The 120,170-nt window shown below is 31.9% G+C and overlaps 5 protein-coding genes across 6 annotated transcripts; 3 read left to right on the forward strand and 2 right to left on the reverse strand.

The window, feature by feature from the left end:
- Positions 1-2,448: 2,448 nt before the first annotated feature.
- On the forward strand, positions 2,449-40,985 carry LOC143069528 (BTB/POZ domain-containing protein KCTD3-like). Its single transcript, XM_076244208.1, has 18 exons — positions 2,449-2,584; positions 17,272-17,325; positions 18,993-19,038; positions 20,325-20,398; positions 20,743-20,801; positions 21,536-21,616; positions 22,954-23,050; positions 24,399-24,535; positions 25,394-25,481; positions 25,830-26,020; positions 29,991-30,106; positions 33,309-33,396; positions 33,666-33,782; positions 34,601-34,771; positions 35,496-35,651; positions 36,202-36,298; positions 37,065-37,197; positions 38,272-40,985. The coding sequence occupies exons 1-18, from the start codon at positions 2,544-2,546 to the stop codon at positions 38,551-38,553; spliced, it is 2,028 nt and encodes a 675-aa protein (XP_076100323.1). The 5' UTR covers positions 2,449-2,543; the 3' UTR covers positions 38,554-40,985.
- A 1,306-nt stretch (positions 40,986-42,291) lies between these two features.
- Positions 42,292-65,502, reverse strand: LOC143069529 (signal recognition particle subunit SRP54). The gene is made up of 15 exons (XM_076244209.1): positions 65,142-65,502; positions 57,724-57,815; positions 53,885-53,969; positions 52,194-52,298; positions 51,690-51,814; positions 51,167-51,317; positions 50,839-50,898; positions 50,334-50,422; positions 49,886-49,986; positions 48,957-49,043; positions 47,909-47,982; positions 47,438-47,546; positions 46,771-46,941; positions 45,719-45,814; positions 42,292-43,166 (listed from the first exon to the last, which is right to left on the reverse strand). The coding sequence occupies exons 1-15, from the start codon at positions 65,217-65,219 to the stop codon at positions 43,081-43,083; spliced, it is 1,509 nt and encodes a 502-aa protein (XP_076100324.1). The 5' UTR covers positions 65,220-65,502; the 3' UTR covers positions 42,292-43,080.
- A 196-nt stretch (positions 65,503-65,698) lies between these two features.
- On the forward strand, positions 65,699-79,353 carry LOC143069530 (acyl-CoA:lysophosphatidylglycerol acyltransferase 1-like). Its single transcript, XM_076244210.1, has 6 exons — positions 65,699-65,807; positions 68,323-68,542; positions 68,944-69,158; positions 72,398-72,534; positions 73,282-73,400; positions 75,955-79,353. The coding sequence occupies exons 1-6, from the start codon at positions 65,805-65,807 to the stop codon at positions 76,386-76,388; spliced, it is 1,128 nt and encodes a 375-aa protein (XP_076100325.1). The 5' UTR covers positions 65,699-65,804; the 3' UTR covers positions 76,389-79,353.
- A 5,931-nt stretch (positions 79,354-85,284) lies between these two features.
- LOC143069531 (exonuclease 1-like) lies at positions 85,285-105,957 on the reverse strand. Of its 2 annotated transcripts, XM_076244211.1 has the most exons (14): positions 105,852-105,957; positions 101,046-101,230; positions 100,697-100,816; positions 99,238-99,361; positions 98,237-98,374; positions 97,795-98,010; positions 96,840-97,030; positions 96,506-96,602; positions 95,560-95,734; positions 94,053-94,437; positions 92,703-93,423; positions 92,248-92,281; positions 91,155-91,275; positions 85,285-86,252 (listed from the first exon to the last, which is right to left on the reverse strand). In XM_076244211.1, the coding sequence occupies exons 2-14, from the start codon at positions 101,204-101,206 to the stop codon at positions 86,138-86,140; spliced, it is 2,598 nt and encodes an 865-aa protein (XP_076100326.1). In that variant the 5' UTR covers positions 101,207-101,230; positions 105,852-105,957; the 3' UTR covers positions 85,285-86,137. The 2 variants fall into 2 exon arrangements, with proteins under 2 accessions (XP_076100326.1, XP_076100327.1); XM_076244212.1 differs by lacking the exons at positions 99,238-99,361; positions 100,697-100,816; positions 101,046-101,230; positions 105,852-105,957 and adding an exon at positions 98,992-99,070.
- A 144-nt stretch (positions 105,958-106,101) lies between these two features.
- Positions 106,102-114,836, forward strand: LOC143069534 (protein YIPF4-like). The gene is made up of 6 exons (XM_076244217.1): positions 106,102-106,256; positions 109,506-109,674; positions 110,742-110,913; positions 111,840-111,917; positions 112,370-112,483; positions 114,558-114,836. The coding sequence occupies exons 1-6, from the start codon at positions 106,103-106,105 to the stop codon at positions 114,693-114,695; spliced, it is 825 nt and encodes a 274-aa protein (XP_076100332.1). The 5' UTR covers position 106,102; the 3' UTR covers positions 114,696-114,836.
- Positions 114,837-120,170: the final 5,334 nt, after the last annotated feature.

Raw genomic sequence — 120,170 nt, forward strand, 5'->3', positions numbered from 1 at the left:
ACATTCTTGTTGATAATGTTTGGGGGGGAAACAAGAGTTTTATATGAATAATTACATTAGATGTATGTTTCATTATAATATTTTATTCTGATTGGCTAACTGCACATCACGTATTATTCCGTAAGCAGTTGCATTGCTCAATACAACTTTTCACTCATGATAACACGTGCTCCAACAATAAAGTGAACAGGTGAATTAAATAATGAAATATATAAAATTCGTGTTTTCATGATCATAGCTAAAAAATGTAATTATAAGTATTGAATGCTTCTTTTTGTAACTTTATAGGGTTGTAAAAGCGTTGACCGTGCGTACATTTTTAACCGGATTTTTGTGACAAAAATGTCGGTTATTGATTGGGGGATGTACGGCGGGCGGCCGGGCGGGCGGCAATCAAATGTTGTCCGTGCATTAACTCATGAACCGTTCAACCAAAGCTTTTAAAATTTTAATATGTTATTACTGACAACTATACGAAGGTCTAGTTCAATAATGGCGATTTTGACTTTTACCGTTCAGGAGTAATGGTTCTTGAAAGATTGAAAAATGGAGTTTCCAGTCGTGTCCGTGCATTTTCTCATGAACCATTCAACCAAAGCTTTTGAAATTTTAATATGTTGTTACTGATGACAAAATAGAGGTCAAGGCGGGCGGGCGGGCGGGCGGGCGGCAATCAAATGTTGTCCGTGCATTAACTCATGAACCGTTCAACCAAAGCTTTTAAAATTTTAATATGTTATTACTGACAACTATACGAAGGTCAAGTTCAATAATGGCGATTTTGACTTTTACCGTTCAGGAGTTATGGTTCTTGAAAGATTGAAAAATGGAGTTTCCAGTCGTGTCCGTGCATTTTCTCATGAACCATTCAACCAAAGCTTTTGAAATTTTAATATGTTGTTACTGATGACAAAATATAGGTCAAGGCGGTCGGGCGGGCGGGCGGGCGGCAATCAAATGTTGTCCGTGCATTAACTCATGAACCGTTCAACCAAAGCTTTTACGAAGGTCAAGTTCAATAATGGCGATTTTGACTTTTACCGTTCAGGAGTTATGGTTCTTGAAAGATTGAAAAATGGAGTTTCCAGTCGTGTCCGTGCATTTACCGCATGAACTGTTCTACCAAAGCTTCCCAAATTTTAATATGTTGTTACTAATGACAGAATGGAGGTCAAGTTCAATAATGACGAATTTGACTTTTACCGTTCAGGAGTTATGGTTCTTGAAAGATTGAAAAATGGAGTTTCCAGTCGTGTCCGTGCATTTATGCATGAACTGTGTTACCAAAGCTTCCAAAATTTTAATATGCTGTTACTGATGACAAAATGGAGGTCAAGTTCAATAATGACGATTTTGACTATTACCGTTCAGGAGTTATAGTTCTTGAAAGATTGAAAAATGGTGTTTCCCGTCGTGCCCGTGCATTTTCTCATGAACCATTCAACCAAAGCTTTTGAAATTTTAATATGTTGTTACTGATGACAAAATAGAGGTCAAGTTCAATAATGACGATTTTGACTATTACCGTTCAGGAGTTATAGTTCTTGAAAGATTGAAAAATGGTGTTTCCCGTCGTGCCCGTGCATTTTCTCATGAACCATTCAACCAAAGCTTTTGAAATTTTAATATGTTGTTACTGATGACAAAATGGAGGTCAAACTTGATATTGACGATTTTCAATTTCACCATTCATCAGTAATGGTTCTTGTGATATTGCCAGGACACAAATAAATGTTAATAAATCCGGTTTGCTGTCGTTGTGACAGCCTCTTGTTAGAAGTACTTCGGTCAACGCTTTTACACACCACAATAAATTTACGAAAAGAAGCATTCAATTCTTAAGGTTACAATACACCATTAGATTTTATGGGCGCAGCCATTTTATGAGCATAACATGGTATTCAGAATTAAGAGTATGGCGAATCCTGATTGGTCGATATGTGCGCCCGTTATTTGTTATTATTAGAGACTTCGTGCACTCTGCTTTATACAAAAGGCAAAATAAAAATTATTCCGTAGCCCTAAAGGCACTGAGATGACTTTTCAACGCTAGGACAAGACACGTATTTTTAAGGGCAAAATTGATAGGCATGGGAGATAAGTACAAAATACGCTAAGAAAAGCAACGCGAACCTATATTTTTTGGACCAAAAAATACTGTCCTAATAACTTTTCTTTGATTCTAGCAAGGTTTCGTTAAAAAAATCAACTTCCTAAAGTCTGTGTCTCGAAAAAAGGCTACCATTGTCGCCTATGGGGAAATTAATTGTTTATTTCAATCTTAAATGACACCTTAGTATTTTGGCCACGAGCATCACTGAAGAGACATGTATTGTCGAAATGCGCATCTGGTGCAACAAAATTGGTACCGTTGATTTTATTAGTAATTTATAGGAAAGTTTTGGGTCTCATATTTTTTACTTTCTATTTGGTACTTAGTTAAAATTCGATCCGTTGTTGGATTTTACGTAAACCGGAAATTAGGCAAAAACATCAACAACTTTTACTTTAGCAGCGATTTGCACATCTCATTCAACTTGTCAATGCCCGGAGACGTTATTCATTTAAATGTCGGCGGAACCAGGTAATATAAAGTAATAGTGTTGTGGCCAGTATAACTATGAGCAGTTAAACATGTTGATTTTATGACATATTTCTTGACAAAAAATATGCTGTATTTTCTCTGGGAACCGAACACCACATTGGTTTATTACAATTTGCCGGGTTTACTAATCATACGTGTGTTTTCGAGGTTCGTATGGATAGTAAACCAGGCAAATTGTAACAAACTCCTGTGATCTAGTAGTTCACCACTCATGCAAGGTAACAGGTCTTTTCGTCCCAAAACACATTCCCACCTGCACCATATAAGGCACAAAATGTGCACCATAATTCAGTTACCTTGTTTTGTAACCCCCATTGACATAATGGTTACATTGGTTACATTGGTTACACTCATACAAACTATCATAAAAATCATCATATTCAGAAATTCTCAAATCCTGGTACATTTGTAACCTCCATTGGCCTAATGGTTACATTGGTTACACTGGTTACAGACATGCAAGAATCCCTTTTAGCCATCTTGTTACCATGGCAACCCCATTATTCGTGGCTGTGAGGTTACATAAGTTATTTAGGTTACAATGATTTAGAGTTACAATGGTTACATGCATGGAGAATCAGGTTACATGTATAGGGAATCAGGTTACAATGGTTACATGCATGGGGAAGTCAGGTTACAATGGTTACATACATGGGAAAGTCAGGTTACAATGGTTACATACATGGGAAAGTCAGGTTACAATGGTTACATACATGGAGAATTTTGTTACAATGGTAACATGCATGGAGAAATAGGTTACAATGGTTACATGTATGGGAAAATCAGGTTACAATGGTTACATGCATGGAGAATCAGGTTACAATGGTTACATACATGGGGAATCGGGTTACAATGGTTACATACATGGAGAATTGGTTACAATGGTTACATGCATTGAGAAATAGGTTACAATGGTTACATACATGGGGAATCGGGTTACAATGGTTACATACATGGAGAATTTGGTTACAATGGTTACATGCATTGAGAAATAGGTTACAATGGTTACATGCATGGAGAAATAGGTTACAATGGTTACATGTATGGGAAAATCAGGTTACAACGGTTACATGCATGAAGAATCAGGTTACAATGGTTACATACATGAGGAATCAGGTTACAATGGTTACATACATGGAGAATTTGGTTACAATGGTTACATACATGGAGAAATAGGTTACAATGGTTACATGTATGGGAAAGTCAGGTTACAATGGTTACATGCATGGAGAATCAGGTGACAATGGTTACATACATGGGAAAATCAGTTTACAATGGTTACATGCATGGAGAATCAGGTTACAATGGTTACATACATGGGGAATCGGGTTACAATGGTTACATACATGGAGAATTTGGTTACAATGGTTACATACATGGAGAAATTGGTTACAATGGTTACATGTATGGGAAAATCAGGTTGCAATGGTTACATGCATGGAGAATCAGGTTACAATGGTTACATACATGGGAAATTCGGGTTACAATGGTTACATGCATGCAGAATCAGGTTACAATGGTTACATATATACATGCCTGGGGAATCAGGTTACAATGGTTACATTCATTGGGAAGTCAGGTTACAAAACTATGTCCACCATGATGGCCCTATGTGTCCATCATAATACTCCCTGTTGCTAATTGATACACAAGGTATTAATCAAAAACTAGTCAAGGATAAAGGGAAATCATGACTGCATTGAAGTGTTAAAATTACATAACCTACAGGTAAAGTGTCTCAGGTAAAATATGTGTTTGTCAAATTTAATTACTGTGATTATGACCAGAAAATTCAAAAAATAAAATGAAATAATACAACTAGTTGAACCAGAGACATATAAAACACATATAGCCTTATAACATTTTTTTTAAATGTCTTGTGACTTTGTTTTGATGTTAATTTTTTTTTTTAACTTCTATCAATTTATGTTATTTTTTACAAGTACTTTTTGACAACTGAAGATTAAATGAATGTCATCTTCATATATAATGCAAACTTTCACAATACCTGTCTTTTTCTATTGAAAGGTGTTTCTAAAATCAATTTTCTAAATTCAAAATTGTTTATACTAAGAGAGACGGATCTGCATTTAACATTGTTTAACAAATGTTTAAGATAATATCTTTAGGACTTATTTTAAATATAATTTAGGCAATTCATTATTTCTCTATTGAATAAATATATTCAACATATATTTATTACAGCAAAATTTGATAATATTTTGTATTGTCATATATCTGAGACTACTAGACAAGTATCTTTAAATAGTCTAATTCATTCAAGTCCCTGCAGTCATTACAATGTATTAACTTTATCTAAAAGGTCTGGTTTTAAGTGAAATATTCTTGGCAAATGTATACAAGATTATATGAATGTAGGACAGAGAGTCACAGCTCAAAATTTCACGGACAAAAAAAATCACAGGACAAAAAGTCACAATTCAGTTTTGAGATTATTTTTCTTTGAATAAGAAAACACTTCAAAAAAAAAATTGTATTTGCCTTGAAGTTTAATATATGAAGCAACTTTGTAATTAAAATGTATTTAATAAATGTCATTAATAATTATCAAATAATTGTTTATGAAAAAAAAAATGCCAAAGTGACTTGGTACTTAAATTGGTTCATTTTGCCAATAAATATATCCTTTGCATGTTTAAAATTTAATACATTTTCATTATCAATGTGTATATATATGTATCATGCCAGTCCAGCAGTTTCGACAATATAATACACAGAGAAAAAAAATATGATTTTATTAATAGACCATAAAAATGTCACAATCTATAGACATGGTAGAAGTGTATTTATTTTTTCTGAAGACAAATTTTGGTTATTAACTGACAGATATTAGCCAAACTGACGATAACATACTTGATTTTCAATTGTTTTAAAAAGCAAGAAAATTTTTCATTAACTAGTTTCTTTTCATAATGCAATTAAGATTCACTTTATTCTGAGAGCTAAGAAAATTTTTCAATATGATAAAAAAAAATAATGAGCGATAACAAAAATTAATGAGCATTTATACAAATTTGATACTCCACCGCAATATCTACTGTACTGTTTAAACTGTTTATTCAAAATACACTCAGACGCAGATTTCCTGGCACCGATTTCCTGCATAACAGGAGCGACAAAGAATGTAGGACAGAAAGTCACAGGACAAAAAGTAATAGACAAAAAGTCACGGACAATAAGTGACAGGACAAAAAGTCACAATTATTTTTTTCTGGCTACTTTCTTTGAATAAAAAACGCTTATTTCTACAAAAATATTTTGGTATTTTTTTTTAACTATTGTATATAAACCAACTTTGTTAACAAAATTTATCCAAAAAATATCAAAGATGATTAAATAATTGTTAAAAAAACAAAATGTGAAAGTGGCTTGACACTTTAATGGCTTCATTGTGCCAATAAATATATCCTTTGCATGATTTTTATTAAATAAATAATCATTTTTCAAGTATAATGACACATTTCCTTAACTTTAATATGAATATATGAATTAAAAAGTGAATACATCACTTACATATTCAAACAATTGGCAACAAATTATTTGTGACCTTTTGTCATGTGACTTGTTGTCCTATCTTTGTGACTTTATGTCCTGTGACATTTTGTTCTGTGACTTTCTGTCCGTTTACTGAGACAAATACACATAAATTTACAAATAACATAGATAGCGAAATGAGTAGAATACATAAAATGAAACAGTAAAAATATTTTTTTAACAAAACAAAATATATACTAAATCTTTTGACCAGATCGCAAAAAGTCTGTGCAATCTGTAAAGTTTAAATAACCATGTGATCAATATATTAAGATATGTGCATTAGGTTGGTTCTAGAACACCCAGACAAAGTCCTAGTAATATTCCTTATTATTCCCAAAACTCAAACTATAATATTCCCTAGTAGTCTTTTTTTTCTCTCGCTAAAATGTCGTGTGCCCAAGCCTGTATTATGTGGTAATAAGCATTGTGTATAAGTTTCATAACATTTGGTTGAGGCAAACTAATGTTAGAGAACGGAAAAAAACTTGCAATTAAATGCTAACAAATTTGGATTTTATGTTACTTTAGGGTAGATAGATAGATCTTTATTCTCATTAACTAAAAAACATAGTTACAAAGATGATAATATATATACAATACAACATATTTTGCATGTGTGAAATATACATAAATAAATGTAGTTTAACCAGGAGGACAGACTTTCACTGATATATAGTTTATAAATCTACACAATTTTTCTAGTAAGACAATATTGACTGTAGTGAATACATTTTTAAATTTAAGAATATTAACATTTGTACAACAATAGTGTGGTAAATATTTATATCGTTCTTTTTTGAAAAAAGGACAAGACATTACATAATGGAATTCATCACCGATGTCAGCAGATTCACAAAGGTGGCATAGCCTCTCGGGTCTTTGAACATTTTGCCACCTCCCTGTCTCCACTGGCAAACGGTGATTGCCACATCTAAATTTACATAGTTTCAGTGCATTTTTATACGACCGCAAAATTTGAAAAAAATTTCGTCGTATATTGCTATCACGTTGGCGTAATAGTAAACCAATAAACAAATTTGCATTCAGTTTCAATAGGTTTAATGTATTTTTCTAATTACCTTATTTGTAACCCTAAGCCATTCAGTGAAGTCAATAACTACCATCATGACCATTAAATTTTCAATTGTTTATTGGATATGGTCAGTGTGTATTAATGTCTCTGATATGGTTGATTGAACATAATAATTTGCAATTTGCACAAAGTCATCAGTCATGTGTAATGTGCTGATTATAAAGTAATTTAATTACAAAGTCATAATATCTGTAAATACCAAACTTTTTATTTATGGTTTTATATGCTTTTCTTTTCTTACATCTAATAGAATAGAATAGTATAGAATATTTTTATTTCCAAATTACAGGGCCCATTAAGGGCATAAAATCAAATACAATTGATTTACATAATTGGTAACAACAACAATAATAGTCAAATGTAAATATATATTTAGTATATAAGCATTGGGCAGAAGCAGAACCAAAACCACATACATATTGTGAATAATTAAAAGAATGAAATTACATTATATGCATTCATTCTCAAATCGTTTACTAGTACTTGACTTATATTCAATATGTATACCTGATCCCCTTATTTCAAAACGGTCTCAAATATAATTTTTCTATATAAGTTAAATTTTCTTGTGTAAGAGCCATAACAATTTATAAGATTTATTTAAATTTTTAAAATTATAACAATTGTGAGAAATGTATTTAAAAAAATCTTCCCTCTGAATATCAAAAAGAAGGCATTCTAACAAAAAATAAAGCTCATCTTCAACTTCACCAATTGAGCAATTTGAACAAAGACTCTCAGATCTTTCTCAAATGTTTTCATATATGCATTCTGTGCTTCTAAAACACTGATTTATGGTAATTAGTTTTAAAACTTTGTTTCTAGTGCAACAAGACAAGTCCTTTGCTGTATTTGTAAGCACCAATTACTACCAAAACATTTTAAGTCCCATCATGTTTAACCAACTATGTTTGAAAGTGGCGGATCCAGACATTTTCATAAGTGGGGCCCACTGACTGCCTAAGATGGGCCCACTCCAGTCATGCTTCAGTGATTCCCTATATCATCAACCATATTTATCCCAGAAAAGTGGGGCCCTGGCCCCTGAAAACCCCTCTAAATACGCCTCTGAAGTCCCAGTTTCTTCTAAAATTTCCAAAATAGAATCCTGTGACTTTCTTTCCTGCATTCTTAAAGGAGATTGCATTCATAATGCTATAAATTAAAATTATTTAATGCGGTCTTCTTAACTTTCAGCTTACAGCTAACAATTCTACCATACAACAAATATAGTTGACCTATTGCTTATATTTAAAGAAAAACAGACCAAAACACAAAAACTTAACACTGAGCAATGAACTGTGAAAATAAGGTCAAATAAAACCTGCGCTACTGGCATATAAATCATAAAATATTTCATACACCAAATCTAGTTAATCTATTGCATATAGCATTAGAAAAAAAAAACCAAAACTCAATTAAAAAACTTTAACTTTGACCACTGAGCCATGAAAATGAGGTTAAGGTCAGATGACACCTGTCAGCTAGACATGTACACCATACAATCATTCTATACACCAAATAGTAGACCTAATACATACAGCATAAGTAATACAGACCAAAACACAACAACTTAACTATAACCACTGAACCAGGAAAATGAGGTCAAGAACATTGGACATGTGACTGACGGAAACTTCCTAACATGAGGCATCTATATACCAAGTATGACGCTTCCAGGTCTTCCACCTTCTAAAATATTAAGCTTTAAAGCACTTAGCTAACGCCGCCGCATCCCTATAAAAATTAACAATTACAGAGAGGCAAAGACTGATTATCTTATCAACCACTTCTTCAACAATCTGTTTATTCTTGTTGAATTTCACATGTGTATAACATATTTATAGTTTTGATACAAGTTAAACAAATTTAAAATTTCATTATACATGTAATGTCTTTAAACCTTTCAATATAAAGGGAAAGGTTTTATTTTAGGACTAACCTTTTTTTTTAGGGTTTATTTTAATACAAAGTTTTTTTTCAATAAATACGTACATGAATACAAGGACACACTCTAATTTTAATTCAATAATTTTGATATTAATTATATTTATTTTTCTAACCTATTTGATTTACATTTGAACATGTCATGCATGTTGAAGAAGTTTACAACTTTCCATTTGAAACAAATAATTATATAGATATATATGCCATGCAAATATGAAATATGAAATGACAGAAACATATAATGCATATATTATATGTCTCTAGAATAGACAATATGTAAGATGTAAACATTTATAGATTAGGTATTAATCTGAGTTTGAATTATAAGTAATCAACAAGGTTAAGATTGTAAGTTATACCCAGAGTTTAAATAATATGTAATAAACAGAGTTTGGACTGTAGGTTATAAACAGAGTTTAAATTATAAGTAATAAACATATTGATATAATGTTACATTGGGGAAGATGTTTATTAATTCATTAATTTTAAGGCAAGTTTAAAAATTGAATAGCATTATATAAAAAAGTTACACTAAAATAATGAGTAGAAGATGTTGTTTCAGGTTTTTTTACTGTTCAAGATCAACAACCAGCATATTGTTAATTTTATTTGGATGATCATTGTCAACACAAAAAAAACACCATCATAATCAATTAACATTTATGAATTCAGATAAAACACTGAATTATTCAAAAGAATGTTCCCAGGCTAAATGTGATTCCGTAATTGGTCTTGACATGGACATTAACAAAGTCCTTCTACTGCGGGAGTTTAACAACTTGACTAAGTTGGTCCTGAGACTACTGTGTTATACTTAGTCTCTGAGGTCTGTCGCAGAATTTTTTTTTATTTTACTCACAGAAGACAACAAGTCAGTTCAGATTGTACGTGCATAAGACATTTTCAAACAGATTTATCATAAAGTATAAAATATGTCGGGACAATAACAGACTTTTAAGTTATGACCTTGAAAAGCACTTCTAGAGTATGTTGAGACAAACTCATACCCAGTCTTCCCATTGTGATATGGAATCTTGTGGTACAATTTCAGAGAGATCCGTACAATAACACACAAGTTATGGTCCAGACTCTACAAAATTGCTCCCCCCTGTTATTTCTAAACCTTTGGTACCATAAACCCCGAAATCAATCCCAACTTTTTCTTTATGGTATTGAACCTTCTTGTAAAATTTCATAGAGATGCATTTATTAAACTTAAGTTTTTGTCCGGAAACCAAATGTGTCTTTGTACGACGCAGACGACGACAACATCACCCAATATACAGTGATATAGGACGCAAAATATTTTTTTGCGGTCGTATACAAACTTGTTTTAAAGAAAAGTTTGTATTTAAAGAAATATATGATTAAAATTTAATAGATTTACTTTTGACAAGGCGTATGAACAATTTTCTAAACAGAGAAATGAACATATGTTACATAAAATTTAATCTACAATTGATAAAATACATCACAAGTGTCAAATGACAGTCATCAAATATGGCTAGGGCCAAATAAAATAAACATCTGCACCATGAGCGCATGATACGCCCATCAAATTTGCAAAGAATAATTTTCAATTACTTCTCAATGGCATACTTGAAATTTCTGAAAATCAAAAGGGAGTTCACATAAATAGATATAAACAATTTACAATTTCATGACAATTCCTTAAATGATTTTTGTCAAGCCATGACTTTTGTCGAAAAAAGCAAGACATAGCGATTCTACATTCCATCGGGTGCATCAAGCACGTCCACAAATATTCAATCAGTGGTTAAAGTTTTTAAAATTTTAATAACTTTCTTTAACTATCCTAGATTTCTAAGGTACCAAACTTGGACAGAAGCTTATTTATGATTAATAGCTATAGTATGCAGAAGGAAATTTTGTAAAAATATATTTCCAGTTTTTCTATATATTCTTCCAGTTAACAGCACATAAAATCTGCAGTTAAAGTTCTCTAAACATTAATAACATTCATAAAGTAGGCGAGACACTATGTTCCATGGAACCCTTAAATTCTTTTGAGTTATTGTCCTAAAACTGGGAAATTCCCCTTTTTTCAATGAATAGATATGTAAAATCTTAAATTAAAACAATTCTAAAAGGAGCTTACATCAATAGATGATAAACAATTCACCAAAGTTTTGTGAGAACTGCTGAAAGCATTTTTGAGTTTTTGTCGAAGTCTTGGAAATCATCCTTTTTTTAATTATTATGACGGTTAATTAACCCAGAAGAAACTCAATAAACGTAAAATCTAAAATTTATGAAAATCTAAAGGGAGTTCATGCAGATATGAACTGAGACATATAATTCTATATTATATGTCTCTGATATAAACAATTCAGCAGAAGTTCTTGCAAGTCAATGATAGCATTCTTGAGTTATTGTTCGAAAACTTGAAGATCCCTCTTTTTTAATGATAATTTAACCCCATAACTCAGAAACATAAAATCTAAAATTTATTTCATATGAAAGGAAGTTCACATCAAAAGATAAACAAATCACCATGTAATTAACCATTGTAACCCTCATTCTCCATGTATGTAACCATTGTAACCCTCATTCTCCATGTATGTAACCATTGTAACCTGAATCCCCATGTATGTAACCATTGTAACCCTCATTCTCCATGTATGTAACCATTGTAACCTGAATCCCCATGTATGTAACCACTGTAACCCTCATTCTCCATGTATGTAACCATTGTAACCTGAATCCCCATGTATGTAACCATTGTAACCAAATTCTCCATGTATGTAACCATTGTAACCTGATTCCCCATGTATGTAACCATTGTAACCCTCATTCTCCATGTATGTAACCATTGTAACCTGAATCCCCATGTATGTAACCATTGTAACCAAATTCTCCATGTATGTAACCATTGTAACCTGATTCCCCATGTGTGTAACCATTGTAACCAAATTCTCCATGTATGTAACCGTTGTTACCTGAATCCCCATGTATGTAACCACTGTAACCCTCATTCTCCATGTATGTAACCATTGTAACCTGAATCCCCATGTATTTAACCACTGTAACCCTCATTCTCCATGTATGTAACCATTGTAACCTGAAACCCCATGTATGTAACCATTGTAACCAAATTCTCCATGTATGTAACTATTGTAACCTGATTCCCCATGCGTGTAACCATTGTAACCAAATTCTCCATGTATGTAACCGTTGTTACCTGAATCCCCATGTATGTAACCACTGTAACCCTCATTCTCCATGTATGTAACCATTGTAACCTGAATCCCCATGTATGTAACCATTGTAACCAAATTCTCAATGCGTGTAACCATTGTAACCTGATTCTCCATGCATGTAACCATTGTAACCGGATTTCCCATGTATGTAACCATTGTAACCCGATTTCCCATGTATGCAACCATTGTAACCTGATTCTCCATGCGTGTAACCATTGTAACCTGATTCTCCATGCATGTAACCATTGTAACCAGACTTTCCCATGTATGTAACAATTGTAACCTGATTCTCCATGCATGTAACCATTGTAACCTGATTCTCCATGCGTGTAACCATTGTAACCTATTTCTCCATGCGTGTAACTATTGTAACCTGATTTCCCATGTATGTAACCATTGTAACCTGATTCTCCATGCATGTAACCATTGTAACCCAACTTTCCCATGTATGTAACCATTGTAACCTGATTCTCCATGCATGTAACCATTGTAACCTGACTTTCCCATGTATGTAACCATTGTAACCTGATTCTCCATGCATGTAACCATTGTAACCTGATTCTCTATGCGTGTAACCATTGTAACCTGATTCTTCATGTATGTAACCACTGTAACCCTCATTCTCCATGTATGTAACCATTGTAACCTGAATCCCCATGTATGTAACCATTGTAACCAAATTCTCCATGTATGTAACCATTGTAACCTGATTCCCCATGCGTGTAACCATTGTAACCAAATTCTCCATGTATGTAACCATTGTAACCTGAATCCCCATGTATGTAACCATTGTAACCAAATTATCCATGTATGTAACCATTGTAACCTGATTCCCCATGCATGTAACCATTGTAACCTGATTCTCCATGTATGTAACCATTGTAACCTGAATCCCCATGTATGTAACCACTGTAACCCTCATTCTCCATGTATGTAACCATTGTAACCTGAATCCCCATGTATGTAACCATTGTAACCAAATTCTCCATGTATGTAACCATTGTAACCTGATTCCCCATGCGTGTAACCATTGTAACCAAATTCTCCATGTATGTAACCATTGTAACCTGAATCCCCATGTATGTAACCACTGTAACCCTCATTCTCCATGTATGTAACCATTGTAACCTGAATCCCCATGTATGTAACCATTGTAACCAAATTCTCCATGTATGTAACCATTGTAACCTGATTTCCCATGTATGTAACCATTGTAACCTGATTCTCCATGTATGTAACCATTGTAACCTGAATCCCCATGTATTTAACCACTGTAACCCTCATTCTCCATGTATGTAACCATTGTAACCTGAATCCCCATGTATGTAACCATTGTAACCAAATTCTCCATGTATGTAACCATTGTAACCTGATTCCCCATGCGTGTAACCATTGTAACCAAATTCTCCATGTATGTAACCATTGTAACCTGAATCCCCATGTATGTAACCACTGTAACCCTCATTCTCCATGTATGTAACCATTGTAACCTGAATCCCCATGTATGTAACCAAATTCTCCATGTATGTAACCATTGTAACCTGATTCTCCATGCGTGTAACCATTGTAACCTGATTCCCCATGCATGTAACCATTGTAACCGGATTTCCCATGTATGTAACCATTGTAACCCGATTTCCCATGTATTCAACCATTGTAACCTGATTCTCCATGCGTGTAACCATTGTAACCTGATTCTCCATGCATGTAACCATTGTAACCAGACTTTCCCATGTATGTAACAATTGTAACCTGATTCTCCATGCATGTAACCATTGTAACCTGATTCTCCATGCGTGTAACCATTGTAACCTATTTCTCCATGCGTGTAACTATTGTAACCTGATTTCCCATGTATGTAACCATTGTAACCTGATTCTCCATGCATGTAACCATTGTAACCCAACTTTCCCATGTATGTTACCATTGTAACCTGATTCTCCATGCATGTAACCATTGTAACCTGACTTTCCCATGTATGTAACCATTGTAACCTGATTCTCCATGCATGTAACCATTGTAACCCAACTTTCCCATGTATGTAACCATTGTAACCTGATTCTCCATGCATGTAACCATTGTAACCTGACTTTCCCATGTATGTAACCATTGTAACCTGATTCTCCATGCATGTAACCATTGTAACCTGATTCTCCATGCGTGTAACCATTGTAACCTGATTCTCCATGCGTGTAACCATTGTAACCTGACTTTCCCATGTATTTAACCATTGTAACCCGACTTTCCCATGTATGTAACCATTGTAACCTGATTCTCCATGCATGTAACCATTGTAACCTAAATCCCCATGTATGTAACCATTGTAACCAAATTATCCATGTATGTAACCATTGTAACCTGATTCCCCATGCATGTAACCATTGTAACCTGATTCTCCATGTATGTAACCATTGTAACCTGAATCCCCATGTATGTAACCACTGTTACCCTCATTATCCATGTATGTAACCATTGTAACCTGAATCCCCATGTATGTAACCATTGTAACCAAATTCTCCATGTATGTAACCATTGTAACCTGATTCCCCATGTATGTAACCACTGTAACCCTCATTCTCCATGTATGTAACCATTGTAACCTGATTTCCCATGTATGTAACCATTGTAACCTGATTCTCCATGCGTGTAACCATTGTAACCTGATTCTCCATGCATGTAACCATTGTAACCTGACTTTCCCATGTATGTAACCATTGTAACCTGATTCTCCATGCATGTAACCATTGTAACCTGATTCTCCATGCATGTAACCATTGTAACCTGATTTACCCATACATGTAACCATTGTAACCTGATTCTCCATGCGTGTAACCAATGTAACCTGATTTCCCATGTATGTAACCATTGTAACCTGATTCCCATGTATGTAACCATTGTAACCTGATTCTCCATGCGTGTAACCATTGTAACCTGATTTCCCATGTATGTAACCATTGTAACCTGATTCTCTATGCGTGTAACCATTGTTACCTGATTTCCCATGTATGTAACCATTGTAACCCGACTTTCACATGTATGTAACCATTGTAACCTGATTCTCCATGCGTGTAACCATTGTAACCTGATTCTCCATGCGTGTAACCATTGTAACCTGATTTCCCATGTATGTAACCATTGTAACCTGATTCCCCATGTATGTAACCATTGTAACCTGATTCTCCATGCTTGTAACCATTGTAACCTGACTTTCCCATGTATTTAACCATTGTAACCCGACTTTCCCATGTATGTAACCATTGTTACCTGATTCTCCATGCATGTAACCATTGTAACCCTCATTCTCCATGCATGTAACCATTTTAACCTGACTTTCCCATGTATTTAACCATTGTAACCGACTTTCCCATGTATGTAACCATTGTAACCTGATTCTCCATGCATGTAACCATTGTAACCTGACTTTCCCATGTATGTAACCATTGTAACCTGACTTTCCCATGTATGTAACCATTGTAACCCGACTTTCCCATGTATGTAACCATTGTAACCTGATTCTCCATGCATGTAACCATTGTAACCTGACTTTCCCATGTATGTAACCATTGTAACCCGACTTTCCCATGTATGTAACCATTGTAACCTGATTCTCCATGCATGTAACCATTATAACCGATTTCTCCATGCATGTTACATTGTTACCCTATTCTTCATGTATGTAACCATTGTAACCTGATTTCCCATGCATGTAACAATTGTAACCAGACTTTCCCAGGCTTGTTACAAATTTTTACTGGATTCCCCATGGACAGCCATGCATGTACAGTTTGCAACAGATAAAGTCACTAATGCATATCATTTACTTAAGGTCCATGTGTGTAACCAATGTAACCAATGTAACCATTGCTTCAATGGGGGTAACAAAACAAGATACCTATATTCAGGTGCACATTTTGTGCCATATCTAACCTGCACATATTGGTATCTGGTACCCCAAACTGATCCGGCCAAATGTCGATCCCTCCCTCTTTGACCCGACCCCATAATAGATCAATGAATAATCTATTATACATTATTGTACATGTATATAGCAAATCTGGGTCCGTTTGCACCCATTCACGTCAGGGTTCTATCACAGTAGCCTCCTTTCACTTTCACACCCTACACGTTTGCACTAAAAGTCCGCTTGCACCCTACACATTCGCGTCCAAGTTTTATCGGTTTTGCTTTTCAAACTTGTATATGCTAAGCAATTTGAAATTGTTTATACTGAATCTTTATAGAATTTGTAAGGAAGGTATGAGTGAATATTTTCTCTAATTTCCAGAGTTGTTGTCCAAACTTTGTTATCAATTTTTGGCAAGTGTATTCCTATAAGAATATTTGTTGTCATTGTCTCAAAATAAAGAGAGACAACGTTGGTTTTTTTTGTTAAAATCTCAATATTGTTTTGGATAGTGTATTGTTAAAAAAAGATTAATCATTGTTTCTAAATAAAGTGAGATTCTGTCAATGAGTTTTTATTTATGTTGAATAAATCTTAATCATTTTTGGTAAGTGTATTGCTATAATTTCTTGTTAAATACATGTATTTAAATACATGTATAAAGAATAAAAAAATAGAAATTTTAAGAGTTAGAAATCTTGGCTGATCAACATCAACTCTGCAGTAACCAATGTCCTGACCGATGAAAAATGCTTATTACTTTTTTGTAAGCATTTTTCGTATTGGTCAGGAGTCAGGACATAAGTGTAACCCCAATTTTTAACAAACATTTTTTTTGTTTACAAAGAATACCAGGGCATTGGTAAGTGATGAGGGTACTGTGATAATAAATCTTCTATTTTAATTTGTTCATGAACTAACTTAGGCTATGGTTATTTTTCAGATTCTCTACATCTCGCCAGACATTAACATGGATACAAGACTCATTTTTTACCAGGTAAGTACTGTAGATTCATTTATTTTCATGAAGAAAAATTATGTTAATTTCGTGTATATATTTAATTTTGTGATTTTGCAATTATTTCATTGTAAGCCTATTGGAAATTCATTTTTTCATTGAACATTTAAATTTGTAGTCTGTATTTATCCACAAAATCCACGAAAATTGGTACAAATAATAATGAATCCACAGTAACACATGTAAGTTTAGAAAAAAACAGTGATATGCTGCAAGAAGAGAATATATAGAACAAGTAAGATGTATATGTTGTGTACAAGTTGTAATGTTGTACAGATTTTATGTAAAAGTTATCAGTGTTTTATGAATCATTTAACATAAATTGGTGATGCACGCACACAGTTATTTGTTTTGTATATTTCTATCAAATTTTCACAACTACATGATAAAGTCCAATGCTGAGCACTGATACAGAATCATAATAAGAACACGAAAAGTCTTATGGATATGATTTTGGTATAAGGAGAAAAATAAAATTAGAATTTAAACCATTCAGATGTCCTCATTTCCAGTTATAGAACAAGGAGAATAGCACTAAATGTTAGTTTGAAGTATATAAAATTGAATTTAAAACATTAAACTGATACATTCTAAAAGATGAACCTTCATCATCGAAGATATGTGTGAAAAAACTTATATCTTGTACAAAAAAACCTGTACAAATTTGTACAAACTTACATCTTGTACACATAGATATAGAAAGATGTGGTATGAGTGCCAATGAGACAACTGTCCATCCAAATAACAATTTATGAAAATAAACCATTATAGCTTCAACACGGAGCCTTGGCTCACACCGAACAACAAGCTATAAAGGGCCCCAAAATTACTAGTGTAAAACCATTCAAACGAGGAAAAACAACATATATATCAGATATACAAATATTTAAAAGCAATGACAGCATCAATAATAAACTTTCAGAAAATTGTTGTTTCAAAGAATTGTTACATGGAAAACAAGTTTCAAACCAATAAATCAAATGAATCGACACGATAAATCAAAACACACAACTATGATCATTACAGTAGAAATACACATTCTCAGAATAGTCAAAGTACACATGATCAGAATAGTCATAGTACACATGATCAATAACAGTCAAAATACACATGAGTAGAATAAAATAACACATCATTAGAACAAATTACACATGAGAAGAACAGTCAAAATACCCTACAGCTTACATGGGTTTAGTCATTTTAACCTGGTTCTATGAATTATATCTAAAACACACAAGGAATAAAAATAAGATACAAGAAATCGGAACATAATTCTCAGATAAAGAGCAGGTAGATTACGGTACCTTAATTGTATGAGTTTCCTCAAAATAAAAAAAAATGCTATTTTATTTAAACACATATTGATTCAGTCATGACAGATTGTGAGTTTTATTTGTGATCCTATAGAGCACTGGTGTTGGTTTCACAAATAAACTTAACTAAGATTGATTGTAATTAAATAAGTATACTGAATTGTTCATGACTTACAACCAGTCTTAGTTGTAATTTTTTTTTGTGAAACCAACTCTTGTTTTTCCATATATATAATTATATTCAGTGATGTAGCAATGAAGATGTAGCAATGAAGTGAAAATATCATTATTTTGATCAGTTGACAAGTAGTAAAAAGTCTTATTTTGTTTCAGTCTGTTAAGTGGAAGGATTCTATCACTGAAAGATGAGACTGGCGCTGTAAGTTTTAACAGATTATTTTATTTGTATGTATAACCATGATAACCATGATATAGACTTAAATTCTGCTAATATAAAAATAAGATGTGGTATGATTGCAAATGAGACAACAATCCACCCAAGTTCAAATGAAGTGGATGTAACTGTACAGCCTTCAACAATGTGAAAACGCATATATACCAGTTAAAAAATCTGCAAGTCATTAAAATGACAGATTCAACTAAATTTGCACAGATTCTTCACATAAACATGAAGCTGTGCATCTACTATTTTTAACCGGATTTTTGTGACAAAAATGTCGGTCATTGATTTGGGGATGTACGGCGGGCGGCAATCAAATGTTGTCCGTGCATTAACTCATGAACTGTTCAACCAAAGCTTTTAAAATTTTAATATGTTATTACTGACAACTATACGAAGGTCAAGTTCAATAATGGCGATTTTGACTATTACCGTTCAGGAGTTATGGTTCTTGAAAGATTGAAAAATGGAATTTCCAGTCGTGTCCGTGCATTAACGCATGAATTGTTCTACCAAAGCTTCCCAAATTTTAATATGTTGTTACTGATGACAGAATGGAGGTCAAGTTTAATAATGACGATTTTGACTTTTACTGTTCAGGAGTTATGGTTCTTGAAAGATTGAAAAATGGAGTTTCCAGTCGTGTCCGTGCATTTATGCATGAACTGTTCTACCAAAGCTTCCGAAATTTTAATATGCTGTTACTGATGACAAAATGGAGGTCAAGTTCAATAATGACGATTTCGACTTTTATAGTTCAGGAGTTATGGTTCTTGAAAGATCGTAAAATGGCGTTTCCATTCACGTTGTTGCATTTACTCATGAACCATTCAATCTAAGCTTTTCAAATTTTAATATGTTGATACTGATGACAAAATGGAGGTCAAATTTGATATTGATGATTTTCACTTTCACCATTCATGAGTAATGGTTCTTGTGATATTGCCAGGACAAAAATAAATGTTAATAAATCCGGTTTGCTGTCATTGTGACAGCTTCTTGTAATTTTGTGTTTTCCAGGTGCATGATTTTCCTGTTGCGTTGAAGAATCAATTTTATTCCATAACAAACTTTTCTACTTCAATTTTTTTCAGACAACAGAGGAAACACAGGAAACCCTCATTTTGTTTATAAAAAAATTGCAGATCAAATACACAATATTTTGAAATATAAATAAAGAAAAAGATGCATTGGTTATACAGTAAATATTATGTTATCTTCTAATTATATAAATTAATGATTGACAAATGTTTGATATCTTGTAGATATTTATTGACAGAGATCCTAAGCTGTTTTCTGTCATTTTAAATTTTCTTCGGAGTAAAGATGTGGATTTAAGGTAAGTACATGTAAAAAGAATAGTGATATGACTTTGCACATTTTGCATTAAATAAATGGACTTTATGCTTTATAGTTTGTTTAAAAAATTTGCCTGACCTAATGTTATTATTTTTTTTTAAACTTAAAGAAAAGAGATGTTCAGTTTACATCAATGAGACAGCAACCTGACATTACACATAATCTATCGGTGTTTCAAATATATAAATCACAACAATTGGTGTGGAGGTAAATAAGAATATCTTAAAAATAATACAATTATAATAATTAGTCTATTAATTATTTGAATGTAGACAGACCTCATGCAAATTCATATGCTTACTGTTATATATATTTTTGTTCCAGTGGTATAAGTTTATCTGCACTGAAGCATGAAGCAGAGTATTTTGGAATAACACCGTTAGGTAAGTTTGAATATTATAAAACATGTAATGAAGACTTGAAATCCTACTCATGAATCATGTGACAGAGTATTTTGAATCCTACACTTGAGTCATGTGACAAGTCATTTTGAAATCCTGAACTAGTGGCAGCATTTTGAAATCTTAGACAATAGACAAAATAACAAGATACAATTTTGGAGAGAAAAATATGCTTTAAGGTGAGCTTAAAATATCCAAAGCTAAATCATATAACAATAACATAATATTGAAAACAAAACCTATACAGCATAGTCAGCTATGAGAGACACAGAAATAACAAACGACAATTCAAATGAGAAAACTGACGGCTTAACTTGTGTACAAAATAATGAATGAAAAAAACAAATGTGTAACACAACAACAAACGACAACCACTTAATTACAGGTTCCTGACTTAGGACAGGCACATACAGAATGTATAATGCACTGTCACGTTCCTGTTGGATAAGTTTGAAACTCATTAAATTCTATTTTCACATCTAACTTACCCTCACATGAAAAAAAGCAACAAAAATGAAAAAAAATATTGATGGATAATTTGAAAATCTAAAAATTTTGCTTTTATCTTCAAATGGAAGTCACAAAATGTATGTTTAAGTAGTCACACATTTATACCTAACATAAGTATTCAATGCTCAAAAGCTGTCATTTAATTTTACATACAGACCAATTTGTTTCATTAAAAGTTTGAATAATTACATTATTTTATTTTACAGTCAGAAGATTAGTTCTTTGTGAAGATTTGGAGCATTCATCATGTGGAGATGTATTATTTCATGGATCCTTAGGTCCTCCATGTAAGTACACTGTATTATTTCATGAATCCTTAGGTCCTCCATGTAAGTACACTGTATTATTTCATGGATCCTTAGGTCCTCCATGTAAGTACACTATTATTTCATGAATCCTTAGGTCCTCCATGTAAGTACACTGTATTATTTCATGGATCCTTAGGTCCTCCATGTAAGTACACTGTATTATTTCATGGATCCTTAGGTCCTCCATGTAAGTACACTATTATTTCATGGATCCTTAGGTCCTTCATGTAAGTAAACTATTATTTCATGGATCCTTAGGTCCTCCATGTAAGTACACTATTATTTCATGGATCCTTAGGTCCTCCATGTAAGTACACTATTATTTCATGGATCCTTATGTCCTTCATGTAAGTAAACTATTATTTCATGGATCCTTAGGTCCTCCATGTAAGTACACTATTATTTCATGGATCCTTAGGTCCTCCATGTAAGTACACTGTATTATTTCATGGATCCTTAGGTCCTCCATGTAAGTACACTGTATTATTTCATGGATCCTTAGGTCCTCCATGTAAGTACACTGTATTATTTCATGGATCATATCAATGATATGCAGTTGAATAAGCATTGTTACATTTCATTGTTGGTGTAAGACATTATTTCGCTACCCCCACCCACCCACTTTTCAGTCATGATCAATTAACTCTGAAAAGATGTGGTATTATTGCCCAGACAACTTTCCACCAGAGACCAAAAAACAGCGGTAATAACTATAGGTCACCATATGTCCTTTGATAATGAGCAAAGCCATACTGCATAGTTACACAAATGTAGCTATAAAAGGTGCCAGAAAACAATTCAAACAGAAAACTAACGACCTGATTTAAGTTTATATGTATTAGTTTGTGATAAGGTCAGTTTAAGAGTACTGCAAATTCAGAAATTATTGGGTGCATTTATTATTGCGATTTTGTCATTTTTGACTAAAATGTGATTTTAGTTTTTGCAATATTGAGAAAAATCCTGTTTAGTTCATATGAAATATTTCAAAATGGGAGTTTAAATTATTGCAAATATAACCCTGTCACATTTTTCACAATAATGAAAACATTGCAATAATTTCTGAATTTACAGTAATCATTACTGGTACATTAGTAGTTTCAAAATATTTGCTATGCAGATGTACTAGCATTTACACAATTCATTTTCATGAAGATTAAACAAAAATGTTTTGTTAAGTAATATTTTTTTTGGTATGTCTTCAGATTAAAGTAACAACTAATGCTTATATATATACTTTTTAAAAAACAATTGTGTATATGATTTTTGTTGTTCATTTGTACTACTTATACCAGTACATCCTTTTGTAATTACAGGCCCACCTGTGCCAGAGATTTTAGAGAAGAAACCAGTTAGTCAATCAACAAGTAATATAACAAGATCTCCACAACATACAACACAGGCTCATGCAAGGTAAGTGAGGTCTGAGGTAAATCAACAAGTAATATAACCAGGTCTCCACAACATACAACACAGGCTCATGCAAGGTAAGGGAGGTCTGATGTCAATCAACAAACTTGTAATATAACCAGATCTCCACAACATACAAGATGGGCTCATGCAAGGTGAGTGAGGTCAAAGGTCAATCCACAAGTAATATAACCAGGTCCCCCCAACATACAACACAGGCTCAAAGTGCAAGGTAAGTGAGGTCAGAGGTCAATCAACAATTTATATCACCACCAATTAACACATGCTAATGCAAGGAAAGATGGGTCAAAGGTCAATCACTAAATAATAAGAACAAATCAGTACACCATACAACACTGGGTTATACAAAGTAATTGGTGTTAAGAGGACGATACAATCTGTAAAGGTTTGCAGGCCTCAATAGAATATAATACAGGGTCTTCTAAGTTTAATAGGGTTACTACTGGAAGATCTCTTCAGCATTAATGAGGTTGGAATTGTGATGTTAATTTTGATGCCATGTGATACATTTGATTGGAGAGTGCCACATCCTGCACACATAAGAGAAACATTTTCAGTCTCCTCCAGGATTATCAAATTTTCCAAATTATTGAAAAAATTACATTAAACAAATTATTACCACAGACATGTCGATTTGGATTGATTGATTAATTGATTTTTAAGGAAGTATAGGAGTCTAGAATAAAAAATGAGAGAATTTGTTTACACTTTGCTAAAACGTAGTATCTTTTGATATATGTTCAAAAATAAAATAAAAATGATAGGTCACCGTGCATTTTCTCAAACTACAGGTTGTGACAAAATGACACATTTTGTATGGATTATACAGGAAAAAACACCATACTGTGATTAGAAACTAAACTAAAACAACCAAAAACAATCTACACTTGTAAAAATATTAATATTTATAAGTTATATTCTTATAAACTTGTTCTTTTAAATGAACATTTTTATTATATATCTGCATTCCTGCATCAAATTTTGCTAATTTGTTAGAAAATCTGGACCTTAGGTTATTTGTTTTTTACAATCCAAGATGGCGAAAGACACCCTTACAACCTTAAAGGAAATGAATTTAACCTTGCAGCCAGTTTGAAATGAAGTAGGTAGTTCTAAAGGCTTCAACTATTTCATATAACTGCCAGGTGTTGATATAAAAATAAGAAGATGTGGATATGATCACCGATGAGACAAACATCCACCAGAGACCAAATGATGCTGATGCATGTTAATAAGAGTGTGCCACGTGCTTCGATGGCATTTAGAAGAAAAAACAATCAATCAGTCATTATCAATTGAACAATAAACAGTAAACATTTATTTATTGTAGGAGCCAATCCATGCATGTAAACCAAGCTCCCCCCAGACAAGATGCTGCTACCAGGGTTACTTCATGTTTTGGATGTGTAGAATCAAGAACGTCATTTCGTAATGTACAAGTAGACAAACACAGGTCTGATGTTTTAGGTAAGATAATTATTACTATGCACAATACTGAAATTCATAATGCATATCCGTAATTATATAAATATTCGTCTGAACATGTAACAATTTTGCGATAAATGATAACTTGTATTAAAACTCTGTAAAAAGAACAAAGATTTGACATTGTTAGGCTAAATTTGAGACAAAGTATCTATAATACTAAAATTACGAGGTCCAATTTGTCAACCGTCATCACGTAAAAACGATGAATCAAAGAATTCAACTTTATATATAACTAATATAGTACAATGGTGTTGATTAAAAATTACAACACTCCAGGCCCATTTGTTTTCCACGTAATTAATATTGCCAATATTTAAGAAGTTCTGGGTCGAGTCCGACACCGATACCAATAGTATATTCACCTGTTACCTACTACCTTATCTGTACGTTCCGCATCTGACAGGCGCACCACCAAACGGTGTATTTAGAATTTTGCTTAATACTGTTGAGTAAAAAATACTCCAATCAAGGCCCTTTTGTTTTCCAAATTATTAATATTACCAATAATTGATGGGTTCCAGGTCGATGGGTTCAAACAGAAAGATTTTGAAAGCAGAGAAAACTGTGCATTTTATAATAGATGACAATACCAATACTAAAATAAGGCATACGCATAGTTATATACTTTAAATCAGTCACGGACCCACGATATCACGGTTGTGTTCTAGTATATAATAAATTTACACCTGAAAAAACAAAACAATATTTTGAACTTTGACATCTAAAACCAAAGTTTATACTTTGCAATCATACCACATCTTCTTATATCTATTTATATTCAGATGTTATAACTGGATGATATTTTCTATCAATAAACAAATTCACTTTATTTTTCAGGCTATTTGAATCCACTGAAAGTAACCATGGTACAAGGCCATCATAATTGGATTTGTATTTCATATCCACATTTTGTTTGTTGTTTCAGGTAAATCAACCAATCTGTTTAATACTTTAGGGTGATAAAATTGTATTACATGTATTTAGAAAGATGATATTTAAGACAGAGATGAATAAAATGAAAAAAACAAATGTTATGTCAGAAATAGGACTTCCTTTGAGTTTAATTTAAGCCTTAAATTTTTGTGAATCATTCAATAATTCCGCAATTTCTCTCAAACGTGTCTCTGTTTTCTAAAATTGTTACCACATCAAAACATTTTGACATGAAACATCAATGTAACGTTAATTTATATATTATAGTACAATTGTACATGCATCACCTTGCAAATGATTTCTATGAGAAAAATTAATGATAAAATATAATTCTTTGTAGAATGAAGGATTCAACAGGGTGGCATCATATATGGAGTAGTCCTTACATGGAGAATGCTGTGGATAGAGTGGCATTAAATGCTAAGGTTGTGGCACAGAATCAAGAGAATACAAATAAAATGGTGGCAGCTTCTATGGGAAGTTTTGTTCAGCTGTGGTTAATCATGGATGACGGCAGTAGCAGAGAAATAGGTAACATAGATGATAGAACAGGTCTTTTATTTGAATTGTTTCACATTAAGGTAGATTCATGGTATACCGCCATCTTCGATTGAACAATCACAGTAAAAAATCGGTCTAGTTATTTGCCTAAATCTGCAAATTTGAATACAGATTTGCAATTAATTGGTTAGACTGTTTAATAATATAAATAATTACACCTTAGGTAAGAATCCGGGGTTTTAATTGGTTAATAGCCAGTGTATTTTTCACCAATTTACTGTTATCAAATGAATATCGTTAATTTTTAACGCTGCCGAGGTATTTGCTAAAAGGATATGCCTTTTTTACCCTCTCTGCCGTGGTATTTGCCAAAAAATACTCTATCCGACTGGACGCTTGTAACGTCACGATCATCAATGCGTTTTAGTACATTAACATTCGGTGTAATTAAACAAATATATCATGTTATTGAGGGGTATTTGCGAAAAATACCAGTCTTGAGAATGAATTTCCCTCGCCTTACGGCTTGTGAAATTTAACATTCTCTCGACTGGTATTTTTCGCAAATACCCCTCCGTAACATGATATATCTGTTCAGAAAACTTAGCAATTTATTGTATAATCCAAAATATTTAAACAAATATAATTTTTCTTGCTTTTAGAATCATTTTTTTTCAAACGAGCCATTTAAGGGAAGATAACTCTTTTAGTAAAAAATTTATACTGGACAGATAGGGAATTTTTTTCTTTTTACTTGTAGCAAGAAAACAAGTTCGGTGACACCATTTTTTCTTTTTATTTTCTTAAAACATATTACAAAACCTATCTTTTCCCAATTTTTTTCAAAATTCTATCTCATAGATTTTTTTTTATGCACACAAATGTGTTTTCCCATGAACAATCTAACCAAATTTAGGCAATTTTCAACGACTCATAGCTTGAAAAATAGCACGGTGACCCCTCCTTTTTATTATATATTTGAAAAGAGCATATTAAAATCTTCATTCTGGCTAAGTATAAGAAAATTCTGTCTCAAAAAATATTTACTTATGATCTACCTTAAGATTGTTGAAGGCCGTACAGTGACATACAGTTGTTAATTTCTGTATCATTTGGTCTCTTGTGGAGAGTTGTCTAATCTGCAATCATACCACATCTTCTTTTTTTTATATTAGTTGAGGACTGAGAATTTTTGTCAAATGTTAGGACTTCTTAGTTTTCCTGTACTATACAGAGTAAAATATTTTGCCCTATAACACCCATTTTATATTTCTAAGAAGACTTCAATAGCTAATAAAGTCTGATTCATTTTTTTCCTACAATTTTTTTTTTAATTAAATATTTCGAAAAGAGTTCCATAACCTATCAATATTTTTAGCTATTCTGACTTAGAGTATAAATTCTAAACTCTAGATTATTTTAAAATCACCAAAGTATATCCTGAAGTCAATCCTGGACTCTTTTAAGCTGACCATACAGTATGGGCTTTGTTCATTGTTCAATGCCGAATAGTGACCTTTAGTCGCTTACATCCAAGTCCTTTGGTTTCCTTTGGATACTTGTCAAAAATAAAATTAAGAAAGGAAATGGCGAATGTGTCACAGCGACAACAACCCGACCATAGAGCAGACAACAAGGACGTTTGTTATTTTTTTTTATTTCCGATACCTTTCTAACAGGTGAAAGTTTTTATACGACCGCAAATTTTGAAAAAATTTTCGTCGTATATTGCTATCACGTTGGCGTCGGCGTCGTCGTCCGGCGTCCGAATACTTTTAGTTTTCGCACTCTAACTTTAGTAAAAGTGAATGGAAATCTATGAAATTTTAACACAAGGTTTATGACCACAAAAGGAAGGTTGGTATTGATTTTGGGAGTTTTGGTCCCAACATTTTAGGAATTAGGGGCCAAAAAGGGCCCAAATAAGCATTTTCTTGGTTTTCGCACTATAACTTTAGTTTAAGTTAATAGAAATCTATGAAATTTTGACACAAGGTTTATGACCACAAAAGAACGGTTGGGATTGATTTTGGGAGTTTTGGTCTCAACAGTTTAGGAATTAGGGGCCAAAAAAGGGCCCAAATAAGCATTATTCTTGGTTTTCGCACAATAACATTAGTTTAAGTAAATAGAAATCAATGAAATTTAAACACAATGTTAATGACTACAAAAGGAAGGTTGGTATTGATTTTGGGAGTTTAGGTCCCAACAGTTTAGGAATTAGGGGCCAAAAAGGGACCCAAATAAGCATTTTTCTTGGTTTTCGCACCATAACGTTAGTATAAGTAAATAGAAATCTATGAAATTTAAACACAAGGTTTATGACCATAAAAGAAAGGTTGGGTTTGATTTTGGGAGTTTTGGTCCCAACATAATAAGGGGCCCAAAGGGTCCAAAATTAAACTTTTGTTTGATTTCATCAAAATTGAATAATTGGGGTTCTTTGATATGCTGAATCTAACTGTCATGACTGTGTATGTAGATTCTTAACTTTTGGTCCCGTTTTCAAATTGGTCTACATTAAGGTCCAAAGGGTCCAAAATTAAACTTAGTTTGATTTTGACAAAAAATGAATCAGTTAGGTTCTTTGATATGCTGAATCTAAAAATGTACTTAGATTCTTGATTATTGGCCCAGTTTTCAAGTTGGTCCAAATCGGGGTCCAAAATTAAACTTTGTTTGATTTCTTCAAAAATTGAATAAATGGGGTTCTTTGATATACCAAATCTAACTGTGTATGTAGATTCTTCATTTTTGGTCCTGTTTTCAAATTGGTCTACACTAAAGTCCAAAGGGTCCAAAATTAAACTTAGTCTGATTTTAACAAAAATTGAAATCTTGAAGTTCTTTGATATGCTGAATTCAAAAATGTACTTAGATTTTTTATTATGGGCCCAGTTTTCAAGTTGGTCCAAATCAGGATCTAAAATTATTATATTAAGTATTGTGCAATAGCAAGTCTTTTCAATTGCACAGTATTGCGCAATGACAAGAAATATCTAATTGCACAATATTGTGAAATATCAAAAAAAAAATTAATTAGAGTTATCTTTCTTTGTCCAGAATAGTAAGCAAGAAATATCTAATTGCAAAATATTGTGCAATAGCAAGATTTTTTTTTAATTGGAGTTATCTTTCTTTGTCCAGAATCAACTTAAATCTTTGTTATATACAATATACAATGTATATTCACTTTTTACTACCAACTGATAAATTAAAATAATCTTTACCATTCAGTGATAACAAGCAGTTTTTTTACATCTTAATATTTTATGATGTATTTAAATGAGTAGTTATTGTTGCAAACTCCATTAGAAATTTTAATTGAGATTAGTTTTGGAATAAGGGAAAGGGGGATGTGATTAAAAAAATTGGGTTCAATTTTTCTCATTTGAAATTTCATAAATAAAAAAGAAAATTTCTTCAAACATTTTTTTGAGAGGATTAATATTCAACAGCATAGTGAATTGCTCTAAGAGAAACAAAAATTTTAAGTTCATTAGAACACATTCATTCTGTGTCAGAAACCTATGCTGTGTCAACTATTTAATCACAATCCAAATTTAGAGCTGAATCCAGCTTGAATGTTGTGTCCATACTTGCCCTAACCGTTCAGGGTTCAACCTCTGCGGTCGTATAAAGCTACGCCCTGCGGAGCATCTGGTTTAAGTTAAAATACTGTTACTGGAGATCTTATTTTCCTTAAGTGTTTACTGAATATTTATGGTTAGAAAGGGAAATGGAGTTTCTTTGCTAAAATCTCATCAAGGGTGAAAACCAAGAAACTTCCTTAGAGTTGAGAGACTATTGATAATCTGTAAAAAAAAATCTAGGCAGTGAGGTTAGCTGATGATGTCATCATATTCTCACTCTACTTAAAAATTAAAATTATCACGTATAAATATCTATGCAAAATTGAAGAAAAAAGCAAATAAATTGCTCGAGAAAATAAGCTTGTTTACAGTAATGATATTTACCGGTATACTTTTTTTTTTTGTAGGAATGTTTGATTTGAGTGTATCAGTGGACTCTTTGTTCTTTATTGGAAGTCAGCTGGTGGCATTGAGTCAGTTTGGTAAAATAGGGGTGTGGCATTCCATGACTCAGCATTGGCAGGTTAGTATTATAGAAGTAGACTAACAGCAAGGGACATAACTCATTACAATTACAATTACTTGTACATTTGTGTTATGGTGACTTGAGTAACACCGGTATCACTCTGATTACAATTCTACCTTGACAGGTAAGTTTGTATTTAGCCTATAAAATACTTATTTAGCCTTGAGAATTGAAAGGTCAGTTTATCCCATTCATACAATAGAAGTTGATAAATTTTGCTTCATGCCATTTACCTTGTCCAAAATTAAGGTCACTTTATTGTTATTGATATATTGTTAAAGTACAAAAGAACCCTATATTCTGACCAATAGGCAATACTTAAAACTTTCTGCATCTTGATTTAATTGTTAAAAATCTGTTTATGTTGAATTTTTGGGGTTATTTTTGGCCTTTTAATTGCATATTTCTTTACATGGTAGTTTTTTTTTAGAAATAAAAAAAAACTATCTGCTTGACTTTATAGAAATAGACTATGCTTGCAGGTTATATATTACACTGTCATGTATTTTGTTTACACCAAATCTAACAGATTATTATTTTATTGCAAAATATTTTAAATGAGAGCTGAAATTTTTTCTATCTTTAAATGTGCATTGAAGGTTAAAATAATCATAATGTGAACAAGAATGAAGAAAACATCTTGGTCCCAAAAAAACATCATCAACCAGGATATATATTTTCAAATATTAATTTATCATACTAATATCAGTTTAAATCTTAAGCCACTGTTTTGCATGTTATTAACAATGTAGGTCATGTCCCAACAGAAAATCAATAAATATGACAGTACAATGTACTCTTAGCACAAACACATAAGGTCACTGTGAAATAGACATCTAGGGCAAGAAACAGTCAGTTATACCAAACCAGTTTGACTAGATGTCTAGTTTAAAACCAGTTTGATTAGATGTGTCCTATATATTGACAATGTAAATGACATGAGGACCTGCATGGGTTTTTCTAATATCTGTATTCTTTTAGGGCATTTTTCTTTGAATAGCCTTAAAAATAACTCATTCTGTAAAATTCTCATGAAAATGATTTTATTATTTAGTCTTTCTCATACCTGTCAACCTGTGACGATGAAAATGCAGGTCATGACCTGCATTGAAGAATCAAATCTCAGGTCATAACGCGTACGAACTTTTTCGAGCTGAATTTCAGTATTTATGGTACATTTTCTTATAATGTATATCAAAGATACCAAATCATCAATGCATGTTCTCTTTGTTAAGTCATTTTAAATCTTATTAAGTATTATTTCATTGCGCTTTTAAAGATTTTTATAAATTTGTGTAACTCAGTCTTGTGTTCTTTACTTTTTGAGAAAAAATACTACAATCGTCAAACACTAGAATTTAATTTTTTTTTTTTTTTTTTTTTTTTATCTTTATTTAGAATTTAATGTAAATTAATTCTTAATTGTTTGAGGCTGAAGACCCTGTAGCCTTTCACCTATGATATAATATAGTAATACAGTTAAAGGAAGTATAAATGTAAAAAATAATTTTCAACTTTTAAAAAAAAAATTGTATAAAGGTATAAAAATAATGAAAAGTTATTTTTCAATATGTATTTGAATTTTATATTTCGATGATTTAATCTATTTCACCTATAAAACGTAAATATAAGGAATAATTTTGAATGGTGACAAATAAGGGGAAGTAACTCTAGTTCAGCAATTTATTTACGACCTAAAGCTAAGGTAATTGGTGTTAATTAACAGTGTGTTTGACACCAAAGCTGTCAAGTGAAGCCATGCACTTAATGGGTCACTTAATTTGACAGTTTACATAGCTAGATGAACTTCCTGTTCATGGAAGAATTACGAATTTGCCGGTATTTCAAAGGAATATTACTTATGAAATCAATCTCAAGGCTAAGAAATACGGGTGAAATCGGGTCATTTTCGGAATTCCCGGGTTATTACAATGACCCGGCGGGTGTTCCGGGTGATCCCTCAGAAAATCTCGGGTTACACCCGCAGAATACGGGTCAGTTGACAGGTATGCTTTCTGTTACAAGATTATTTATCAATTCTGTAAACTGATCATTATATTATCAGTATTGCATTACAGTTACCTAATTAGTTACCTTTTTATTTTGCACAGTTATTCTTTAAACTTTTGCACCGCATTAAATTATTCTCTATTCCTTATTTTGTTGTTCATTTTCTCTATTCTCTATTTATTTGTTGCTATTACATGTATTCTCTATTCTGTAAACCCCATTTTGACCCTTATAGGTAAACTTCTATTGTATGAATGGGATACCCTGACCTTTCAATTCTCAAGGCTAAATAAGTATTTTATAGGCTAAATACAAACTTACCTGTCAAGGTAGAATTGTAATCTGAGTGATACTGGTGTTACTCAAGTCACCATAACATTTATTATTCTAAGATTTTTAAAAAGCAACACAGACTATTTCATCTTTTGTTTCTCATGAATGCTTGAAAATTGTTGACTAAACAGAATACATGTATTACAAACACATTACTGATTAATAATGTTATCTCCTTAAAAAGGTCAGCTCTAATACATTCTGACATTTGATTTACTGTAAATTCAGAAATCATTGCATGCATTTATTTGTTATTTTGTCATTTAAGACTAAAATGCTATTTTTAATTTTGGCGATATTGAGAAAATTATGTTTAGTTCATATAAAAAAATTTAAAATGCGAGTTTAAATTATTGAGATTATAACCCTGTCGCATTTTTCACAATAAGAAAAAACATTGCAATAATTTCTGAAATTACAGTAGTCTGTGTTTGAATAATGTATAGTGGGTTGACACCTTAATTAGGTTTGTTACCTTGTGTATTAGCATGTCAAAAATCTGGCTCAGGAAGTTGGTCAAGTACATACACTTTTATATCACATTTACATGCATGTTATCGTCAACTATATGCATACACTAGTTGCAGCTGCACTTTGAACACTAAGCATGTGATAATTCAAATGAGGTCAAGTGATTGTAAATCTGTACAAGGTTAATATCATACTGTTTATTAGCAATAGTGTTGATATAAAAGGTTATTCACAACTTTTGTACAATTGAATGAAAAATTGAAAACATTGCTGTACAAATTATATGAAAACATTTAACCAAAAGTAGAATAATAGATTAAAACTCAGCTGGTTCGAATTCCAAAAATTACCATCCTCGCTTATGAATTTTCTGTATATTTTCTAGATACAAGATGTGATACCCATTACCAGTTATGATACAGCAGGCTCATTCCTTCTCTTAGGTTGTCAGAATGGATCTATCTATTATATTGGTAAGTCTTATAATTAGCCAAACAAATTTATGTACTAGTTAAATTTCACTCTACTGATAATAAACGAGCTTGCAATATTCCATCCGGTACCAACAAGTACTGACCTACCAGGATTTGATTCATTTAGAACCTGTACTTAATTTTGAATATCTGAATTTTTCACTTTTTTTCTGTACTGCAAGAACAATCCTTCATTAAAGAAAATGTGTTTTTAGTCCCATTAAAACATTATTTTAATTTTATGAAAAAAAAGTTTTTATTTCCCACAGATATGCAGAAATTTCCCTTGAGAATGAAAGATAATGATTTACTAGTAACAGAGCTATACAAGGATCCTTCAGAAGACATGGTTACAGCTCTCAGTGTTTACCTAACACCGAAAACAAGTAAGTGAAAATCGATAGTATTCTCAGTTCTTAGGATGTTCTACAAAAATTATAAAAAAGATAATGACTGAATTTTTGGTTTATCTCAGACCAAAAACTTATAAGTGTGATGATCAATCAGTACTTCCAGTGCTTTCATTGATGTACTTGTAGTGTCTACAAGTATGTATATCTTGTTAGTGTGTTGAGGGACTAGTAATATCCCAGAGTATGTATATCTTGTTAGTGTGTTGAGGGACTAGTAATACCAGTCTGATGATTGATGTGCAAATATTAATCAGTTCAGTTTTTCAGACTCTCTAAACTTGTGATTTTGAAAAAGGATAAGTTCTGTCATTACTTTTATTGTGGTATATATATTAATCAAATGTTTAGACAGTGTCTGCACTTTTTGTTCGCTTAGACTAAAGCTGTAGTTAGGCAACAAAATTATAAGAAAAGATATGTTATATGCAGTAAAAAAAATAAACTTTGTGGTACAAATGTATATAGATGAACCTACTGTTTAAATTAATCAGTACAGTATGATGAGTAATCTATGTTATTTATTTGATTTACTTTATATAACAACTAATCAAAGTTGATGGTGATTTTACGGTTCTGTAAGCTCTTTGATTTGATTTACAATTCTAAAATCTAGATTCGTTATGTAGGGTGAGTAATTCAGTGCTTTTGATTGAAATTTTACCTCGACACCAAGATGAGGATGAATAACCAGTTCTGTCCTAGCTTCTAGAGCATTACTGTTTGAAGACTATCATTTCTCTTAAAAACGTCAACCATTGACCTTTAAAAGATCTAAACATTTTGTATTTTAGGTTTGAGTGGTAACTGGATAGAGATAGCCTATGGTACCAGTTCAGGGACTGTTAGAGTTATAGTCCAACATCCAGAGACTGTGGGTCATGGACCTCAGTTGTTCCAGACATTTACAGTACATAGAAGTCCAGTCACAAAAGTCATGTTGTCAGAAAAACACCTTGTATCAGGTACAGTTGTAATTTAGAAAGTGTTTAATGCAGTTTTAGAAGAAGAAAGATAGAATATTGTGGGTTTATTATTATTTGTGGGGAACATATTTAATGGATTCCTTTGGTTTCAGTGAACTACAAAATTGAAGTCTTTAACAATGTTAAGAATTCCCATAGGCTTGAATGTAGAATTTTTCTTTACTACAAAATCAAGTATCTTAATTGACAATTCATGATATTGTATCAAATGGTGCAGAAAATATTGTTTTTTGCCTAAGGGGGGCCTCTCTAGTCATGCTTCAGTGATTCCCTATATAATCAACCAAATTTTTCCCACAAAGGCCAGTCCCCCCCCCCCCCATACCCCCCCCCCCCCCCCACCCCCCCCGCTCCCTTGGATCCGCCTAGGAAAAACATCTAGAGTTCAACATATAGTCTTCTTTCACAGAGACTAAACTTGTCAAAACTCTTAAACAATCAAACATCAAATTTAAATTGCAAAAATCATTGTAAGATATGACATAAGAAAACCACTAATGTAATAATTGTATTTTATATTTTAGTACAACATACGCCTACTTTCTGATGAGGCTCTTGACTTGCATTTTGTGACTCTATTGTCATAACTGGGTTGTATATTTCAGTATGTAGTGAATACAACCATGTGAGAACTTGGAGTGTAACCAGATTTAGAGGAATGTGTTTTGTGACTCTATTGTAATAACTATGTTGTATATTTTAGTATGTAGTGAATACAATCATGTGAGAACTTGGAGTGTAACCAGATTTAGAGGAATGATATCTACACAGCCTGGGTCAACACCATTAGCTTCCTTTAAGATTGTATCATTGGATGAAGTAGAGGAACAAGCTAGCTCTTCTACAGGAAATGACTTTGGTAACAAAAATATATCCATTTATTTTTTCACCTTTTTATTTGAATGAAGGATAGATGTATTTCATGTCAATGAGACAGCTACCCAAAAACAACAAACAAGTAACAACCCACATAAAATAATGATGTACCAGATGTTTTTTCTTCGGTGTATATGAGAGTTTGCTCAGGCCATCCTAATTAGGTTTAAGGATTCATTTACTTGAAATCAGTTTTGTTTATATATTGACAGTTGAAAATGTGCAAGTAATAATAAATAATAATAACAAGAATTCAGAACTGATTTAGAGTAATCCCACTTGAGTCATTTTGAAGGCTTTTAATTTGAAATGTTGCTCTCGTACATAAAAAAAAAAATTGTGACAAAAATAAAAATTAGCAACCAGTTTCTTGTTGATTGGACTGTATCTAAGGACCAAAAATATAATGAGCAAGGCGTAATTGAATGAAAATGTACATTTGTCAAAAGTGATAGTGAGGTCTTCTTTAAACATAATGCATGCTCTAATGCACAAGAAATGTAATTTTGCTGACTAAAAAATTTCTCTTTTAGGACCTTACGGGGAACAAGATGATCAGCAAGTGTTTATACAGAAAACTGTTCCAGAAACAGATAAATTGTTTATAAGGCTATCTTCTAATGGTCAGAGGTATGTGGTCATAAAAACAGATTAAATATGTATTTCTATTTTCCAATGGCCCATGTTTTGTTGTCATGAAAACAGATAAATTATTGTAAGGCTACTTTCTAATGGTCTATGATATGTTGGTATACAAACAGATAAAATTTATTTAGATTATCTTCTGATGATCAAATGTTAGTTGCCATAGAAACATTTAATAATAAAAGTAAAAAAAATGATAATCTTAATATTAGATTAATATTGTGATAGAAAAGGTTAATTCAGCTGAATGTTTTAATCAATTACTAGGAGTAAAGAGAAATCAAGCTTTTCAATCAGTATTTGTTAAACTGCTATATATCCAATAAAATTATTACTGTAAATTGTGTGGTTCAAATTTCTTGAAATATTTACATTTTTGTCAACAGCTCAAAGTTAATATTTTTTCAAAATTTTATGAGAATTGAACAAGCCAAATATATTCTAGTCAAAGTATTGGGGACCTCCTTATCAGGATCTGAGAACCTGAGATCACCCAAATACAGATATTCTGTTTTGTATTAATTTGTAAGACCCTCTAAAGATATACAGTATTTTTTAATAGCATCTTTCATTGTCATGAAAACATTTCAATCTATATTTACGTTTAGGGGCCAGCTGAAGGACGCCTCCGGGTGCAGAAATTTCTCGCTGCATTGAAGACCTGTTGGTGACCTTCTGCTGTTGTCTGTTTTTTGGTAGGGTTGTTGTCACATTCCCCATTTCCATTCTCAATTTTACATAATTTTTTCAGAGTGTGTGTGATATCTTCTGTGGATAATAGCAGTATAGCAGCATTTTGTGTACATGAGTGTGAGGGATCTAATAGAATGGGTTCCAGACCAAGAAGATATATATTTACTGGTCATACAAATGGTACAATACAGGTAAATACAAAATATTAAGAATTTATTACTGTAGATTAATTTATTTTGATGGGTATCAATTTTCGTGAATTGCTGAAAACTTACATATTTGTGGATATTTGATTTCGTTGTTTTGCCAATCCCTGCATACAAAACCTATTGGAAATATGTTATTCATTGAACATTTGAATTCATGGTCTGCCTGTTCCCATGAAACACACGAAAATTGGTATCCAACGAATAATAATGAATCCACAGTAAGACTAATGTTCTATCCTCCAAGCAAAGCTGACCTTTAATGAATTTTATTTTCTTTTTTTGGTTCCTTTATAGCTCGAAATGTTTCACAGAAAAGTAATTTTTGAACAACATAAATGTTATGTATTTAAAACAAGGATATATGTGTTGCCTTTCTACAAATAAACAATTTGTAACAATCAGAAAAATATGTCCTTTTACTTGTGTCATCAAGGGCAAAAAACCGTCTAGTAACCTATCCACCTGAGTAGACAATCCATCTGTTTGTCTGTTCACAAGAATCTGGGTAGAAAACTTTCATAAACTGTTTCTTGGCTTCTATGGTAGGGAATAATTGTATACTTGGTCTAGTGCTTCATAATGTTGAGTTGTAGCATGTAAGCTATCTTAACATCAGCCATGCAGCGAATTCTTGTTTGCTGATAGTTTTAAAATTTTACAACATTCATTGTACCAGGAAAAATTTTATGTCAAACTTTTCTTGTCTTCTATGGAAGGGAATGATCAGTTAGGCTTCAGAGACACAATTTTGAAATTGAAGCAAACCTGTATTCTATGTCATCGTCATAAATAAAATTCTACGGAAATGCATTGTGAAATCATAAACAAGGGGATATAAATGCATATAAGGTAAAGGTCATTTGACTGGACAAAAAGCATAGTTGCATTATGAAAATCAATATCAAGCTTTACAAGAATAACCCTCATCAAAAGTAGGGTGTCTCTAAATGACTTATTCCACGATATCGCTTTTTAAATACTAATTTCTGAATATAATAATAAAACTTTTGAATCTCTGTGTAATGGTGCCATTCTTCTCTGTTGATACTTTTGTAGATGTGGGATCTGACAACAGCCTTGGAGATGATGAATAAATCTGATGGTGAATCAAGGAAAGGAGGGCCTACACCAGAGGAACTTATGAAACTTCTGGACCAATGTGATCTGACTTCGCGAAATACCACACCTAGTATCAGCCCAGCCCCCTCAGTACTACAGGTTCCTATGGGACCTACAGTCAGTTACCAAAGTTCAAGGCCAAATTCTATAGCCATGGACAGTGATGCAGGAGAGGAGGATGGGAATTATTACCCAGATACAATTGTTACTAAGATATAAACATGTGACCGAGGATAAGATAATACAATAGTTACAATGATACATAAATGTGATAGACTTTTAACTTTAGAATGATATGTTTTTACCTACTAGTGACTTTTAAGTTTTAACCAGATGATTTTTTTTCTTATAGCTTTAAATACAATTAGCTTATATACCATTTTTTGGAATGTATGGTGGACCCTCAAAACATCATTCAAACTTCACTAATATGTCTTCAGTCAATGGATTAATCCTTGATGGCATTATAAGTTGAATGCTGACTTTTAAGGAAGAATGTGATATTTTTGAATGATTTTCTTACTTTCTATGCACTGTGATAGATTATTTCTTTTTGGATGTATTCAATAAATCGTGGATTCAGAATTTTGTGCATGGATTTATAATTGTGATTGCTGAAAGATGAAAAAACTGCAATATTTAATTACTACAATTTCAGCAGATGCTGCACACACAAAATGCTTTAAAATTTTTACATGTATTTATAGTAATAATGAGAAACTTATCTGTCACATTTTTACCCCTTAAAAAGTTACCTTAAAATTTAAATCTACAGTATATTTTAATTATAAGGGCATTTGCATGAAGTCTCCAAGCATGAGGATGTTAGATAGAGTAATGAAAGATGAATGAAAAGGTGATAGAAAATCAGAAAGGTAGTATGTGAGATAGGGAAAAGTTGTCTTGTCCGGTCCCTCATAGTTTGCTTAGTTTCTTGCTTCTTGCTTAAAGTTGTATACTTCATATAAACAATTTGATTTAACAGTACTTTTTTTTTAGCCAAAGATTTAATAAACTTGTTAATATTTGAAATCATCATCATTACTGATCAACTGATTAAGAGGGTTAGGCATATAAATAATATAACGCTTAGACTTTGCTGCGTAATTTCTGGTTATTGAAGGAGATTATTTGAAATATCAATAAGTGTTGGAACGTTTATTTATATTCTCAACTCCTGAGAATAAAGAAATTGTAAAGAAAAGGCCAAGCAACCCATCTCCTTTAAATTTTTATGCCGTGAATTTTTATGCCCCATTTATGGGCATTATGTTTTCTGGTCTGTGCGTCCGTCTGTTCGTTCGTTCGTCCGTTCGTCCCGCTTCAGGTTAAAGTTTTTGGTCGAGGTAGTTTTTGATGAAGTTGAAGTCTAATCAACTTGAAACTTAGTATATATGTTCTGTATGATATGATCTTTCTAATTTTAATTCCAAATTAGAGATTTAACCCCATTTTCATGGTCCACTGAACATAGAAAATGATAGTGCGGATGGGGCATCCGTGTACTGGGGACACATTCTTGTTACTATTAAATCAATAAGCATTGCCATCTCTGTCAGTTGAATGTAAAAAAATGTAAGAAGTGTTTGATTTTTACCTCCCAATGTCTTGTTAATGGCTGTTGATCCACTATTCCATTTAATTGAATGTGGAGGGTAGGGAAGAAATTTTGACCATTTTTTGTTGGTTATTTATGATTGAATGTCCATTGGATGATGCCAAATTTTTGAAATATTATAATACAAGAACAAATTATTTTGGTTGTGTTAGGATTTTTAAGTCAGTTTTCATATCAATTTAAATGGATCGACCCTCAGAGAATTGATGTAAATATTGATTTATTTTTAAAGCTTTATAATTGAATTATATTATTGTTTATAGAAAATTGATCTGTGATAAATGTATTTGTTAATGATTGTAACATTTTTTTATCAATAAAAGTTCTTGTGGTACTAATAATAAATGCCTGAAATTTAGGACCATCAATTTCAAAACCTCTTTATGCATTTCCATGGAACTATAGTAGTTTGTCTTAAAATTTAGATATTACAAATGTAAAATGTTTATAAAATATTATTTCGAGACTACAGGGTGGAGGTCTAAGACAGCTAAGTGAGATAACTCATAAATCAGTAATACACTTGTTTGTAGTTTCATAATTGTGTATTATTAAAGCATTCAGGTGAATCATAATAACAATAAATGAACTGCGTCGGATAGAAATCGACCTTATGCATGTATACATCTACATAAGTAAAACTTTGAATTATTTTTGGCACGTTCAAAAACAAAATTACGAAATAAAAGATGAATTTTGATATGTTTTGTAGATTTTCTTATAACAGCTCAATTTTCAAACATTTACAGACTTTCCATAGAGATTTTTTAAACCAAAATAGGTTACAAGATGTATTAATATTCATTTGCATCAGGTCTATTTCTATCCGATGCAGCTCAAATGTAATTGTTATGATAGTTCCAAACGTACCTATGATTTAAAGAGTTATGTCCCTTATCATGGTCTTCCTCCTTAATGGAATTGTGTAACCAAATTCTGCTTGATTTGAGTATTATATTAATATTTGAATATTTTTTCCATGCATATTAATTTATTAAATGAGAGATAGTGCAATAAAAAATTGATTCATAAATTTGTGTTGTTTATCTTTTCAAAAAGAAATCCCAAAAGATTATTTTAGTGTACATTGTGTAATGTACCACAAAGAATCAGTTCTTTGATATAACTAAGGAGGAACTATTTGGGATGAGCTCTGAAATGCTCATGTTAACAGGGCACTCTGGCTTCCTCCACCAATAAAAAAACTGACCTATATGTACTAGTGTAATAGTGCTGAAAGTGGCATTAAACACCAATCAATACACATGCAAGTTTTATATTTCATTTAATTGTCATGTGAAAACTTTCAGGAATAAACACCACCATTTGTCTATCCAGGAATCAACAAGTAAAAATTCAACTTTTTATTGTGAACCATATTCAATAAAAGTCGGAATTTCTTACACCAGTGGAAAGTATCTCAACTTTCCACTGGTGTAAGAACAACAGTATTTATGTCTATCTACTTGATTGAACACAAGATGTAATTAAAGAACCTAGAATGCATAATTTGCTGACAGAAAATTAAGAATGAAATTTTCTTTCAGTTTCTCAGAAAAGGCAAATCACAGTTTCCATGCAATTTTGTTTCAGGCTAAAGTGATTTTTCTTACTGAGGGATGCATTTTCACATTCAATTTCCAGTTAATAGAACACACTAACAGTCTTCCACATATATGAAGTTACCATCACGTTATCTTGGAAATAACCTCAAAGTGAGAATATTCTACTGTGTACAGAAATTTAAGATTCAACGCTAATGATCTCCTAATTTACCAGAAACTTATACATTGTATATTCTTACACATAATAGCCATGTATGCAAATCTTCCACATTTTCCACAGAATCAGAAATTTGGTACATTGTATCAAGCTTCATGTGAGCATTTTATGGTTGGTTGTTGTCTCTGACACATTCCCCATTTCCAGTCCCAATTTTATTAAATCTAATCTATTTTCAGATTCATCACTTTATTAACTTCCTGTTAACCATTTCTTACATACATCTCTTATACATAATGACCACGCGTGTAATTTTTGACACATTTTCTCAAGTTCCCCTGAAATAAAATTTGGTATCAGACCATGTGAGCATGCTCTCAACTTTGTTATGCATGTTGGCATACATTGCTCATCTTCCTGTTTATTGATTACTTACTTCCATTTTCCACAGAATCAAATGGGTAATGATTGGTGAGTAAGAGCTATCATTTCAATATGTAAGCTTATCATGCTAATTGGAAAATTTGCCATGAATATGGTTTTATTGTGTTGTTGGGCATCTGCATCATTGATATGTACCCTACATCTTTACGTTTACAAGAAATACAACAAGAGAGTTTTGATGATACTTTCTTTTATAAATATTTTTTTTTAAACAATTAGTATGACAATTTCTATCAACAAGTAGTACAATATAAAAACCATTTAATGTAGCTGTTTACTATTATTTCATGACACAACCAGTCGTTTATGTCTATCTACTCGATTGAACACAAGATGTAATTAAAACAATTACACAATTTTATAACAAAATCAATGACATAGAAAACTATAATGGATATGAATAATAGTTACTATCAGATTTGGGATGTTGATATGGCAGAGTAAGAACTGAATTCCTCCAAAACCAACATTAACTATCTTTCAAGTAATTTTGAATACACATAAATAACCTAAACCAATGTTCAAAATATCCTTCCCACTTCCCCCACCCCTGTTAGCTTTAAAAGAATAGTCCTTACAATGTATATATCATATCTTACAAATGGCTTTAATGTTTATTCTCTAAACATAAACTTATCTTGAAGTGAGAAAAACTGTCCTTTAACAGTTTCAACAATATATACACTTAATTGTGACCCTTTATTATTGAAAAGGATACTTTATATTCTTTTGGATAGACTCACTTTTGTTTATCCTATTGGCTAGTCTTTTTTTTTTCAAACATGATAAAATATTTTTACAAAATGTCTGATCCATATCACATTTAACATGTACAATCATACATTTAAATGCATATATACAAAGTCCAAGTACTTTCTTTATTTTAACGAAGTTCTGTCTCAAATAAATCAGTGTCCAAATGTTCACAAACATGGTGTTTTATTTATAATGTTTTCAGATGATTATTTGCCACCAAACATATTGCCCATTTTTCCTGCTGCCCCTTGCTGGAATTGTTTCATCATGCCCTGTAATCCTTGCATTCCACCTGAAGAAAAAGAAATCAATTAAATTTGAAGTTACCCTAAACCATTTACCCACGCTGATGAGAATATGTGGGTAAAGGCTGTTGCCCTTATCTTACTGTACAAAAAAACAGGTAATGGTGAAGGTTGGTACCTATAAAAAGGTTTAAACCTGATGCACTTGTTTGCACCTATCTTAAGTCAGGAACATGATGTTCAGTGGTTGTCATTTGTTAATGTGGTAGGTTTCATGAGTGTTTCTTGTTTTTTATATAGATTAGACCGGTTTTTTTCCTGTATCTTCCTGGTTTTACACTAGTCATTTTTGAGGCCCTAAATAGCTTTCTGTTCTGTGTGAACCAATGCTCCCTGTTGAAGACCGTACTTTGACCTCTAAAGGTTACTTTTAAAAATTGTGACTTTGATGGAGGGTTGTCTCATTGGCACTCATACCACATCTTCTTAAGGTTTATGTACCCTTCTGTAGCCATTTTTGTACGAACTTTTCAAACTTCAATTGTATCAAAACTACAGATATAATGAATAATACAGATAGGCCATTTTGTACATATTCCAAGGGGAAACTTGATGCAAAGCATTATTTTTTACTGTTCCATTGCATTTAATAGAAAAAGAGGACTTTGTGGCAAATAAATCAAGATTTTTATAGAAAATCCACAGCCTTTATCCTTGTACTCTCATATTTGGCAATTTGATGACTGATAGATATAGGATTATTGCATGCAGTGCTAGTATTGATTTCCTTAAAACAAATTTATAAATGTAGTTATTGGTTAAGACAAGTATAAATATGGCAAAAATCAAGTACACCTTTTAGGGTGCGCTCGACTTTAGTGACTCAGCACGAGGTGTTTTGGAATTTACAGGTTACTTAGAACTTTTTGTAAAAAATAAACACTAGCACATCATAGAAAATCAAGTGAGTAATTTATGTTTCAAATTCTATAACAAAAATCTCTGTATTAAAGGCTGTGGATTTTCTATAAAAATCTTGATTTATTTGCCACAAAGTCCCCTTTTTCTATCAAATGCAATGAAACAGTAAAAAATAATGCTTTGCATCAAGTTTCCCCTTGGAACATGTACTAAATGGCCTATCTCTATTATTTATTATATCTTTAGTTTTGATACAATTGAGGTTTGAAAAATTCGTACAAAAATGGCTACAGAAGGGTACATAAACCTTAAATCTATTAGGTTAATTAAGTCTTTAGGTTCCTTTTATTCATGTAGCTCTTAATGTGTTTATGTCTTATATATCCCTGGCTTTCAAATGTTTGGGTTTGAACATTCCTGATAAATGTAAATCCAGAACAAGAGTGCACACACTGAAATGTCTCGCCTTCTTTACTAATCATTGACATTATGTTGATAGTCCTAAGTATAAAGCTTTATTACAACTGTCACATAAACTTAACATTAACCAAGATAGCTAAACAAAGACCAATGAACCATGAAAATGAGGTCAAGGTCAGATGAACCATGCCAGGCAGACATGTACAGCTAACAAAGCTTCCATACAACAAATATAGTTGACCTATTACTTATAGTTTAAGAAAAATAGACCAAAACACAAAAACTTAACACTGTGCAATGAACCGTGCAATTGAGGTCATGGTCAAATAAACCTGCGGGACTGACATATAGATCATAATATATTTCCATACACCAAATATAGCTGACCTTTGGCATATAAAATTAGATAAAAAGACCAAAACTTAAAAACTTAACTTTGACCACTGAACCATGAAAATGAGGTCAAGGTCAGATGACATCTGCCCGCTAGACATGTACACCTTACAATCATTCCATACAACAAATATAGTAGACCTATTGCATAAAGTATGAGAAAAACAGACCAAAACACAAAAACTTAACTATAACCACTGAACCATGAAAATGAGGTCAAGGTCAGATGACACCTGCCAGTTGGACATGTACACCTTCCAGTCCTTCCATACACCAAATATACCAGTCCTATTGCTTATAGTATCTGAGATATGGACTTGACCACCAAAACTTAACCTTGTTCACTGATCCATGAAATGAGGTCGAGGTCAAGTGAAAACTGTCTGACGGGCATGAGGACCTTGCAAGGTACGCACATACCAAATATAGTTATCCTATTACTTATAATAAGAGAGAATTCAACATTACAAAAATTCTGAACTTTTTTTTCAAGTGGTCACTGAACCATGAAAATGAGGTCAAGGACATTGGACATGTGACTGACGGAAACTTCGTAACATGAGGCATCTGTATACAAAGTATGAAGCATCTAGGTCTTTCACCTTCTAAAATATAAACCTTTTAAGAAGTTAGCTAACGCCGCCGCCGTAGCCGCCGTAGCCGCCGCCGCCGCCGCCGGATCACTATCCCTATGTCGAGCTTTCTGCAACAAAAGTTGCAGGCTCGACAAAAACCTGAAAGTAATAGCCACATGTTGATTCATTCATTTGGCCTACACTGTCTTTTCTTACCAAGCAATGCACAACACATTGTCATTTAAAAACAGGGATCCATCATTTTAGCCCATTATATATCTAATACCTACCCATTTGCTGCAGTACACGGGGATCCATCATTTTAGCCATCTGTTGATTGAGACGAGCCATCTGTGCAGGGTTAACATTCTTGCTCATATCACCACCTGAAAAATAAATTCCATTCTTTCAGTCAGTTTAATTGAGGTCTGGAGCTGGTATGTCAGTTAACTGCTAGTAGTCTGTTGTTATTTATGTATTTTTGTCATTTTGTTTATTTTCTTTGGTTACATCTTCTGACATCAGACTCGGATTTCTCTTGAACTGAATTTTAATGTGCGTATTGTTATGCGTTTGCTTTACTACATTGGTTAGAGGTATAGGGGGAGGGTTGGGATCTCACAAACATGTTTAACCCCGCCGCATTTTTGCGCCTGTCCCAAGTCAGGAGCCTCTGGCCTTTGTTAGTCTTGTATTATTTTAATTTTAGTTTCTTGTGTACAATTTGGAAATTAGTATGGCGTTCATTATCACTGGACTAGTATATATTTGTTTAGGGGCCAGCTGAAGGACGCCTCTGGGTGCGGGAATTTCTCGCTACATTGAAGACCTGTTGGTGACCCTCTGCTGTTGTTTTTTATTTGGTCGGGTTGTTGTCTCTTTGACACATTCCCCATTTCCATTCTCAATTTTATTTATCTATTTACATGAATATTTCATGTGTACATGTTTAATATTTTAAATGTTTTCTTTATCAGTATACCAACAAACTACTGTCCAATCTCCCTGAATGAGAGATGTTTCATAGTACATTTTGTACTACAAAACAGGCAATGACAGTCTAAAACATAATTATACAAAGTTTATTCCTTTCAATTTAAAATTTAAAAAGACAATACTAAGAGAACATTTAATACGATAATTTAAACAACACATAGCTGAGAGAGTGATAGAGCAGATTGTTCTTCCTAAAAAAACAACTCAGTTGACAAAGTTATCTTTGGGCAACAATCTCCTCTATAAACATATGACCTATTTGTTTTATATATATGTATTCATAGAATATATCTACATGAAAAAATCTAAAGTTTACTGTATTGTTTCTCACTGTTTTTTAACTTACCTTTGAATAATCCTTTAATTCCACCCATCTTCTTCACCATCTGAGCAAACTTCTTATATTGAGTAAGTAGCTCATTGACTTCCTTAATAGATACTCCTGCTCCTCGAGCTACTCGGTGGGCTCTACTTGGTTGTCTAGCAAACAGTCTCTCTCCATCTAAACTGTCAAGTTCTGAAGAAAAGAATTTCAACTACAGAGTTTCAAACTGAAATATTTATTTTTCAGAAGCTTATGAATGTTTTGTGCACCAATTTTTTTTTTTAACTATATGGACTGTATAAAATGCTGGATAGTGATCCCTATGTGTCAACCTAGCTCAATAGGTTATAATACACAAACGTCAATCAGAAAGCATCTTAAATAATGGAAACTTTATAATAAATGTTTCAATTCAGCATAAAACTTTAAAATAGCAAATAAATACATAATAAGCAGTCCAATGAAAAAAAAAGAAATATTCCTTTTGCTGAGTTCTTAAAGAAATAGCACTCTCTAAAATTTTACCCCCCCCCCCCCTATTTTTGTTTCTAAAAAGAAATATAGAAACTTTTACTCAGAAATTCAAGTAAATTTTAGTTTGAAATAATAAAAAAATAGCCTTTAATTTGTCTTTTTTTTTGTGCTTTAAACAAGTAAAATTTGGTTTAATAACTAGCTATTTTCTTACCCATATCATTCATACTGTCCATCATTGTCATCAACTTCTTTAGACGAGCCATAGATTCCTGTTCTCCTCCTTTTGTTAAGAAGTCAGAACTAAATCCAGGTATCATTCCCTACAAATCATGTCAGTTATTTAAAAAAAAATCATACAATAGTATACACCAAAAAAACTGACAAATATTGTTATCATTTTGTTAATACTGTTATGTATACAATGTAAGAACTTCTACTAAGAAATTATCACGGCTAATTAAAGTGTTGGTATAAAAACTGAGAATGCAGAGACTTATGAAGACCAAAGAGTAAAATTTTTAAAAAATTGATCAAAGTACAAGGTATAGGGGGGAAAAACCAACAAATTACAACGCTATTACAAAACATTTTCTAAAATCTTCCAAATTTTATTTATTTGAAGTTTTATATTATCAGATGAACAACATATTATAAAATATACATGTTAAAATATAATAATTACCATTATCTGACTGAATGGTCCCATTTTCATAATGTTCTGGAACTGTTCGTACATATCTCTTAATGTAAATTGACCTGGAAAAAAATATTAAAAAATTGGAGTTATCTCCCCTTACTAAAGTTATTACTACTATTTCAATATAAGTAAAAAGTTATGAATTGTACAGGAAAATACAAATATACAATAAACATTTCATTCTATATCTTTTAGTTATAAATCAATGTATCTCTGATATGAGTAAAAACACATATTCTTGTGTAAATAGCTCTTTTTAATATGCAAATATCTTTAAATTTTTATAAGAAATCATCATTCTACAACGGTATATAAAGAGTACATGACTACACTTTAATACATTGTACTTCTCCAATACTTGCTAATTGAGGCTACAAACTGAGACCCAGTGTCTCCAAAAGCCTTGGGAAAAGTCCCCAGACCAAGGGCAGAAAGTGTCCAGCAGTAGTACACTGCATCCTGGCCCCAGTCCTCTTTACCAGCCGTGAGGTCTTTGGACTGAGCTGAGGATGGGTCAGGTGTTAGTCATAGCACAGTCATGCAAGTACTACCTATGGGGTAGGAACTCAATGGGGCTTAGTCAGGGGAAGTGCAACCTTATTTTTAATATCTACATTTTTTACAATTTTTAACAGAAAAATATATATCAATTTAAAAAGACTCTTTTGGTGGAAGTTGATACTTTCAAAACCTTATAAATTTGTGATCTCACAGTAGTTCTAAAGCAGACGACATGTCAAGTTACAAGAAAATATATATAAACAATTGGAATTTTTCTACAGTACTGTAAAATCAGAAATTATTGCAGGGTTTTAATAATTGTGAATGTGTGATTATTGCATTATAAGAACTCTCATTTTGATATCTGATACATATATCTGTATAATTTTGCTATAATCGAAATAATTTATCTTGTATTTTTGTTTATCCTTTAAAAACTGCAATAATAAATGCACCCAATGATATAGTAACAGGATTTTAATCTGTTTTCTCTATTATGAACTAGAAAACCCTCCATTGTTTGTGATCTTACCATGTTTTAACTTTTTCATTAGTTCTTCATTGTCATCAAGTTTCAATTCATTGACTTTGTCTATCAATCCCTCGATATCACCCATACCTAGAAAATGTAATATATTTGTTTTAGTTACTAATCCAACAGGCTGTTTAACATTGGAAATTAACTGACAAGTAAAATGATATAACAATGTTAAAAGGGTGATATGCAATGAATAAACCTATAAAAGGCATTCATTTGAAACAAATTCAGATGATAACTAAGCACTTTCTTTGCTATTTTTCTATCATTATCTATTTAGCTTTATATAAAAATGGTCTAATCTTTGTTTAGTAAGATTTGACACCTTTAAGGAGGTAGACCTAGGTTAAGGGAAATAACTCTGAAAATCATCAGTACGTTTATGTCAACCATTTTTTAAGAATATATTCTAAGCTTCTAGGTTACATAGATTATTTTCAATCTGTTTCAGGTAAATGCTTAAAATACATGGACATACCTGCCAACTGTCACTATTTGCGGGGGATTTCCCCCATGGAGGCTCCCAAATTGAAATTTTGAAAGAGCAATTTTGTCCACAATTTTAAACAAAACAATTAATCTACAATGACATGAGGCTTATAAAAGTATGGAGAAGCCAAGAAACAACATTAAAATGTATTTGAAGGCCCCATTGATGGATTTTTAGGACTATGACAGCCATCTTGCACGCAAAACCCCCATGGGCATTTTGAAAAGTTGGCAGGTATGTATGGATTAACTTGACTTTTACAAACGCTTAACTGATTTAAAGAGTTATCTTCCTGAACCAAGGTCTACCCCCTTAAAAATAGTTTGACCAGTGTGTTTCTTTATTCACATTAGCTACTAAAAGAGTGTATGGTTCAACTTATATTTCATAAACAATCAATTAAAACTTGAAATGTTAAGCACACCCAACTCACCTAACAATTTACTGACAAAAGGCTGAACCTTAAATGGTTCAAAGTCATCAATGTGTTCTCCAGTACCTATAAATATCACAGGACTTTTGGTGGCTGCAACTCTGTAAAAAAATGATAATTAAATTTCATGTCTTCCATAATAAATAAAATATAACACAATTAATAATTTATATTAGAAAGATCGAAATAAAACATCAATAGCAAATGTTCTTTTTTTTTTAAATTTAATATACAGTCAATGTTATTTGATTTCCCAATTAGCACAGGATATTTATGTTTTCTATTCTTATGAGTAATTTGTGGGCAATGAATGGACTGATACCACCCATCTTTGTATAAAATACTGAACAATTATTATTTTAATTCTATATGTTCATTCATTAAATATCAATGAAATTCACAGCCACATCAGACGAACAAAAATAATTAATTTTAACTGTCCACTTACGCACTAAGAGCACCACCTCCTTTAGCATGTCCGTCCAGTTTGGTAATGATCACAGAAGCTACGTCTACTTTCTCTTTAAAGGCTCTGGCCTAAATACAAAAATAAATTAAATGAAAAAATGGATTTTCTAGATGTACGTAAATTTACTTATTCATTGCCGCCATCAATTCAAATTTCAAATTCTAATGCAAACAAGTGGTCATCAGTGCTTTTTAAATATGTTTTTCTGTCATAAATTGAAATCAGGATTCAACTCAATCAAACAATAAGTTTTTCCTATTAGGTGTTAAGATTTCAAAAACATATTCAATGTATAAATATCAAAGCACATTGTACTGTCAATTGTTTTATTTAAATTTACATTTCTCCAATTTCTTCTTGACATTTTTGTGCATTCCATTTTTCTATATCAAATAAGATAATTCTTATCTATAAATCAGATAGTAAATAGTATGCCTTGATCATGTATTCATAGAAACAATAAAACTTATACATAACCAATTACCTGAGATTCACAAGCTTGTCCAATGGTGGCATCCATAACAAATATAACGTTATCAGGATCCTGTAAACAGAAACAAATTGTAGTATATCTAATTTGTTATACAGTTAAGTTATGATCTGAACAAGATTCCATAAAATGAACTTTCTTGATGAATTTCACATTGTCTGTGATGAAAAATGTTATACTTGATGGTAGATAATTGATAGCCTCTGTCAAAATTTAAATCATTTCGGGTCCTTTTATAGCTGACTATTAAAACTATTATCTCACATAATCAAGACTGAAAATAAGTGAAGTATGTAACTTTATTTCTGTATTGAAAACTTACAGTAACATTTGAAACTTGCAACATTTCTTCAAACAATGAATCTTCCTGTTTGTGACGACCACTAGTATCTACGATGATGATTTCAAAGTTTTCGTCTCTGAATTTATCTACTCCTTCCTGTGCTATCACCACTGGGTCAATTTCTGTGTAACTGTAATTACAGAGAGATTATTAAAACTTGTGTTAGTACAAAATGTACTATGATTGTATGAAGTATTTGAAAGTACTCCTGTTTTTTGGGCAGAGCTCACATCTTTCCAAATCAATAGTTTTTTCAGTATAGTGTTTTGTTGGGTTTTTTTTTTGTCTTTTTTTTTTTTTTTTGCCATGATCATGATGATATTATTTTTTTTTAGTAAATACAAAATATGACTTTAAATCGTTAATTTTTATTTTTGTGTATTGTTTGTCTCATTTTATCTATTGACTCTGAACTCAGGTGCACTTCCAATGTTTAATGATTTAAAGACTTATTTTATGGTGTTGTAATACTTTGTTTTTATCATCATTCCATGAAACATACCTTCCATAAAAAGGAATCCTTGCTTTGGTAGCATTTTGTTTCAACTGATCAAAAGCTCCGGCACGAAATGTATCGGCACAAATCAAACATGTCTTCCATCCTTTCTTCTGGTAATAATACGCCAACTGTAATAAATACACAATGCTGTATTGTACAATGGCTAACAGTGCAATTATAAACCTAAAAATGACTGAATGTGTGGTTGATGTCTTTCAAACAAAACAAAAGAAGTTGATTGGTAAGAATATAAAATTGCTATGTGTAAGAAAATTACATATTTAGAAAGTTCTTGCTGAATTGAAGACCAATTAAGCTGTTTTCTGCTCTTTGGTCAGATTGTAGTCTCTTCAACACATTCTCTTTTTCCATTCTCAATTATATTCTGAAATTGATTTGATGGATTTGTTTTCATCAAAGTTTTCGCAAACTTTAAGGGCTTGTGTTTTCTTATTGTGAAAATTTTAATACAGTTGTCTTCCATAGATAAACACAAAAATTACTTACTTTTGAACATGTTGTAGTCTTTCCACTTCCCTGTAAACCTACGAACATGATGACATTACTACGACCTTTGGTTGGTGTCCATTGTTTCACTCCAGGATCGATCAACTGTTAAAATATTATAAGCATTAGATGTAAGTAAAATCATGTTTGCAGAGCTCCAGATAAGCTGCATATTTGCGTGATCACGCAATATAAATAATAAAAAACCCAATGCAATTGCCCATTGCAGGGTTCAATAACCCAATTAATTCAAAGGAAAATCCAATTATATGCCAAAATAATGAGTTCTCAACCCTTTTATTGGCTAATGTTTGCGTTATTTACCCTTTTCTGTTTACAGTTGTCGCGTAAATCTATTTTTATAATATTTATAATTTGAAATTTTCTTTTGTTCTAAAAATAGAACCCTGCATCAAGTAGCTGAAATGGGTCCCTATTGGATTTTTCCATTGCTCAATAGGTACATGTGTTTTTGAAAACATTTCGATCTTCTCTGCAATTAGCGTGTGTCATGTAGTCGTATTTTTTTTGCATTGCTCAGGATTTATCATAACATACATTGAATTAAAGTGAAAATGAATATTTTATAGATGCATATTTTCTACTTCTTTTAAAAAACTGAGGGAAAGTTATGATGATAACAAGATTCAGTCAGTGTTTTTATGAAGGGTCCATCGAAAGCATGGGCGTGTGTGCGTACCTTAACGAGAACATTGCTAATACGCACTGGGTTTTGTCAAAAATAAAAATCATTTGGAAAAAGTAAAAGGCCAAATCAATTATGACATGATAAAGCATCAGAAACCAAAAGTTCTGATAAAAGACAACTGAACCAGATTTATGAAAATTGAATAAAACAAAATCATTCAAGTATAATTAGAGTTTATGTACTATTTTCTTTTCATTTTAAGTTTAATTAATTATGAATACACAGGCACTGGTCTCAGAATTTATTATATAAAGGTATAAAACGAGTGTCTGTGAATACAGAAAGAAACATACAAGATCGAAAAAAATCTGGGGTTGATATTTCCTAAATATTCAATATTGTGTTGATGAAAAAACCCAATACATTCAGGAGCTTGGTAGTGAAAAACCCAATTTGATATTAACATGAGGGGTGAATTGGAATTGATAATGTAATTAAAAAACTTTATCACCCAATTATATAAGAAAATGGTGGTTAAAAAAACCCAATTTGTGAACTCTTATCTGGAGCTCTGTGTTTGAGATTACACAACAACATAAACAATTAGTCATAAACAAAATGATAAACTTCACATCATCAAATAAATAAAACATAGAAATTTTACAAGACAATGAATATTCAATCGATTACTGATTACACCGTTGGGTTAATTTGAACACAAAACGTATATACATCTGTATATTTTTCTCTGATTTGGGGATCTAATCCACTCGTTATAAGCTAAATCGCTTTGACATGAGCTTGTATACATTATAACTTAGGGGCCAGCTGAAGCCCACCTGCAGGTGTGGGATTTTCTCACTGTGTTGAAGACCAATTTGCTTGGTCTGTTTTCTGCTGTTTGTTCAGAATTGTGGTCTCTTTGACCAATTCCCTGTTTCCGTTCTCAATTTTACTTTCCTAAAATCTGACCTTAACATTATACATGTATCCCACACAAAACTTACCTTGACATTATACATGTATCCCATACAAATCCTACCTTGACAAGTTCCTTATACACAGCAGACTGGATCATTCTTCTTTTGTTTAACCCTCCTGCCATTTCATCAAAATCAATAACAGATCTGAAATATAACATTCCATCAAATCATTTATTTGTTTAACTAACATATATATAGAGCAATAGTTGAGTAAACTGGTTAACATCTTGTTTTTGAAAAACTTCTGCTAGAGAAAAGATATCAAAATAAAACTTTGTAATGAATTGTACGTATACAGACATGACTGATGATTCAATTTTTTTTTTAATTCTTATATGTCATGTACGTCATTACCAAGGATCCGGAAATTTTTTCACCTAAATTTGGTCATTTTTAGAAAACTAAAAAGTTGGTACCCTTTTTCAAAAAAAGATTGTCAAAATCACATTACTGAGTATGCTCATACTTGTAGCCTCAAGGGACTTGTTTTACTGTTGCTTGCATCACATTTACTTCATGAATTTCCCTACCATTTTCCGAAAATCGTTCAAGAGCAATATGGGAAGGCAACAGTTTAAAAATGAAATGATTTTAATGCCTTTAAACAATAAATTTCTCAAGACAAGGCTTACGTTTCTTTCGATTTTGGACACAAAATTGAAACCGGATGTTTTGCGAAATTCTAAAACGAGCAATTCCGGACTCATTTCTGGGTTTAGTCTTGTTTATCAAATTCACAGGAAATCATCGGCTTTTTAATTTTGTTTACCTTTATAGTGTTTTATAGCGAACCCTATGATAGTTTTCCATAGATTCACCTGCAAGTTACCTGTCGATTTAAACTTTTGGCAGTTCTATTGTCCCATCTAACAAATACAACAGGTATTGTTCTCTGTGTAGTTTATTCACTGGGACCTTTAAATTTCTTCTAGGAGAAATATATCACTCATTGATTAATTTACCTGAACAAAAAATTATCTGTTTTTTTATTGAAATACTTCTATAAACTCACATAAACTGTATGCAATATTGTATTTATTCAATATATCATTAATATATTTTCAATCTGTTCAATATAAAATCTGATTTAATAATAAAAAGTTTATTTTAGACACATTTTTTAGTATTTTCCAATGAATTTGAATGTTTTTTTTGTTGTTAATTTATAGACTATGTTTATGAAGACCTTAATTTAAAAATAATAATATTCAAATTTTTATTTATCAAACACACAAAAATATTTATTGAATATTTGATCAGAAATCAACTTTTAATTTTTAAATCAATTATTAATTTTGAACACATTCAAAACAAGTTTTTGGTTTTGAATAAATACAACACCACATGCAGTTTTGTGAGTCCTTTCTTAGTATTGGTATAAGTATTTTTTCATCATTGACAGTTCAATTTTTTGTTCAGGTAAATTAATCAATGAGTGATATATTTCTCCTAGAAGAAATTTAAAGGGGTTCATTCAACCTATGCCAACATTTTGAAATTTAGGTATAAAATTGTATGAAAATATGTTGGCATAGGTTGAATAATTTGTAATAGATTAAGTGTTATAAAAACATAAATTAATTAGGGGCTAATCAATTTACAACCAGTTTAAACTTACCGTTAAGTGTACTCAATATAAAAAATATACAAAAAAAAAAGTACAAGTGAAAATGTAGGTATAATTGTGTGTGTTGAGGATCTCTATTTCATATAGGAATTAGTTTAAAATTAATATAATGAAATAATGAGGGAAAAAAAGAATTTTATGGATTTTTATCTAAAGTTGGTCACAAAGTAAGGACTTTTTTTAGTAATTTTTCAAATTATCTTATTAATATCTAAATTATCAATTAGGATAATGAAGTTCCAAATAAGAGACACAAAATGTAACTGTAAATCACACAACACAATATAATAAACAAAAACAAACACAGAGTACTTTAATGTTTAAACTAAAAAAATAAGTAAATTAAGGGTGTACTGTCCAACTGGAAAGTCGCTGCCTTTAAATGAACCAAAAAATCATTCTAATAGTATTTAATATTTATTTTAAATTTTATATTGCAAAATTGATTTGATTATAAAAAAAATCTGTTGAAGTATCATGGTATATTTGTATATTTTATTGCTTGTTGAAGTATTTTACATATTAAATACAACAAAATAATTAACAAAAATTATCATAAAAAGAAGTAGGTCCGGTAAGGGCCGATTTTGGCCTCAAATAATGAAGACAGTTGTTATGGAATTTTAATTTCTTCATAATAAATTTTGTATTAGTTCATGTAGTTATGAGCTTGTGATCAATAGCAAGGTGTGTATTAAAAACACAGGTAATGAAATCAGCGATCATTAGCCAATACTTCCCCAAGGCATTAATATAGTTATTAGGAGGGACCTCAGAATTATAACTTTATACTGGAGTGACAGTTTTATTACAAGAAAGGGATAACAAAACAAAAGCAAGTTCAAAATGGCGATTTTGAAACTGGATCTCAACAAAATGGCAGCAATCCTTTTGCGCCAATTACTGTTTTTCAGGGGTATCATTTGCGCCAATTTTTTTCCTTCCAAATGTATCATTTGCGCCAATAATCGGAACTCATTTGCGCCAATTTACCTGTACACATATATATCATGAATGTTAATGCATTTTTTTGGCTTAAAAAGTATTATATGATCAGAGATATTTCACCAGGAAGCTGAGCATCTGAAGAGAAAAGACTTGAAATACAGTAGACAGTCCATGTACAGAGAGAGAATAAATCTTATTGCTTTGCTGAATATTTAATACAAGATATGCCATAAGAGAAGAAAATATAAGCTTTTGCTGATAATGTTTTAACCACATACCGGTACGTTGATGACACAGTGCTTTGCTCCCACCCACCAACCGTATGGGCTGAAACTCATCTACCGCAAGGCGTACTAGTAATGGAGCAGAAACATTCCACAGGGAATTATTATGAACTGTTTTATGCATTTCATTCTGCAATGTTTGTCTTTTTGGACAATAAAGTGAAGTTAAAAGCTACTACATACATTGAATTAGGAAAGTACCCATGCAGCAGCAGTAAGAAGAAAGTATGTTTCAGAAAAGGAAACATTTGCCGTGTAAACTGCGCTTCCAAGGTGGAGGGAAGTCATTTTTCTTCTAGTTGGCGCAATCGTATGTTTTATTTTTGGCGCAAATGATACCATGTAATTTTAAAACAGGTGGCGCAAACGTAGCATTGGTGAAAAAAGTTGTGGCGCAAAAGGACGCATTATTGTGGCAAACGGATCTCTCCCAACAAAATGACCGAAATTATTTCTGTTAAAAAATAAAATTTGTCCTAAATCCCAATTCCACGTTTAGGTCAAGACTGGCTAATATTACCGTATCCGGACCCTTGGTCATTACATGTATGAAAGGTAAAATAACTGTGTATTTGACTGTAAGATGGTTGAAGAGTTGTTTTAGAACTATAGTAAATGAATAGCTTTGCCGTCATACATGTCATGCATGGGTCTGCAATAGTCATGATAGTATATATTCTAAATACTGAAAAAAAAGTCTAAAGAAATCAACCGTTATAACCCTGATCACATTTCCCCTTTGTTGCATTAGTACATGTATTTGTATTAGATTAATCCATGCTTGTTTATCATGTGATGCTACAAATGTATTGAGACTTAAATTTTGGTCTTAAAATGTCAACATAATATAAATATAAAAAAGAAGATGTGGTATGATTGCCAATGAGACAACTATCCACAAAAGACCAAAATGACACAGACATTAAGAATGGATCCTTGACATGGAAATTGAACATGAATCCTTAACATGCTTAAAGAGGAAAATGTAGTCAACCTACTACTGGCACAATGGTCATTTCAAAGTTTAATATCTACATACCTGACATTTTCTCTCAACCGTTTGACTAAGAATATGTTGACATCAGCCTCCAATAGAGCTGCACATATCTCCTTAAGCATGCCATTTAAGACCTGAAAACACATGAATGAAAAAAAAGTTGTACCTGGCTTTTATGAAATTATAACCAATATTCATGATATTTTTTAAATAACTTTAATTTTTCAGTACCATAACTCAAGTATTTCACTTTAGGTTTTTATACATCTACATGTATATATACATGTACCTTGCCTCAAGTGCTGGACATCATGGGTTCATTAGTTGTAATCTCCTCCGACAAAGTCAAAGTCAAAGTAAACATCATGTAAAGACTTGAAAATTGGTATTTGCTACTTCTATGCTAAGCACACATATACTAAGCACAAAGCTTATGACTGGTCAGGCTAGAGTCAAAATAATGTGTCTGGGTAGAATGATATGTCTTACCTTTGAAAACTATGTCTATAGCAGTGATTTTGCTAGTGATCATCATTTTTGTAATTTATGAAACGGTTTTCAAAAAGACGAAAGTATTTCAAATCAATTTTGTCATTTAAACTTTGAAAGTGTAAAAAGATTTTCGCATTAAAAACCGAAAGTAATAAAAGTGATCTATTCTTGATTTGCTTATAACATAGTCGGATCCAGGGGGCTGGGGGCCCGGGCCCTCCTTTTGTGGGAAAAATTTGGTTAATTATATAGGGTATCACTGAAGCATGACTGAGGCGGCCCTCCTTTAGGTCAGTCAGCAGGCCCCGCCCCCCCTTATAAAAAGTTCTGGATCCGCCACTGTCCAACCTCCTTACAGTCATTATAATTGTTCCAAAAAAGATTTTATAAAATTGAGAAAGGAAATGGTGAATATGTCAAAGCGACAACCACCCGACCATAGAGCAAACAACAGACGAAGGCAACCAATGGGTCTTCAATGTAGCGAGAATTCCCGCACCCGTAGGTGTCCTTCAGCTGGCCCCTAAAATATGCATAATAGTACAGTGATAATGGACGTCATACTAAACTCCGAATTATACACAAGAAACTAAAATTTAAAATCATACAAGACTAACAAAGGCCAGAGGCTCCTGACTTGGGACAGGCGCAAAATTGCGGCGGGGTTAAACATGTTTATGAGATCTCAACCCTCCCCCTATACCTCTAGCCAATGTAGAAAAGTAAAAGAATAACAATACGCACATTAAAATTCAGTTCAAGAGAAGTCCGAGTCTGATGTCAAAAGATGTAACAAAAGAAAATAAATAAAATGACAATAATACATAAATAACAACAGACTACTAGCATGACTAGCAGTTAACTGACATGCCAGCTCCAGACCTCAATTAAACTGATTGAAAGATTATGTCTTCATCATATGAATATCAGGTACAATCCCTCCCGTTAGGGGTTTAGTATCATACTATCATAAAATATATGAGAAGAACATAACCCGTGTCATGCCAACAACTGTTTTTTTAGAAATAAATGTGTTTAGTTCCGATGCAAAGACCCTATCAGTGAATCAATGTTAAAGCCAAAATATGCAATCTTTAATGACCTGACAACAGTATCGTAACTATATCCCCTTTTAATAAGTCTATTTAAAGGTTTTGTTAGTTTCTGAGGAGAATACTGACATTTTTGTGCTTTATAAAGAATATTTCCATAAAATTTTGGATGTGAAATACCTGAACGTATAAGATGTCTGCATGTTGAGTTATATTTACGAATTATTTCCTTATACCGGTGATAAAATTTAGTAAATGTTTTGACCAGTTTGTGATATCGAAAACCCTGGTGTAATAATTTTTCAGTAATACATAAATTTCTCTCGCTAAAATCTAATACATTGTTACATACACGAGCGAATCGTACAAGTTGAGATATATAAACACCATAAGATGGTGACAAGGGAACGTCACCATCTAAAAATGGATAATTAACAATAGGAAATGAAAAATCATCTCTTTTATCATAAATTTTTGTATTAAGCTTCCCGTTTATGATATAGATATCAAGATCGAGGAAAGGGCAGTGGTCATTGTTATCATTAGCTTTATTTAAAGTAAGTTCTACAGGATAAATTTCTTTAGTATACATACTGAAGTCGTCATTATTTAGAGCCAATATATCATCCAAATATCTAAAAGTATTGTTAAATTTTATACAATTCCAGCTTAATAGAAATGTTTCCAAAATATCGGTTTAGCATTTAAAAAAATAAATGATTATGCAGTGTTGCAAGTTAATTTCTGCTGTGATTCCTTGTTTAAAAAATAAGAAATCCAACTTTTGTTGATCAGGAATGTCCCCTGGAACAAACTAAAGGCTAACTGAGAACTAAATTTCCAGATCCCATGTAAGAATATATTATAATAAAGGCCAAACTAGTCAAATAAAAAATAACTGCCAAGCATGCCTATATAAGTCCTTTCAAGTTTGGCAAAGTCAAAGATGTAGTTAGTAATATACATCCTTGGTCCCTTGATGTTACACAAAATAAGGTTGATTTAAATAGCGTGCAAAAGTGACTCAAGCCCTCAAAGTCCTAGATTAAACCATGATGTATAGCACATTTAAAAAGTTGGGTTCAGCCAATCAGTCTAGCTACCCATTGCCTATTGATGTATTTCTTCCATGAAATGGCACCCCATTGATTTAATTGACATTAAAACAAAAGTAAACCATACCATCAGCATATCTGTGTATCCCTTTTTATAGGAAGAGACGCCCTCCTTATGGTATACATGGAAGAACAACAATGTATAATTAAAATACATTTTGCCATTTGTTTACCTTTCTTTCTGAAAACAATTATATTTTCTTCTCTTTGTAATAAGAAAATCCATTACAGAAACATCTTTACAAAGTATGGCCGAAACAACTGTAGCCGAACTAGCAGTATAACTGGAACAATTGCATTGATCATGAGGATATCCTCATACCTTTATACCTTTATACCTTTATCTTCGGGTCGTTACATAAGCCAAAGGCTTCTACTGACCCCTCATCTTGGATTGTCGTATATGATTTCTCATCTCATTATAATATATTTATATATAATATATTAAACTTATCAAAAAATACTTATTTAGGTGTGCGCAGTTGAAACACTTAACACGAACATATGAATTTATATAGGTTCCAATTTTCGCCATTTAATGCAGACTTAAAATTATTCAGAGTCTTTGCCGTCACCGTTAAATCTGACAGGTTATTCCACTGATCCACTACTCTAATTGAAAAAGTATTTAGTCTATGTGTTGTCTTACACTGTTTTTTTAAAAAGTTTTAATGAGTGACCTCTAGTATTATTAGATGGTGCTAAAGTAAATAGGCTCATCCAGTCGATGTCATCTATACCATGCAACGCTTTGTAGACTTGTATCATATCATTCCTATCCCTACGATATTCCAAGGTTGGCAAACCCAATGAACGTAACCTGTCTTCATAATTAAGATGACAAATATTTTTTATCAGCTTTGTGGCCCTTCTTTGTACAGATTCCAATTTGCGGATGTCTTTTTTAAGATACGGTGACCAGACACATGTCGCATATTCAAGCAGTGGACGCACTATTGATTTATAAATAGTAAGAAACATATCTTGATCCATGTAATCAAAAGAATGATTAATAAGAGACAGCACTCTTTGGGCTTTGTTATAAATATCACTTATATGTTTTTCAAATTTCAAATTAGACTCGAAAGTTACTCCCAGATCCTTTTCTTCGTTCACTGTAGATAATGCAATAAAATTTCCGGATTCATCCAACATGGTATAACGATATTGCAGGTCATTGTCAGGATTAATATGCAATACTTTACATTTAGCAGCATTAAATTTTAATTTCCACATATCTGACCATTCACATAATCTGTCCAAATTTTCCTGTAACTTACATCGCTCATAATCTGACGAGACTTTAGAATAAACTTTACAATCATCAGCAAAAACTTTTACTATACCCTCTACTACATCAGGAAGATCATTTATAAATATTAAGAAAAGAACTGGTCCTAAAACACTTCCCTGAGGTACACCGCTCACCACGTCTGACCATGTTGATGTTGTATTATTTATACGAACACATTGCTTACGCCCAGATAGAAAACTTTTTATCCAATTCAAAATGCAGCCCTTTATTCCAAGTTTTTCAAGTTTCAAAAATAAACGCTGATGTGGCACGGTATGAAACGCCTTGGAAAAATCAAGGAAAATGGAGTCCAGTGGAAAACCACTATCAATTAATTCTAACCACTCATCCAGAACTTCTAGGAGTTGAGTAACACATGATCTACCGGGACGGAAGCCATATTGACTACTAGTGAAAAGATTGTTCGTGAGAATGAACTTCATAATATTGTCTCTAATAATGGATTCACATATCTTACATACCACTGATGTTAAGCTTACAGGTCTATAATTACCAGGTTTCAGTTTTTTCCCTTTCTTAAATATCGGTGATACTATGGCATTTTTCCAATCGTCTGGAACTTGACCCTCTATGATAGACTTGTTAAAGATTAGAAACAATGGATAACAAATTGCATTTCTAACTTCATATAAAACTTTCGGATGAAGACCATCAGGTCCTGCAGATTTATCTGTCTTTAATTTATTAAGTTTCTTTAACACATCTTCCTGGCAAATATTAATATCATTTAAAAAATTGTTCGACACTGAATTAGTATCATAATCTTTCAAGTCCTCTGTTTGAGTAAAAACACTAGTAAAAAACTGATTTAAAACTTCAACTTTGTCAGCAGTCCTGGATGCTAAAGTACCATCCGGTTTCTCAAGCGTGCCTATTCCTGATCTAGTCTTGAGTTTACTGTTAACATAATTCCAAAACGACTTAACGTTAGACTTTGATTCTAAGGCCACTTTTTGTTCAAAACTAAGTTTAGCATTTTTAACAGCATTTGTACATTCATTGCGATCCTTCACATATTTAACATATGACAAATTATTTCTTGAATATTTATATTTTTTCCATGATTTACGTTTCTTGACAATTGCAGACTTAGTAGCTCTATCCATCCACAAAGGTGGGCTTATAAATTTACGGTCAGTTTTTTTCTTCGGAATAAATCTATCAATGTTATCGGACATAACAGAAGAGAAACATTTCCACATTTCATTAATGCTTTTATTATTTAGCAGAACATCCCAGTCAATGTTGTTTAGAGTCTCATTAAAAAGCTCATAGTTACCTCTAAAATATGAAAAACGATCGCCAGAAGTATTCTCATTATTCAAATAGCAACAAAAATCGAAAGTTATCATGCAATGGTCTCTCTTCCCAACTGGCGAATCCATTTGTATAGAGTCTTTGGCTATCATATTTTCTTCATTCGTAAAAACCAGGTCAAGTAAATTGGCATTTTGACCAGTACGAAAACGTGTCGGTGTACATATATGTTGAAAAAGGAAATTGTTTTGCATACACTCATAAAATTTAAAAGGATCTGTGTTAATACCACTTGATACTTCATTATCAACCCACTTGATTTCAGGGTAGTTAAAGTCTCCCATAATTAAATAATGGCTGTACTTTAGATTACGAGCATGACATATTAAATCATTCAATTTCTTATTATTACATGATACAGACGATGGACTCCTATAAATACAGCCCAATAACAGTTTATCAGTTCCTTCTAATTTAACTTCACACCACACTGATTCATTAAAACCAGATTCTGATAAAATGTCTACTTTAAAAGCGGTCAAAGACTTGTGAATATAAATAACTACACCTCTATCCCCCACTTTGTCCGGTAAGTACTTTTCGTAATCAGCTAGATTTAGCATGGATGCTATAGATTTATCCATAGAGTTCTTAGGATATATTTCACATAAACCTATTATATGTGGCTTTTCAATCGATAAATGTGCCTCAAACTCTGAACGCTTATTTGACAGAGTGTCAACATTAGAAAACAAAACTCTCAACGACTTCATATTATCTTTCGAAGTAAATTTCTTATCCTCCTTCACAGATTGGGTATCGGAAGCACCCTGGGAAATATTTAACTCATTTGTATTGTCAGTAACTGTAACTGTAACATAACTATTAACTGGAACAAAATTATCAACACTAACTGTTAACATATTTACATTAGAAGTATCTGAATGATCTTTGTTATCATTATGTATCGGGGGCCCATGGAGGAATCCCCGATTTTGGCAATTCAACTATCTTTTCTCTACGAATGGCCCAACTCCTATGTGGAAAATCCTTTTTCATTTGACCCAATTCAATACGTAGAGCATTATTAATTTCTCTCTGTTTTTTTGTGAGGTCTCTGCCTATGCCAATTTTCTTGTGAGCACCTATCTTGGTATCTTTCAACTTGTAAGCATTACGGAATAGATTGTTCCTAGAGGTATTATCCTTAACGACTAACCTAGTAAGTCTGAATTTCCCAGAGCCTTTCTTAGGCTTTGCACCTAAACGTGTAATCTCGTCAATAGCAATATTGTCAATCCCTAAAGAGTCACTACAAAGCCCCTGAATAAATTCAGTATCTTTCATTTTAGAATCCCCCTCCTCAGTTTCAGGAATACCAAATATAATAACATTTGCTTCTCTTTTCTCTTCCTCTAACTTATCATCAATAATCTGACTTATTTGTTGTGACACCATCTTGGGTAAGTTTTCATTAAGTTGGGATAAATTTTTATCCACTGAATTGATTCTTTCATTACAATGTTTCAGACTATTTGCAAGACCAACAACTTCTGTTTCTATCTTATCTTGTCTTGTGTGCATTAAAGTCAACATCTTACAAATTTTCTGGGAGGCCCCTTTGCAACCCTTGCAAACCCACTGGATACTATCATCTGATTTTTGTAAGAAGTCATAATCTGCGACAGGAACCCGTTCACACTTGATGTGGAACCATTTATCACAAATAGAACATGATAAGGCTCTGTCATTAGATACCACATCCTTATTACAGTTGTTACAAATATCTTTCACTTTGGGCGCCATATTGGATGCTGAGCTTACCACGTGGAGATTAATAAAAAGGCCACAACTCAATCAAAAATTAATGTAATCGTTGGAAAATTGTTTCTAAAACGTGTATGTAGATGTAAGGTCACTCATGGCTGTGTATTATCTCAGAAAAATGCGAAAAACAGGGAAACTTTCACAAATTATAAGTCTCTATCTCGGAGCTTCAAAAAAAAGCAGCCATCTTCTAGCGCATGCGCACACCTTTCATCTTTAAAACTTCTACCAAATACTTTTTATTGGTATTCTACATATAGCCTCTTATCATTAGGACCATCACCATATGTAATGGAGAAATTTAAACACACTGTATCGGCACAGATTTAAATTTTAGTATTTATTTACACTGTTCCAGTATGGACGAGATGGGACTTACCCCCAGAAAGTTATAAACCTTACCTCTTCATTTATTATTGTAGCATTGCTGAGAGATTTCAGCGCTGAGGTAATTTTCCTCCCTAAATCTGCAAGAACCATGACTGTTTCTTTAACTTTTTTGAAATTTTAAACTGGTATTTTCTCTGATGCAAGACTTTATGGCACAATATGGAAAGTTTCCAGATATATTTCTGCCCAAAAATAAATGCACTTTCGTAATATTTGAAAAAAGGCTTTTTTGTAACTTTAATCTTTATATTTGTGCTTCTTTATTTTCATCTAAAAACCAATGAATGGTTCATTTGTGTCATTTTGTCCAGTTTTCGTTCTCTCAATCTCAATTTTGACACGTTTAGCAGCAGTTACTTCCCCTTATAGACCGGTGTCCAATGATTTTTTTCTTGATAAAATTAATCACTTATAATAATAAGTTTCTTATAGATTTTATGAGTTTCTTATGAAATGAAAATAATAGAGAGAAAAATAAAAATCATCAATCATAATAATTCAGATAACTTCAATAATTTAAACTTTGAAAATGAGACGGAATTTCGTTTCCGGTCTAAATTTATGATGCACCAATACAAGGGGAGAGAACTCAAAAACTATGCCATGAGATCAATTTCGAGTACTTAAAAAATATCCTTGATCATGAGATTATGATTCTTTAAACATCAATTCAAAATGGTAAATAACGATGTCTATTTTTTTTATGATATTTGGTGTAAAAATGGATAAAAGACATGTTTGATTGAAATTTTGCACAATAATTGATAACAATTAACATCATCACTGACATCAGCTGATGTTTTTTAATAATTTGAAATCAATAAAGTTGTATTGACTATCAATTACAATAACAGTGACAGTTTCCATCATCATATACTCGTATTTATGCTAATTTTTAAAAAGCTGCTGTGATGCAGTGTCTTTAGATTTACACAAAATGCATTTATAAATAAAATTTCCTCAAGTCATTGACCGGTGCTTCCTGTTCCAAATAATTATGATGTCTTGAAAGGTTATTATGTTTTTTTGCTTTAAAGCATTGTTTCTTGAGTCCAAGATTACTCTGACATCCAACGGCTGTTTTGAAAAGCTGGGGCCATGGGACATCAGAACTTGTCCCATATAATTTAAAAGATGATAATTGCCGGTCCCAACTGGATGCATGCTTCATTGCTTCTGGAGCAGACTGACAGGCTTGGATTCTTATAAATCAGGCCGCAATTTTTTCATTATTGCTTTAATCTCTTCATTATGTACAGTAAGTTTCATCTGCTTCAGCTTGTCACCTTTTTTTTCATATTTGTTCAGCTTTCACAATAATCCATCAATTCTGGCATTTTAACTTTCATTTTCAAATCGATGTAAGGTTTAGAGAGACTTCGAAGTCTCTAGACTGAAGTACGCAAATTTTTACACAAATTTTGGACTAGAACCTTCCTAGCCAAACATGATAACATTTGGAACACAATCAGCCATTCTGGCAACTAATTTTGCATCATAAATGAACAAGGTGTTAGGATTATGTATTCATATTGATCCAGGGTCATTTGGGGGGGGGGGGGTTGCTAATGAATCTTCTTAATATCTAGAGCGGAAATGAATCACAGCTTGATTTGACTTCTTATACTGGCTGTTAATTAATGCCAGCGTCCACATGCGTGATTTATGACAACTTATCGATGGGTGTGTAAATATTGACACCTTTGTGTGTTTTTAATTTCTCTTTGCAAGCTTAAATTATGGAAAATACATTTACATGTTGATTGGAATAGTACGAATTTTTATTGGTTTATAATACAATACAGATTTAAATCGATTACCAGGTGAAACTTCTGATCTGTGTTCTTAAAGAATAGGTACAAATTATATGTTTATGTCGATAATGTTGGTATACATCTATATTTAGGTTCTTAGTTTCTCTCCTTTCCAAAATACAGTACTCACATTACCATTTTATTTAGAATTTATGTTATTTCTCTCTTCAAAACGGTCTTTTTGTGAATTTATTCAGCAACAAATCAAATCATTAAATTATTTTTTAATACCATACACGTTTGTTTTTTAAATGGAATGGAATGTCCTATAAATTTACTTCCCTCTTTTTTTCAAGGGAAATCGACAATTTGTCAAACCCCCTTTTTTTCGCCGGTCTAGGACATTGTGTAGGAAAAACATGATGAATTGGCATTTTCTTATATAAAAATCATTAATAAAATGCTAAATTATTTTCCTAAGATCTATTTTGTAACTGAATCTGGGACTTAATCATTTCTTTAAATGCCCAAGCATACAGTTATATTTGTTTATTTTTATTGTTTCAATTGCCATGTATGTATGAGGCTAAAAAAGGTCACCATTTGTAAGGATATGAAGGTGTTTTACAGATATTAGACTAATGTACAAAAAAGTAAGTCTGGAAGCAAGGTCAAAAAAATATAGAGGTGATGAAGAAAATATTGATTGATTGTATGTTGTTTAACGTCCAGTGGCAAATATTTGATGCATGTTGAGGACAAATATAATAACAGATCAATTGGCAGGAAAAGAAAGTATAAAGTGAAATAGTAAAAACAATAAAAAAAATCTAGAAATATAGAGATATAGAAACGATGATCTGACCCTCCCCCTTTTAAAAAACAACAACAAAAAAGCAAAACACGCACACTCGCATATACCGTATATACATCTCTAAAAAATCTAAAATTTTGGTTTCATGGTGCCCCCCAGACATCAAGGTTCTGGATCCGCCCCTTAAAGTAACTAATATACATGATAAAAGAAGTCATCAATATGCTTCAATTGAAAGTGGGCATTACATGTCTTGGTGAACATGGGAAAAAAGTCCACTTCAGCAGTTGATAAATTAAAGAAATGCTTCAAGTACAAGTAGTAAATCAAGTTTCATACCTTCTGGTTTTGATCAATGTTGTCAGAACCTTTGATTTTATGTTTACAAAAAAAAACGGTATTACTGCTAGCCTTTACTTTGCAAGCTTCACTTGAAATAAAATTAACAAATTAAACGTTTTTGATTAACTTTTCAAATGGCTAAATACTTGCCCCAATTTCCAGAGTGAAAAAATCTGTAAAACAAGGAATTGAATTATTGTGGCCTTAGCTCTTTTCATAAAAAATATTGATCATGATTTTTAAATCAGTTGACAGTTAATTCATTTTCTACTTTTTTTTTTAGGTTTCGAAGAAAGTTCTTGAGTATATGCGATATTTTTTGCGTATCCTGTTTATCACTTTTGCTAACCTGATTGCTATCCCAGCATACATTGTGTATGCCTTGCTTTTGTATCCTATGAAAAAATATTACCCAGAATTCTACTGGACACATGTAGAGCCTCGTCTGTTTCAAGCACTATTGGGAATGGTGGCAAGCTGGTTGTACTCTGGAGGATATAAAGGTATATTTGTGAAATAATAATTTTTGTATTTAATTTATGTGATAACACCTTTTTTTAATTAAATGTTGCTACAATGTATTTACTGAATGTTTTTTTTAACAATTGTGAGGACAAAAAGAGCAAAAAGTAAGGGTCACATAATCAAGAAAAGGTGGTCTTTTTATTACATTGTATATGGGAATGTTATTGTTTTAGCCACTAGTGCTATGCAGAGAATAGCAAATTGGTTCTTTCTAGTTCAAATTAAATCACAATTTGTTTAGGCACATATATAGTTAAACTCTTAAAATTGGCCTTGCACAAGTTTGTTCAAAACTTTGTTTGTTTTTAAATTTTTGATGTTATATGTTTTTGTTGTTGTAATTTTACAATGCTATTTATTATCATGTTTATGTTTTCAGTGATAGAATCAGGAGATGACTTAACCAGCATACTGGACAAGGAAGCGTTGGTTTTAGTAAATCACCAGTCCACATCTGATGTACCAATTTTAATGAGTAGTATGTACCCAAAAGGTGTGGCCTGTGGATCAATGACTTGGGTCATGGACTATATTTTTAAATTTACTAACTTTGGATGGATATCCTACTTCCATGAAGATTTTTTTATATGTCAGGTAATTTCAATTATTACTCAATCAAGGGGTCAAATGGTAACAAGTACAATGGGATTTTGTAGTAGAATATTTGTCAGCAAACAAGCAAACGCACCTAATAGGTCATTTCTGGAATCATGTCTTTCACTGGAAAAGATCATCAATATTGCACGCCTTTATGACGTCATTTATCAGATAGAAGGCGCGCCTGTATCCCTGCTCTATAAAGAGTTTCCAGCACTTTCATAATCGTCATTCTTTAGGGTAGTATAGAAATAATTAATGTTCCGTAAATACATAATCTTGATTCTAATGCAATTTGTATGTAACAATTTTATTCATTGGCTAAAAGTTGCCGTCAAATCCACAGTTGACCAGGCGTAACTAGGGAGGGACAACCATTTTGAAATGATTCAATCATCAAATGTTCAATTACTACTACATAATCGAAAATAAAACAACACCTACCTCGAATTCGCCGTTTTTATGTAAATTCATCCGAATTTGATGCGTACAGGTAACGTAATAACCTCCAGTTTGTAAGTTTTCATTTGTATGACGTCAGGTTTAGCCATGACGTCTTTGTGCCAAAATATTTCGTGAAGTTTCGCAGATTTTTTTCTTTTTGTCAAATTTAGACATTTTTTCAAGTTTTATCATATTTTTTCTTTTTGTAATGCATTAGAATTGGAATAACAGTACTGTAGTTGAAGAGTTGCCACCGTCAATTTTGATTTGATGGTCGCAAATCTCTGTTTTACTGTCTCCGCTACGCGTCGCCAGTAAAACTGCATTTGCGACCGTCAAATCTACAATTGACGGTGGCAACTCTTCAACTACAGTACTGTTATTCCTTAATTGCTGAATGATCCAAGGGAGGGTGATCATCCTTTTAAGTTTTAATTTCCCAAATATTTTATGCAGAATAAAATGAAACTTTTTCACCCGTTTGCTCAACATTTGTTGGAAATTTATATGCATACATTTTTGTCACATGGTGATGGAAGTCACATGACAATCAGACAAATTCGTCTGAAAACCGTATCCTGGAACTGGCCTATGCACTAGCTGCGAAAACGTAGCTCTTAAGGTCCTTTTGATGATTTTTATACGACCGCAAAATTTTTTGTCGTATATTGCTATCACGTTGGCGTCGTCGTCTGCATCGTTGTCGTTGTCGTCGTCCGAATACTTTTAGTTTTCGCACTCTAACTTTAGTAAAAGTGAATGGAAATCTATGAAATTTTAACACAAGGTTTATGACCACAAAAGGAAGGTTGGTATTGATTTTGGGAGTTTTGGTCCCAACATTTTAGGAATTAGGGGCCAAAAAGGGCCCAAATAAGCATTTTCTTGGTTTTCGCACTATAACTTTAGTTTAAGTTAATAGAAATCTATGAAATTTTGACACAAGGTTTATGACCACAAAAGAACGGTTGGGATTGATTTTGGGAGTCTTGGTTTCAACAGTTTAGGAATTAGGGGCCAAAAAAGGGCCCAAATAAGCATTATTCTTGGTTTTCGCACAATAACTTTAGTTTAAGTAAATAGAAATCAATGAAATTTAAACACAATGTTAATGACTACAAAAGGAAGGTTGGTATTGATTTTGGGAGTTTAGATCCCAACAGTTTAGGAATTAGGGGCCAAAAAGGGACCCAAATAAGCATTTTTCTTGGTTTTCGCACCATATCGTTAGTATAAGTAAATAGAAATCTATGATATTTAAACACAAGGTTTATGACCATAAAAGGAAGGTTGGTATTGATTTTGGGAGTTTTGGTCCCAACAGAATAAGGGGCCCAAAGGGTCCAAAATTAAACTTTGTTTGGTCTCATCAAAATTGAATAATTGGGGTTCTTTGATATGCTGAATCAAACTGTATGTAGATTCTTAACTTTTGGTCCCGTTTTCAATTTGGTCTACATTAAGGTCCAAAGGGTCCAAAATTAAACTTAGTTTGATTTTAACAAAAAATGAATCAGTTAGGTTCTTTGATATGCTGAATCTAAAAATGTACTTAGATTCTTGATTATTGGCCCAGTTTTCAAGTTGGTCCAAATCGGGGTCCAAAAGTAAACTTTGTTTGATTTCATCAAAAATTGAAAAATTGGGGTTCTTTGATATACCAAATCTCACTGTGTATGTAGATTCTTCATTTTTGGTCCTGTTTTCAAATTGGTCTACACTAAAGTCCAAAGGGTCCAAAATTAAACTTAGTCTGATTTTAACAAAAATTGAAATCTTGGGGTTCTTTGATATGCTGAATCCAAAAATGTACTTAGATTTTTTATTATGGGCCCAGTTTTCAAGTTGGTCCAAATCAGGATCTAAAATTATTATATTAAGTATTGTGCAATAGCAAGTCTTTTCAATTGCACAGTATTGCGCAATGGCAAGAAATATCTAATTGCACAATATTGTGAAATAGCAAATTTTTTTTTAATTAGAGTTATCTTTCTTTGTCCAGAATAGTAAGTAAGAAATATCTAATTGCAAAATATTGTGCAATAGCAAGATTTTTTTTTAATTGGAGTTATCTTTCTTTGTCCAGAATCAACTTAAATCTTTGTTATATACAATATACAATGTATATTCACTTTTTACTACCAACTGATAAATTAAAATAATCTTTACCATTCAGTGATAACAAACAGTTTTTTTACATCTTAATATTTTATGATGTATTTAAATGAGTAGTTATTGTTGCAAACTCCATTAGAAATTTTAATTGAGATTAGTTTTGGAATAAGGGAAAGGGGGATGTGATTAAAAAAATTGGGTTCAATTTTTCTCATTTGAAATTTCATAAATAAAAAAGAAAATTTCTTCAAACATTTTTTTGAGAGGATTAATATTCAACAGCATAGTGAATTGCTCTAAGAGAAAACAAAAATTTTAAGTTCATTAGAACACATTCATTCTGTGTCAGAAACCTATGCTGTGTCAACTATTTAATCACAATCCAAATTTAGAGCTGAATCCAGCTTGAATGTTGTGTCCATACTTGCCCCAACCGTTCAGGGTTCAACCTCTGCGGTCGTATAAAGCTACGCCCTGCGGAACATCTGGTTTATATTTGCGGACCATGTTTGGCTTTATAAATATTTCGATTTGAGGTCACTGATTTGGCATCTAGCCTATTCACCTGCTACTGTTTGGAATTTTGGATAAGTTTAAACTTTAAAAAATTTATTCCATAGAGGGATTTCAGGTATTGAATTAAATTGGATTTTATTCCTATTTTCATGTTTTTTTAGGGCAAAGATGGAAGAGATGAGGAATTAGTAAAATTAAAGAAGCACATGTTAAATTCTTACCTTCCAACAGGTAAAAAATGGATAGTTGTCTTTCCTGAAGGAGGATTTCTGTATAAACGAAGAAAATCAAGTCAACAGTAAGTAGAACATCAAATGATTACCTAAATATAAGAAGATATGGTATGAGTGTCAATGAGACAACTCTCTATCCAAGTCACAATTTATAAAAGTAAACCGTTATATGTCAAAGTACGGCCTTCAACCGTGATGATGCCTTGTCTTACACTTAACAGGAAGCTATAAAGGGCCCCAAAAAAATGACTAGTGTAAAACCATTCAAACAGGAAAACTAATGGTCTAATCTATATAAAAAATGAGAAACAAGAAACACTTATGAACCACATCAACAAACGACAACCACTGACCATCAGGTTCCTGACTTAGGACAGGTGCAAACAAATAAAAAAAAAAATACATTAATTTGAAATAAGGAGCAGCTGTATGATTTGCAAATAAGACAGAAGGACAAGGATGTAAACACCATAGTCACTGCTTGACCTTCAACACATTTTGTATTCTATAAATTGCCAGAAACACATGACAAGATATTAAACAATTCAAAAGAGAAGCTGAAAATATTGAACAAAAAAAACCAATATGTTACTGGATTATAGGCTCCTGACTTAGGACAGGCACATAAAGAATGACAATTTTAGAAATCTGTTTTGAAGGACTTTCTCACACGTTAAATTAATGAATGAATATATGATTTTCATTGTTTGTGCATGTATTTTGTTTTCTGTATATTGATTAATATGCCTTATGTGTATTTGTAATAATGATTCACATCTTTAATTTGATACTGAAGGATTGTTTAATTACAGGTATGCCCAGAAACATAATTTCCCAGTGTTGGAACATGTGACACTGCCAAGAATTGGAGCTGTCAAAGTCATAACAGATTCATTATATCATGATACTCTACAGAATGGAGTGAAAAAAGGTAATAATGATTCCTTCAACACTCCACTTGATATAATCTCAATTATAATTAAACTTTCTGTTTGGAATTTCCTTCAGAGTTTGGTATTTTTGTGATTTCACTTTTTTATTAGGACTATAGAAATTTCCCACAAGCTGGAAATCATTGGTTAAAAGTTTAAAGATTGAAATTTTTGATTAATTTATCACAAAAATGATACAAACTTAAAAATTTAGCACCTAATTCTATACTTTATTGTAACCTTGGTGATGTCATTAAGCACAAGAATTATACACACTCAGAAGTTGGGATAATAATTATGGATGTACATGTATGATATCTATTGCATTACAGTGGGTAAATGAAATACACTTAACACAAAAATACCTAGTCAAAGGTTTAATCAAAAAGTTTAAACGATAAAACTTTAAAAAAAACAAATGGGTTATAACATGACAGACTTAAGAATAACATTTAAACTTTTGAGTTGTACAAAAGAGTAAAAACTTACAATAACTAATTAATTTTTATACGACCGCAAAAATTGAAATTTTTTGGTCGTATATTGGTATCACGTTGGCGTCGTCGTTGTCGTAGCCCAAAGACTTTTGGTTTTCGCACTATAACTTTAGTTAAAGTAAATAGAAATCTATGAAATTTAAACACAAGGTTTATGACCACAAAAGGAAGGTTGGGAGTGATATTGGGAGTTTTGGTCCCAACAGTTTAGGAATTGGGGGCCAAAAAGGGCCCAAATAAGCATTTTCTTGGTTTTTTCGAACTATAACTTTAGTTTAAGTAAACAGAAATCTATGAAATTTTGACACAAGGTTTATGACCACAAAAGGAAGGTTGGGATTGATTTTGGGAGTTTTGTTTCCAACTGTTTAGGAATTAGGGGCCAAAAAAAGGCCCAAATAAGCATTATTCTTGGTTTTCGCACAATAACTTTAGTATAAGTAAATAGAAATCAATGAAATTTAAACACAAGGTGTATGAATACAAAAGGAAGGTTGGGATTGATTTTGAGAGTTGAGATCCCAACAGTTTAGGAATTAGGGGCCAAAAAGGGGCCCAAAAAAGCATTTTTCTTGGTTTTCGCACCATAACTTTAGTATAAGTAAATAGAAATCTTTGAAATTTAAACACAAGGTTTATGACCATAAAAGGAAGGTTGTGATTGATTTTAAGAGTTTTGGTCCCAACAATTTAGGAATAAGGGGCCCAAAGGGTCCAAAATTAAACTTTGTTTGATTTCATCAAAAATTGAATAATTGGGGTTCTTTGATATGCCGAATCTAACTGTGTATGTAATTTTTGGTCCCGTTTTCAAATTGGTCTACATTAAATACCAAAGGGTCCAAAATTAAACTTAGTTTGATTTTAACAAAAATTGAATCCTTGGGCTTCTTTGATATGCTGAATCTAAACATGTACTTAGATTTTTGATTATGGGCCACATTTTCAAGTTGGTCCAAATCAGGATCCAAAATTATTATATTAAGTATTGTGCAATAGCAAGAAATTTTCAATTGCACAGTATTCAGCAATAGCAAGAAATCTTCAATTGCACAGTATTGTGCAATAGCAAGAAATTTTCAATTGCACAGTATTGCGCAATAGCAAGAAATCTTCAATTGCACAGTATTGTTCAATAGCAAGTATTTTCAAGTGCACAGTATTGCTCAATAGCAAGAAATATCTAATTGCACTATATTGTGCAATAGCAAGAAATTTTCAATTGGAGTTATCTTTCTTTGTCCAGAATAGTAGTTGAATCAACTTAAATCATTGTTTTATACAATATACAATGTATATTCACTTTTACTACCAACTGATAAATTAAAACAATCTATACCATTCAGTGATAACAAGCACTTTTTTTACATTTTAATATTTTATGATGTATTTAAATAAGTAGTTATTGTTGCAAACTCCATTCGAAATTTGAATTGAGATCAGTTTTGGAATAAGGGAAAGGGGGATGTGAAAAAAAAAATTGGGGGGGGGGGGGGTTAAATTTTTCTCATTTCAGATTTCATAAATAAAAAGAAAATTTCTTCAAAAATTTTTTTGAGAGGATTAATATTCAACAGCATAGTGAATTGCTTAAAGGCAAAAAACAAATTTTAAGTTTATTAGACCACATTCATTCTGTGTCAGAAACCTATGCTGTGTCAACTATTTAATCACAATCCAAATTTAGAGCTGAATCCAGCTTAAATGTTGTGTCCATACTTGCCCCAACCGTTCAAGGTTCAACCTCTGTGGTCGTATTAAGCTGCACTCTGCAGAGCATCTGGTTTGTATAGGCATTAAGCTAATTTGATTCACTTTGTGAGCATCTATTTCGAGGATTGCAGGATATTTGATTTCTTGATTTAGCCAATCACTGCAAACAAGGACTATAGAAAATTTGTTTTCATTCAATCTTTGAATTTGTGGTTCACATGTACCCACGAAACCCACAAAAACTTGTATCTAACAAATAGTAATGAATCCACAGTACTTTAGAAAATCATAAAAGTAGAACATTGATAATCTGATTGATTATATTTTATTTTTATAACTGTAGAAAGTTTAGTTCCTTCAGACAGAAAGCTTAAATGGGTAATAGACATAACCATAGGTTACCCTGATAGAGATTCATTAAGTTTTCCAGGAATGATGGCGGGAATTTATTCTCCACGTCAAATAAACGTTCACTACCGTGCCTATCCAATAACAGAAGTACCACATGATTCAAACCATTTACAGACATGGCTATACGACAGATATATTGAAAAAGAAGAATTTCTGGAACAATACTACAACAACAAAACATCTATGAACGATACAGATAAAGAGATACGACATCTCCCAAGATTGTCAGAACAAGAAATAAAAGAAGATTATCATGGAATTGTATTCATACATATATTTTATTTCATATCTTCTTATGTTTTTTGGCATGCTATATATTTACATCTCTTCACAGTCATTGGTTTTTGTTTTAGTTTAATTTTTTGAAATGCAGTCATTTAATTGGTTGGTGCTTTATTTTATTGTTGAGTTTTTAGAGATTTATGTAGTTGTTATTAAATTTGATTTGTTTTAAGTACACTACAGTTGCTTTAAGACATTTGTTTTTTTATTTAACTTTGTTTTATAGGTATTACAAATTAAACCATTTTATTGAACATAGTAGATTAAGTTATTGTTTAAATGTTTTCAATTGAATTATTTGTTTAAATCTGTACTTGCCAAATACTTAGTACTTAGTAATTTATTTTTGACCATATCTTGCTTTTATATTTGTTTACTATTTATTTTAAAAATACCAATACTATAGTTTGTTATAAGAATCTAAAATTTGGTGGACAATCAAGGAGGAAGCCAACTGAAAAATTTGCCATAAAAGTAAAAAGGCTAAAAATGTTTGTTTCCAATAAAAAGTAGAAAAATTGTTTACTCTACAAAATAATCTTGTTCCTTTATAGGCTTTTGAGAAGAAACCCCATCTCTTTAACATGAATGGACATTCCTAATACATTTCAGTAATATTTCTCATAATATCTTAGAATTGTTGGACACTGAGTCTTTCTTGTAAGTCACAGTTAAATGTGTTCAGTTGCATGTTAAATGATATTTTTATGAATTGTGTTCTTTTGTATGGTTTGATATTTTCAATGCATTTATAAAAACAAATAGAGCTCTAGTGATTGTGTTCTGTTCAATGAATTAATATTTTCAATTCACAATGCCTTTAAGAATTGTCATTTTAATTTTTTTCAAAATATCTGTTATAAGATATTTCTAACCTACCTTATATTGAGGTTTTAAAAACCATATACAAATCAGTTCTTACGTATCATTGTTGTGTAATTGTATATCTTATGCATGTTATCATATTCTTGCCTTCACTACTGAAACCTCTAAAAGAAATCCAAATAAGATTTTATCTAGACAGCGTAGTTGAAGAGAAATCACTAGGTTCAATTCAATTATGGGTAGACATAGCTCATTTAATTTGTATAAGCATTGTTCTCCATTGTAGCTTTAATTACTCAGTTAACTAACCTGATATAAAAAAAAACCTCTGTTACATTTTTATTCTATTAATGAAACCATTTAGTACCATTGATTAATTATTTGAAAACACTCATGTGATTACAGACATGTTTGTTATTTTATATTTTCATATTGTAATTATCTATATAAGATTTGTGATTTCAGAATTGATTATTGATAAATGAATCATTTGTTACAGATATAATCAGGTGCTTAAGCTTGAATAATCTGAATACCTTCAATTTTTAACAGATTTCTCAATGGTACAAACCTGTTATTAAAATGGTGTATTTCAACAGGTTGCTCCAATATTTTTAGTTATCGGTAATTCATATATTTTCCCTTTGATCTTACTGCCTAATATTTTTGAGTATCAACGTACTGGCTGTATCACTGAAAATATTAGGCAATACATTGTGTGACGTCATAATTACCGATAAACAGAATAATAGGTAGTTTCGATTTTGATACTGACTATATCATGTGGAATATCTAAACTCGCCCGTTTCGTTTTTGATACTGACTATATCATGTGGAATATCTAAACTCACCCCCATTTCGTTTTTGATACTGACTATATCATGTGGAATATCTAAACTCGCCCTGACGGGCTCGTCTAGATATTCCACATGATATAGTCAGTATCAAAAACAAAACTACCTATTATTCTATATGTATTCAAATCAGTACGGATTTGATAGGGTAAACTCTTAGCAGTTGATTTTAACCTCAGTTCCACCTGTGCAATTTTGTTTCAACCCCTGATATTTTTTATGCTTTTTATAAGATTATTTATAGTTTTGTTCAGTTGCAAGAAAACAGCTACAATGTATATGATTTTGGTTGAAAAAAACAAATTAAATTGAACAGACAATTTTACAGTGTATAGTTTAAAGAGATATTTGTATAACCAGGAGTTTGTATTAGAAGATACTGTCAAAATACTTTCATACAGGGGTTAAGATTTTTATGACTTGATAAAAATCATTGTTTTATGTAATTTTTAATTTGTGGTTTTAGGCGAGACAATTTAATTTATGAAAACCGATTTGAATTTTCATTGGATTTTTTAATAACCATAAGATCTATAAAAACTGATGAAAAAGAATGAAAGTATTTTTATAGTTATCTTTAATATAAATGTATATATTTTCTTGCTTTTTTATGTTAGCAGAAAATATGTTCTACACATTCATGCTTTTCATTTAAGTTTATGTCATGCCCATCTTTCTATATTTGTTATTAAGAAATCCAGAATGTCAACTTTAACATTTGCCAAAATATTTGAATAAGTACATATATTTATCATTGCTTGAAATGGATTTTTGTAGAACTATTTAATTTGCTTCACTGCATATATTCTTACAGATCCAGATACAGTTCTTAAAAACAATTGATAACAATATCAGTTATTGTCAAAATGGGGAGGGCTTTCAACCATATGTCCCCATTCAAATGCACTGATTGTACCAAAAAAAGGGAGAGGGCTCCAATCACGGAACCCACCCTTCCAGGATCCACCACTGTACAACCAATTTAATTTTGTATTCATCTGCATCTAAGAGAATCTGTTGATGTCAAAATTGAAATTCAATGACCTATGACCTACATTTCGAGATTCTATAGCTTTTGGAGGTTAATGTGTCAAACAACAAAGATAATCAGACAAATTTTTGTAAGGATACACCCAAGATTTAGGGTTTTTCTAATTCCAACTTAAGTTTGCATTCGAAAAATAATATTCAATTAAAAATTACTTATTACATTGTGTAATTTGAATTTTATTTTAGAGGAAAATAATATTTGGGGTTTCCCATAACTCAACATGGACACTGCCATATCTTCAGATAGTGTTCAACATTTAGCATCCTCATAAACCAGTGACTGGACCTTAGTGAAATGTTGATAAAATCACCAGTGCTTTGTATCCCTTTTTTCATATTTTTTATTTATATCTTTTCTTACAGAAAAAACATCAACTGTTTGATAATACACTAATCTGTGATGTTTGCTAAATTTTCATGTTGATACTAATGACACCAATCTTCTTATGACCTTCAACACTCAATGGGAAAGGCATGCATTATTAACAAACTTTAATAATAGACCATTTTACACTCTTTTTAATACTGAGTAAATTTGAAAATTAGACAACAGCTGATTCTGTTAAAACATAAAGATGATTGTTGTTTTTTGTATTCAAGTGCTTTTTTCAAATGGAAGAGATTACTTTCTAGAAGTGATGCTAGGTTTGATTACTGATTTTACTCTCAAATTATGTTTAACTGGTAACTTCTAGAAATATGCTAGCAACACTTTTAACACATTATTGTTACTTCCAATGTTAAAATGAAATATCTGAAGCGTTGTCTGTGGTTGTATATTGTTCACAATGACAACCATACAACTGACTGATGTCATCCAAACAAAAGTCAATCACTGTATTCAGTTAAATAAGTGTGTTTAGTCAACGATGCTGTTGTAGGATTTTTCTGTTCCCTTTAATTTGAAGTATTACTTAATCTACACAATTTTATAACCTTTGTTTTATAACCATTGTCAATGATTGTTGTTATTTCTATCTGAAGTCTCACAATTGTTATTGATAATAAAATTGATTAAATTATGTTGTCTTTTTTTTACAATTTACTTTGATTGATTAGCTATACATCAAGGTGTTTGTCTCACCAGTGAACAAGAATGTGTCCCCAGTACACGAATGCCCCACTCGCACTATCATTTTCTATGTTCAGTGGACCGTGAAATTGGGGTAAACCCTCTAATTTGGCATTAAAATTAAAAAGATCATATCATAGGGAACATGTATACTAAGTTTGAAGTTGATTGGACTTCAACTTCATCAAAAACTACCTTGACCAAAAACTTGAACCTGAAGCGGGACAGACGGACGAACAAACGAACAGACGGACGCACAGACCAGAAAACATAATGCCCCTCTACTATCATAGGTGGGGCATAAAAATATCCCAAGAGAGTTACATTTTTTTTTGGGATCTAAGAAGGTCCATTTCAGAACAAGTACTTATAAATAAAATTGAGCATGGAAACAGGGAACGTGTCAAAGAGACAATAACCTGACCAAAGAGCTGAAAACAGCCCAAGCCACCAATGGGTCTTCAACTCAGCAAAAAAATCCGGCATGCTGAGGCAGTTGTCAGCCGGTTCCTTAAAAAAAAGTTCTGAAAAAATGGGCGTCACACTAATATTGGAAACATAAATGAGCCAAAATTAAAAATACATACATGTACAAGACGAACAAAAGTCAGAGGTTCCTGACTGTGACAGGTAAGATCTCAACCCTCCACCTGAACCTCTAGCCAATGTGAAAAAAACAGCCATACGAATAGTAAAACTCTGTTGAAAAGATGTCAGAGTCTGGTGTAATGAATACTTAAGTTTGGTTTCAGGTGAACAGGTATACTAAATTTGTAAAAAGATGCCCTATATTATGAAGTTTCTTTCTGTCATATGTCCTTTGTCTTGAACCTCATTTTCATGGTTCAGTGACTACTTGAAAAAAAAGTTATGATTATTTGTAATGTTAATTTCTCTCTTATTATGAGTAATAGTACAACGATACTTGGTAAATTCATACCTTGCACATTCCTCATGCCGGTCATACAGTTTTCACTTGACCTCAAACTCATTTCATTGATCAGAGAACAAGGTTTAGTTTTCGTGGTCAAGTACATATCTATAAGCAATTGGTTTACTAAATTGATGTATGGAATGATTGGCTGGGCTGGTGTAATCTCACCTTGAACTCATATTCATTGTTCAGTGGTTTAAGTTTTTTTTTTCTCTCGCAGTATTCAATATGTTCGCTGTATTTGGTGTATAAATTTTTAATGATGTACATGTCAGTCTGGCAGGTTTTATTTGACCTTGACCTTTTTTGATTGTTCACTGTTCAATTTTGGTCTGTTTTCTTAAACTATAAGCAATAAGTCAACTATATTTGGTGTATGGAAAAATTGTTGTTTAAATGTCTGTCTGGCAAGCAACATCTGACCTTAAGGCGAAGTGTACGTAATTAAACTACACAATGGATTTTTTTTTAATTTTACATGTAGATTCTGCTTGTAAAAATAAATCGGAAAATAAAATAAAAAAAGGGGGTAACCGTTTTCGTTTTTGAGATACAAGCTTTTGAAGTTAACAGCATCATACACCAAAATTACAAAGGATATATAGGGAAAATCGTGAAATTCGGCAGGAATTGTTACATTTCCAAGATTTTCTATTATATTAGACAATCGATTTTTTTTTAAATTTATGAGACGATTCTAAAATGTCTGAGGAATCGATTGGTGCAAAGAAAGTCCTTAGCAACCGTGCTACTTTTCAAGCTATACCCTGTTAAAGTTGAATCTTGAGTTTAAAAAAAAACAAAAAACAACGACAACGTTATTGACGTCGCTTCATATAGTCCTATACTTGTATGAAATGTAAACCGTTTTGTTGGAGTTCGTGTTGCTCGGTCTTTAGTTCTTTATGTTACGTTTTGTGTACTATTGTATTGTATTTGTCTATTATATTCGGGTGCATGCGGAGATCGCCAAGCTAGAAAACGGTTGACATTTTCTTCATCATGAACTAGAACTATTTTCGACCTTGGTGTCTTATTTTTTGTTAAAATCTAAGCACTGCGAAGTGTTTTCAAAATCTTTGTTCCCATAAAACTTGCATTCTCAAAATATCAGCCATCTGTCTGGCACAGGATAACAAATCAATATTTAAGTAAATTTAAGTTGTGTGGTAATTCTTAGTACATTTGGGTAAATTCATCTTATCTTTATGCCGCATAAGCATCTCTATAATTCAACACATCCCTGAACCACGACATTATATATTTTATGCATTGCATGCGCTTCTTTTTATCACAATCCAGACCGGCTAGTAACCGCTGTATAACTTTACACGTCTGAAGACGAATATTTGCGTGAAACATTTTTGTATGATTTTTATTTCTGGAAATCAATCTGAAATCTACAACAGTCCATTTCCGAAAGTCGGGCTGGACCTTTACTTTTATGTGCATTCGGGATTTACACAAATTGTAACCCGAATAATTCAGTCGTATTATTCAGCTGATGTACGAATGCTACATTTCTCGTGTGGGAGAAAATCGGAAATGGCTTGAATTATTCGAGTTACTCGAATTGAAACTCGGGAATATATTTCAAGCTGTTCAGAATTCGCGGAAACAAATGATTGTTTTTCGGCATTACGGTATTGAATCAATAGAGATACAATTTTTTTTTCTTTTAACAATTCGAATACCAGTCAGTTTATAGGACTTCAGTTTGAAATAGGGGCGGCAATCCATTCATTTTATCCAATCAATTGGAAGAGGGGGGTCAACATTGATAGTCAAAAAGCCTTGAAATATTCGATAAAAAACGTTGAATGTAAATTATATGAACTGCAAAGTCTCATATTATAAGACTAGTAAACCACAGGCTTCTCAATTCTTGTCTGAACATGAACTACATGTAGGTGAAAACTTAGAGCTGACCGAGTGCGAGATCCTCATGGATAATCATCGAGGTCGTTAAACACCCCTTGCAGTAAACTTTGGTTAAATTTAAAAAAAAATCGAAATGTAATAGTCTGAACACATTTCACCTCTCATTCCACGAAATATTAAATTGCAGTTACAAGTGTCACAAAACTTCTCTGACCTCTTTTCTTTAACCATAATAGAGGGGGGAGGGAAGGAGGGATCCAGATCCCGAAATCCCGGGCCTAAAAACACGAAATCCGGCGAGGTCCCGAATTAAAAAAAAAAAAATAAATCCCGACTACCCAAAATTCGGAAATAGAATTCCCGGATCCCGAAAGGGTCAATCCCGAAATCCCGAGCTTAAAAACACCCGATCCCGGAGTTCCGATAAAGGTCCTACACCCTCCCCCCCCCCCCCCTTTCCGTAATACTATATTCTATTCATTCATAATCTTGAATTGAGACTTGATACTTCAAAATTACATTCTCTAATTTTGAATGATGCACACAGGCACAATAAAAGAAAACAGATTTCGCTATATATCTCTTCGAAATTGGAATTTGTGAAAGAAGAAATGACATGTTATATTTTATCTTACATGTTTACTTTCAATTTCAATATGGTTCTAAATTTAGATTTAGTTTTCCCATAAATTGCGGACGGAATAGAAGACACCTGTTTATTTTCTGCACATGTAGAAAAAGTTGAAAACTGGGAGTTGAATGACATAATTTTTACTTATTTTAAGATAAATGTTAGAGTGAGACAATTTTTAAATTACTGAGTAATTTTTGGGGCATAATTTGTTTATTTTTTGTTTGGTTTCCGTCTTTGTTCTTCCGACTGGTAAGTTTTCACTAGTGGTCAAATTATTCTCTTGGTATCGTCTGATTTCTTATATGAATATAAATCATGTCCTTAGATTTTCAATTGCACAGAATACAAAATTTCAACGTCTTTTTAATTAAACAATTAAATTCACACGTCTTTCATTAATTATTTGTAACCTATTATAAAACTTTACGTTGAGCACTGTTTTTCGTTCAAGACTACGGCTTTTTAAAACGATATTGTTGGGTCAATCCAGGTTTCATTTTCATTAATTTGATATCAATAGAAAAAAATTGTTACATGTTTATTTGTTTATAATTTTGTTGTGAGGCGTTTTTCCTTTCTGTTGATATCATAAACACGAAATGCCTTCTACGCTTCTAAAACAAACAAAAAAACAGTGTTTTTAAGTCAGGCTGCACACAGAACAACGTATAGAATGCTGTGATTTCTAAGTGGAGTTATTTTGATAATTTCTATGAGGTTTAAGACAGCACAGGCGTGCTTGTTGGATTCATTATAGACCGCAGAAAGTAGTTTCTCTTTCGTGTGTCCTTTTTTGGAGTAAGGGAGATAACTTGCGTAACTAACGACGAACGTTTTTAATCCCGTATTCCGCTAGAGGCGTGCAATTACGTACACTTCGCCTTAACCTGTTTTTCATGGTTCATTGGTCAATGCTAAGTTTTCATGGTTAAGTTTGTTTCTTAGATACTACATTTGATATGTCAACTGTATTTTAACCATGGAATCAATGATTGTAAAGATAACATGTCTGTCTGAGGATTCATCTGACCATGACCTCATATTCATGGATCATCGGTCACTATAAAGTTCCCATGGTTTGGTCTATTTGTTATATACTATCAGCAAAAGGTCAACTATATTCAATAGATATAGGAAGATGTGGTATGAGTGCCAATGAGACAACTCTCCATCCAAGTCACAATTTATAAAAGTAAACCATTATAGGTTAAGGTACGACCTTCAACACAGAGCCTAGGCATGGCATGATTGTAAGGTGTACATGTATTTCTGGCTTGGTTAATCTGACCTTGACCTCATTTTCTTGAAGTATGGTAAGTTAATACAATACTTGTAGTAAAACTTTGTATTTGGAGCATAAACATAAAAACAATGGTAGTTAAACAGGCAAGACATTTCAGAGTGTGCATTCTTGTTCTCATTTTTGAAGTCTGTATGGTTTGCATATAATTGCTAACATCAACTTCATTTGTACTTTGGTGGATAGTTGTCTCAATGACAATCATAACATACCTTATTTTTTATATTCACAACAAATTTAAGTTCATGTAACAAATCAGGCAATACATGGTGGATTATAGTTACTTACATCCACATCAATTGGTCTTTGGTATAAATTGATTTCTCATTAACAATCATACATCCATTATTTTTTTTATCTATATGACTTGTGTATTCATGAATCAAGTTTTACAAAGTTTTGAAGTGGCAGAAACAAAAAAGTTCAATAGTAAAATCTTGGATTTATTTTTATATAAAAAGTTTAACAACCATACAAATAAAAGAAAACAAAATCATGTAAAAACAGTAAAATACAGAACACTGTTTCGTGGTATCCATATAATATTGTGACATAAATGATTTCATTACTTTAAAATAATTTTAAGCACTATAATCTTCAATTTATTGATAAATGTTCAATATCCTATCATGTAGGATCAAATTCTCATAAAAACCATGCATCAAGAGAAAACTGGCCATTTGTCAACATTTCAAAATAGTTCTGATAGGTTTTGTGAAAACAAAAATTCCAATATCAAGAAAATGAATATATGATCATATGACACCATGTTCTTAACAGACTTTGAAATGTCCATATTTTGTGAACCATGAAATTTGGTCATAAGTTTTATCACAGTTTTGCTACCCTCAGGAGATAATATGTTAGTATCATTCTTACCATTATAGAGTGTGTTCTCATCCAAGATCTAGCTAATCATTGTTGACATAAATTGTACATCATATTTGAAAGATATAACACTTTCAGTTTTGTTAAGGTGTAATGTTGGTAACAGCACTAGAAAACCTTTCAATGATAAAACATTACTAATATCTCAAGCATTGTACTTTTGACTTGAAGCATTGTACTTTTAGTTGAAGTGTTGTACTACACCATTCAGATACACAACTCGATTTATAGGTGGTATACCTGTCCATTTAGATATAAAACTCATTGTTCTCTAGAAGACATTTAGAACTGTATATGTGTGTTCGCAGCAGTAAACACTTTGTATGACACCTTTTAAAGATAACTCATAGCAGGCAAGTGCCTTAAGAGACATATTTATAACTGTCCATGTATGTTCAAGGCAGTAAACAACGTTGTATGCCACCTTTCAAAGATAAAACACTATTGTCTGTGGTAGGAGTAGCATTGAGGTCTTCATTACTCTTTTCATGTTTCAACTTCGGTTTTTCACTGAAATGACAAGAACATTACTGCATGAAAACTTGCTAAAAAACATCTAATATCATAAAAATATCAAACACCTTATTTTCATGCACGAGAATGTAATTCATCATGTAGATTTTGAGAAATATTGTCAGTTTAACATGCTTCAAAATTGGTATATCATTTTATTTTAGTAAGTGGAACAAACCTATACAGAAAATTCTAACACGACACCCTTTAAACCCTTTGATTACACACCCGTGGTAAATATGAATATATTGTTTGGGCTATTTCGATTGTACTCCCACGTCATATTTTATTTTATGAATGAGCTATCCGACGTCATAGAACATTGACATTAGAATATAAGCATTTTACAGGAAAATACACGCTTGAGAAACCCAAAATTATCACAACAGGGAAACGTAAACAAACGATGCTAAAATTTGTTATAAACAATTTTTTTATATACATATAAGACAGTTGTAAACTTATCATTTAAATAATCTAAACCTATCTAAATATGTTAATGTGTTAAATAGTTTAAGCAATTTACTAATTCAGTTTGCTCCCTTTTTTACGATAATTTAATAGTGCGTTTATCTATGGAAACGGCAAATATTTGCCTTCACCTTGAGCGCTTCGATCCAAAAGAATTGCTGTTATTGTCCTATTAGAATCGAAATAATTCATGGGGGCTTGAATATATCGTGATTTTATCCAGGGTTGTCCCTTTATGCCAATATTTTACCCCTTGCTATTGCTCAGGGTAAAATATTTGCGGGCCAACCCGTGGTAAAATCACTATATATTTAAGCCTCCATGAATTATTTTTTAAACAATATTAGTTTACATTACATTATGTTGTACATTATTTTAGGAAGAATAAATATGAGTCATATTATAACAGTATCAGGAGCAGTACAGACAACAGGTTAATATCAGATAGAATCCAGTTATAATTCCAATTAATTAGCACAATTTTCGTAGTTGAGAATCTGTTTTTGGTTCATAAGAGCTTTAAATTTTTTTGGTAATGAACAGCATCAAAAATATAACAAGTATGACTAACCCTGACTAAGTTCAGATAATAGTAAAACAAAGAATACGGAGTATGTATCGTTGACACAAGATCAGTATATGCTCAGCAAAAAACATACAAACGCACTATTAAACTAGGATTTTGAGGGCTTTGGTCACTTTTGCACGCTATTAAATTCAACCTATTTTTGTGTAAGGGACCCAGAATGTATATTACTAGCTTCATCTTTGACTTTGTCAAATTTTAAAGGACTTAGGCATGATTGACAGTTATTGTTAGATATCATTTGACGTTATTATGACCTCATTATGAAAGATTCTGACATGGGATCTGGAAATTTAAGTCACAATTTCTCTTCAGTTTGTTCCAGGGGACATACCTGATCAACAAAAGTTGGATTCTATTTTTTTTTTTAAACAAGGAATCACAGCAGAAATTAACTTGCAAGATTATCTCACTGCATAATCTTTATTCTTATAAAACATCTACCGGTAAATCCATATTTGTATATCATTTCTCTAAAGTTGGAACTGTATAAAATCCTTTTTGGAACAATTATGACCATGATGACTGTAAGGAGGTTGTAAACATATCAAGAATAGTCAAGAGATCACGTTTTCTACTTTCAGTTTTAAAATTAAATGAAACAGGAAATGACACATGGATAATAAATTCAAAAAAAGTCCGGATTCATCAGGAACTTATCATTTTTCGATTTAAATTCCTTTAGTAAGAGATATATATTTGTCTAATTGATACTATATGATTTCGTATTTAAGTTTTTGGATTCTATAAATAGTCAGAGGATACTTTAACACATGCGTAAAACCACATGCGTAGAACATAGTACAGCAAGCACCTGGTCCAAGGACACAGTTATCGTTCTTTGGTTTTCGTTGTCTACGAATATAGTCCCTAGTGTAAACAGTGTATGACTTGCATATTTTATTTGATACACTTTCCCAATTTATTTCTTGCTATTAAATGCATGAAATATTAAGTAGGGGGATGTATTTACATGTTAAAAAAATTTGGGTGCTGAATCTTTATGTTAAGTAGTGATTTAGTCCACTTCAAAAAAGGTCAAATTTTATCACGTCTGAAGCTGTCAAACTGAATTTTACACCCCCTTAAAGATGTATTCTTCTGACTTTTCAGTCTCGTTGAAATCTTGTTCTTGAATTTTTTCCCAAACACAGTGATCTGGAAGGTTTTTTTCCCTATGGGCCCAGGGCCCCTCAAAAATAAATTTAATGGGCCATTTTAAAAAATAATGGGCCATGTTGTCAAATGAGTGGGCCATTTGAATCGACTTCTGTAAAAACAAAATGTATCAGTATATTTTGGCAAAGAGATGTTTGTACTTACCTTTATGATTTTAAATAAAATCATGGGTATTGTTCCTGTGATTTTGTAATTTCAATTTCAATGAATATACAGTAACTTCTTCCAACCCGAACAATATTTAAGTTAACCGTTAAATTTATTTACAATGTTTAAACTGGTACTGTTGCCGTGTTCATGTTCATGTTGGTTTTTTTTTTTTGTACATTAAATTTGGGTCTTGGTCGATACCATACTTATTCCAGACGTTCCATATCAGAGGACATTTCAAGCATTTCCTCTGCACTTCTTGTATTATTATAACTTCATCACGGTGTGACAAGAATAACATTATAGGTTACCATTAATTAATAGAACAAAACAACAAATCGCTGAAGTCATGTTTACAAAATGTCAAAACTAGCCAAAGACCAAAAAATGACAAGGACAGTTAAGCGTCTTTTTAGGAGACAAAAACTATTCCTAAAAAGTCTTTGGGGTTCTTCAATCGAAATAATAGAAAGCTAAATTTAATGAGATTATTATTAGACTTAAATCTCGTCTGTACTAGCCAAATTTCACAAATTCAAAGTTGTTTATGAAAAAAATATATCATGAATGATGGTTAAATACGTATTTCGGGTTATCAGTTAGATCACATGGTTCTATTATTACAATAGGAAAACACCCGAGACGTTAAACCGCATGGTTCTATTATCGGAGGGAAACACCCGAGACGTCCCAAAAATATATAGGTACTCCTATAATTGGAGGAACATTACACAGTAACTGTTGTGTACACACACATTGCAGCATGGAACACGATCGGAAATCCATTTGACGATTTCTAAGCGTTTCGAAACGAAGTGAAAAATATCGTGCGCCACGCGGGCGCTTACATTTGTCACTGTATGCACCATTTCTTGTCAATATGCGCTATAGGCGCAGGGCGCACGACTTTCCCGATCACTGCAAACATATGATACAAGTGGAAAATATCAATGAATTTTAAAAATATTGTAATCAAACATAACTCTGTGAAAAAATTGTGTATTTACAATGAACGGTTTTTGAGTAATCCAGTTTTCAAGTTTTACGACCAATCAAGTCTGTATTTTTAGCCAAAATTTTGAGAAAATAGGTGAGGGATACAAAAAATGATTTTACAGGAATCATGTACCGGTACATCCCATATCATTTTGGTCTTTTCAAATTTGTTAGATATGTATTTTTTCAATCATTTATAACAAAAAAGTTGAAATCATTTGCATTTTGTTCTTAAAACTGAGAAAAATCACAAAAATACAAAATTGACAGCATGGTAAATTTTACTAAAAAAAACGTTAAAATATGATAAAACTTTCTTATATTAACACCTACCTATAGTTTTTTTAATTAAAATTTATTCAGATTGGTCCATTTCATCTTTGTAGAAAGTATGAAAAAAAGTTTAATTGCGGAACTGTGATTTTTTTTCAGGATAATAGCCCAAAAATAGGTAAAAATCAATGGAAAATGGGAAAATCATCAAAATTGGTTACTTTCAAAAGGCCGTAGCAAAAAAAGAAGTGCACCACCATATGATTTTTTCTTCACCAATTATTTTGTTACAGTCTTATAAACCCAAAAATCAGGTTAAGAAAAAAAGTTTAATTCTAGAAATTTTTGGCTCCTCAGAGGTGTACATCCTTAACACAGAATTGTCAATATTTTGAGTTAGAGCTGGTAGAAGTTTCTATAGTTTTGATATTATTTGTCTCACTGGTAGTACACTACACTGTAAAAATCTTTTTGAGAAAGAGCAGGTGCGATTTTTTTAATTTGAATTTATAGTCTAAAAGAAATGCACTACGAAATAACTGTGTTCTCAGGACACCTGTTTGACTCGTGAAAATAATTCTGAATGTTTTGAATAAAGTTCTATATTTTTTAATGGAAATTGTTGAAAGTTTTTGATGAAAATTTATATCAGATATGACGAAAATGCATTCGAATGACAAATCTACAACAAACGAACTTCAAATTGTGATCGTTTGAGAAATATTGAAATTCAATGGCATACCTGCCAACTGTCACTATTTGCGGGGGGGTTTCCACCATGGAGACTTCCATATATGGAAATTTTGAAAGAGCAATTTTGTCCACAATTTTGACCAAACATTAAATTAATAATGACTATATGGGCTTGTAAAAGTATGAAGAAACCAAAAAACAACATTTAAATGTATTTGACAGCCCCTTTGTAGGAATATAAAAGCCATCTTGCCCTTAAAACCCCCATGGGCATTTTGAAAAGTTGGAAGGTATGCAAATGCAAAATACAAATTCAAGCAAAGCTTATCAAATGACTTATTTTGTTAATGTTGTTATGCAAGATGTCGGTGAAAGTTTTATATATAGATAAAACTATATGCATTTTGAAATTATCTAGGATATGGTGTTTCCAAATGCCAAATATCAATTGACTCTCCAAAATTTTAATTCTGTAAAAACTTTGTAAAAACATGGGGGAGTAAAGCAATGTAAAATGAAAAATATAGTTCACTTATGTTTTCTCTACTTACTTTCTATTATTTGAGAATTTACTGAACATATCCTTTAAACTTTGTTGTTTTATATCAACAGCTGGTAGCTTCTTCTTCCCTCTCGATAAACCAGAAACACGACAACCAGACATTGTGGAAGCTGAAATTATATCATGGATGTTAAATGACATATTATATTCTCTTTTGATAACTCCAAATATAAATCTTTTTGTTTTTAAACAATTTTTTGTTACATTTTCGGTATGTTTTCATTTTTCTTGCAAAAATGGTTTTTAACCTTTTTATTCCCAACCTACGATAAGTTTTTGGTTGAGGTAGTATTTGATGAATTTGGAAATCCAATCAACTTGAAACTTAGTACACATGTTCCCTATGTTATTATCTTTCTAATTTTAATGCCAATTTAAAGTTTTGACTTCAATTTCACGGTCCACCAAACATGGAAAATGATAGTGGGAGTGCAGCATCCATGTACTATGGACGCATTCTTGTTTATAAATAATCCACTGAATACTGAATTCGATTCGGCCGATTACAATCTAATGATAAACAACTATTCCATGTGAAAGGGTTTAACATTCATGGCTCAAAACGAAAGGAAGTAGGTTTTTTTTTTTCAAAATGTGAATTTCATGTTTACGCCATAAGAATGATAATACTAATATCAACCCTGCAACTATGAAAAGGTACTGAAATAATGTAAGGTAATGGTACAGTATATTTTTTACATATATATATTGATGAGTGATGTATTGTTTTTCTTTACAAAGTCTTGTAGCAAATGTTTCATGAAAATTCATTGTTAAAAATTGTTTTCATGTGGTGTGATTTAGGACTAAAACACTGAAAAACCAATAACCTGAATTTAGGTTTTTTTTTGTATTTTTGTGTTGTTGAGTTGCTAATTGAAGTATAAAGTCTTTTATAGTTGTAATTTAAAATTGAGTTATTTTCTTTAGTTATCATATTCGATGGAAAACTAGTTAATTATCCTACTTAATAATTAGTGTATGAAGGAATTCATGCATCTTGCTCTCCAACATGGTGGCAAAGAAAAATAACTCTTTACTCTCAAACACCACTGAAACAGTTCCTATAAATAAGTACTAACCTTTCTGTACATTTTTCACTTTCATTTTGGATTCCTGTAAATATATGAACACAAAATGAATAAAATTTCCTAAATCGACTACTTGGAATAAAAAAGTCAATACAAAAATATCAATCTAGAAATTTTATTTATATTTTAAGCCATGATAGTTAAAAACTTATGTTGTGTCATGTTTACTATTGTTTTTCTGTTTGTTTTTTCATTTTTAGCCATGGCATTGTCAGTTTGTTTTAGATTTATGAGTTTGACTGTCCCTTTGTTATCTTTCGTCCCTCTTTTAAAGATGCAGTACATATAAAAGTCTTCTAAAAATATTGGTAGGCAGAAATTAGTGGAATTCACAAAGTATCAGCTAAAAGATGAGTGTTCTGTCTAAAAAAATCATATGATTTTTATGCATTTAAATTGATGAAAAATTCAAGTGAATAAAATCTGTAAATATACTGATAACTTACCTGAGGACTGGTTCCTGGTTCTGTTTTTACAACAATAATATCATCATCATCTTCCTCTGGACATTCTGGAATGACTTGACTTAATAAACTCTCACAATAATCTACTTTATTTATCTGTCTTCCTGAAGACTTGGAATTATCTTGATTACTTATATCCTGACTAGAGTTATTTGTCAGTCTTCCTGAAGACTGACTACTATTTTGACTGCCTAAATTCTGACTAGAGTTATTTGTCTCACTGTTGCGAACACTAGACTCACAATCACTTAAGTCATCCATATCCTCAGGTTTGGGTAAACAGTCAGAATCAATGCTGTACAAGTTGCTATGGGAACTGACTTGACTCAGATTATCTAAGCTTTTCTGTGAATCAGATCGTGCCATTGATGGCTCTGATGATGACTTGTGTATTGGACCTAATGACTTGGTATGTGTAGAGGTCATTTGTTTTTCAGATACTACCCGTTTGAATGGATTTCTAGAATGAGGACTAGATTCTATACTATTTTGTGAAGATGACTTAAATCTATTCCAACTAAAAGCAGATTTATTTGAAGGTTTGGAATTGTCTTTTTTAAGTTGAGGTATAGTGTTCTTAATTTCTTGTTTTGTTTCAATGTCAGATTGAACAGAGGTAGATTTTTCAAGTTTCTGGTCCACTTTTATGTCCTCTGCAACAGGTTCAGTTTTAATGCATGGTGAAGAAGATGAAGCAAAAAACCTGAAAAATAACCCCCAAAAATGTAAATATTAAAGTGAATAGGATAAATTACTCATTTCCTGTGGTTCCAGAAGTGTCAGAAAGTCCTGTGGCAAGAAAAATGCCAAAAAACACATTGCATCAATAATTTTGCCCTAATAATAGCGAAATTTATACTCAACAAACACTAGACCCCTTTACAGAATTTTTTCTAAAAAAACTGTGTCTGTATAAAACATATGATACAACTGATTCTATCAAATAACACTATATCAAATCAAGCAGTACTGTGAATTCATTTGTTTTTGTGGTTTCCAATTTTTCTGGATTGATGTTTACTTGCATTTCCGTGGATACTTTATTTTTATGGTTTTGTCAAGGTTTGCATACAAGCCTGTAAAAATTGGTAATTCATTCAACATTTTAATTTGTGGTTCACCTATATCAACAAAATTCCTTCAATAAATAATGAATCCACATGCTGTCTACAGTGATAGTTATGATCGCTGCTATCCAAAATGCATTTGATTTATCTTATGTATATAGTTTTAAGTCAATGTTGTTTTTTTTTTGTTTTTTTTGCCTTGAGTTTATATGTTGAGAAACAAGTGGAAAAACATGCATATTTGTCAATTTGGTAAGAAACATACCTGCTTTTCACAACTTCCTTTGCCTTTGGTGCATTTAGGTTAAATTTTGTTTTCTTTGAAGGACTCGCTAGAGCAAATCTATTTCTTCGTGGAGAAACAATATCATTTTCTTTATCATTTTTCTCTTCACCATTTTCACATATTATAGATGAATCAACATCTGCTTCAACTAGAGAACTGAAAAATTCTGGTTTCCTTGGAGATTTCGTAAACTTTTGGTACTTTTTAGGAGAGAGTTCTTCTTCGCTGCTGCTGTTTTTTCGCCTTCTTTTACAAGGGCTTTGTTCATCTTCACTGCTACTTATTTCCTGTAATTTCCTCTTTGGTGAGTTCTGATACATACCAGTCAGTTCCCCGTCAGTTTTAACTTCCAAACTATCATCAGCTAGATAAATGGATAAACACAATCTCTAAAATAAGCATATTCAGGGAGAATAACATTTATGTTATGGTTGTCATCAGCTTTCAAGTATCATCTATTAGATTGGTACTTTGTGTCTGTTGTCTTCATTTGTGTTGTATTTTGTGCTTTAATATTGTCTTTTTTAATAGTGAAAGCATTTTCCAATTTATTTTACAATTTGTTTTTAGGTTGTGTTTTAACAAAACTGTCCTAGATTAGCAGGAGATATGAGCACTCACTAACAGGTTTATTCCCAACGTTCTGTCCATAGTCAGGTTGCTTTAGAGTTAACTTGTTGTTGCTTGTTGCTGATTGTCATATTTTTTATATTTTTTTTTTGTCACTTATAAAGAATGGCTTGCACATGAAATTTTTAACATAACAAATAATGAGTTCATGCCTGAATAAAACACTGGCATTCTACAAGCTCAGAAAAATAAATGAAGCAACCAAACAATACCATATACATGTAAACACAATATTACATCACCAATTGCTGCTTTTTATGATTACAACTCTGGAGTTGCAATACATGATTTTACGGTTTCTACACTTGTATTTCTGTTTGTTTGTGTGCATTTGTAGCTCAGACAAACATTTTAGGTAGTGTCTTAGAACAATCTGTAGAAACCTCAGTAAGTCAGGATTTGTAAGTGGTGTCATTGAAAGTCAAAATTAACCTCTAGATAATGGAAATGGGGTTTGTTGTCTCTTTGACACATTCCCCATTTCCTTTTTCAATTTTAATGTGTCAGAGAGATAAGAACCCAACCACAGAGCAGAACATGTATATCAAATATATAGATAAAGGAAGATGTGGTATGAGTGCCAATGAGACAACTCTCCATCTAAATAATAATTTATAAAAGTAAACCATTATAGGTCAAGGTACAGCCTTCAACACGGAGCCTTGGCTCACACCGAACAACAAGCTATAAAGGGCCCCAAAATTACTAGTGTAAAACCATTCAAACAGGACAATCAACGGTCCAATCCATATAAAAAAACGAGAAACAAGAAATAGTTTGCATGTGTACTTTGTCGTTACAGTCATTTATTGCCGAATAAAATGAGATTCATACTCCTATATCTATTTACATTTACCAGGTTTGACAATTTCTGTTCTGTGTATCTTTGTTTTGATGACTACTTCCTTTCCTTTCAGATTTGGTCTATTCTGTGTCTCAGTTAAGTGTGTTTTAGGTCGGATCCTGTAATTTTTGTTCCATATACTCAGCATGTGTAAACTTTCTGATTTCTTCTTACTGGCTTTTTTTGGCTACAAAAATAGTAAGTAAATAATCGTATACACTGATATCAAACTAAATATCTTAAGTATTTGAGACTGTAGAAACCCATAGAAAGACTATTTTCTGTCTATTCTATCACATGTATCACCATAAACATTAAATCCTTAAAAACAAATTAACGTTAAATTTGTTTGATTGTAATGCTTTCAGTTTTTGCTTTATAATTTTCCCCCAGCAATCTTATTCTGTATATAACAATATTCTTTCATATACTCAAATCCGATTCTGGTAAAATGTTTCAAAATTCTTTTATTGTAAAATTAATGCAAGTAATATGTTTATGATGTTGGATGTGTATTGATTGATATTTAAGACTTTTTCAACTGATTTTTATAGTATGTAATTAAAAGCATTTTATAGTATATGCTATTAAAAGCAAACGAGTTCAGATGATTAATGATAATATGTGTATTGCTAGTTTACCTATGACGATGTTGTTAATTTCATTGACAATGGTACATGCACCCTAAGTAACTAGCAATCATTTTTTCATATCACTCTACTGTGCTGAGAAAGGAAATTATCAGTCAGTAAGATCAAAGGAAAATTTTGTTAAATAGCGTATTGCTGAATAATCTGTTCATATATATATGTGTACATCTTGAACTGTGAATATTTTACCAAGAATTCTGATATGATTATGACAAGACTTCTTTTTTGTAGTAATAAAATTTTCTATCGTGAAAAGTGTTGCTGTTAAGTTACAAAGACCTAAAATTGTAACAGACAATTAACCTTACCACAAAGTTATCAGGATTAAAATTGGCAAATTTCTCCATTGAATAAATGTTGATATTACCCAAAGCAATCTGCAGAGCTTTCTCTTGTGGTATATATCTGATGAATGTTAAGGACTCCAAGTAATCAAATCTTTCAATAAAAAAAAAGTACCAGTGCTTCTATAGATAAGAACAGATTATAATATCTATTTTTAAGTTTTAAAGCACTTTTTTTTAACACATTTTGTATTTAGCATCATTTTACAAATAAGATTGAAAAAAAATGCTGATTTCAAAATAAAAGTCAATCACAATTATTTAAGCAGATTATGCCCTTTTCATGATAAAAGGATACGGTCCAGCATAGGTGACATCATTGGGCTCTATACCATCTTCATAATCATGTAGGGGAACCAGTCTTTTCTTTAATGGGTCAAAAACAAGTTGGTACAAAAATGTATTATAAGCCTTTATAAAACCATCTATATATTCATCAGAAACGGTTAATGGCATCTTCAAATATGTGGTGGGAAACTTCTTCAGAAGCTAAAAATGCAAAGAAATGTACAAGTAGAAAGGCTTGAACAAATATTTTTATTTTTGAATAATTCGCCACTTACCATTCAAAATATTTCAACTGATTGTGACAAGTGAGATAACTCCCCTCTCATCATTCTTAGTAAGTTTATTGATTAGGAAAAGGGAGACAACTATTCACTTACCATAATAATTGATTGTGACAAGGGAGATAACTCTCCACCTGCCATTCTAACCATAATAATTGATTGTGACAAGGGAGATAACTCTCCACCTGCCATTCTAACCATAATAATTGATTGTGACAAGGGAGATAATTCTCTACCTGCCATTCTAACCATAATAATATTTGATTGTGACAAGATAGATAACTCTCCACCTGCCATTCTAACCATAATAATTGATTGTGGCAAGGGAGATAATTCTCCACTTAACATTCTGAGCATTATAATTGATTGTGGCATTGGAAATAATTCTCCACTTAGTATTCTGAACATTATAATTGATTCCGACATTGGAGATAATTCTCCACTAACATTTTGAGCATTCATTTGATAAGAACAAGGGACATAATTCTCCATTTACCGATTATGGCATGGGAAACAATTCTCCGCTATATATCATAAGCATTTTAAGCGCTTGTGACAAGGGAGATAATTTACCATTTTAAGCGCTTGTGACAACGGAGATAATTTACCATTTTAAGCGCTTGTGACAAGGGAGATAATTTACCATTTCAGTGATTGTTACAAGGAAGATTATTCTTTACTTACTGTTTTTAGGTCTGCTTGTCTGGCTAATTTAAACACTTTGCAAGCTTTAACTAATCCAATGCCTGACAAAGAAGGGAGATAATCACAGCCAGATAAAATACACATGTAACGAAATTTATCGAACGTGTAAAAACCATTCTGTATTTCCATCACTTCGTTCAGTCTACTTTTTTCTATCATTACTCCATTACCAAAATGGTCCATTTTAAATATTACCTAGGTAGAGAAATATAATGATTCATTAGTACCTTATTCAATAAGTTTGATCGAGGTGAAACAAAAAAAAAAAATTTTTTTTTAACCCTAATCTACTGAAAAAAAAAGGTAAAAATCTGATTAAATATTTTCCCTTGGATAAAACAATGATAACCGATAAACTTTATTTCTTTACCAAGGAAAGAATCTTATAAAATTGAAAATATAGAAATCTTCATGTACTTACTCTTTCACAACCAAACAGTAATAAATCTGAGTCCTCTGTTACAATAATCTGAGCAATACCAGATTTACTCAAGAGAGCCAATTGAGCATCAGCCTCATAGGGTGCAACTATACAATCAATTCCCCTTTCTCTGCAGACCTATAATATAGAAACATTTTAATAAGAAAGATTTTACATAATGTTTTCTATCAATTAAACTCTGACATTTTTACACATCAGGCTCGTTTACAAACTCTAATTTGTTTTTGTACAGTTACTTTTCTCGTTTGAATTGTTTTCAATTTGTCATTTCAGGGCCTCATATAGCCGACTATGCGGTATGGGCTTTGATCATTTTTGAAGGCCACACAGTGACCTATAGTTGTTCATTTCTATGTCATTTGGTCGCTTGTGAAATTTTGTCTCATTGGCAATCATACCACATCTTCTTGTATATATCTAATGTTTGGTACATTTTGAGTTTTCTTAAATATTGTTCAAAGCTGACAATGATCATTCAATGAAAAGTAAATAGATTCAGCATTAACTTCTTCTGTCAACAATTTGAGAATTCCGAACAGATACTTAAGACGGAGGTTTCGAAAAGTGGAGGACCCAAAGTTTTGATATCCAAACTTTATAAAGAAACTACACAACTTTGGTATTTTGCATTGAATATAATAGTGCCAACCAGCAGGAAATAGAGATATATTGAGAAAGATGGTTTGTACATATAAAAGGAGAAAATTAGTCATGTATAATTGCAGTGTGTATACCTCCATAAGTCTGAGAGCCATTTCTGGACTTATATCTATACATCTCTGTAAACATTCTCTAGTATAATGTTAATGTGTATACCTCCATAAATCTGAGAGCCATTTCTGGACTTATATCTATACATCTCTGAAAACATTCTCTAGTATAATGTTAATGTGTATACCTCCATAAGTCTGAGAGCCATTTCTGGACTTATATCTATACATCTCTGAAAACATTCTCTAGTATAATGTTAATGTGTATACCTCCATAAGTCTGAGAGCCATTTCTGGACTTATATCTATACATCTCTGTAAACATTCCCTAGCTTCTGCACGATTTCCTTCTCTCAACAACTGGGCTGCTTTTTTCTTATACATATTTCTCTTTCTGAAAAACAAAAGTTTCATAGAAAACAATAAATTCTAATCATATCTCAACTGATATTTTGTCTGTTTCAGAAAATTGTTATTTTTGTCTAGAAGTGAGTAAACTGTTTTCCATACAATGATACTGCAGATCTCCAAATGTCTGGGGTTTTTTTTAGTTTGTGGGGTTGTTGTTTCATTCACATACTAGGCAGGGATATGGAAACACCTAATCACTTGTCTTGTACTTGTTATAATTAACACAACCAGTGGCGACTACAAACATTTCAGGGAAAGTAATTATATTTTTGTTAAGTATTTGTCCTTGGACAAGTGAAGAATTTTAATATTTCAAAACCAAATCCTTATCTTCTTTTATTCGCATTTACTGAAGTTACTGAACATGTTATAATCTCTGACGACACCGTTTTGCAGTCGATATAAATGTATTATTTAAATTCTTATTTTATTAAAATTTCTCAAGTATGATTCCATGGCTGTTGTAAATAGTTTTAATCTGGATTAATAGACAACTTTCGAGTTCATCTGTCACCGGAAAAAACTCGTCAATTAGGCGCGCCTTTGTGACGTCATTTACCAGAATGAGGGGATCGCCTGTATCCCTGCACTATTAACCCTCATCAAGCGTCTTAGTGATTGTCATTGTGCAGGGTAAACTAGAAAGAATTTTTGTTTTGTAAGTACTTAATCATAATTCCCTAATGACAGCAGTGCTGATTGTCAATTATGAGAATATAGTTTGCCGAATAAATCGTGCAATATGGTATTGTAATTTTCCAACCACTCGCTCAACATTGGAATGGAAGTGACGATGCCCCTAAACGCACGAATGATGTTCACTAAAACCATTGTTTTTGACGGAAATGCATCGAACTCGAAAGTTGTTTATTGGTATATGAGTTTGTGTTTTCTTATACGGCAAATATGCAGTATAGGGTTTGCTCATTGTTAAAGGCCATACAGTGACCTATAGATATCATTTCTGTGTCATGTGGTCTATAGTTGAGATTTGTCTCATTGGCAATCATGCCACATCTTTTTTTTTTTTTATAAGTAACACATCAATAATAAATACACAATTTAAACAGGTAAGAAGTGCATATTTAACTGGTCTAATTTTCACAATATTTCCAGCATTCTGCATCTTTTCTTTCAGGGCCTTTTATCATCATGATAATCATGATAATGGGATGCAATATTGCTTGAAGCTGCTTGAAGTTGATGCCATCTGAAATGATTTTCTTATAAATTGTGTTATAGATCCATTAATTTCTAGAAACAAGATGGTATTTCAAAATTCCCTGCCTACCAGGACGCTATATGATATTTGACATACTCTCTCCTGTTTTTTTCTACGTCTTTCTTTGAGGGGAGATGACATCCATCAAACACCATGATAGGTTTAAGATTGTTCTTTAACATATACTCCAAGTATTTCATGCAATAGTATACATATCTGTAATAAAAAAAAACTTATATTTGGGATAAACAAAGCAGGATAATCATGGTCATGATAACGATTATGCAATAAATGCCATGGCTCTTTTTCACTTTTGATAACAATTCAAGCCATGGAAAAAAAATAAATGTGCTTAATCATGGTAATGATCGAGAAAAACGTAAATGACTGATAAATCATCTAAAATTTATTAAAAAAAACAAGGATATTTGAATCATATACATACTGGTCTGTTTTCTCTCCCAGGGCCAATTTCTCAGCACATGAAAAAGCTCCCTTGTGAAGCCAACAATAAGCATCTATAGCCACTGTACAACCAGAAAACTTGGCTATGTTTACATGGTCATGTATCTTCTTCAAAAATGGTAACAGTCCTTGGATACCCATGACAACAAGTCCAGCTGATACTACCTATAAATAAAGATAAAATGTGATGCTATCATTCATGTCATTTTTATTGACTTTTTCAAAATATTAAAAAGCTGATCTGCCAAACCCTTCTGTATTACACTTCAGCATGGTCAGGTGGTTTTAACTTCATTACATGCAACAGTATTCGTCCATACCAATTTTAATCAAATTAAGTCATCTCGTAGACCTCCAGATTTTTGGGACAATTCAATGTTCACCCCCAAGAACTGGTTTGGCCACAACATAACAATTTCAAATTTATTTAGAGTTTACACAGTGTGTATATATTAAGTATGTGTAAATCAGACCTGTTTCCACCATTTAGGCTGGTAGTGTGAGTACAAAAAATTGTAAAAACTATGCCAAAATCGTAGTGGTAAACAGGTCTGGTAAATGAAGACATGTTCCCATAGTTAAGGACTTTATTCATTATAGGTTGAAAAATACAAGCAAAGTTCAGATGTTTAAGAAGTGTCCTATATTTTGACTTTAGTGGAACCTTAATATCGGGTCTCACTTATTAGCGACAAGAAGCGTCAAGAAGCGAAGAGAAGCGACAAGAAGCGACAAGAAGACTATTTAGCGACAAGAAAACATTTTTTTTTTTTTATTAAATATAAAGAAATATGCATTTTAATTTTTTTACTATAGGCGGGGCAGAAATAAATTGATTTCTTTTTTCATATTATATTGATAGAGGAAGAAAGGGATTGTGTAGTTTTTATTTTATATTGTTAAATGAAGAAATTTAACATTTGTAAGGAAGAAATGGATCGTGTAATTTTTATTAAATATAAACATGATAAAGAATATGTTTAAGATAATGCATGTATCTAGCCGTTTTCAGTAATGTCAGAATATGAATAAACAAATAGAGATAAATATAGAGTGGGCATAATAGTGTAACGGGTCTTTCTTCAGAGTATGTTTTGGGACTATGTCATCATTTTGGGTCTATGTATCTGGGATCTAATCCATCTTGCCCATTAACATAGGGAACTATTTACTTTATACAAAACATAAAATCTCAATAACTTTAGTCAGCTTGGTAGAGCAAAGGAAATGCTATATGAAATGGAAATAAAAACAAAGATTTTTCAACTTTCCTTTGAAGAATTTTTTGAAACAAAAATATGAAATATTATTTCCTTTGAAACAGTACAATTGCATTGATATTTGACAATTCTTGATAGGAACAACATTAGGTGTGGCTTCACCCTAAGGTAATAACAGGTAATTAACGAGGCGTGTGTCCCATGTTTTATTTCTACAATAACATCCAATTAACACCTTCAACTTTGTACACGCGCCTGACTATACATGTACAATTACACGCGCCAGACAATACAATCATTGTAAATAGTGAACACCTGTTGAAAACTCAACTTTGTCATTAATTTCCTTTAATCTTCAATCAATATGCACCAATATGATACATATCGTTAAATGGGGCAATACACCAAATAAAATGATGAAACATATTCACATTTTAATTTTGTTTTCCTCTTGTTTGATTTCAGTTCTTTGTATTTCACAATTTGTGTGACCGTCTGTATTTTCTGGACAATGATGCACACATTGAGGCACACATAATGCATTTTGCAAGTTTATTATATATTGTACAAAGAGAGTTTTAAAAAAACAAATTATAAGGTAAATATATTATTGTCATTGTTGTTCTCAAACACAAGTAAAAGTAATATCATGATCATAATACAACAGGGTAAACGTAAAAGCAATTAGATCTATGTTTCATTTTTCTTCTATTTATATTAACTTTCTTGTCGCTACAATAGTTTTCTTTTGCATATTCTTTTTAACATTTATTTGGAATAAGTAATTTAAATTAAAAAAAAATGTTTTCTTGTTGCTTCATGTCGCTAAAATTATTCTTCTGGTCGCTAATAGGGCTCTTCGCGGTTAATTCAGCAATATTGGATAGGGGGCACATTTTCATAATGGAGGTAAAAATAGTGAAAAAATACGGGAAAACATCATTTAAACAGAGCAGTTGCTTGGAAACACACATAGGATTTCCCATACATTTGTACTTTCATACTATTTTTACCTCTTTCTAAAAAATCTGCCCCCTATCCAATATGGCCGAACTAACCGTGAAGAGCCCTATTAGTAGGACCTTTAATATCAAATAAGTATTAAAATTTGATGCCCTTAATATTAATCATACCTGCCAACTTTTGAAAATGGCCATGGGGGTTTTTGTGCGCAGCACCATTTTTGAGGGTAGAATTTTACGCGGCATTTTTTCGTGTGATGATTTGGCTCCTAAAAGTGTCTGACATACTTCTTTTTTTTTGGGGGGGGGGGGTGATAGTAGAAGATGCTTTTATAACCTATCTTTTTTTAAATTGTTTGATTGTTGTATTCTTTTTGTTGAGATAAACACCTGTAAGATGACTTTATGTTTGTCTGATACATTGTCAAGAAATAAAAAAAAAGTAATAATTTTAATAATTTAATAACAAAAAAAAACAACAATATATTAGGGTCTGGATGGGGGGGGGGGGTCTGTTGTTCTGTAAACATTTAATTTTCACCCCTCTTTTCTCTAATCTTCAAAAAATTAACCTCTTTTTTTCTCTAATCTTCAAAAAAATTGACCACGCATTTCTCAATTTTCATTTTTTTTTTTTGCCCGTTATTCTCTAATCTTCATTTTTAAGGGCATTATTCTTTAATCATTTAACCCCATCCAAACCCTCATATATTATATAGATCAATATCACAAGCAGTACTAGAATGTTTGGAGACATCATTAAGGCCACCGTGGTCAACTTTAAAGTCTCTGTTGCAAACTTTACAAAAGGCATGTGACAATCCTAACGTTGATTTAGACAACCAGCCCCTGTACTTGACATCATTCTCCCATTTCTCTAAGTATTTGCACGAAGCAACACACTTTGTTTTCTTAGGCGGTGACAGAACTATTTTGCAAGTGATAACTCGCCCATTATGATTCCAATTTTTATAAATTTAACACCCAAGCTAAAAAAAAAAACAACTCAAAATTTCGATTCTTTGATTGTTTACTATGCCGTCATTAATCAACTGGTGAATGCGTGATCACTAAATTTTGATTGGATGAAATTTGTCAGACACGATTTGTCTCCCTTGGGAAAAATTTCAAAAGTTCAAAATCGGGAACAAAAATATTTTTCGTGTAAATTTTACCAAAATCGTGTTTTTTGGCTATTTTCACGATCACGATCGTGTAATCGGGACAGAGGGTCAAAATCGTGTAGTACACGCCTAAATCGTGAAAGTTGGCAGGTATGATTAATATTCTTTTTGTATGGAGCACAAACCCAGGGCGAACAGAAACAACACAAGAGGCGCAGATTTCCAAATAGCAGTATCCAAAATAGCTGCAGAACCGTATGGTCAAGATCATGATAATGGTCCGCAAAAAGTCAGAAAATAACATAAGAGCTACGGTTCCGCAGCTACATATATCCAAAAGGTCTTTTCTTGACTAAATATGTTAAAATGAGGAGTTGATTGCAAGATTTGGCACTTGAGGGGTTTAAACAGGTTGGGAACAAACCCCCTGGATGGTGATTATACCTGTATAGAGGGATAATCCTTCTTTAGAGGGATAAAATTATCCCTCTATAGAGGGGTATTTTCGTTTGCACTGGATTTAAAGCAAATTAGGGCAGAATGGCATTTTCTAGTTATATTGGCTATAATCTCTAGCATTATATGCATCAACATATGCACTTTACTAAAAATTGGGATAACCAGTTTTCTGCTAAAGTGACAAAACTTGCAATCTATTGTATACCTATCTGAACACCTGATCAACAACAAAAGGAATAGTTGACCTTTAAATTTCATGTTAAATCTAACAATAGAAATTCTGTTCAGTGAGGCATAAGTGAGTAGAATTTACCTGATCATCACAGCTTTCAATCATGGTGAACAATAGATTTTATATTTAGTCAGATAAGCATCAAACTGGGCATGTGCATATTAAATTAAGTACATCAATTGGTGCATCAACTGTTCCAGGTTACTGCCATAATAAGTAGAGAATGCCATTCTGTCCTATTTTGATTTAAATCCAGTCTAAACAAAAATACCCCTCTATAGAGGGATAAATTTACCCCTCTATAGAAGGATTATCCCTCTATACAGGTATAATCACCATATAGAGGGTTTGTTCCCAACCTGTTAAACAGATCATCTTGGAACCTGAAATTTGCCTGAACATTTTAGTTTTGTGTTTTGTTCATGCATCGTTGACAATGTTATGGAATTTGATGCGACTGTCATACAAGTGAGAGGTTTAGCTTGTTATAAAACCAGGTTCAATCCACCATTTTCCACATTAGAAAATGCCTGTACCAAGTCAGGAATATGACAGTTGTTATCTATTCGTTTGATGTGTTTGGACTTTTGATTTTGGACTTTCCTTTTTGAATTTTCCTCAGAGTTCAGTGTTTTTGTGTTTTTACTTTTTTTTTATATGGAGGTGTCTTTGACATGATCACTAGTAGTAGACACTACATTAAATGCTTAATAAAGGGATTATGGCCAAAATTATGTCTTTTAGATCTCTCTTTTTTAGAATAACACAAACAGATAACAATATAGTAACCTTCTGCTATCTGAATAAGAGTAGAAATTTTATACAAGTGAGCTCTTTTTTACAAAAATCTTATTTTGATTTTCATGATTCCCGCTGTATTGCCAATCTTATTTTCGTATAAAATAAGGTGTTATTAGTCAGGGACAACTTATTTTCACCAGCAAGAATTAAGACAAAATATATATTTTAATCTATTAACTATTTGTTTATAATATTTGGAACATTTGTTTTTTATTTTGACGTGTCAAGTACGAAACTGAATGTTTATATCTAAAATGGCCGCCAGTGGAGGAAATTTTTCGAGTCCCGAAAATTATTCTGTCGATATGGAAAATTCTTACACTTACACACCGAATCAAGGAAGTCAGAGTTCGTCTGAAGAATTTCAATTTGTACATTCATCAAAATCTGGAGGTAATTTGTAATGTCTACCACCAAAATGTATACAAGTTGTTTTTTTGTGCCTCAAATAATTTTTGTCCAACATTGTCAAAAGTACAAATATTAGATTAAAGACTAATTATATATATAAAGACTACTGAGGTAGATGGTGTCTTATTTAAAATATTAAAATCAAATATTTTCAATAACTCAAAAACTCTGAATTGAAACGTGCATATAACTTAGCGAGATAATTTATTCTGTCAAAAAAATAGATAATTCAGTCAATTATTAATTGACATGGTCTTTTTGGTATCCCGTCGTTCCGGCCCCAAACCGATCCGGCCCCAAGTCAATCCGGCCCAAAGTCGATCCAGCCCAAGTCGATCCGGCCCACGTCGATCCAGCCCCATAATAAAATAAGAAATAACTATATATTGGTCTTTTTGGAATTTGTGACACAGTGTAATGGAATTTGCAAAAAGTGTCTGATGATGGATGACAACAGGTAAGTGAAGTATTGGAGTACCAGTTAAAGAACTATTTTAAATCGATACGAAAATGATTGTTATTGCGTCGTAGGTTGTATAGCAACTTCAACATATTTTAAAATATGAAGTTATTTTCCATGATAACTTTAACTTTAACTCATGGCGATTTCATTTTCTTTTTGTTCATACACAGAATACATTGTATCTAAATAAATATTTACAGTCCACTGGAACCTATTAAATTTAACTCATCATAATGACTTGATTAATCAAATCATTAGTCTATAATTGGTTTGTTTATTCAACAATTGTCTGATGATTGTGAACTAAGGTAATGCCACTTGTTATCACTTAATTAAATCAAATCCTGATTAATTGATCTTCTGGTTTAGGTTGGTGTATATAATAATTATAAATTGTATTTTTTCAGGTAACATCACAGGCTTCTATTTACTTGTTTGTTTTTTTATAATATCAACAAGGTCTTTATAGATTGATATTTTGTTTGGTGTATATAATAATAACATATAATGGTTTACTTTTATAAACTGTTATTTGGATGGAAAGTTTTCTCATTGGCAATCACACCACATCTGGCTCGGCTGGCATACACTCAATGCATCTGAAGATCACATCCATTTCTTCATTTACCATGTGTCTGTATTCCACTATAGATATTCCTATAAATGAAATAAAAAAGATAATAAAAATCTGTCTTTATAATGTAGAATGAAAATATATAATACAAATACCATTTTACATATGAAAAACACGCAAATTTACATTCCCAGATTTGAAACAAAACTATATTGTATACTTTTTTTCTCATATTTATGGTGAAGGACGTCTTATACACGTCCTTCTTTGTGGTTTAATGATGAAATTGAAAGCATGGAAAATCTTATATACAAAATTACAGCTTGATTATATTTAAGCAAAAAGAGAAATTAGAAACTTACCGGTATTACGTATACAGAGACGGTGTTGCCACTTTGAACATCCCTCACACTGAAGTGCATGCTGTCGAGGTCTAACATGTTGGTCACAAACCACACAAGGAAAAGCCATGGTGATATTAAAATCAATCGCATTCTGTCTTCTCTTTTATAGATAGGATTCGGCAAATCAAACAACATTTCTCAATTTGAGAAATTTTAAGAACTTAAAAGAAAAACAAAGTTTGTATGTATCAGCTTGGGGATCGGCTTGTACCGTTGTGTATGTAACTATTTGTTATTACACAAGATGAAAGACTTGTTAGGATCACTGTCAATGGAAAGAAAACGCTAATTACTGCTGATTAATGTTGATGTCTGAATTGTTTTAATATAATTATACCCAATAATCTTGAAAACTTGTAATAAAAACATAATCAACCTAGTTATTTTATACTCATCTGAAGAAAATATTTTTTTTTTTTTTTTACCGTACACCTTTAACATTATAATAAAAATCATAAACATTTATGAATTACTTTAATATATATCTTTATTTTTATTCCTTATAAATATATTTTTTTATTGGGGCCGGATTGACTTTACATTTGGGCCGGATCGACGTGGGACGGATCGACTTGGACCGGATCGACATGGGGCCGGATCGACTCGAAAGCGGTCTTTTTCATAAAACAAATGTAAAATCAGTCAAAAATGCAAAAATAGCTAAAAATCACATAGTTTGTGGGTAATGCATATTATTTAGACTTGCTTAACATCTAGAAATTGACAATGAGGGTCTATTAAAAACTAATTTTTACAATAAAAAAGACGATTTCAGCTTCTCAATTGTGAACTTTTCATTTCTATGCACACGATTTAGCATCATTCCAGCGCCTGCATACTCTAACAGAGTATATGTACATGTATCTCCCATATTGATACAATATTCCCAGGCTTGTATTTCCTTGATAGAGGGTTGCTGCTCACAAGAAGTTTCGTATGGTGAACATGGTGAAGTTAAAATCATCCTAATGTAAATTTTATGGACGCCATCAGAGTTGGTTGACCATTATGAAATATCCTTATCACAGATGATAGAGGGATAAGTTCTTAATGTTGTAACAACAATCCTGTCCCTGTTTAACAAATTTGACCTACTGAATTAGACTTGTTACCAGTTTTGTGCTTATAAGAGTAACATGAGGGGTGTCACATGTGGAGCAGGATCTGTTTACCCTTTCAGAGCATCTAAGATCACCCTATCTTTTGGCAGTGTTCATGTTGCTTATTAGTCTTTAGATTCCTATGATGTGTTTGTGTATTATTTGTCTATTGTTTGTCTATTTGTCTTTTTCCTGGTTCAAAATGTAGCTTTTAGTCAATGAAATAAGAGAATAGAAATATTGAACACCATTTTTTTCAATGTAATATTGATAAAAAATTAGTGAAGCAAGTGAAAACAAGATGAAATCTATAGACATGTTTTTTAATATGAATAATTTCCCTCAAGACCATGTAAAAAATGTAACTTTTAATTTTGTTTGTGGTTACAAACATGTCTGATAACAGAGCTTTTCTTTTCTTTAATATACCACATTTGTACCAGACCTATATCCTATACAGTCAGGGGAATTACTTACATGAATGATTTTTAAATCACTGATTCATTTTGTCCACAAATGTTGTCTTTTTTTAATTATCACCAATCTAAATAGTAGGCAGTATTGAGTACACATAAATCACTAAGCTAAGTGATTTAATTTTATCTTATCATTACATGAATATGACTAAATATTGATGTTAATACATGTATTCATATAGCTTATTTTACATACATGTATTGACTATTGCAGGCACAGCAGAAATAGAAGGTTCTATAGAACCTACTGAAACTACTCCATCACAAGATATTTATGGTGTCAGGAAAAGAGGTCCAGCTTCAGCATTTCTTGAAGGAAGAGGGTTTGGTTGGCTGTTAGAAGAGGATGATGATGTGGATGAAGATGATCTCAAACCACTTTTGTATGTTCTAAATAAATAAAAAGTAAAATCATGAAAAAATTGAACTCAGAGGAAAATTCAAAAAGGAAAGTCCCTTATCAAATGGCAACATCAAAAGCTCAAACACATCAAACCAATGGATGACAACTGTCATACTCCTGACATTTGTATGTAGAAAATTGTGGATTGAACCTTGTTTTATAGCTAGCTAGCTAGCTAAACATCTCACTTGTATGACAGTCGCATCAAATGCCATTATAATGACGATGCATGATCAAAACAAACAGACACAATAGGTAAAACCTTGTACATACCTACATGACCTACTTCTACCTAGACATGTTTACACAAAAAAAAACTCTCCTAAAAGATTCTGACTTAAAAAATCAAAATTATCAAATATATTTTGGATAATTTATCATAGAAGATTCTTGTGACTTCTATTATAAATTGTAGGCAATTCATGTCTGTCTATTTATCAGTGTTTAATATAAACCTTATTACATGTAATATAAATTCAAATTACAATGTATGCTCATGCTGTCACTAATTCCCTTTTTTTTTTGGAATTACCAGCTTGTTGGGTGTTTTCAAAATAGTCTTCTTTATTTTGTATCTTTTAACTTTTAATCATTCATTTGTCATTCTAGAACAAGAAAAAAAACTCACTTATTGGAATTTGAAGGATTTTAAAAGGTCATTGTTTTAACGAAAAGCGATGTTTCATGACTTTATTACAATTTATCTTTCAGCATGTTCAGTGAAACTATGATAATTTTGGAAATAGTGACAGTATGATACATTTATTAAAATCAAAATTCAAACAGACAAATTCTTCAAATTAATTAATTTTTTGATGATCACGATGATCATAATGACCTGTCATAAAAGCAGGTTGGTTACCTGTTACAACAAATTATGCCGATTGTGGCTGTTGATTTTCTTTTTTTCACTCCACTGACTACCCAGGGAATAATCAGCTGATTAGAATCATTGACTTAAATGATAATCTTAACTAAGGACAAACACATAAAAACACATAGCTTCCAAGCTTAAGGGAGTCATTAACTGTTTGATTTGTTTTACAGAGAAGAACTTGACATTGACTTGAAGGACATTTACTACAAACTGAGGTGTGTTTTGTTTCCACTACCACAACTAGGATTCAACAGACATGTGGTCAGAGAAAGTCCAGATTTCTGGGGACCTCTTGTGGTTATATTGTTATACTCTCTTGTATCATTATATGGACAGTTCAGAGTAAGTATATAAATTGGAAAATAGGAACCAAAAATCTAATAAAATGCATCCTATAAACAATATTGAATACTGATGAGGTTCTTTAAAAAGCTAATCAGGTAATTTATGAAAAATCAAAGGAATTTTATTATTGGGTTCCTTCTTCAATAATAACGAAAACATGGTTTGACTTCAACCAGGTGCTGTTGCTTTATATCATCACTGTCTTAAACATGTTATAAATTGTTTAAGGTAAATTTTTATATACATTATTGTAAATGTTAAACATGGACAGATTCGAACAAATTTGACTGTTTCAACTGAACAAAGACTTTATATACACCCTTTTATGGGAGATACACCACGTATTATGGTAAACATTAATTGTATCAACCCTTTGGACAATAACTCAAAAACTCTTTTTTTCAAATTTTCATGAAGCATTGGTGAATTATTTATATCTATTGACGTAAGCTTCCTTTCGATTTCATGAAGTTTTCAATTTTCCTATTTGGAGTTACAAACAAACCATTTAACTATGAAATAGAAAACTGGTAAAGTGAACTAATGTGCCCTGTCCACTAATGGCACCTACTGTGTATTCGTTAATATTCGTCGGATATCAATTTTCTTGCATTTCATGGGTATAGGGGAACCACGAATTAAGATGATCAACGAATTACAAATTTTCTTAAGGAATGTATGCAGACTTTGTCAAAACCACGAAATTAAATATCCACGAATATGCAAGTTTCCCTTAAACCACGAAAATTGGTACCCACGTAAATAAATGAATCCACGGTATCATGTGGCACATGACAAGGAAAAGTCTGTTGATTTTATAACAATATTTCAAGCTCTAAATCTTTAAAGTTTGAAATAGTGTGAATGAATTAAACACACAAACTATTAAAGATCTGCCATTATGATGTTGATTTATTTTTCAGGTTATATCATGGATTATAACGATATGGATATTTGGATCATTAATTATATTCCTGTTAGCAAGAGCTCTTGGTGGAGAGGTAAGGTTAAGGATAGACATATTTGACACAATAGATAGAAAGAACATAATAGTTCTGACGCAATAGCTAGAAAGAACATAACAGATTTGACCCAATAAATAGAAAGAACATAACAGATTTGACCCAATAGATAGAAAGAACATAATAGTTTTGACACAATAGATAGAAATAACATAACAGATTTGACACAATAGATAGAAAGAACATAACAGATTTGACCCAATAGATAGAAAGAACATAATAGTTTTGACACAATAGATAGAAAGAACATAAATAGTGTTAAGAATTGTAGTAAACAGAGATAATATATATGAGACAAATGAGCTCGTTCATTACACTGACTTGATAAAAAGCTTCATATTGTGACTCACAGGTGATATTTTACGATATCAATCTACAGGCAAGATATTTGTGTGTATCCACACTTAATAACAGATGATGGTTTATTTCAGGTATCATATTCCCAATGCCTTGGAGTGATTGGTTACTCAGTATTACCACTGGTCATCACAGCATCAGCTTTACCGTTGTTCCATTCTATGTACTATGTTGGAATTCTTATAAAAGTAAGTACAAGTCTTGATGCCTCAAAATATCAGTTTTGTCTCTGATCTACAATATTATTAGATTTAACTTTGATCAAGTCTATTTAGTATGTCAGCAATTTCCAATGAGAAAATATATAATTTTATTATTTGTATATTATTTTTTACAGCAGAATTCTCTTTTGACTGTCATAACTGTTAAAGCACAGTGATTTATTTAATTTCATAGCTCATTGAGGTAAATATAATAACCACTGAGAATACTTATCAGACAAATTAAAATTCGATAGAACTACCTTTTTTGGCTCACCTAGCCAAAAGGGCCAAGTGAGCTTTACTCATCACTTGGCATCTGTCATCGCCTGTCGTCATCGTTAACTTTTACAAAAATCTTCTTTTCTGAAACTACTGGACTAAATTTAACCAAACTTGGCCACAATCATCATTGGGGTATCTTGTTTAAAAAATGTGTCTGGTGACCTGGCCAACCAACCAAAATGGCCACCATGGCTAAATATAGAACATAGGGGTAAAATGTAGATTTTGGCTTATAACTCTGAAACCAAAGCAAATCTGACTGGGTAAAATTGTTTATCAAGTCAATATCTATCTGCCCTGAAATTTTCAAATGAATTGGTCAACTTGTTGTTGGGTTGCTGCCCCTGAATTGGTAATTTCAAGGCAATTTTGCAGTTTTTATACGACCGCAAAAATTGAAAATATCACGTTGGCGTCAGCGTCGTCGTTGTCGTCGTCTGAATATTTTTGGTTTTCGCACTATAACTTTAGTATAAGTAAATAGAAATCTATGAAATTTAAACACAAGGTTTATGACCATAAAAGGAAGGTTGGGATTGATTTTGGGAGTTTTTGTCCTCACAGTTTAGGATTAGGGGCCCAAAGGGTCCAAAATTAAACTTTGTTTGATTTCATCAAAAATTGAATTATTTGGGTTCTTTGATATGCCGAATCTAACTGTGTATGTAAATCCTTAATTTTTGGTCCTTTTTTCAAATTGATCTACATTAAGGTCCAAAGGGTCCAAAATTAAAAGTTTGATTTTAACAAAAATTGAATCCTTAGGGTTCTTTGATGTGTTGAATCTAAACATGTACTTAGATTTTTTATTATTTGCCCAGTTTTCAAGTTGGTCAAAATCGGGGTCCAAAATTAAACTTTGTTTGATATCAACAAAAATTGAATTCTTAGGGTTCTTTGATATGCTGAATCTAAACATGTCTTTAGATTTTTTACAATGGGCCCAGTTTTCAAGTTGGTCCAAAATTAAACTTTGTTTGATATCAACAAAAATTGAATTCTTGACGTTCTTTGATATGCTGAATCTAAACATGTATTTAGATTTTTGATTAAAGGCCCAGTTTTCAAGTTGGTTCAAATTGGGGTCCAAAATTAAACTTTGTTTGATTTCAACAAAAATTGAATTCTTGGGGTTCTTTGATATGCTGAATCTAACCATGTATTTTGATTTTGGATATTGGACCATAATAGGTAATGTCCAATTTAAAATTTAAAGTTTTTAAGTTTAAGTTCTGAAACCACATTCATTATGTGTCAGAAACCTTTGTTGTGTCAACTATTTAATCACAATCCAAATTCAGAGCTGTATCAAGCTTGAATGTTGTGTCCATACCTGCCCCAATGTTCAGGGTTCGAACTCTGTGGTCGTATAAAGCTGCGCTCTGCAGAGCATCTGGTTAACAATTTTCATTAATTTGGTAAATCTTTTCCTCTGTATCTAAAGGACCAAGTCTTTATAGATAGAGAAAATTGTAAGTATCAAGAATGTTCAGTAAAGTAAGATTTACAAACACATCACCATCACCAAAACACAATTTTGTCATGAATCCATCTGTGTCCTTTGTTTAATATTGACAAAGACCAAGATGAGCGACACAGGCTCCTTAGAACCACTAGTTTTTGGCCTCAAAACATCAGTTTTTCCTCTGTTCACTATACACTGTACCATATTTACCATTGATCAAGTCTATTTAGTATGTCAACAATTTTCCCCAAGCATATATTATCATGTAGAGTTCAATCTACCACTGGTGATATTTATATTTTATATTTTCAGCTTCTTGGTGTTATGTGGGCAGCGTACAGTGCAGGATCATTATTATGTGTTCAAGAACTTCAACATAAAAGACCTTTGTTATTGTACCCTGTATTTCTGTTATATATTTATTTTTTATCATTGTACACAGGGGCATAGTATTTATTACATTCTGCATGAATCCTTATGTTTCCAACTGTAAATGGTGTAGATCTGGCTCCTGAAATAATTTTAAAAGAAAATGGTGTTTCCAACATTGTTTTGTTTACTGAAAATGCTATTGCAATTTGTGTGTGAAAATACCCGTAGTAATGCATTCGGGAACTCAAAACAGTTAAATTGTTGTTAATATACTTGACAGTTTGTTGTGCCATATCAAATCTTACATTAAAACAAGCAGGGAAAGGTATATTCTTTTAAATTAGTATCTTTATATTTGATTCCAAATGTTATGAAATTGCTAGGTTTTATATCATTTTAAAACCTATATTCTACAAAAGTAATTCAAAGGAATATTGTAAAAAAAAACTATTGGATAATTTCCAGTTATGTTATTATTTCTAAGGACACATCTCTCCCATTTATTTTATGATAGATCTGAATTTTACCTTGAATGGTTACAAGGAACAATAGAAAACAGACAAACCCCAAGAAAACAACATGGGACAGAGTTCTAAAAATAGTTTATTTTATATAGTTATCCTGAGAGTGAATTGTTTTACTACAAATTAATCTGTTAGTTCTCAATATAGTTGTTACATATTTTTCACTTTATAGCCTTTTATAGCAGACTATACAAGCTGTCAGTATGCTTTATCTCACTGTTGAAGGCTGTAATTGCTTAAACCCATTTGAAGTGAACTTTGGTGGATAAGTGTCTCATTGGCAATCATATGGCATCTCCATATGTATTAGAATGTGAAATCATGCTTTAAATGTAATTTGAGTTTATACTTTTAAAAAGAATCTGTTTCCTGTTTCATCTGTACCTAACATGATAATATTATGCAACTTTATACACTAAGGCTTAAGCATATTATTTAATGAACTCATGTGAGTTCATATTGTGAAAATCATGATTACTCATGTGGAATTTTTGTAAAGGTTGAATAAAGTTATTCGGAATAATGTGAAGATTTAATTAACTCATGTGGAATAATGTGAAGATTTAATTAACTCATGTGGAATAATGTGAAGATTTAAATAACTCATGTGGAATAATGTGAAGATTTAATTAACTCATGTGGAATAATGTGAAGGTTTGATAAACTCATGATTGATAATCTGAAAATTTTATAATCTCATGTGGAGTATTAAATGAACTTGTGTGATTTGTATAGGGGAAATGTAAATAATATTTCATTAACATATGTGGTTGTTTCACATAAATGTGTAAATCTCTAACTTATGGATTTATACAGATTGGTGTATCATCATTATTTGTATTTATATCGAAGAACTGTGATAAATAAAACTTGAAATAAAAAGTTTAAAATACAAAAATATCTTTGGTCATTTGTATGGATGAGTTGCTCACAGTGGCATATAAACCATTTACTTTTTTTTCATAAGCAAGAGCACACACTGAAATATCTTGCCTGATTTACTTATGATTGAGTTCATGTTCAAAACTTCAAAGTCTGTAAAATGAAGGTTTTACTTCAAGTATCACATAAACTTAACATTATCAATGACCGATAAAAATGAAGTCATGTTCAGATGAACCCTGCCAGACAGACATGTACACCTAGGTATCATTCCATACATCAAATATAGTGGTTCTATAGCTTAAAGTACAAGAAAAACTGATCAAACCACAAAATCTTAATGTTGACCAATGAACCATGAAAATGAGGTCAATGTGAAATGATCCCTGCAAGACCAAAACTATTGTTTACAGTAACTTTTTTTATCTTGTAACATTGAACTTTATATAATTCACGCACAATTATGACCTGTACAGAACTTGCTCTTTGTGTGATGTGTACAAATCATAAAGGAATTATAAAAAAATATATATAACAGTTATTCAATGTTTCTCATTTATTGTTTTGCTTGATGGTACATGTATAAAAAATATAACAGCATTATATTTGATGGCAATAGAAAACTAAAATACATGTATGACAAATATAACCACATTACCAGAGTAGGTTTACAAAATATAAGCTGACAACTTAAAGATTTGCAGCATTCTTCACTAAATGCATTTTAAAAATGTGTCATTAAGATTGTTTCTTTTAATGAAAGATACATAACCCATTTCGATTCTCAAATTTATTAAGAGGATATTATCCGTAATAAATTGGAATAGTGTATATTGTAATGTGTATTTTGAACAAAGATGAGGGTTTGGATAGAGTCTTTATTTTTGTATTCTTTACTTTTTATTTCAATACCGGTACTCTATATTTATTTACCCAGTTTTCTCTACTCTTTATGTGATTAGAGAATTAATCTCTATTCTGTTATCCACATTCATTGATCTTTATTCTATTCACGCCAAAATGACAATTCAGATAAAAAAAACATCCAAAGAACTCCAAAATATACTACTATTTTTAAACATTAAACAAAAGGTTGAACACTTTGTAATTTCATTTTGTCATGATGAGTGTTGAATTTTCTTTGAGTTTCAACACTGGTCTGGGCAACATTCATGGATTAGGGAGAAAATATAATTTGATGGATACTTGAGTTTTAAAAATTCTGCTTGCAACATTATTTCATTTGTAGAAAGATGAATTGTCAACATCATAGGTCACCTATACTTAAAAGTCTCAAAAAATAGTTTCCTTAATTCATTGTTGAATCCACAGAAATATTATTTACCTAGTACACATTATTCTTAAAAGTGAACAGTTTGTACACATAAAGCAGTTACACTAACAGTATGACAAACAACAACAAATACAAACGTCACTCAAAACATTTCATTTTGAAACACATTTAAAGTATAGGTCACCATGCTTGTTTCAAGCTAGAACTAGCTGTGCAAAATTGAAAAAAATTATAAGGATTATACATATAATCAATGGCATGAATGTAAAAGGAATCTCTATCCTCAGTGGCGGATCCAGGGGGGGGGGTTCCGGTGGTTTGAACTCCCCCCATTTTTTTTGGCCGATCAATGTATCTGAATGGGAGCATATAGTTGGAACCCCCCCTTTACTCTGGGTTGGGAACCCCCCCTTTTTTAAATGGCTGGATCCGCACCTGATCCTAATTATCATACATGTGCCATTCTTTTTCCAGTTACAATAAAAGTAGAGGATGCAAACTTATTTTTATACTTAGTAACTTGCATAAAAAATCAGACATAAACAAAATTGACACAAAATGTTTTAAACAACAATACGATTATGAAAGCACTAGGGAAAGTGAAAAACAGCACACTATAAACCAATTAATTGTTTAAGAACACCCAAAGCTTATCACTAGAGAGAGATAATTGTTTTTTGTTAGAGGTTAATTAAATTTTCCAAAATTTGTACAGTTTCATAATTCATAGTAGTTGGTATTTATAAGGTAGAACGTCGGGGGTTTATAGCTTTGAAAAGGTGTGTCTGTTAAGAACTCTATTACGGTGAAGAGTGCACCTTGTCTAGAACATGTCTGAATTTTCTTTTGTATTGATGATACAAATATAAAGTGTGTAAGATAACAAGGTACTATTATTTTATATCTGTGGATGGCAGTTTCTTTGAGAATCAAATTCTGGAGGAAAAATCTGTATTGCATTCAAAGTACATGTTGTATTTCAAAATCAATATTTTATCTTATGAATTTATTAAAATTAATTAAGTTGTAATGGATTACAATTTGTGCGGCTTTACCAAAATAAAAGTTATATGATTTTTATTTTTGTTTGTTTTTTAAACCAATAAAATAAAAAGTTTTAGTCACCATAGCATGCATGCTTGTTTTCAGATAGTATAAGCTGTCCAAAATAATCATATTTTGTAATTATTGTACACAAATAAATGCACTTTTGTAAGAAGAATGAAAACTTGTTTTTCCACAAAGTTTTCAATAAGTCTTATAATTAACTGAGTTATCTCCTATTATAAATTTTGAATCAATCAAAATATTTTTGTGATAAATGTACTGCCATACAATAAAATCAAATGAATCTAGTAATATAAGTCTGATAAATAAATTGCATATCTGCCTCACAATTTACATGAACAAGCCACATCTAATTTACAGTATTTTTTAAGGCTTATTATTTTCAAATACACTCACTGACTCAGATGTTTATTCTTAAATGCAATAAAATAAATGCATCTCCCATTCCCAAAAAGACTATTAAGTCTCAGGCAGTGATAGTAAGAAATGATATGACAAAAATAAAATACAGTGGACACATAGAAATGTCTTGCCAACAAAATTAACCATAATGACTAAAAAATCTGTAGGATAAAAGTTGAATAAAATTTAAAAGAAATATAGATTTAAGCACTGCATTGAGGGTAATATTATATTTCTCAACTCAAGACCATTCAATTTTCAATTTAAATGTATTTAGAATTGAACTATCAAGAGTAGAGAAATATCATATTGCACAATATTATGCATGTTATGTGGTGATTTTTAAATATATTTATGTATGCTCACTATATCTTCAATTGTCAATGATCTGCAAAAAGACATGTTCTTTCTAATTGACCTCATCAGGCATGGTAGTTTTTTTTCATGATATCACAATGATAAATTCTGAGGCAAAGCAACAAAATTTGAAGTCATTATTGAATTTCTGTCAATCAACAAATGAAATTAAACAAGCCACATGTTGAGAATAATGAAATAATAAATCAGACTGTTATCATGGTTATAGCATCAGTATATTTACAGAACAACTTACAACGATTCTAAACAGCAACTACAGATTAAGCATGAAGGTTTAACCCAATATAGATTGATTGATTCATTGATTGTTTGTCTATCTGCAAATATTGCATGCATATTTATCAACTAATACAACAGACAGGTAGAAAATTTTTGAGTGCCATAACCAAAGTTACTGAAATATATTAGATGACCACACACCATCATGACCATAACGCATATGTACTCAAAATTCAATGAAATATGAACTAATCAATGAATATTTATTATAAAAATAAGGAGATGAGGTATGCTTATGGTATAATTCCAAATTTTTCTAGTTTACCATGTTTCTACAGGCTATATGTAAGATAAAGTTGTGTAAAGCTATAATAAATATATCAATCAACCTACATAATACATATAAATATTTATTTACCCTCATTTCATAATGTTCATAATTCATTTTTTTGTTCAAATTCCAGTCAGTGACAAGATTTATTACACATTTGGCACCTTAGTTTTGTTTTATAAGTTTCACCAATTACATTGCATCATGATCAAAGAATAGCATGACTAGAACAAATTCAAATGTACATTGGATCTATAGTGCTACTACATGTACTAGTTAACACATCTGTCTTTAAGAAAAACAAACACATTTTCAAGTCACTAATTGAACTATTACTTTCATAAAAAGCAAATGGGGAACATTCCAGCAATTGGAAATAGAAATATTTTTAGTTATATTTAAATAAGTGCAGAAAAAATTCTTACCATCAAATTCTACCATTTTTTATCAATTTT

This window comes from Mytilus galloprovincialis, chromosome 3 (assembly GCF_965363235.1).
Source record: "Mytilus galloprovincialis chromosome 3, xbMytGall1.hap1.1, whole genome shotgun sequence".
In the NCBI taxonomy this organism is placed as follows: domain Eukaryota; kingdom Metazoa; phylum Mollusca; class Bivalvia; order Mytilida; family Mytilidae; genus Mytilus; species Mytilus galloprovincialis.

Excerpts from the sequence above, each read along its gene's own strand:
- LOC143069528 (XM_076244208.1), top strand. The coding sequence starts at position 2,544 with ATGCCCGGAGACGTTATTCATTTAAATGTCGGCGGAACCAG. Across the intron at positions 20,802-21,535 it reads TTTTGGAATAACACCGTTAG|TCAGAAGATTAGTTCTTTGT; the intron begins GTAAGTTTGAAT and ends TTTATTTTACAG. Across the intron at positions 37,198-38,271 it reads ATACAAATGGTACAATACAG|ATGTGGGATCTGACAACAGC; the intron begins GTAAATACAAAA and ends ATACTTTTGTAG.
- LOC143069529 (XM_076244209.1), bottom strand. The coding sequence starts at position 65,219 with ATGGTTCTTGCAGATTTAGGGAGGAAAATTACCTCAGCGCTGAAATCT. Across the intron at positions 51,318-51,689 it reads AGGATTCCTTTTTATGGAAG|TTACACAGAAATTGACCCAG; the intron begins GTATGTTTCATG and ends CTGTAATTACAG. Across the intron at positions 45,815-46,770 it reads AATTAAAGGATTATTCAAAG|GTGGTGATATGAGCAAGAAT; the intron begins GTAAGTTAAAAA and ends TTTATTTTTCAG.
- LOC143069530 (XM_076244210.1), top strand. Across the intron at positions 69,159-72,397 it reads AAGATTTTTTTATATGTCAG|GGCAAAGATGGAAGAGATGA; the intron begins GTAATTTCAATT and ends ATGTTTTTTTAG. Across the intron at positions 72,535-73,281 it reads CGAAGAAAATCAAGTCAACA|GTATGCCCAGAAACATAATT; the intron begins GTAAGTAGAACA and ends GTTTAATTACAG.
- LOC143069531 (XM_076244211.1), bottom strand. The coding sequence starts at position 101,206 with ATGGGTATCCAAGGACTGTTACCATTTTTGAAGAAGATACATGACCAT. Across the intron at positions 98,011-98,236 it reads TACTGTTTGGTTGTGAAAGA|GTAATATTTAAAATGGACCA; the intron begins GTAAGTACATGA and ends TTCTCTACCTAG. Across the intron at positions 92,282-92,702 it reads AACCAGGAACCAGTCCTCAG|GAATCCAAAATGAAAGTGAA; the intron begins GTAAGTTATCAG and ends ATATATTTACAG.
- LOC143069534 (XM_076244217.1), top strand. The coding sequence starts at position 106,103 with ATGTTTATATCTAAAATGGCCGCCAGTGGAGGAAATTTTTCGAGTCCC. Across the intron at positions 111,918-112,369 it reads CAAGAGCTCTTGGTGGAGAG|GTATCATATTCCCAATGCCT; the intron begins GTAAGGTTAAGG and ends GGTTTATTTCAG. Across the intron at positions 112,484-114,557 it reads ATGTTGGAATTCTTATAAAA|CTTCTTGGTGTTATGTGGGC; the intron begins GTAAGTACAAGT and ends TTATATTTTCAG.